Source organism: Lepidochelys kempii, chromosome 3 (assembly GCF_965140285.1).
Source record: "Lepidochelys kempii isolate rLepKem1 chromosome 3, rLepKem1.hap1, whole genome shotgun sequence".
Lineage (NCBI taxonomy): Eukaryota > Metazoa > Chordata > Testudines > Cheloniidae > Lepidochelys > Lepidochelys kempii.
Window position 1 is genome coordinate 10171310 of NC_136382.1, and position 144179 is coordinate 10315488.

Here is a 144179-nt window from a genome sequence, read left to right on the forward strand (position 1 = left end):
CGTATTTATAGCCCCTAAGTATTAGCTTAATGCTTTGTTGTCACTGAATAACAATAATACTTCCCCCTTTGACAGCACCTTTCATCCAAGAATCTCTAAGTGCTTTAAGAATATTACTTAAACGAATGAACGAATCAAACCTCCCAGGATCTCAGTGAGGCAGACATCATGCTACGCCGCATACGTGGGGTGAACCGAGGCATGGAGACACGCCCTTTGTCACCCAGGCAGTAAGTGGCGGAGCTGGGATTCCTGACTCTTGCTGTAAGCTGTAGGCCAAACGTCTTCCATTGTTCATTTGGATAAAATGTTCTACTGTCAATCAGTACCAGAAACAAATCTGAACTCCACACAGTGGAAGGGATTGGCCATTATCTTTGAAAACTCATGGTGATCAGGGGAAGTCCTGGACGACTGCAAAAAGGCTAACGTAGTGCCCATCTTTAAAAAAGGGAAGAAGGAGGATCCTGGGAACAACACGCCAGTCAGCCTCACCTCAGTCCCTGGAAAAATCATGGAGCAGTTTCCTCAAGGAATCAATTCTAAAGCACTTAGAGGAGAGGAAAGTGATCAGGAACAGTCAGCATGGATTCACCAAGGCCAAGTCATGCCTGACTAATCTAATTGCCTTCTATGACGAGATAACTGGTTCTGTGGATGAAGGGAAAGCAGTAGACGTGTTGTTCCTTGACTTTAGCAAAGCTTTTGACATGGTCTCCCACAGTATTCTTGCCAGCAAGTTAAAGAAGTATGGGCTGGATGAATGGAGGATAGAAAGTTGGCTAGATTGTCGGGCTCAACGGGTAGTGATCAATGGCTCCATGTCTAGTTGGCAGCCGGTATCAAGTGGAGTGCCCCAAGGGTCAGTCCTGGGGCCGGTTTTGTTCAATATCTTCATAAATGATCTGGAGGATGGGGTGGATTGCACCCTCAGCAAGTTTGCAGATGACACTAAACTGGGAGGAGAGGTAGATACGCTGGTGGGTAGGGATAGGATACAGAGGGACCTAGACAAATTGGAGGATTGGGCCAAAAGAAATCTGATGAGGTTCAACAAGGACAAGTGCACTTAGGACGGAAGAATCCAATGAACCGCTACAGACTAGGGACCGAATGGCTCGGCAGCAGTTCTGCAGAAAAGGACCTAGCGGTTACAGTGTATGAGAAGGTGGATATGAGTCAACAGTGTGCCCTTGTTGCCAAGAAGGCCAATGGCATTTTGGGATGTATAAGTAGGGGCATTGCCAGCAGATCGAGGGATGTGATCGTTCCCCTCTATTCAACACTGGAGAGGCCTCATCTGGAGTACTGTGTCCAGTTTTGGGCCCCACACTACAAGAAGGATGTGGAAAAATTGGAAAGAGTCCAGCGGAGGGCAACAAAAATGATTAGGGGACTGGAACACATGAGTTATGAGGAGAGGTTGAGGGAACTGGGGATGTTTAGTCTACGGAAGAGAAGAATGAGGGGGGATTTGATAGCTGCTTTCAACTACCTGAAAGGGGGTTCCAAAAAGGATGGCTCTAGACTGTTCTCAGTGGTAGCAGATGACGGAACGAGGAGTAATGGTCTCAAGTTGCAGTGGGGGAGGTTTAGGATGGATATTAGGAAAAACTTTTTCACTAGGAGGGTGGTGAAGCCCTGGAATGGGTTACCTAGGGAGGTGGTGGAATCTCCATCCTTGGAGGTTTTTAAGGTCAGGCTTGACAAAGCCCTGGCTGGGATGACTTAATTGGGGATCGGTCCTGCTTTGAGCAGGGGTTGGACTAGATGACCTCCTGAGGTCCCTTCCAACCCTGATATTCTATGATTTCTATGATTTCATGGCGCTTCTCGGCAGACAAGCCATCTGCATTGTAACAGCCACTGTTCAGCTGGCACTGTACGACAGCCAAGAAAAGAAGGATCTAGCAGGCTATGGAGATCAAATGTCTCTTCTTCCCAAGAGCTGGTCCCTCCAGATATGGGCTTCGGGACATTAGGGGCCCGATCCAAAGCCTGCTGCAGTCAGTGAGACTCTCTGCATTGGTCTCAATGGGTTTTGGATCAGGATGTAAGGGGAAGCTTGTCTTGCTACTGCCCAAATTGTACCTGAGCTGTGGCTAGCACGAGGACTTCCCTCCGCAGGACTGTAAATCTAGCGCTTTTCATTTGCAGGAAATTCACAGGAAAACAGTAACCACATTTTTTAAGATCTCAGAGCAGGAAGATGGGAGCGAAAAACAGATTTTAGGGCCAGGCCCGTTAAGAAGGGAGGCGTTGCCAAGCTGCTCTCCAGGGGGCCTTGCCAGCCCTGGATGGGTTCTCTCAACAGCCAGCTAGGCAGCCAGACAAGCCAGAATCTGCCATCCCCGTTGCTGTTTGGTCTCAGACACGTTTCTGGTCAGCAGCCTCCCCCGCTGCCTGGGATCCTAGGGAAGGAGCGGACAGAAATCTGACTAACCCTGTCACGTGAGCAGGTTTCCTTCCTGAGCGCACAGAATGCTTCTGATGTTTTGTTAGCTCTGAAGCTCTTGGGGCTGAGTGACATGGCAGGCGCACGGGCGCCTGCGAACGAGAGCAAACAACAACGGGTCAGGGCTGCGCTGGGCCCGGGAGCGTCTCTCCGAGGTGGCGGCTGGGCCGTGCTGGCGGAAGAGCGTGTGGCATGCGTGGGTGAATGGGCTGCAGGCAGTTCAAAGCTCCGTCCGGATGCTTTTAGAACCCCGATCCTTCACCGCAACACTGTGTCCAGCAGCTTGACTGTGGTTCGGCTGCATGTCGCCTGCCACACAGGCCTCCCAAATCCACAGAACTCCCCCACGCCCGGGATGGTGTCCATGGAGATCCCCCCAAGCTGTGAAGGAGGATGGAGAATGCTGTGGAGCTGCCCCTTTCCCTCTCCCTTATTTCAAGGCCATTTCATCTCCTTTCTTCCAGCTCCTCTCTGTGCCCCACAAGGGCGGGGGACCTCTGGCCCCCCAGGTAAGGATAAGAACATAAGAACGGCCATACTGGGTCAGACCAAAGGTCCATCTAGCCCAGTGTCCTGTCTTCCGACAGTGGCCAGCACCAGATACCCCAGAGGGAGTGAACAGAACAGGTTATCATCCAGTGATCCATCTTCTGTCACTCATTCCCAGCTTCTGGCAAACAGAGGCTAGGGACACCATCCCTGCCCATGCCATTGATGGACCCTATCCTCCATGAATTTATCTAGTTCTTTTTTGAACCTCGTTATGATCTTGGCCTTCACAACATCCTCTGGCAAGGAGTTCCACAGATTGACTGTGTGTTGTGTGAAGAAATACATCCTTTTATTTGTTTTAAACCTGCTGCCTATTAATTTCATTTGCTGACCCCTAGTTCTTGTGTTATGAGAAGTAGTAAACAACACTTCCTTATCTACTTTCTCTACACCAGTTATGATTTTATAGACCTCAATCATATCCCCCCTTAGCTGTTTCTTTTCCAAGCTGAAAAGTCCCAGGCTTATTAATCTCTCCTCATACGGAAGTCGTTCCATACCGCTAATCATTTTTGTTGCCCTTTTCTGAACCTTTTCCAATTCCAATATATCTTTTTTGAAATGAGGCGACCACATCTCTTCATACAGTATTCAAGATATGGGCCCACCATGGATTTATATAGAGGCAACATGATATTTTCTATCCTATTATCTATCTCTTTCTTAATTATTCCCGGCATTCTGTTGGCTTTTTTGACTGCCGCTGCACACTGAGTGGATGATTTCAGAGAACTCTCCACAATGACTCCAAGATCTCTTTCTTGAGTGGTCACAGCTAATTTAGACCCCATCATTTTATATGTAGAGTTGGGATTATTCTTTCCAATGTGCATTACTTTGCATTTATCAACATTAAATTTCATCGGCCATGTTGTTGCCCAGTCACCGAGTTTTGCGAGATCCTTTTGTAGCTCTTCGCAGTCTGTCCGGGTCTGAACTATCTTTAGGTGTGTTGAAATGTTCCACCTCTCCACCAAAGACAGGCTTCCCGGATCATTGTTCTGATCTTACAGCTTCCAGGTGCAGCGCTACGCAACTGAAAATGCTTAGGGTGAAATCCAGGCTCCGCTCAAGTCCACGGCAATGCTCCCACTGACTCCAGCGGGGCCCGGATTTCACCCTATCGGCGCTCGCGGCATGGGCCAACGCAGGAGCCTGGGTTCCACCCTCAGCTCTGCAATGACTTGGTTACGTGACCTTGGCTACGCCGCCTGTGAGGTAGGGTTAAGGAGACTGCTCGCCTCTGCCAAGCACGCCAAGATCCGGATTGGAAGCCTGAAGGACTGTCACCATAAAGGACTTTGCCACACGTGCTGCTTTATCGACGACACTGTGGCCCTTCACCGCGTATACGCTACCTACTGGGAAGAAAGTCATTTACCGTCCCTCTGGGAAGGGCGGAAGTGTCATTCTGCTTTTCACAGCACTGTCTTGTTCTGGAGCCCAGCCCTCAAGCGTCAAAGAGAGAGAGAGGCGGCACAAAAGGCTCAATTACAAATAAAAAAGAGGTCCCAGCGTGGGCTCGTGTTTACAGATTTCTAGAGAAATTGTGGCATTTGCCTACTGTGTTGGGTGCCATTCCTTTTCCACCCACCAGCTGGCTTCCCCTGCTTAATACCTCCCAGAAAGATGTTCCCCACTCACAATCCCTCCACAATGCTTCTGTCACTCACTCTCATCTCACTTATTAGTTAGGGAGATCCTTTATCTCAGAGATGGGCCTGAAGACAATTTCCAGCCCTGGATGTGGGTTGGGATCAGCGTTCGCAGCCTAAGCCTCTCTCTGCGACAGAATCTGAACTCCAAATGCAAACGCTGCAGTAGCTGGGAAAGTTCCCATTGGCATCTGGGTTTCACACCCGTGAGTTCAGGAGTGATCAGATTGGGGTGTTTGTTTCACACTCTCCGTTAACATGGGGTCAATCCAGAGTAACTCAACTGATTTCAGTGAAGTTACTCCAGTTTTATACCAGAGTAACTGAGTGCAGAGTCCAGCCCATTGCATTCAGATCCAGACTCCTGTTCTGCCCGACCTCTGCTTCATAACAGACATGAGGGAGGGGGCCCACCGTTTGCACGTTTCAAGGAGCGCCTCTGTCCTTTGCTCTAAGGCCTTTCCCCCATTGGCAGCCAGCTCCTGCTTTGTGTCTTTGGGCCTGTTTTCATTTTCCCAGCGTTTTGACCGGGGGAGGTGAAAGGGAGCTAGCGAGGGAAAACTTGGGAGCTGCAGAATTGTATGGAGGGAGAAGTTATTTTTTTCTTGACATAAACAGCCAGGCTTTCCCTCGGCCCTTTACTTGAATCGTGAAGTAGGACCCGGACTCATAACATCCGGCAGGAGGGGCCGGCGTTATCAGGCAGGAAACACTCAGCTCTGGACACATCCTCCCCGCACTCCCTGCAGCTCTCATTGGCAGCGCTTAGCAGGAAAAGACTCAGCAGCTTGTCTCATTCCCTCCTCTTAATCAAGGGAGGGCCTGAGCCTGCTGTCCTAACTCAGGGGGAAAACTCTTATTGACCAGAATGGGAGAGCTCCTGGAGCAAGGGCTTGCTGGGCTGGTATGGGACAGGGAGATGTGGCCCCACAAACAGGAGCAAGAGAAGATCTTCATGTTACACGCCTTATTCCCCCTACAAAATTCCGCTCTGAGTGAAAGGAGAAAACAATCCCACTTCATTGTATTCACAGCATTCACCCAGTCCAATAAAGCAGGGCCCTTGGCTGGGAATCAGAAGATCAGGGGTCTCCACCACTGACTCACGGTGCAGCCTTAGGCAAATCCCTTCATCTCTCTATGCCTCTGTTTCCACACCTGTAATATAGGGACAATGATATCCCCCACTCTCTTGCAAAGCACTCGGAGATCTAAGGACCCTGGGCGGGATTGTACGCGGGGCAGCTAACCCAGTCCGCCAACCATGCAGCTGCAGCTAAACTGCTATTTTTAGCACAGGTAAGTCTACTTCAGCTGGGAATTGCACCTCCAACTCCCGTGTAGACGTGCCCATAGTAAAAGACAATCCCTGACCCAAAGAGCTTAGTGTAAGGGTATGTCTACACTACGGAGATTGTACTGGAACAGCTATGTCGCTGCAGCCCCGCAGTGTAGACGCAGCCTGCACCAACAGACGGGGAGCACCGCTACCCCAAATGAAGTTAGCCCTGTTGACAGAAGCAGTCTCCTATCAACCTAGTTGCATCTACGTGGCGGGAGGGGGGTGTCAGCATAGCTGTGCCAGTCAGGGGGTTGGGTTTTTTTCGTACCCCTGACCAACAAACTTGTTCAGTGTAGACCAGGCTTCAATAGATAACACAGACAAAGGGATCATTCTTATCCCCATTTTATAGACGGGGGAAACTGAGGCACAGAGAGGTGAAGTAACTTGCCCGGGGTCACCCAGAGAGTCCGTGGCAGCACTGGGATATGTACCCAGGTCTCCTTGACCACGAGACCACCCTTCCTTTCCAAATCCTAGAACTGCTCCGATGAGAGCCTCTCCCACCCTTGGGGACATTGCCTAGGCTTGACTGATTTTGCTATCCACGCTGCTGTTGCCTCTTACAAATCCTTCTCCTCCTGTGACGAGCAACAGGCGAGCAACAGGCAACCCCACATATGGTGCTTCCGAACTGTGGGGCCCCCTTTAGGATCTCGTCTCCTTGGGGAGGGACTGTGCCATGTCCAGCAGTAAACACACAGGATGCAAGAGAGCGAGGTCATTCCATACCTGCTGGGCCCACTGGCAGCAGTCAATAAATGACAGTAACATAGCTAGGTTGACTCTCACTCAACCTTTTCTCCTCTGACATCTCGGGCAGAATGAGATCTGGACAGATGTCAATCAAAGAGGCACTGAAAAGGGTTGGCGGCCCCTCCTTGCCCATAGTAGCTGAGTTAGGACAGATTCAGCTTCAGCAATTCTGGCCTCAGTGACTGAGAAGAATCACCACCTGTTCTGTGGATTTAAAGGAAATCGGTTCTCCTGGGAGGCCAGGCACATGACACACGCTAACTCCCAGACGGACTGAATTCCAGGGCTATCCGGGAAGGGTGAGGTCATGATTGCTCACAATTACTCACATTGCAACTTGCACAACAAAAATATTGACTGCAGCTTGAATGTCATATGGAAAACTGCTGCCCTGCTGGTTCAAACTGTGCGTGGGCTTTGAGACCCGTGGATTCGGCCTAAGGCGATAGGTGACTTTTTCAATTCTCCGCCTCCGCCCTCCCATCCCTGCCTTGGATCTATGTCAAAAACACCAGTAGAGATTGGGTTTGAATTACCCCGGGCACATTTTCATTTTCACTCCCCGCCCTGTCTTACCTGGAGGAGACGACCGACGCATCTTAGGAGAAGGAGATGGAGAATCGTCGCCAGCCTGGTGCAAAGACGAGACCTCACTCTGGGTCGTTCTGGGGAGAGTGGCCAACTGCTGCAGGGGAAGGACAGACCTGCTTAGGGTATCGACGTGGAACAAGCTGCTTTCTGAGATGGCCATGTCACAAAAGCCACCACCACAATAGGCTCGTACTGGGGTCTTGTTGGTATTTGCAGCAGATAGGCCAATGACTGAGTGGACCTAGTGATGGCAGTATGTTCCTTACCACTTGCGATGGCTATTTATTTATTTTCCAGTCACCCCCATCTGAGATTGGAGCCCTACTCTGCCACGTGCTGAACGTACACATAGTGAGCGATCGAGAGTCCCTGCCCCAAAGAGGGGAAATGGTTCCTGCAGGTCTGATTTGAGAAACGTTGTTGGAGGACTGAATGGGAGGCTACCACTTGCTCATGCCCTGTTTGGCAAGTAAATAGGGGACTGTGCCCTCAGGGGTGCCATTCTGGCACCATGAAAGCCCTGGATCTAAAAATAAATTCCCAAGAGAGCTGATTTTGCAGAGTTAGCTACATAGGATGAAAACAGAGAACTCAGTTTTGCTGTGGCTATTAAGACGTTGTCAGGAGATAGGCTGATGGCACTGATCACGAATTTCTCCACTACTGAAACCACCCAAGTGACCAGGTTCTGATCCAGAAGCAGATTTTCCCAAAGTATGGGTGTGCCTAATGGGCTAGTTTTGTCTATTCTAGAGCCAGACCCATTGTTCGAATTCAGATCCAAGTTCCCCCAGCAGCAAGGTTTTTGATTCAGCCCAGCTCTGCTACAGGTAAGGTGTGTGGGTGACTCACGCTGCTTTTCCTCATGTGATTCTGCTTTAAACAAGTGGGGACAAAGTCATCCCTTCTATAACACCACGGAAGTCAGCCGAGTTAAATCAAGGATTAATTGAACTTCTGCCCTGCAAAATGGATTAGAGGGCTTAAAAAACACATTACATCTTCAGAACAATAGGTAATATGCACCGGACGTGATTTTTCTGAGATGCTGAGCACCCACTGCTCCAGGTGACGTCAATGGGAACCGGGTGGCCCAGAGAATTAGACCCAATATCTGCATTAAATACAAATAATGTAATAAATGGTTGTAACTTACCCAGAGACTTATGATTAGCCAGAATAATAGGAGCTTCGTTGGCTTGTTACAAGCCCCAAACTCTAATTTCCTTGCAAGGCTTTGGTACGTTTGTTGTTTGTACCGTCGCTGGGCTGTGAGACCGATTCGTTTTGATAAAAGAGCAGTTTGCATCCTTGCACCTACTAGGGATCCAGACTGCCTTTAGGGGGCGCTGCTAGCCTTACCTCCTTAGACAAGTCTACTCCTAACTAGGCCTATGGTGATGTGCTCCTCGGTGGTCATTACACAATCTCTGTTCAGGAAACAAGACTCTGTCTATGAGATGGGAGGAGAAAACAGGCTGCTTCTTTACTATCAAATCAGATTGCAAGGTGTTTGGGACAGAAACACGTCTGTCTCTGTGCTTTGTGTCTGTCCCTAGCTCAGTGAGGCCCAATACTGACTGGAGTATGGGTACTACTATAACCAACCCTGCTTGATCCGTTCGCAATGTTTAAACCTGCAATCTCCAGATCTAATTGCATGAGCCCTCACTACTTCAGCTGAAAGACTACATGGGGGAGTTTCAAAAGCATTTAGGTGACTTAGAAGTACAAACCCCACTGACTTTCAATGGGGCTAGTGGGGTGGGATTTGCAGAAGCACCAATCTGACCTAGGAATAGAAGCCACCTTGCAAGTCAATGGAACTTTTGTTTTTGAAAATCTCGCTCTACAGTTTGAATTTTGCATGCACCCCCTTCTCTTTCCCAGGAGCTGAATAGAACTCCTGAATCAAAGAAGCCCCAAATGTTGGGGTATTTGAAAACTAAATCCAAACGGGATTTTGCAGCTTGAGTTCACTTCCAAGCTACCCTATGAATTCGGAATCTATCCTACATTTGATAAATGGAGACTTCCTCTTATGGCTCTTCTGCTCTCGTGTGTTGAAGTCATCCCTGTCATCTGGGAGGCAGCCTGGTATTGTAGTTGGAGCGTGGAAATAGGAGTCTGGAGATGTAGGACCTAGTACTGACTCTGCTCCTGACCTTGGGCCAATTACTTAATTCCTCTATGCCTCAGTTTCCCAACTCGTAAAATGGGGTTAGGAATATCAGCTATGCTGGAGTGTTGTGAGGGTTAATTCACTCATGGTCGCAAAACATCTTGAATGTGCAAAGTGCTCCTTCTGGCATAGTTCCCTCTATACCATGTGCACAGAATTTGAGCGTAGTATATTGTGTCCCTAATACCCATCAAAACTCACTTGAACAATACAGATGCATCATGGCCACAGAAGTGTGTATGCTGAGGAGCAGAAACAAAAGAAAAGGCTGTGTCAGTGAGCGATGGCTTTCTATGTAGCTTTCCTTCGTGTCGGTCACCCTTCTGGCCTCGTTGTATAGATATTCGGGCTTGGTCGGGAGCATATAAAGCTGGTGAAATTGATTAGTTTGGACTCCCCTAAGACTCACTCCTCTCAGAATTCATAGTCACCCATTACAAGATGTCTCGGAAAACTGGCTCCTGCCCCATGGATCTGAGGGCAAGAAAGAGGCCTTACAGAGGTATATGAGTCCATGGACCCTATTTCAAAGTCCGTACAAAGCAAAGCTTCAAGTAAAGTTTTGCATGAATGGGCTATAGGTTTGGCCTGCAGGATCAGGTCCATGATAAGGGCTAAACTCTCATCAGTTACACCAGTTGAGTAGAGAGGAACCTGGCTTTGTCTGGAGAGCTCTTCACCCACTATGTTTCAGAGTTACAATTTAAAACCTATCTATCATACCCCACTGCGTTTCTTACCTTCCCTCTTCCACACTTGTTACATTTCACCCAGAACTTCACCTTTGGAGACTATTCATCCTGATTCTCAGTTACACCAAGGCCCCTTTACTTCACTCTGGCAATGTAAAGAAGGGCTCATAAGGGGTGTAAATGTTTAGTATCCTTAGTGCAAATAAGAACCATGCCCTACAGACTCATATTATACTCAGCAAAACAGTCCACATATTTTGAGGTCCACTCCTATGCCACGTCAATAGTAAACTCCCCATTAACTTCAGTGGGCCCCCCAAATTGTGCCTGACTTGGGTCCTGCAATCCTTGCCTACACAAAGGGGGGAGGGATAGCTCAGTGCTTTGAGTATTGGGCTGCTAAACCCAGGGTTGTGAGTTCAATCCTTGAGGGGGCCATTTAGGGATCTGGGGCAAAAACTGGGGATTGGTCCTGCTTTGAGCAGGGGGTTGGTCTAGATGACCTCGTGAGGTCCCTTCCAACTCTGAGATTCTATGATTCTATGAAAACTCTGATATCAAAGGGCGCTTTGGATAAGCGGGAATGCGCAATCAGGTCCCTTAAAGAGATTTCCACTGATACATTGGGACGGGAAAAAATACTTCAAATTGTGACATAAATTAGTCCCGGATAAAGTATTACACAATTTTTAAAGATAGCCACAGGCCTTTTTTATTTCAAAAAAGAAACTGATGTAGAAAAGTTTGGCTGAAAATTAAAAAAACCCCAATGCACCATCGAGCACAATAAATGCTTCCCCTTTGAACAGTTTTGTCCAGAATTACAGCAATCTAAATGATAAAATAGTCATTGTATAAAAACATATTTATTTAAATTAAATATTTTATGCGAACTCATATCTACACGCATTCAAAATGCATAAGAGTCACACACAAAAAGAGATGGGAAGTGTTAGCTTAAAAGTTGTGGTTTTTTTAAAGAATTATTTGCAATTATATTATCATTTGCAATTAATTACGCACTCAGGATTGAAACCAAAAAATCATAACCACGCTACTAACTAATCATAACCACATGTCATACTGTAATGCTAAGATTAATCATGATACATAACTGATTTAAAATAAAATGTCATCTTTATGAAAAAAGAGCAATACAAAATATGACGGGGAAATAATGGAACATACAAATCAATGTACAGCTTTATTACAAGCAATAATATACTGATGGAAAGAGGAACGGGCATTTCATTTCTAAACATTAAGTATTTGCCTTCAAATGATGCTTGATACAAATGTGTGTCTGCTATGTATCACCTCTTTTCCAAAGTGCTCATCACAATAAATTCTTTCCAGCTGTGGCTGCAGGTCGAGGGGACATGATGGGATATTACTCAGGTTCGTGGCCTTCAGAGTAGCTGTTACGAAGGCCACTAGCCTGGCTACGTACATGGGAAATTACTTGTAGTGACTCAGGCAGGGACCAATCTTGGTTCCATTTAACTCAGAGAAAGCAGGATCAGAGCCCAGTGAAACTCTGTTTAAAGAGAAGTCAAGCTGAATTTTATGGAGTGCGCAAATTTCAGCTTCAAACAGAAGCTCAGCCGCAACCTTCGCACTGGAGCAGCTAGCAGTCAGTCCATTATCACAAGACCACACTGTGTCACGGCACTGCAGTTCCAGTTATTGTGAACCTCCCACTCAAGTTGTTCAGGGTTGGGGCGGTGGGGCGCGGGTGTGTGTGTGTGTGGAAATGACATCAGGATTCCACCCTGGGCCAGATCTTTCCTTCCTTACACTCCCAGGGTTCCCACTGAAATCCACAAAACGTTCCAGGAGCCAAAGGGACACAGAGCGGGGTTATGTGGGTGCAACAGATTAGATGCCTTTGCAGACACAGGACCAAATACACAGCTGGCACTAGGGACTGCAAGTCCAGTGACTTCACTGGAGTTGCATTCCTTATGCTAGTGCACTCTCAAAAACTCCCAGCCACTTCCGTGAAACTGTTGAGTACACAGGGAATGCAAGACCAGGCCAACAGAAAACACACACAGCTATGCATGAAAGCCACAGAGCTCTCTCTGGTTAAAGCTCTTCACATAGCGTAATTACGGGAGAACAGGACATTTATGATCCCCTGATCATATTCTCTCTGTACAGCAACAGCTGGTTGTGACAGCCACCATCTTAGCCAATGCTGCGACTGGAATTGGAAACCTGCATTACCGAACACTGGAGTGACTACAGCTTGACAAGCCAGGTTCTGTAGGTAGGGGGCAGTCACAGAGTCACACCAGCAGGCCCAGAAGGCGGCACACGCTGACCAGAGGGTTACATTAACTCATTTGCCACATCTTTGCTTTTCCCCCCATCCCTACCACAACGGCAAAGAGCTACATAGAACAAGACACAGGGGTTGACTTTTCAGAGGAGCCGAGACTCTGCAGCCCCCAGGGGATCCAGCTGGCGTTGAGGGAGCTCTGGCCCAGATCCAGGAAGTTAGGAGTCTAAATACCTTTATGGAGCTGGGCCTCAGTGCCACTGAAAAATCAGACCCATCGTCCAAAGACTCGCCACGCTTATCAAATAAATCGGTAGGAGGACTGTAGCCAGTGACCAGCTGGCTTGGAAAAGGGACTTGACCACAGACCTTTTCTGAAGCAGGATATCAAATACCTTTTAAAGCAGGATACTTAATATTGATGCCAGTGGATGTCTGAGAAGCAAAATCCATTACCTAGGACAGAGAGGAGGCTCCAAAGCTGTTTCAGTTCTGACTTGGCAACCCTGAGGTGAGGAGCAAGGTGCCCACCAGCTGTTGCGGCCCTGGAGCCACGGCCAATAATACTGTAGGGTCTGTCCGTGGCCAGTCCTCAGGCCCTGCTCCTTCTGGCCTAGGAGACGCGGTAGTTGTTGTAGTAGGTAGCAGTGGCATCTGCTAGGACGGAGATGAGGCTAGTCTCTGTGGAGGGTGAGCCACCTGCAACCTGAGACACCTGGGCGTCTCCATTGGTTATCACCCCGCTGCGGTCTGAGTGGCCGGGAGCGCTGAGATACTGGTCAAACTCATTGCGGTCCATCTCCCCCAGAAGTTCTGCTTGGCTCAGCTGGTCCAGGCTGTCAAAGCCATGGTGTTCAGGGGGTGGGGAGAGCTGACCAAGATGGGCATGGAGGCTGTGGGGGTGGATGGGGTGGAAGGCTGGCGTGTAGTAGGTGGGAGGAGGAGGGGGGCAGCTGGGGATTGGGGGGATCATGGAGGTGCTGGGCTGAGGGATGGACATGGGGCCAAGAGGATGGTGGTTACACTGGAGAGGGCTGGTGGAGTACTCTGGAGAGTAAGGGGCCCCAGTCATATGGGGGTGGTGATGCTCCTCTGGGCAGGGGGAGGAGAAGAAGCTCTGCTCAGGGTCTATCACATCCAAAGGGGACATCTCAGGCGGGGTGGGCAACCCGTAGGGGTAGGTGTCCATGTTGGTGCTGCCGCCGCTGGCCTGGGCTTCCCTGTAGCCCCTGATGCTCTGCAATACTGGGCCAGGTGAGTACTCACCCTGCCCCTCCTTTTCCCCCATTGTCCTGCCGCAGGCCCGCTTCTCTGGCCCCGAGTTCTGATCCCTGGAGAGGTTCCCCAGCAGAAAGCCTGGATCCACCCGCTTGCAGATCCGCTTGACCTGTTTCTTCCTCCTGGGCCGGTATTTGTAGTTGGGGTAATCTTGCATGTGCTGAACCCTCAGTCTTTCCGCCTCCTCCACGTAAGGTCTCTTCTGGGAAGGGCTCAGAGATTTCCAGGACTTGCCTGCAACCAGGAAGGAACAAAAATCCCCTTAGAATCCACAGCTGAGGCATCTGTGCTGGGCAAGGAGGGGCTGTTCCCCTAAGCACCCAGAGAGCGCTGGCTGGGACCCAGGAACAGAGCCTCGTCCTGTAGAAACCAGTGGTCAGACACCCACTGAATCCTCAATACAGGGATACGACCCTACACAAAATACTGGGTCGAGGGGAGTGTATGAATCCTACAGATCTAGTGAGTGGGACCTCCCCAGGAGAGCAAAATATTAAGAGGTTGGAGTGGGAGGGATACCCCCACGTGTGGCTTGCATTCCCTTTCCTCTTTAATCAGATGCTCACTGACTCGCCTGCTTCAACTAAATTGCAGCCCTGCCCAAGCTGCGGAGAAAGCCCCTTGGTTTTGTAATTAGACCAAGCCAAGTTCCTGCACCTGGGGAGGGGGGGGGGGCAACTCATTTCGTGCCAGAGTCTGAACGGGAAATAAAAGGAAACAAGCCCAGGTGCCGGGTGGCAGTTTCCAAGGGGAAAGATGGAAATAATCGGCCCGTTCCCCACAGAGACGGGGGGGCTGGACACATGTAGAGATGCGACGTTTTTAAAACAAATTCACAAAAGTTCATTACACTTTTGGAAACAACCCGGGACGATAAATGGCTGTCGTCAGTTTGGCCAGATTTGGGCAGGGTAATCCCCCCCCACCCCCGCCTCCCCTCTAATCACAAAAGTGGAGAAAAGCAAAAGACCAAAGAAATCACTGGTTTTGTTTTGAGGAACAAACAATCATCGCCCTGAAGATCGGTTTCCCCGGGGTCTGACGAACGGGGCGGATTGACGAGCGAGCAAAACTAATGCAACGTGACAACTTCGACCCGGAAAATAACCCGGGTCAGGGACTTCTAACCCGCTTTGCTCCGGCCCCAGAGGCGGAGCGGAGTCCCCGCCGGGTTCCCCAACCCCAGCCAGGGACAGCGGAGAGACACAGCCCAGAAGCGGGGCAGCTCCGCCGCGCTGCCCGGGGTGTCGTGCCGGGCGAACACCTGCTTTTGTTTTGGATCCCCGAGTCCAGACCGGCAGGGGAGGTCACAGCGGCGGCTGGGGTTAGGGTCGAGCCCGGGGGCAGGAGCGGGAGGCTTTCCCCCCCCCACCACCCCGCAGCTCCGACCCCGGTCTCTCCGGGGGGCATCGGGGGACGGATCCCGGCCGCCAGCCCCGCGGGCAGCCTGGGGGCCCCGGCTCACCGAGCATCTTGCTGAGCTCCGCGTTGTGCAGGTCCGGGTTCTGCACCGCCAGCCGCTTCCTCTCGTCCTTCGCCCACACCATGAAGGCGTTCATGGGTCTCCTGATGCGGGTCTCCGAGCCCTTCTCCCCCGGGGAGCGGTGCGCGGCCGGCGGGGAGAGCCCCTCCGGGAGCTCCCCATCCAGGCTCTCGGACCACGGGTAGGAGCCCAGCAGGGAAGCCATGACCCCCCGCTTCGCCCCTGGCCCCCTAGCGCTCCCCGCCGCCCGGCTCCGAGTCCCCCTGCAGCGCCCGGGGCTCCCCGGCTGCCGCCCCCCTCCCCCTCTGGCACCGTAATCCAGGGGGCCCCCGGCCGAGCTGCACCCTGCAGCCCGGGCTCTGTATTTATGAGCTCCTCGCAGGAGCTTCCTCCAATGACACCGAAGGTGCCTGCGGCTCCTCCTCGTTTTCAAACTCCGGCGCCCCAGCCAGGAGGCCTGTGAGAAACTTCTCCCTGCAACCTGCCCCCCGCAGAGGGGCTGGCTCAGCCCCAAGGGGGAGCCCGCCCCCGGCCTTCCAGTTCTCCCCCATCCCTCCGCCAGGTTCTTCTTCTCCTCCCACCTCGGATTGCTGGGGCGCCCGCCCCGGGGCTCCCTTCTCCTGCCCCAAGGGGACAACGGCAACCAAGCGGGCAAGGATCCAGCTCCCCCGGGTCAGCCACAGGGCAAGTCTGGTGCTGGGGACGGGGGACAAGCGTCCAGGTTCAACAGCCAGCTGGCTGTTCCAGCCAGCAAGAAAGTAACGGAGGGGAGAGCAAGGGTATGAAAGCTGCGATTTGGGCCCCGCTGGCCAGCTTTGGTCGAAAGAGGGAAGACAAGAAGACTCTGAGCTTTCGAAAATTCTCCCGCCTTAGTCTGATTGCAAATTCAGAATAAAACGAAGAAGGCCTGGTTTTAACAAACACACACACACGTTCTGTCTGATTCCAGCATCTCAGGGCCCTCTGCAAAGCGGAGAAATCACATTACCCTTTACTGGCAATGTAGGGAAACTGAGGCGCAAATAAGCGACGTGACTTGACCAAGGTCCAGTTGCAAATCAGATGCAAAACCACTCACGCCCTAGCCCCCGCCACTAGACCGCGCGGGCGGTTTGTCTTACAGTGCTGATTTCTGACTGGTCAGGTGGGCCCCAGACCTGAGGAAATCTCCGCAGAGCTGCAGTGTGGACGCCTACGGGCCGCAGCCCAACAGAAACCAGCTGAAGGCACCTGACAGCCTTACAGGGACCTTTAACTAGACGGAGCCCAACAGCCCTTGCAAGCTGCTGGGCGACCTACCCCGAGATGTTTATGCACTTTGCATGAGCCTCAGATTCACCATGCAAACAATGAATGAGGGGCCAACGCCCCCCAAAGGGGCCCTGAAGGCGACCTGGGTTTTGTTGCTCACCAAGGCACACGATGGCCCAAGCAAAGCCCAGCCTCCTGCTTTCCCGAGACACTTGGAGCACGTCAAAAGAAGGGCCTCTGAGGGAGGCAGGAAAAGCCAACAAGCCTAAAAGAAACCAAGACACACCCTGGTCCCCCAACACCCCACTACAGATTCCCCCTTCTCTCTCCAGAAGCATGGATTTGCCCTCTACAATCCAGCCGCTGCCCCCCAAAGAGAAGCTAAAGGTGTAAGGTTTTGTCTCCTTGACAAACCCCCTGGTAATGTGCACCCTGGCACATCGCCTGCTTGGAAATCCAGGATGTGTCAAGTCAAAATAGCATCACTCCAAAGGTGTTGCTTAAAAAAATAAATAACCCAAGAGCCAACAGCAGGTGCTGCTTGTCCAGAAGAGAACTAGGGATGAGTTTTAAGAATTGTTCGGAAAGTTTCAGCCAGAAACGGTGGGGGTCTAAATATCCCCCCCACCCCCAAAGGCACTAGAGACCGAGGTGCAGCCAACCCCCGGCCCGCAAAGGAATCTGAAAGCCTCGCCTCCTCTCGGGCTAGCCAGGGTCAGAAGAAATAAAAGCCAGCACCTCTGGCCTCACTGAAACGGTTCTAGTTAGGCCCTGGGTTCCTTTATGATTCTGACCCCCTGACACGACTTACAGCACTTCAGCCGCTCCCGTTTGAATGATGGTGGATTTCCTATTTGTGCTGCCAGACAGCGAGCTGGACAGGACCCGAGCTGGGGAGGCATTTCCTTCAGCTGGGTGATAGAGGCGTGTAAAAGTATCAGGGAATCAGGCACTTGGAGCCTTTGGCTGCTCTGCGCGGAGAGTCCCAGCGAGACCCGGGTGTTTGGACAGGTGGGCCGCTGACAGCGACTTCCAACACGTGTCTCCGGTTCTGTTGACACGCGCCAGATTAACGGTGATCTAAAGCCTGGTATGTAAACGTGTTGTGCGGGACCAAGATCCGGCTCAGTTTCCTGATCCTTAGAACACTCCTCTGTACATAATCTGACATTATTTCGAGCTCTTAAAAGAAGAATTTATTAGGACGACTCTGGGGGCAGAGTTGCTAGAGAAACATTGCGGGAAGTTGCTCCAACACCCTACAAAAGCAACTGCCCTGATGAGGCTCTCTCGGTAACCAAAATACTTTTAAAACTGCGCAGAAACATCAACATTTTCCAAGGGAAACTGATTAAATCTAGTTATTTACAAGTGGGTTTGATCTCAGCCTCTGTTATCTGAGAACACAACAGGAAGGCAACTTCTCTCCAATCTAAAAGGCACAGGAGATTTCCTGGATGTCAAGACAGATTTTTAAATTCCTTTCAAAAATAATCAAGGAGGTAGTTATTCCCCTAAGCTGCGTGTTGGAGGCCTGGTCTAGAAAGACAGCAGCAGCAAACTTCAGTGGAGGAATCCTACATGTGCAGCCTGTAACTCCAGGTAGCCATTGCACTCTCAATTCAAATATGTCTTGGACTCATTTGCCCGACTGTCAGCCTACAACAGGGGTAGGCAACCTCTGGCACGTTTGAGCTGATTTTCAGTGGCACTCACAACTGCCCGGGTCCAGGCCACCAGTCCGGGGGCCTCTGCATTTTAATTTAATTTTAAAGGAAGCTTCTTAAACATTTAAAAAACCTTATTTACTTTGCATACAACAATAGTTTAGTTATATATTAAAGACTCATAGAAAGAGACCTTCTAAAAACGTTCAAATGTATGACATGGCACGCAAAACTTTCAATTAGAGTGAATAAATGAAGACTCTCGGCCCACCACTTCTGAAAGGTTGCCAACCCCTGGGCTACAGCATACATTGCGAGTGTGCAGTTAGTCCCTCAATAGTAATCTGACAGGGAACATGCACAGGTCTCACTGATGCAGTTTGCTCACTGCAGTTGCTCCAGCGGTCTTGATCTGAGATGCTTCAGTTTTGATATGTGGCCATCAGTAACCATTAGGAAAGAGATAATGAGACAAAAATATCGTAATGCTACTATATAAATCCACTGTACTCCCACACCTTGAATACATCATGCAGTTCTGGTCACTCCATCTTAAAAAAGAGATATTAGAATTAGAAAACGTACATGATAGGCAACAAAAATGATTAGGGGATAGAACGATTTCCATATGAGGGGAGATTAAAAAGACTAGGATGAATATTCAGTTTTAAAAAGTGATGACTGGGAGGGGTATGACAGAGATGTATAAATCAAAAATGGTATGGCGAAATTGTATTATTTGTCCCTTCACATAACACAAGAACCAGGGCTCACCCAGTGAAATTAATAGGTAGCAGGTTTAAAGCAAACATAAGGAAATCTTTCATCACACAATGCAGCCAACCTGTGGAACTTATTGCCAGGGGATGTTGTGAAGGCCAAAATTATAACTGGGTTCAAATCAGAACTAGAGAAGTTCCTGGAGGATAGGCCCATCAATGGCTATTAGCCAGGATGGGCAGGGATACAACCCATGCTCTGGTGTCCCTAAACTTCCAACTGCTAGAAGCTGGGACTCGATGACAGGCGATGGGCTCACTGGATAATTTCCCTGTACTGTTCATTCCCTCTATAACATCTTGCACTGGCCACTCCCAGAAGACAGGAGACTGGGCTAGATGGACTATTGATTTGAGACAGTATTCCATGCTTATGTTCTAACTTTAAGCCAGCAGTTTTGACACCCAGAAGAGGATAGTGAATTGTAGCCAAAAGGGTTCCAAGTCCATTTCAGAGACTGCCTGCCACTGGCCTGCCTTTCAAACAGATAAGCCTCAGAGCCTGCAACCTTGAACAGGGTGTTATAGATGTGGGGTGCAGTTGGGCACAGTTCATTTGAGATGCCCTCACACTTCTCCATGCACAGGGACCTAGAAGGGTGCACCCAAAATGCCTCTGCTCTTATCTGCAGGGACTCACCTCTTAGGAGTGGCATGATTGACGGATCCTTTTCTGGATGAAACCAAGTGCAGGACCTTGGACACCTGCCTGCCCTCTGCCCCAAACATTGTAAAAAAGGCAGGAGCATTTTCGCTAAGTCTAAAGACTTAAGCCAGAGAAACTACTGTAAACGTACTTTATTACCAAATTCACCGGCCATTCTGGTCAATTTCACATCCATGGGATTTGAAAATTGGTCAATTTCATACTTGCAGATGTTTACACCTGAAATTTCAGGGTGTTGTAACTATAGGGGTCCTGACCCAAAAAGGGTTGTGGGTGGTCCCAAAGCTGGTGTGTGTGTGTGGGGGGGGGGAGAGGGAGGGTTGCAGGATTGCCACCCTTATTTCTGTGCTGCCTTCAGAGCTGGGTTCAAAAGGCAGCAGCTGCGGAGGCAGCTCCAACAGGCAGTTTCAAGAGGCAGCTCCCAGAGGTGGATCCAATCTCCTCCTTGCTGCTAGGAACGCCCCACCCAGGGGCTCCTAGCCACTAGTCATGGCCAGTGGCAGATTAATTGTGCCCAGGAACCCCAGCCAATTTGGGGGCCCCCAGAAAAATGGACGCCCCAAGCCGAGGCAGGAACCACAGGGGGCAAAGCCCTGAGCCCAAGCACCCTGAGTTGAGCCACAGGGGGTGGAAGCCCCGAGCTAGGTTGCCCTGAGCCCTGGCAGGAGCTGCAAGGAGCAGGCACCCCGAGCCTGGGCGCCCTGAGCACCAGCTGTGGGGGGCTGAAGCCTCAAGCCCAGGTGGCCCGAGCCCTGGCAGAAAGCCATGGGGGGGGGGGGGGGGGAGGGAGGCTGAAGCCTTGAGCTCAGATCCTGACAGAAGCCATAGGGGTGGAAGCTCTAAGACCAGCTCCGGGGCTTCTGCAGCACAGAAGTGAGGGTGTACCACCCTCACTTCTGCACTACCTCTGGAGGTGGGTCCGATTTCCCCCTTGAGAGTGGCCGTACAAGGGAAGGACAAGTCCTGTCCCACCCCAGCCTGGCATGGACTAGCAGTTGGGAGCCCCAGCTGGAGCACTCACAGCAGCATTGGGAGATTGGATTTCATGGGCAAGGGCTTATTTCATGGTCCACGACATCTTTTACATGTCCATGAAATTGGTAGGGCCATAGTCATATAAGTACATAGATCTAGGTTTGTACAGTGCCTAGCACAATGGGGTCCTGGTCCATGACAGCAACTCCTAAGTGCTACGATAATGCAAAGGAATAAATATTACTAAGCTTTGGAATTACTTCCGCAATCTTCCTCTGTGTCTCTACCACATTTTAGGGGCTTCTCAAGCATACATAAGAAAGAAAACATTGCATCTGATTTGGTCTGTCATTTTGATTGCCTTTGTAAGATCAGTTCCATCCCGCATCCTGTTTAAACATTGGTTAAACCTGCCCCGTAGGAACATTTAACTTTCTGAGTTACATCAAGGCAACTATGGCCATGTGAAAATGGCACTTTTCATTGTGACCATGTCAGTTCAATCAGTAGCAGACTGGAAAGCCATCACCACATTTTAATACTTACCTCCTTGATTCTGGCATTGAGCTCTATGGGAGCAGAATCCTGCAGCCACATGGTGCCCCGCTGACTTCAACGGGACACTACACCGCATCTATGTTACTAGCTACCTAACTGCACCAGATGATCAGGTAGATTGGGGCGTAAGTGTGAGCATTTGCACCAGCAGTTAATTATAAAACAAACTGCAAAATACAAAACTACACTTGCAAAAATGGAGGCCATTGAGAGGAGGCCTTTTTCATAAGGCTTTCTTCACTTTTGGATCATTGTGAAAGAAATATTCCTCTTTGTGACAGCTCAGATTTACTTCAGCTATTGAAGGACTTTCTAGTATGTAAAATTGCACACTCATAGAATCATAGATCATGGAAGATCTGGGTTGGAAGAGACCTCAGGAGGTCATCTTGTCCAATCCCCTGCTCAAAGCACTCTTCCTGGGTTAGTGCGCAATTTAGTGTATAATTTACACTTCTTCCTGAACAAGTAGAAATTCTTTGGGCCAGATTTTAATCTCAGGTTTCAGAGTAACAGCCGTGTTAGTCTGTATTCGCAAAAAGAAAAGGAGTACTTGTGGCACCTTAGAGACTAACCAATTTATTTGAGCATAAGCTTTCGTGAGCTACAGCTCATTTCATCGGATGCATACTGTGGAAACTGCAGAAGACATTATATATCTCTGTGTATATAATGTCTTCTGCAGTTTCCACAGTATGCATCTGATGAAGTGAGCTGCAGTTTCCACAGTATGCATCCAATGAAGTGAGCTGTAGCTCACGAAAGCTTATGCTCAAATAAATTGGTTAGTCTTTAAGGTGTCACAAGTACTCCTTTTCATTTTAATCTCAGTTACATTATATTTAACTGCTGCAAATTCATTGCCTTAAAAAGAAGCTACTCCTGATTTTACACTTGTTTTGACTGAGACTGGAATCTGGCCTTTTGTGCCTCCAGAAAAGTTAGCATTTAGAAACTCAGTGAAGTCCAATAGAGAGAACAAACAAAAGATCAAAGTTAATTGGGGAAAAAAAATCTATTCATTTAATAGCATCTGAGTTTTAATTCATCCCCAATGAAGGCAACAACACTCAGCCAATGCAGGGTTAAAAATCAAGGTCAAAGGTCAGATTTTGGCCCTCAATAGGCAGCACTCCTAGTGGGAGCAATAAATTGCCTGTGCCACTCTGCTTTGCTGCTCAGAAGCAGACCCACACCACTTACAACATTCACACTGCAAACCACTGCGTGTTTAGCTGGCCCCTTTCACTGAAGAAAAACGACACTTTTCTGCCTCAGGTCTGCAGTTTATTTCGAGTTCTGTAGTAGACACACACACTGTAAGTGACATGTTGCTTAAAAAAAGCCATGTAGCAGCACCAGCCAAAGCAGCATCATGATGGCCATTATTTGCACTGCATTGAAAAGTAAATGTTACAGGGATTAAAAACCAAACAGTACACCGTTGAATGTAGATTAGTCCAAAATCTGCTGTTACACTGATGTAAATCTGGAGTAATCCCTCAGCAGGAAATGGCTGCATCCGGATGGGCAAAGAGGCTGCATTTTTCATTGGTGTTAACTTGATACAATTGCAAAGGCCCATTGAGATGAAGGTTAACAGGTCTGAAGCAATGTTAATGGGCCGTGTTGTAGCGTAGGCTTCTCTCAGGCTACAGCACGGCCAGCTAATGCAGGTTCATACTTGTTAGCCTGCATCTTAGTGGGGTTTTCAATCACATTACGCTAACACAATAAAAAAAACACAAACCCTCCCTTTTTATCTGTCAGGACAAGGCCAGTGGAGTTGCTACAAATTACAGTGGTGAAATAAAGAGACTCTGGCCCAGAGTCAAATGCACAGCTGTAATAAAACAATATTAAAAGCCAAGCTCTATATGGTTACACTGATTTAAATCCAGAGTAACTCTCCTGACTTCAATGGAGTTCCTCCCTGGTGTAAATGAAATCAGAATCAGGCTCAGGGTTTGTAAAAGGGTCCAAGGGCAAATGCTTCTTTAGGCCCTGATTCTGCCACACTTACTCCAGTATCTCGTGGTGATGCTACCACTGAGTAAGTGCGCCAGAATCTGGTCCTCCACATCTACGCTTGTATACAAAACTCCTCCGCGGGAGCCATGCGTCCCAGCACACGCGGTCCTCCATTTTAAAATGTACAGCCGATTTTTAAAAATACATTTAAATTGCTAAATTGTACTCCTCAATTAGGTTTTCCTTGTACAAATGGCAACTCCTTCCCTCAATGCACACGAACAGCTACATTTGTTTAAATTGTTTTGCTCACAGGTATGCCGCATGCAAAGCTCCTCAAGTGTGACATTCTGAACACCGAATGGGTCAACATAAAGACCAGAGTTCTGGCCTGAAAGTCAAAGTTAGGCTACACGGACGAGGCTACCAAAAAGAATTCCTGTGTAGCTCCGTAACAACAGAATACCTACCCCGCAATAGTTAACTACCGGCTAGGGAACAAAAGGAACTGTTTCGTTCCATTCTCCTGCACTGACACATGGGCATAATCCTTTAATTAGAGCAGGCATTTTAAGAGGAAGCAAAATTCATTTTAGCTACGAAAGGAAATCAATGAGAAGGTTTACACGGCTACGTGGTACTTGCTCAGACTCACAGAAGGCAACTGCACTGGCACAGAAGAAAACGGGGATGATAAAAAAATTGCAACAATTAAATTTTTGCAAGGCTGGGAAGAGGTCAGTGGACGGGGTAGTGGGCAGTGATCTGTCGGCATTTACTACTAGAACACAGTCCTGTTCTTTTCTCACGCTAGCAACTGTGTGAAATGATACCAGTGAAACGATACCAGTGTAAGTGAGAGTAGATTCAGGTCCATTGTGCTAAAGTATAGATCTTGCTGGCCGTGGGAGGGGTGCGGGAGGGCTAACTGATGATTATGTGAGCAGAGCCTAACTCCATTTATGCACTGTTGTCACAAAGCCATGCTGTGTAGACTTGGGGAAAGCCTAGCCCACAGCACTGTTATCTACAACAGTTAATAGCATGCTTCATCCCCCACCTATGATGGGGCAATGTATTCCCGCCCTGCTAACGAGAGCTGTGTTTAAAGAGTCTGAGGTTTCAGTACTGACAGAGACAGAGCGTACACATTGGATGAACTACATTTTGATGTCTGGCTAGCATTCACAGAAGGCTTCATATTCAACATGTCAACGTCTAACTCGTTCCGAAGTCCAAGACACTGCTAAGTTAACGCAAACGTTTCTTCTTTTTCCTCTGCATCCCGTCGACATACTCCGCTGCCTCTTTTTTCTGCTTTTTGTGTTTTTTCTTATATGGTTTCTTTTGCTTTGTCTCGGAGGCGTCTTCACCAAGATTTTCCCCATCAGCTGTTCCAGGGTAAATTTCTCCACTCCCTGGGAAAACATAAGAATTTCCATCACAACTGACATCTTCACCTTTGCGTTGATCTTTAGCTTTCTTTTTCTTTTTCCCTGGTTGGTATTCAGTGTTTGTGGTCTCCAGTTCTTCTTCCCACGCGCCAGCTGTTCTGGAGCGTTTCACCTTTGGTTCTTCGTAACTGTCCATGTTTGCTGCCTCAGCATTTTTCTGACTCTTTTTCTTTTTGGATTTGGTTTTCAGTCCTTGTGAAGATTCTAAGTCTTCAGCTGTGGTCGTGCCAGGATCCGCTAACTCACTCTCTGGTTCATTCTGGAATTTCTTCAGTTTTGCCATGCGCTTGGCAAAATACTCTTGCACCGTCATGGTGCTGGTCACTGTATTACTATGGTCCACTGGATTGGGCATCCCAAGGTCTTCTTTTCTATCCTCTTCTGGAGAATCCACACAGGTGTTGTCCTCCTGGGGGAAATAATTTAAAGGTGATCAGGGAAAAGATTTTCAGCATATGGATTTAAAGGTTTTTTGCATTTCAACATCTGAAGAGAGAAAACAAGAAAAAGTATCTAGGGTCAAACCCTAAACCCTACTCTGAAAGTCATGGCAGAAGTCTCATGGATTTCAGTGGGAATAGGATCTAGCAATTAGTGCAGTGTGAAGGGAAGAGGGAACCAACCAACCAACCCTCTTAAACTGGCAAGAGAAAGGAGAGAACATACTACAGTTTTTGTGAACATTGCCAATATTCTGGTATCACACAAGGGGGTATACTGAGGAATAAGAAGATAAAATTAAGGCAAGGAAAATTTAGACTTGGGGGGCCTTTATTGGTTATTCTTTATTGGTTTGCTCCATATGCCGTCATCTACACCTACTCAATGTAAATGCAAAGCATGTTTTAAATGCTCCCAAATCAGAGGAGTGTATGACACCCACTTTGCACAGGTACATATGTCTCCACAAGATGCAAAATGGTGAGGAAAAAAATATAGAGTGAGCTCTATTAATCTGTGGCATAGTCTCCCAAGGGAAAAGGTGGAAACCACATCCCCAGAAGATACTTAAAGCACTAGAACATATGTTGTAGGGAGCACTCCAGCACTGGCAGGAGGAGATTGAGGTAATAAATCTCATCTAACACCTGTGATCATTTGAAAAGTTCTTTCATAACTGTTTCATATCATTTCACTCTAGGTGTTCCCATTTGACCATAGTACCATACTAAAGATATTTCATTAAGGTTGCCTGACACTTCTCATTATAAGGACCATTTTCTGTTTTTTCTAACTTTGCCAGGCTAACATTTTCCATGCCATGTGCCCGCCTCAGGCTGAACATTCTGGGGAGATTTCAGCAAAAATGGCTCACTGTTTCTGAGAACGAGGCTGAAGGAAAATAATACATTTTTCAATAATGCTCAAGCAACCTTAATTCTGGCATTTCTTAACTTCTGAGTGCTTGACTTTGCAACCTTAAGGTTCCCTTAATAGAATATATATTATACACACAGAAAAACTATCAGAAAGAACAAACTCCATTATAGGCCAGATTTAGCAAGGCTTTCACACCAAGAACCACTGCTGAACTCAGAAGTTCTGCACGTGCATTGTTTGAGAAGCGATACTGTGTCTAGACTATATATATAAAATAAGAAGCAAATAATCGCTGAGTTGAGTAATGGACATACGGGATTAAGAAAAGGATTAACTTTTTCATAAAGCGATAGAAATAAACTAGGTTGAAAATAAAAAGTTTGTTAAGGTGTCCATTATTTACAAACAAACAAGAAAGAGATCTTGGAGTCATTGTTGATAATTCTCTGAAAACATCCACTCAATGTGCAGTGGCAGTCAAGAAAGCTAACCTAACGTTGGGAATTATTAGGAAAGAGAGAGATAATAAGACAGTAAATATCATAATGCCACTATATAAATCTACAGCATACCTACACATTGAATATTTCAGGCAGTTCTGGTCACCCCATCTCAAAAAAGATATATTATAATTGGAAAAGATACAGGGAAGGACAACAAATATGATTAAGGGTATGGAACAGCTTCCATCTGAGGAGAGATTAAAAAGACTGGGATTTTTCATCTTGGAAAGGATACAACTAAGGGGCGATATAATATAGATCTATAAAATGACAACTGGTGTGGACAAAGTAAATAAGGAAGTATTATTTACTTCTTCACATAACACGAGAACCAGGGGCCACCCAAAGAAATTAATAGGCAGCCATTTAAAACAAACTGAAGTATTTCTTCACACAACACACAGTCAACATGTGGAACTCATTGCCAGATGATGCTGTGAAGGCCAAAAGTATAACGGGGTTCAGAAAAAGAATTAAGTAAGTTCCTGGAGGAGAGGTCCATCAATGGCTATTAGCCAAAATGGTCATGGATGCAACCCCATGCTCTGGGTGTCCATAGCCTCTGACTGCCAGAAGTTGTGAGTGGACAGTAGGGGATAGATCACTGGATGACTGCCTGTTCTGTTCATTCCCTCTGAAGCACTTGGCATTGGTCATTGTCAGAAGAAGGGATACTAGGCTAGCTGGACCGTTGGTCTGACCCAGTATGGCTGTTCTTATCTTGTACCAGAGCAAAGTGGGTGTAAAATGCAATCAAATCAGAATGGTAGCTAGCATTTTATAGCCACATCGATTTAAACTGCTGCACAGGGTGTAGGGCAGCAGTGAATGGGGAGAATATAAAACCACTGATCTCAACTATTGTAGTTATTGTTTGGTGGCATACATGAGTGGTCTCAGTCCTCTTTAGGGTATGATATTTAACTGGCTAGCTGGAGTGGGGTTTTCTAAGTTTTTAAGTGAGGATTTCCAGGTACAGGTCTTTACTCATGTCCATAATCTTTACCCGTGTGAGCAAGAATTTGCAGGTTTGTGTCATTAGCGATGCACCAAGAGTGGCTACTTCCTCATATCTGCTTTCAAGAGAGTTATTCTAGTGGAACTAAAATAACGTTACACTTGAGATTCCAGTAATGTTTGTGTGGGCACTTAAAAAAATTAGGTACTTTTTCCTCTAGGAATACACCTTGTTTTAAAGGGGGAATTTGAGCACAGTTAATGCAACAGTAGGACTCTGTCATTAAGAAATGTTATTTAAAGCTCCTCCCCCCCCACCTCCTCACAATTTTTCTACATTTGATGGGGGAAGAGGCAGGAAAAGTTTGACAAGGCAGAATCCACAAAATAAATTGTTAGATTGTTAGCACAGCTCAGTCTTTTTAACAAGGTACCTTCCAATTTGAGTCCTACCAAGCAATACTGGTGCAGATCAAAAATAGCTGCCCTGGTAAGGCAAATTTAACCAGGTCACTTTCTTTTTCCATCTATCTGCAAGATGATTTTGACACCTTGCTCTACAAAATGACAAACGGTCTCCCAGTGTTCTCAGCAATGGACACTAGCCAAAACTGGCCCTCGCTGATATACAAAATGTCCTCAGGGACAGAGCGCCAATAACCCTGGGGCAAACCAGGAAAGGGTTTGTTAATTCCCTTGGCAAGTTCTGATTCTGACAATTTAATTACTGTAATTGAATGTGAATATTAATTGAACTGTATCCATTTATTTTTAAAAATATGGCACAAACTTGTTCTTTGGCTAAGCCGTTAACTTCAGAAGGTATTTGTGATCCCAGAAAACAAGCACACTCCACAGAAATTCCTGTATTGATAAGAATTTTAATAACCATGGGCCACTGAACACAAAACTAGCAGGGCATGGAGACAGGGAAGAAGGTGCCAACCCTAAAAAGCCCCCTTCAGTTTAGGGAAAGCTTATGTAAAATCGTAAATCATCTGGAAGGGCTGTTAAGTGCCAGAAATGTTCCTCCTCCCCTTCTATGTTTTACCTGATTAAGAAACCATGGAAACATCCTAGAACTATACACATGGCTTCTCTGCAACCTCTAGAAAGGTGAGATGCAGAATTACTTAATATTTTGCATCCTAAGAAACATACTTTGAAGCGCTAAGCATTTACTGATATTCAAATTTTTTACTTTTTTTAAAAAAAACCACAAAGCTGATTTCAGTAATAGGTTAGCAGAATAACAACCTTATAGTGTGAAATCCTGGATCCCCTGAAGTCAGTGGCAAAAGGTCAATTGACTTCAGTGGGGTCAGGATTTCCCATAGGTCACCTTATACTTACCTAGCACCTTTCAGCCCAAAGTGAGTTAACTATTTATAGGAAATATTTCACCCACCGCTGAAATGCAGCCACCTTTGGTAGGGAACGGGACAGTTGTTAAAAGAGACACAGAAACTTGACAACAGCAGAGGAGAGTAAGAGCTGAGTTAGTAGCACAGAAGTCCAGACAGAAAAACTGGGTCCCACATGTTTCTAGGAGGAAAAGTGAGGTAGTAACAAAATCAATCATCTACAAAATAACTAGTGGTTACTATGTAAGCAACAGTGGATCTTGTGAGAGTTCAAATAGATTCATGAACTCTGAACAGGAGAGACAGCTGTTCTTAATGCTTCAAAGACAAGATCGGGAGTCAGAAAAATCCGGATTCTAGTTCAGCCTCTGCCACTGACTCACTATGACACCTTGGTCGAGTCACTTTATCTCCCCACATCTCAGCTTCCCTGTTATGTGACTTAACAGGAGTTGTCACTTCCATGACTATCAGAATGGCATGGAATAAAAAGTATAGTGGCACTGAGGATGGCACAGTAGAATAAGGTTGAACATATTTTTATTTAGGGCTGTCGATTAATTGAAGTTAACATGCAATTAACAAAAAAATTAATCATGATTAATCTCAGTTTTAATCACACTGTTAAACAATAGAATACCAATTGGCATTTATTAAATATTTTTGGATGTTCTTCTACATCAAATATATTGATTTCAATTACAACACACAATACAAAGTGGACAATGCTCACTTTATATTTTTTTATTACAAATATTTGCACTGTAAAAATGATAAACAAAACAAACAGTATTTTTCAATTCACCTCATACAAGTACTAGACTGTGATCTCTATCATAAAAATGCAACTTACAAATGTAGATTTTTTTTTTGGTTACATAACTGCACTCAAACACAAAACAGCATAAAATTTTAGTGCCTACAAGTCCACTCAGTCCTACTTCTTGTTCAGCCAATCACTAGAAGAAACATGTTTGTTTACATTTACAGGAGAGAATTGTTGCCCGCTTCTTATTTACGTCACCTGAAAGTGAGAACAAGCGTTCGCATGGCACTTTCATAGCAGGCATTGGAAGGTATTTACATGCCAGATATGCTAAACATTCGTATTCCCCTTCATGCTTCGGCCACCATTGCAGAGGACATGCTTCCATGCTGATGACGCTCATTAAAAAAAATAATGTGTTAATTAAATGTGACTGAACTCCTTGGGGGAGAATTGTACGTCTCCTGCTCTGTTTTATCTGCATTCTGTAATACATTTCGTGTTAAAGTAATCTCAGATGATGACCCATCACATTGTTCTTTTAAAGAACATTTTCATTGCAGATTTGACAGAATGCAAAGAAGGTACCAATGTGAAATTTCAAAAGATACTTACAGCACCCAACCCAAGATTTAAGAATCTGAAGTACCGTTAAAAATCTGAGAGGGACGAGGTGTGGAGCATGCTTTCAGAAGTCTTAAAAGAGCAGCACTGATGGGGAAACTACAGAACCCAAACCACCAAAAAAGAAAATCAACCTTATGCTGGTGGCATCTGACTCAGATGATGAAAATGAACACGCATCAGTCCGCACTTGTTGGGATCCACAAATATTTAAATAAATGATATTCTATTATTGTTTAAGAGCATGGTTAATTTTTTAATCACGCAATTAATTGCAATTAATTTTTTTAATTGCTTGGCAGCCCTATTTTTAATAGATGATCTCCTAAATAACAGAAATTGGGATTGGTGCAGAAATTACTGAGTATATCTGTGGTCTGTGTTACAGGACGTCAGATTACATGATTCCTTCTGGCCTTAAAAACCTATGAATCCTACCTCCTGAATCTTTGCTCTGTCAGAGTGGAGAAGTGATTTCCTTCTTGAGGAACTGTACCAATCAGATTTATAGAATCTGGTTTCATGACTGCTACTTTAGGTCCTCATTGCAGAGATGAGTTTGTACCCCTCCCCTAGAGGGAGTAAAACTTGGCAGGCAAGAAAAAGCTCATGGCTGCCTAGTGTCTTTCGACCCCAGGTCCAACGCTGATGTAAAGAAGCACAGCAAATAAACAGATGTGCATGGCACTTTATAGACCTTAAAGATGACAAGGTCTCTGCTCTGAGCGGCTTGTAGGATCAGGGGTTTAGACTGCAGACACTTGAGCTAGGCATGTGCATAATTGTTTGCAGGATTGGGACCAATCAGACAACACAGCAAGTAATGCACAGTGGTGTTTTTAGTTTAAGCACAATATTTTTTAAAAACTGTTCCCATAGTTCTGTAGCCAGTTCTCCCATGTTTAACACTATTTACTGTTAGACAGTAACTGGGTTATGCTAACATCTTTGGTCCATATATTCCATCCACATGAATACCACAGACCCTATTATCCAGAAGAAAGAGATCTCAAACTTTCAGTGTTTTCTTTCCCTAATATTTTGTTCCTTTTCTGCTATTCATTGTTCTCCTTCACTTCCTCTTGGACCCTCATGTTACATTACAAGGATCATAGAATCATAGAATATCAGGGTTGGAAGGGACCTCAGAAGGTCATCTAGTCCAACCCCCTGCTCAAAGCAGGACCGAAGCAGGATGTAATGGCATATGTACATTAATCAAAGCAGGATGTAATGGCATATGTACATTAATCCTAAACTGTAGAACCCACTTACAAGTAAACTTCAAGCGTGAAAATTCCATTTATTGTGAAGCAGAATTAGAATCCTGAATGGTGGCAGCATGTCTGAAAAGGACGTTCATTCTGGTTACTGTAACCACTATAGCTTTACTATAAGCAGATTCTACTGTGCTAGACACCTTAGAAAATGTGTTATCCACCAGTTAGATGCTAAATGTTGTATTCCACAGGCATCATCTCCTTCTCCCACCCCTCTGTTCTGACTAAGCAGACAAGGACAGGGGTTCGGGAGTAACCTATAGAAGAAGGGGAAAGGAGGAATCTGAGACTTCCAGCCTTGATGCAGCTGTTTCCTGCCAGGAGTGAGAGGAACCAGTTTTGCTAGAATTGCTTCAGCTCTGCAAATGGAGAGGGTGACAAGAGGTGCTGCCACGACTGCTACGGTGTACAAGGCGAGGGATCTTTTCCAGAGAGGTCTTTGCCTATTATAGCGACTCCCTGCTTATACAGCAGTTTTTAGACAAGAAAACAAAAGAGCACTTCATTATAAAAAGTCTCACTGTATAAATCTAAAATTACTTTGTTTTTAAGTAACAGTCCAAAATGTGGATTCCAAGACATTAGACACTCTCCTGCACGTTTATCGTATATATGCTGTTGTATTTATTAAGTCTTTTTTCCTCCTGAATTCAGAAATGAGGCACTTCAGTTAAAAGGGTGTTAAACTTTCTGCCAAGAGCTTGTGCCAAAGATCTCAGAAAACAGACAATTTCAGCTTTTATTTCTCTTTAAATTCAAATGGGGTTTCAGTTAAAACCAGGAAGATGCCATCTTACTCAACAATGTGAATCCTATGTATCCAGAATTCTATTTTCTTATTTTAGAAATAATACATTTTTATTGATGATCACTCTTCTCAGTCCTAAAAAGCATACACAGCTCTCAGAGACTGAGCTGGATTCTAATCTGGCTCATGCTTCATAATAGAAATGTAAGTAAACTCCAAGTGCACAGCCAAATTTTGCCTTCAGTTACACCTGTTCAACACCACTGAACACAGACGTAACTCATGGGAGAATTTGAAGATTCCAGAGTTGCACAGGTGCACCAGATAAAAATTTGGCCAGAAAGATTTTAATTACTGGTGATATAAGAGCCACAAAGGACACGCTTTACTTTCAGGCTGGGCCAACAGCACTGGCAGTTAGGACAAACATTTTTTGAATATTTACTTAGCAAACGTGATATGGTGTCATAGAAAGTTCTTATGGAACCTCATAGTGCTGTTCTTATAGAACCACTTTTCAGAGTAGAACCGCACGTATTGCAGTGTAAACGAACACTGGTAGCAGGCAAATCGTGGCCTAGCAGGGCAGGATATGTAAACCCAAAGGTGAACACAGTGGGAGGAGATAACATGTAACATAACATGACGGGGAAAATGTTTGGGGTATAAGGAGAGAGAAAAAGAGGGTAAATTAATGCACTGCATACAGTAATAACCAAGCTATGAAAAGGAAAGCAAGACACCTACACATTCTGGTGACATCCCAATCCACTGTACCTTCACAGCTGAGGTCACAAAATTCCTCTTCCTATTCATTTCCTTGTAAATTACAGCTGTGTGTTAGATTTAATAAACAAGGCTAAGGAAGATATTTCCCTTTGGATTCCTCTACTCGTACAATACAGAGATCCAAACAGTGACCTCATCTTCCCTCTTCCAAGGGACTTATTTAGAAGTCCTAATCAGTGTGTTCTCGCCTTGCATAACAATAGAGGAAATATGGTCTGGTAATCAGAGCACAGGACAGGGAGGGCGAGGTCTCCCATGCGCCATTCCTAGCTCTGCTATCGACTCACAGTGCAGTCTTGAACAAGAAGTCACTTACTCAATCTGTGCTTCAGGCTATCCAGCTGTAAAACGGGTCTAAAAATCCTTAACTGACTCACAAGGGAGTTGTAAGTTTTTCATTAATTAAATGTTTGCAAAGTGCTTTGAGATCCTCCAAGGGAAGAAGTAGAAAGTATTATGTAAATACCAAGACCTTACATTTATGCAGCCTTAAGTTGGCAAGGTTGAGTGTTCCAAAGATATCCGGGTTAAGGATGAGCATGCAGCCTTAGCTCAGTAAGCTCAATTTTCAATGCTTCAATGCTACAATGCTAATTTTCAATGCTACAGTATAGCCTTCTAGTCAGGGCTAGACAGCCCTGAATTCTTTATTACTCGTATTGCAGTAGCATGCAGAGACTCCAATCAGAATGAAAGATCTCATTGTTACATGTGCTGTACAAAGGCATAGAAAGACATGGCCCCTGCCTTGAACAGCATACAATTATCTTATACAGTCCAAGCATACATTTTCACTATGCTGTAATATTTCACCTGTAGAGTTTTCTCCAAGTCTGTGTCCTTATCATATAAATGACTTACAGGAACTGTTTAACTGGCACACATAGTACTGCAGGTTCACACAAATTTGTGTTGCAGATAAACCAGAGGATATATTATTTAGGAAATATGTGACTATACAATTAAAGATGACCATACCACAGTGGCAGAATTATAAGGCAGCCTCAGCTTTTTCATTTCCTGATGTTTAAGTTTGCAATAATGTCGCTTTATCCCCCCATGGAATTAAAGATGCACTGAGAACAGACCCTGCTTCTAGGGGCAATTGTGTTACCTGCATGTGATTCTGCAGATACTGTTCAGCTGCACCTGGAATGTGTCTGTTTTCAACATAACTGTTAATCCTTTTAGTCAGACTCTAGAACACCAAACCCTCTTCAACTGTTGGTTGAAGAGAAGGATTTCTGTCTGCTCCCTACGGTCAGATACGGCACCAGTTACATGGACTGGATGGGACACACGGCAGTGCACTCGGGTAGCCAAATCACAAGCAAGGATATCAGAGGATGGGGGCATGGGGAGATTCTGTTGAGATAAGCAGTTGGGAGGAATGATGCCGTAATGCACTTGAAAATACCCAAAAGACGGAAAAGATTTCTGGCCAAGATTAGCAGAGGAAGCCGTGTCAGCAGCAGGGCTTGGTTTCTAAAGGATGAGGAAAACACATGTATTTTGAAATCTGAAAATAATATGGACCTATGGGAACCTTTACTTGTACCTCTTTGGTCACGTAAAATCAGGAATTAAAGTTCCTTGGAGGATTATAAAAACAGTATTGCCTGATTCTCTAGTGGTTTTTCCTTAAAATGTCTTTCTATGAAGGAAAATACACAGTTGAAATTACTCCGTAAGGGGGTAATTAGCTTCAGAGCTGATCCATATAACTAGAATCAAGTCAGAGCCCTTGCACTGGGGATACAGACATTTCCTGTTTTTCAGTGAGTGGTAGCAGAGGAGCTGTTAAGAAAGTCTGTGTCACCTTTTAGTCACATATCTGCTTAACAAGCCATCATCGCTAACTAGTTCCTCTCCTTTGCACGGTGCCAAGAAGGCTATCCTTGTGGTTACAGCACAGGACTGCCAATCAGGAGAGCAGCAAGGTGCTCAGACAGGGCAAGCAACAGAAACACAAAGTACTCCCCACCCAGGAGAGTTTGTAGTCTAGGAGGTACAGAAAGACAAGATGTGCTGGGAGTGCAGAGAACTGAGTGTATATACCAAACAATCATACGCATTCTTACTTTTTTTTTTTTTTTTGGCGCAGTTGGGGGCCTCCTGGATGAAGTGAGTCTTCAGAAAGGGTTCGAGTGCAGAAAGGGTTCCAGGCCCAGCTCTGACAAAGACATGCTGTGTGGCCTGGGAAATTCACTTGTGAGCTGGAATTCATTTTGTACGTGATCTTCTTGTTCTTGCTTTCAAGGACTTAGATCACACATCCTCTGTCTACATTTCTGACCCGGTCTCCTGGTGACCATCCCAAGCACTCTGCCAGAGAGATCAGCTGGGACACCTCTTGCCTTCTTTCATAAATGTTTCCACGCCTTCTGCAAGCTTCCCCTTATACCTGGGGCACCCTTCCAAAATGACAACCAAATCACGGGCCTCACAGGATTCTGATCCCTCCAAAAGACACGTTTCCACACCAGCACCTACAAAACGTGACCACTTTAAACTTTAAAAAAACAAAACAAAACAAGACTTATGTATGCACAGCTGAACCACCACTTAACCAGTGTCCTACCTTACTCCGTCCCTTGTGTACGTTATACCCTCACATGTCATGACAATCCCTTGGATTGTAAGCTCTCTGAGGGACGGATCTGTTTTCTCTGAAGCAATCAGCACACGTATGGGCACTATAAATTATCAATCAACAAACAACAACAGATGTGGGGCAGAAATGCACAGTATTGTCACACCTTTTCTGCAGAGACCACATACTTCGTAGTGTGGAATAACTCTACCTGGCCAGTACCTCTGTGCACAAGGGTCTAGGTCCTGCCCATGCTGAACACTTGGCATTAGTGAATGGCTGCCAAACTAACTGCTGTTGGACCTGAAAGAAAGGACTCCAAACCTCCCGCTCTGGGAGGAGGGAAAAAACCCTTCCCAGCCCTCTTACCATAGAATATCTCCTCCCAGTTCTTCAGCCTTTTAGGGATAAAGTGAAGCCGCCTCACTGGTTCCTTGGTTGCTCCCGAGCATGGCTCCCACTCCCTCTAGTGCTGCCTCTCTCCATGGTATTGAAAGGAGAGAGATTGGGAGTCATGACCCAAAGCAGCCGTGCGGTGTTTCCACTTAATCCCAGTCAGGCTGAGAAAGAGGAGTTTAGACCCTGCCAGGGGGGAGAGGAAGGGGAAGTAAGGCATGAAACTGGGAATTGAGGAGGTAGAGAGAAGGGTGCAGAGAGCGGAGTAAGGGAGAAAAAGTGTGTGCCCAGGGTGAGCGTGCCTAGGGCGAGCAGTGGAAGAAAGAGGCAGTCTGTTCAGGGATTACACTAGGAGGAAGATTATTTCAGGGGCTGGGTGTTTCAGAGAAAGTGGGACAGTGGGGGGATGGAATGGAATGCAAACTGCAGTACTGATTACAGATCTGGTGACAGTAGTTCTTGCCTCGAAATAACAGCTTCTAGTGCTCTCTAGTGACAGCCTGAACCAGGGTCAATGTCAGACTTTTCCCAGCCGTCAACTGCATGGCCAACTTGCCAAGAGGAGGTTACAGCTATGGACATTAGCAAGGAGGGAGGTGGGATGGTCTTTAGAGATCACAGCTCTTAATGAACCATGCTCCAGTTTGATCTGAGCAGCCTTCCCACTCTGAGCAAGATGGAGCTTGGCACGCTGAGACCTATAGTTTCCATGGGTCATTCCCCGATAGGAAAGATGATGGGATTCATGGATAAGGGTTGACATCTGTCCCACAGGCAGAACGCTGGCCTTCAGGTAGTTGAAGGCTGCTATCAAGTGCCCCCTCACTTTCCTCTTCTGCAGACTAAATAACCCCAGTTCCCTCAGCCTCTCCTCGTAAGTCATGTGCCCCAGCCCCCTAAGCATTTTTGTTGCCTTCCACTGTCCTTCATTAGAGCATAAAGTCTCCTTTTCCCTCACCATTGCTGAAAACCTGGCTCTCTCCTTGCTTCTCTCTCACCTAGATTATTGTACCCTTCTCCTTTCTAGCCTCCTCAGCTCTTACTTCCTTCTACTTCAATCTGTGCAACAGCCTCACCCACCATTTGGCAAATCACACCTTCAGTCCCTTCACCAGCTCGCTATTTCAGCATCAAATACCTGTACTCTTCCCCTACCTGTTTTTCTACCTCTGTCTCTACCAACCTCCACCCTTGTGTCCAATCCTCATAGATTTTAAAGACAGAAGAGACAATTACAGTCATTTAAATCTGATCTCCCACATAGCACAGACCACAGAATTTCATCCATTTGGTCTCTCCTATTTGCAGTCCTCAAAATTTTTTTCAGGCTGCCCTTAGGCCAAGGGTAGCCTTCTTCTTCCAGAAGGCGAAGCGTCCTCACTTTCTGCCTTCAATACCCACTTCAAAATTCATTTCTAGGGGCTCACTTTTGACAGCTGACAACTGCTCCACTTCCTCATGCCTTATTCTCAAAACTGCAACACTTCACACAAGTTTTGGTTAGTACCTTCTTCGCAGTTACCCCAGTCCTCACTTCCCTTTGGTACTGTCATTCCCAGAGTTCACCTAATTCAAAATGATAAACTCTACATTTTTTTTAAAGTCTGCAAAGGCATATGGCAATGCAGATATATTTAGTAACAGTGATCAGAAGAGGATGAGGAAATGCCAATGCCTATAAATCCAAATAGATTTATTGATCTACTGGGATTTTATTACTATAATTTATATAGTGCACTAAGATGCACATGAGCACAGCTAGCCAATGTGCCTCACAAAGAGTGTAATCCCTGCCGCACAGAGCTCACAAGCTAAAGCCACGAGTGGGTACAGAACAATACAAGTTACAACACGCAGAAGTGCCATGTAAGCACACCAGTATGGATGATCCAATGTCTCTTGGTAAGGTCCTTAAACGGTTTCAGGAATAAGCAGCAGCACGAGGGAAGATGTGAAGATTTGAAGGGAGACGTCAGGAGTGATTTAGTTGGGGATTGGTCCTGCTTTGAGCAGGGGGGTTGGACTAGATGACCTCCTGAGGTCCCTTCCAACCCTGATATTCTATGATTCTATGAGTGAGGACATGATGAAACAGGAGGAAAAACCAATATCTCATCTGTCACAAGTGCTTTATCGTCTGTGGTTAAGAAACAATGTAACTGTAGAAGCTGTCAAGAATCGGTGAAGCTTTGTTCTCAAGTTAGAGCAAAAACACGGGAGCCAGGATATGTCAAGGTGCTAACTCTCCAATAAGAGACTGAGTAATTTACTTGACTCCCTGTAATTCGGCCTAGCCAGCTAGTTCACAGAGAAGCAGGATCTGACCGAAGAGCAGATGCTAGTGAGAAACAGCTACCATTTTTTATTGTATGTTGAGCACTAGCAGGGTGGCTAGCATTGTGGAGAACTCACAGAAGCAGTGTTGCCAACTCTCATGATTTTATCATGAGTCTCATAATTGTGGTTTTTCTTAAAGTCCCAGCTCCTAGAGTCGAGTGGATATGTGATTTCAGCCTTCATTCTTAAAGAAAAAGTAAGTTTCTAGCCCTTGTGACTGTGGAGAAAGCTTCAAAATGTGGCCCCATGTGCGCTAAAGGCTCAAAAGGCAGAAGACAGATACAAATCTATTATTTTTACATAATCTCATTCTTTTAAAGCCAATCTCATGATTTTTGAACAGTTGGGGTTGGCAACACTGCAAAAGGAAACTGACCCTGCCCTGAGGAGCTTACCAGTCTCAACATTAAGGGCTTTTATTAGGGCTGTTGATTAATCACAGTTAACTCACACGATTAACTCAAAAAAAATCAATTGTGATTTAAAAAATTAATCGTGATTAATCGCAGTTTTAATCACAATGTTAAACAGAATACCAAATGAAATTAAATATTTTTGGATGTTTTCTACATTTGCAAATATATAGATTTCAATTACAACACAGAATAGAAAGTGCACACTGCTCACTTTATATTATTTTTTATTACAAATACTTGCACTGTAAAAATGATAAACAAAAGAAACAGTATTTTTCAATTCACCTCATACAAGTACTGTAGTGCAATCTCTATCGTGACAGTGCAACTTACAAATGTATAGATTTTTTGTTACATAACTGCACTCAAAAACAATGCAAAACTTTAGAGCCTACAAGTCCACTCAGTCCTACTCCTTGTTCAGCCAATCGCTCAGACAAACAAGTTTGTTTACATTTACAGGAGATAATGCTGCCCACTTCTTGTTTACAAAGTGAGAACCGGTGTTCTCATGACATTGTTGTAGCCGGCGGCGCAAGGTATTTATATGCCAGATATGCTAAAGATTCATATGTCCCTTCATGCTTCAACCACCATTCCAGAGGACACGCGTCCATGCTGATGAGTTCTGCTCGATAACAATCCAAAGCAGTGCGGACTGATGAATGTTCATTTTCATCATCTGACTCAGATGCCACTAGCAGAAGGCTGATTTTCTTTTTTGGTGGTTTGGTACTGTAGTTTCTACTTCGGAGTGTTGCTCTTTTAAGACTTCTGTAAGACACCTCATCCCTCTCAGATTTTGGAAGGCAATTCAGATTCTTAAACCTTGGGTCGAGTGCTTTAGAAATCTCACATTGGTACCTTCTTTGCATATCACAGAATCATAGAATATCAGGGTTGGAAGGGACCCCTGAAGGTCATCTAGTCCAACCCCCTGCTCGAAGCAGGACCAATTCCCAGTTAAATCATCCCAGCCAGGGCTTTGTCAAGCCTGACCTTAAAAACCTCTAAGGAAGGAGATTCTACCACCTCCCTAGGTAACGCATTCCAGTGTTTCACCACCCTTTTAGTGAAAAAGTTTTTCCTAATATCCAATCTAAACCTCCCCCACTGCAACTTGAGACCATTACTCCTCGTTCTGTCATCTGCTACCATTGAGAACAGTCTAGAGCCATCCTCTTTGGAACCCCCTTTCAGGTAGTTGAAAGCAGCTATCAAATCCCCCCTCATTCTTCTCTTCTGTAGGCTAAACAATCCCAGCTCCCTCAGCCTCTCCTCATAACTCATGTGTTCTAGACCCCTAATCATTTTTGTTGCCCTTCGCTGGACTCTCTCCAATTTATCCACATCCTTCTTGTAGTGTGGGGCCCAAAACTGGACACAGTACTCCAGATGAGGCCTCACCAATGTTGAATAGAGGGGAACGATCACGTCCCTCGATCTGCTCGCTATGCCCCTACTTATACATCCCAAAATGCCATTGGCCTTCTTGGCAACAAGGGCACACTGCTGACTCATATCCAGCTTCTCGTCCGCTGTCACCCCTAGGTCCTTTTCCGCAGAACTGCTGCCTAGCCATTCGGTCCCTAGTCTGTAGCGGTGCATTGGATTCTTCCATCCTAAGTGCAGGACCCTGCACTTATCCTTATTGAACCTCATCAGATTTCTTTTGGCCCAATCCTCCAATTTGTCTAGGTCCTTCTGTATCCTATCCCTCCCCTCCAGCGTATCTACCACTCCTCCCAGTTTAGTATCATCCGCAAATTTGCTGAGAGTGCAATCCACACCATCCTCCAGATCATTTATGAAGATATTGAACAAAACCGGCCCCAGGACCGACCCTTGGGGCACTCCACTTGATACCGGCTGCCAACTAGACATGGAGCCGTTGATCACTACCCATTGAGCCCGACAATCTAGCCAGCTTTCTACCCACCTTATAGTGCATTCATCCAGCCCATACCTCCTTAACTTGCTGACAAGAATACTGTGGGAGACCGTGTCAAAAGCTTTGCTAAAGTCAAGAAACAATACATCCACTGCTTTCCCTTCATCCACAGAACCAGTAATCTCATCATAAAAGGCGATTAGATTAGTCAGGCATGACCTTCCCTTGGTGAATCCATGCTGGCTGTTCCTGATCACTTTCCTCTCATGCAAGTGCTTCAGGATTGATTCTTTGAGGACCTGCTCCATGATTTTTCCAGGGACTGAGGTGAGTCTGACTGGCCTGTAGTTCCCTGGATCCTCCTTCTTCCCTTTTTTAAAGATTGGCACTACATTAGCCTTTTTCCAGTCATCCGGGACTTCCCCGGTTCGCCACGAGTTTTCAAAGATAATGGCCAATGGCTCTGCAATCACATATTGTCAAATCTGCAGCGAAAGTGTTCTTAAAACGAACAAGATGTGCTCAGTCATCATCTGAGACTACTATAACATGAAATATATGGCAGAATGCGGGTAAAACAGAGCCAGAGACATATAATTCTTCCCCAAGAAGTTCAGTCACAAATTTAATTCATGCATTTTTTTTAAAATGAATGTCATCAGCATGGAAACATGTCCCCTGGAATGGTGGCCGAAGCATGAAGGGGCATATGAATGTTTAGCATATCTGGCATGTAAATACCTTGCGACGCCGGCTACAACAGTGCCATGAGAACACCGGTTCTCGCTTTCAGGTGACACTGTGAACAAGAAGTGGGCAGCATTATCTCCTGCAAATTTAAACAAACTTGTTTGTCTGAGCGATTGGCTGAACAAGAAATGGGACTGTGTGGGCCTGTAGGCTCTAAAATTTTAGATTGTTTTATTTTTGAATGCAGGGTTTTTTTGGACATAATTCTAAATTTGTAAATTCAGCTTTCATGATAAAGAAATTGCACTACAGTACCTGTATGAGGTGAATTGAAAATACTATTTATTTTGTTTTTTACAGTATAAATAATGATAATCCAAAATAAATATAAAGTGATCACTGGACACTTTGTATTCTGTATTATAATTGAAATCGATATATTTGAAAACGTAGAAAACATCTACAAATATTTAAATAAATAGTATTCTATTATTAACAGTGCAATTAACCACGCAATTAATTTTTTTAATCACTTGACTACTCTAGTTTTTACCATAGATTTGTAGATTCCAGGGCCAGAATGGAACACTGTAATCATCTAGTTTGACCCTCCTGTCTAACACCAGGCCATAGAACTTCCCCCAAAATAATTCCTAGAGCAGGTCTTTCAGAAAGACATCCAATCTTGATTTTAAAATTATCAGGGATAGAGAATCCACCACAACCCTTGGTAAATTGTTCTAATGGTTACTCTCACCACGAAAGATTTACACCTTCTTTCCAGTCTGAATGTGTCTAGATTCAGCTTCCAGTCATTGGATCCTCTTATACCTTTCTCTGCTACGCTGAAGAGCTCATTATCAAATACCTGTTCCCCACATAGACACTTACAGCCTGTAATCAAGTCACCCCTTAACTTTTTCTTTGTTAAGCTAAATAGACTAAGTTCTTTCACTCTAAGACATATTTTCAAATTCTTTAATCATTCTTGAGGCTCTTCCCTGAACCTTCTCCAATTTATCAATATCCTTCCAGGTCTAGATTCATTAGCCAGACCACCACTAAAAGCTATTTTTACTTTCATTTTACCATCCTTTCAGTCAACTTTCCTACTCTCCCTCCTCCTTTATAGTAGAAGCTCTCTCATGCCATCCTTGCCCCACCCTGTCAGCTACGACAGTGTAAATCTCCTGAGTTGTGCTTTGCCCACACACCTGACAATTCATTTAGATTTAGATCTCTGCAGTGATTCAGCAGTGCCAGCTCATTTTTATTTCCTCCTTCAATTACCCCATACTTAATGCCACAAGAAAAGCTGCAGGGTGGGGCTCCTGACCTTTCAAAGAAATCATTTTGCATGGAATTTAAGGTCCTGGATACTTTGAAAGCCAAACGGCACCTCTGACTTAAAAAAGAAGAAAAAAGAAACCAGATACATTGCTCTATGCAATATAAGTGCTCACACCAAGAAACATAAGCTTCTTCAAGCTGTGTGACCTTGGCCAAGTCATATCTTCTCTCTGCATCTCAGAATTTCTTATCTGAAAAATGATAATGTGGATGGTAACCCATTTTTTTAAAAGCCCTTTTGGAAATGTACAGAAAAAATAATTTTAGAATTAGAATTGTAAGATTTCAGAACATAATCAGGCACTGTATGGACTGGGGCAAGGGAGGTCAAGCCTAATGGTTAGAGTCTGGAGCCAGGGGTCAGAGTCCGGTGCCAAGCCAAAGGTCAGAGCTGGAGACAGTCAGGAGTCGAAGCCGGAGTCAGTTCTGGGGTAGGGCATAGGAGCAGGGAGATGAAGTGAGGCAGGAAAGCAAGAACCAGGAACAAATGGGGGCCTGGGATTAGGAAGAACAGGCAGGAAGGCAGGGTTCAGGAGTCAGTCAAGTAGGCAGGATCTGTAGCAGCTGCCAGCCAGGGATTTACCTAGTTGCTTGGACAACTTCCTGGGTTTCTTTCTGGCTTAAGTAGTGTGTCCCAGCCAATCAGAGAAGCTGAACTCCTCCCTCCAGTCAGGAGTTTTGTGGGCGGGGCCCTTTGTGAGCTAGAGCTTTGCTAGCCCCCTTCTCCAGTGGTTCGGGTGAGCTGCCTGGTGGCAGCCACGGTCTGAGAACTGCCTGGTGACCTGAGGACCTGGGTTTAAGGCCCGTCATCCCTCACAGGTAGCTCACCTGGCCCTGAAATAACAGAGATGTCTTTGCAATCTAAAATGGGATACACAGTATTAACAGGACTCCTATTAGGGCCCTTAATCCACATGGACACAGGTACAAAACAAACTTATTTCTGTAGTGTAGATAAAAGGAGTCCAAATTTATCAGCTGGCAAAATTAGTCACACTGTCCCTGCTTACTAGTAATGTAGATTTGTATCACCATTGTACTGGCTTCCCAGGGATATTCCATCTCTTCCCTGTGAAGAAGGTCTTTGCTAAAAGGCAGGTATTTGCTTGGTGTTCAAGTGAAGTTTATAGTACTGAACCTTAAGCAGTACTAACTACTACAAGGTCAATGTCTCACTGTAAATCGGGGCAATTGTTAGGTTTTATTCCGAATAAAAATGCTGTACCTACAGATGCTTCCATCCATGTTACAAATGCAGCAAATGGGTCACATTAAAACTGACATTACACCACCTAAAATCCATTCTCAAAATTTCCTTCCAGACCAGGGTCTTCCCATGTCACAGCTTTAGTCATACAACAATGCTGCTACTGCAACACCAAGGCAACCTGAATTACTTCCAGTGCGAGAAGGGATTCGCTCCCTTTCAAGAGGTTACACTGTAACACGTTCCGAGCAGAATGAAAACTCACCCTGGAATTTAACGCTGAAGGATAAGGGGGAAAAAAGTGAGTCCTAGAAAGATGGGAGTGACTAGATTGCAGAGATTTTATTGAAGAAACTGATTCAACAGGAAGAAAATTTGACTGCGCATCTTCCAAGAGCTACACTGTAGCGTTTTTAGATTATGAGCTCTTCATGGTAGACACCTTTAACTTCAGACCTAGTAGTAGCTTTGGTACACTACAAATAAATCAACAACAAAGATGGCAAAACCAAACAATTTCTATGGCTTGCTGTGTCTGGTCTCTCTAGAACAGACTGTAAATTATACAGATTCAAACCTTGTTCTGTCTAACTGGCTGTATCCGCTGTGCACATCTGCAGCATTTAATTGTTTTAACTGTTCAAAACACTTTTATCATTTAAATTTCAGTTAGAATGAACTCTGCACCGTGATGCCCACCCACAGCTCTGGGAGTCCCTGATGCACATTTAGAACGATAATAATGTCGAAGGAGGAGTAAGTACCCAAAGCAGCAGGGCTATTCTTCCCACCCTACCACTCATTTAATCACCAATCATGAGATCAATACAACTGAAACCTCCCACCACATTCCCCCAACAAACAGAAATCCTGCTCTCAATTGCCTGAGTCCTCCATTAATGACCACAAAATTTGCTGCATGCCCAGTTCTTAAAACACGGTTTTAGGTCTTTTTGGAGCTACCAAGTGTTAAAAGCTACTTACTAATTGATTAAAGAAACCAACATAATGGTGCTTTTAAATAATTGTTCTATGCCACCTTACATCCTGGTACCCAGATGCCAGGGTGAGTGGCATCTTGGAAATGGAGAGGGAGGGATTTTGAAATCTAATTAAAGAGTTTAAAAAAAATATTCAGATTTGGTACATCTGCACCTTTGAAAAACTCCTCCACCAGAGTTAATTTTACTGCAATAGTTACAAGCTGCCAATGTTAACATCAGATGGCAGATACTGTTTTTATGCCTAGTCAGATGCTTGTATTGCCAGCCAGTTAGAAAAGCCAATACAAACACGTTTAAAAGGCCATTTTCTATAGCAATGACTCCTGAACTAACCAAGGAATTTCCCAACAACACTCAGTCTCTAAGAGGGGGTGGGAGACAGAGGAGTTGACTTCCCGCTTTTCTAAAATGTCCAGAGGCACGGAAAAGCTGCCGTGACTCATGTAACAATGGTTCATAACATACTGCTGGTGCCCAAGTTGTTTGAAAGATAAATGACAATCTCCCCAAGCTGAGGAACATACTTCAGAAATTATCGAAACTAAGGCACTATGTCCTTTGGGATGGAAGCCAAATCAAATCAAACTGTCTATAAATTATAATTCTGGGTCAAGCTGTCTCCCCGTGAGAGGACATATGTACTTTCAACTGCTGAATAATGGCCACGGGATTCTTAGCTAAGACTAGAAAGAGAATGCCAAGTTTTCTTTAACATCTTGCACACAAAAATTATGAACATCTAAATAAAATTAACAAACAAGTAACTAATTTGCCTCTTATGTATCACCTTTTATCAGAGGACCGCAAGGCACTTTACAAGCATTAATAAGTCTCACAACATTGTTGTGCAGTAGGAAAATGTGATCGCATTTTACAGATGAAGAAACTGATGAACATGCCCAAGGTCAGCCACACTGGGTATGTCTAAACTGCAATTAAAAACCCACAGCTGGCCCATGCTAGCTGACATGGACTCATGGGGCTCGGATTAAGGGGCTGTTTAATTGCAATGTAGACATTTGGGCTCAGGAGGAAGCCTGGGCTCTAGGACCCCGTGAGATGGTAGCATCCCAGAGCTCAGGTTGTAGCTGGAGCCTGAATGTTTAGACAGCAATTAAACAGCCCCTCAGCCCAAGTCAGTTCAAGTCAGCTGGCATGGGCCAGGTACAGGTGTTTAACTGCAGTGTAGACATACCCTCAGTGGCAGGAATGGAGACTAGCCCCCAGAGTTTCTGGTTCCCAGTCTTGTGCTCTAATTACTAGTCCATGCTTTGTACATTATGGTTGCCTCTGTATCTACATCAAATTGAGTGATGTTAAAACTCTCCTCCCTTAAATAACCCATTTTGGCCGTAACCCAATCTCCAACTCCCCCACCCAACACTGAGTCAGGATCTGAATTCACAACTCAAAGCTCTCGAAGGGGATGAACGTGAACATTGCTATATTTGTGTACGTTGATACTTGGAGCTCAATTATGAAGCCTTGCCTTCAGGAATTTTCAGATGCTGGGTTTTGGTTTGGGCCCATCCCTAAATTAAACAGAAAAGAGAGGAGGTGGGGAAAGATAGAAGGAACGTGGTCATCACAGCAAGTTTAGTCTACTCTAGTCTCAAGTCTACAACATCTTTGGAAGCAGACTGTTATTTCTGGCATCTACTAGTCCTGCATCTTAAATCAGAGCTAAAACTAATTCAGTAATATTCTGCATCCCTGAGATTCAATATAAAAGTGGGAAAGGAAAGCGTTCCATAAACAAATCTCCAAGATGATCATTAAATACTAAAACGAAAGGTTTTGCATTGTTAATGAAGCTGGATGAGCAGATGACACAATCTGCTATTCACCAGAGACAGGAGGAGACAGATGAGCCAGCCCTGCAGAGTGCAGTTCGTGTCTGGTTCATGGGGATTGGAAATGAACCAGAAGATTCAAACTACAATTTGATCAACTCAGAATTCAAAGGGGAGCCCATCTCCACTCCTCATTATTTAAAGGCCTTGGGAACACTCCTGAACTTAGATACACTCAGGAGAGCATCTCGGGGTTTCCTAGAAGTGAGGGGGTAGCTGATGAAGTGGGGAATAAAGTTTGCTGGCTTTTCAGTCAAAGTCAGTCTCTGACAAATTTTTTGAGCATAGGTCGAGATTCAGGAATGCAGCAAACCTCAAACTCCAGGCTGAGTCTGAGTGGCTTGGAGACTCTGCTAATAATTCATACTGCTCACACACATTATTAGGAGTCATGGTAAAAAAAAAAAGAACGAACGAAAGAAAGATGCGGAAGAGATGGCCAGCCCTCTGTGGAGATAGAGGCGGTTAGGGACTATTTAGAAAAGCTGGACGTGCACAAGTCCATGGGGCCGGACGAGTTGCATCCGAGAGTGCTGAAGGAATTGGCGGCTGTGATTGCAGAGCCACTGGCCATTATCTTTGAAAACTCGTGGCGAACCGGGGAAGTCCCGGATGACTGGAAAAAGGCTAATGTAGTGCCAATCTTTAAAAAAGGGAAGAAGGAAGATCCTGGGAACTACAGGCCAGTCAGCCTCACCTCAGTCCCTGGAAAAATCATGGAGCAGGTCCTCAAAGAATCAATCCTGAAGCACTTGCATGAGAGGAAAGTGATCAGGAACAGCCAGCATGGATTCACCAAGGGAAGGTCATGCCTGACTAATCTAATCGCCTTTTATGATGAGATTACTGGTTCTGTGGATGAAGGGAAAGCAGTGGATGTATTGTTTCTTGACTTTAGCAAAGCTTTTGACACGGTCTCCCATAGTATTCTTGTCAGCAAGTTAAGGAAGTATGGGCTGGATGAATGCACTATAAGGTAGGTAGAAAGCTGGCTAAATTGTCGGGCTCAACGGGTAGTGATCAATGGCTCCATGTCTAGTTGGCAGCCGGTATCAAGTGGAGTGCCCCAAGGGTCGGTCCTGGGGCCGGTTTTATTCAATATCTTCATAAATGATCTGGAGGATGGTGTGGATTGCACTCTCAGCAAATTTGCGGATGATACTAAACTGGGAGGAGTGGTAGATACGCTGGAGGGGAGGGATAGGATACAGAAGGACCTAGACCAATTGGAAGATTGGGCCAAAAGGAATCTGATGAGGTTCAATAAGGATAAGTGCAGGGTCCTGCACTTAGGACGGAAGAACCCAATGCACAGCTACAGACTAGGGACCGAATGGCTAGGCAGCAGTTCTGCAGAAAAGGACCTAGGGGTGACAGTGGACGAGAAGCTGGATATGAGTCAGCAGTGTGCCCTTGTTGCCAAGAAGGCCAATGGCATTTTGGGATGTATAAGTAGGGGCATAGCGAGCAGATCAAGGGACGTGATCGTTCCCCTCTATTCGACATTGGTGAGGCCTCATCTGGAGTACTGTGTCCAGTTTTGGGCCCCACACTTCAAGAAGGATGTGGATAAATTGGAGAGAGTCCAGCGAAGGGCAACAAAAATGATTAGGGGACTGGAACACATGAGTTATGAGGAGAGGCTGAGGGAGCTGGGATTGTTTAGCCTGCAGAAGAGAAGAATGAGGGGGGATTTGATAGCTGCTTTCAACTACCTGAAAGGGGGTTCCAAAGAGGATGGCTCTAGACTGTTCTCAATGGTAGCAGATGACAGAACGAGGAGTAATGGTCTCAAGTTGCAGTGGGGGAGGTTTAGATTGGATATTAGAAAAAACTTTTTCACTAAGAGGGTGGTGAAACACTGGAATGCGTTACCTAGGGAGGTGGTAGAATCTCCTTCCTTAGAGGTTTTTAAGGTCAGGCTTGACAAAGCCCTGGCTGGGATGATTTAACTGGGAATTGGTCCTGCTTTGAGCAGGGGGTTGGACTAGATGACCTTCTGGGGTCCCTTCCAACCCTGATATTCTATGATTCTATGATTCTATAAAGAAAAATTAGAGGGCACCGTTCTGCATCGGGTACTGAAACAAAGGGGAATGATGAGATCATATGCTACTGCTTCGGCATTGGTGAGATCTCACTGCCAGTGTGTGAAACGTATTATGAGACTCACTTTTCTGCAAGGTATGCCAGCCAATAACATAGCAATAAATTAAAGTTCAAATAATACTATAAATAAGGCTGCACCCATGGTTGAGGTGGCAACACACTACACAGCTGTCAAACATAGGTAGCCTGCATAGCAACCATTAGAATTGAGATCTTTGCGTAATTGGAAAACAGGCGCCATGCTCACCTGACATGCTTGATCTACATGGTAGACTTCAGACTGCAGCCACTGTATGGGTGCCCACCTGCCAGCCAGTTAATTAGAACAGAAATACTTTGATCTCATGCAGTAAGCTCCACACCACTATGGAGAAATAGATATTAAGGCTATTTTACAGATGAGAAAATTGAGGCACAGGAAGTGATAAAAGGATTTGCCCAAAATCAGTGGTAGAGTTGGGAGCAGAACCCAGAAGTTCTGATTCCCAGTTCAGTGCTTCAAGCATTGGCCTGCACCCTCTCTTTCAAGTTGGTCTTAAGGAAAGCTGCATGTTCAGCCCTTGTGCCCAGTATGTATGTGTTGCAGTGTTGGTGATGGTTTGTGGGGTGGGGAGGATGAGAAGGGGAAAAGAAGTGTAACCAAAATGTACAGGGAATAACCAGGGTGAGCTCTGCTCATATACTTATAGGTTCTCTACCATTCATAACTGTACACACATCATTCCCGAGTCAATTAGTATACTACAACCATAAGAGATCCTGGTTACAGCCTGGCTAATAGTTAAGTACCATGGGCTCTGTATCTAAGTCCCTGTAACCAAGTTAAAACCCTGGACAGTCCTGATTTCAGGGACACAGTCCCATTTACATTACAACTTTTAACTGGATCCATCAATTCATTTATATTTCTATTATATTTATATAATATATATTCTATTATATTTATATTTCTAGTAAAGACAGTGGTTAAATCAGCCACATGTCCTTTTATTCAGAGATGGGGACAAAAACTCCCTGTCCAAATATTCCCCATAACTTGGGGAAAGTTCTGATCTGAACTTGGATCCAAACTTTGTAGTTCAATTGTTATTTTAGCAGAATTGCCTGGCTGAAAAAAAAAAGTCAACTCCTTTCTGCTTAATTCATCTCCTGGTAAAAGTCTAAACAAACAATCAAGAGTTGTGCTGAATTTATACTTTTCAAATAATATATACAAAGTTGTCTACTGACCCAGCAGTTATCAGAACTTTTCGCTGGCACAAAAACCGCTTTCTAAACAAGCGGTGACCCACTTTCACCTAGCTGGCCTCTGAAGTCGAGAGAAGATTCATACCCTGTAGATGTTACAGCTCCGTTTGAAGTCACTGCTGTCAGGAGATGGTCAGTTTATGTCTCCTGTCCTAGGACAGGAAAAGGATGCACTCTCAACTCCATGTGCTGCAGTGAGATAAGCACAAAGATTTCTGTCCTATGGCCTTATCAGCTTTTCCTGCTACTCTCCAGCACAGACACCACCAAGACTGGCAGTAAAACGCAACTAGCTCAAGTAAGACAAGAAAAGAAAAATAAAGAGACTAACATTTCTCATAACAGTTTGTACAAAGCCTGGCTGAACCTATTGCAGGTGGAAGTTTCATGAATCTCTCAAAATATGTTTTGAGGTTGGCAAAAATTAGTTGGAGTTTGAACCTCCCCTTCCCCCAATTTAAGCCCATCTCAACCCCTCCCACTCCAAGGATGAGTCAGCATTAAAAAAAATTCTTAGTAGCTAAATGGCAGTCTGTATTATATTAAAGAAAGAAGTGCCCCCTCCCACCTCCAGTGCACACTCGAATGCCCTATATATGGTATTGATATTTTTTAATTAGAACTTCTCTCTCACACACACCTCTCTGCTTCCTTTTTATTCTCTTCTTTTGCTGCTGCCTTTCTCACATTATATTACAGCTGTCCCTTTCTTCTCTGTGTCTCCTAAGTGTTTCACAATGGTCCAGTGGGCAGGGCATCGGGCTGCGAATCAGGAGACTTGGGTTCTACTCCAGAAGTACCACTGATATGCTGGGTGAGTGGGGGCAAGTCATTTAATCTCTGTGTGCCTAAATTTCCCCACCTGTAAAACTGAGCTAGCATTATTCCTTGTCAAGCATTCTGAGATCTACAGATGAAATGTAAACAATAAATAAATTAATAATAATAATGATACCTGGCTCTTATAAAGTGGAATGCAATCTCAATAATATCGGAGTTTTGAACCACAGTTAGAATAGGTTCAAACTCTGGGAAAATAAATTCACCCCCATACCTAATTTGTACAAAATAAACTGAATGGTTCTAAATCTTCAAAAAAAGTTTATATTAAAATTACAGCAGGATTTTACAATATTACGGTCATATTTTTGGAGGGTGACATGCCCCATGTGGCAGGACATTGCACTGATTCTTAGCACAAGGCTGACCTGATGTGTCATTTTTAACTAGAGTACCAACTCCATAGGATGGACTACGGCTCATCATCCTTCGGAAGTGGCTTGTCTATGATAAGATTTAGATTCTAAATGCCTCAAGAAAGGGACCACATCTTCAATGTCTCTGGGAAGTGCCACACACACTATTATACAATGTATACAAAAAAAACATTCCTACTAATAATTAACACTATCATGGCTCCACTCCCTATGTAGTATCCACGCAGGTACTCACGCATTGCCACAAAACATATTTTAGAAAGCCAGCCACTGCTCCTACATCACATCCCTGCCCCTTGGATACATCACTGTGATAGCTGCCAACTGTCTAACAAGTCCCTTTGGCAGACACCCAAGTCCAGCCCTATTTAGTCAAAAGGGAGCATTACAACTTCATAACAATTTAGTGGCTATATAGTGCTTTACGTGTTTAAAGTGTTGTACAAACATTAGGTAGTTCATCATAAAAGCTGTCAAATGGAAACAATACAACCCACGGAATATCACTAGACACTGTGGATGATCTCAGTATTGTAAGGGTTGCCAAATCATGCAAGTGACCACAACAGCAAAGGAAGTTTGAACCTAAGGAGATGGATGGATGGCTTTATGATTCAGGATACTTGGATTCTAGTCCCAGTTCTGCCACAGACTTCCTGTGTGACCACTGACAAGTCACTTTGGTGCTTTTGAAAATTTTATCCGAAGGGCCTGAGAGTTTGTCTACATGGGGACGCTCAGGAAAATTAATTCAAAGTAACTAAAGTTGTAAAATGAAAGTGGATTAGTTAAACTGCATTAAAGCACTGTGTGGTCACTCTCATTCAGTAGCCTTAATTCAACTTAGTTTTTACAACAAACAAAATTGAGGCCACACAAGAATTTAAATGAGGTTTAACTAACCCATTTTCAAGTCACACGTTTGGTTAATTTGGATTAATTTTTCTGAGCATCTCCATGTAGACAAACCCTTAGTTACTTTTGAAAATGGGATTTGGGAGACTAAGGGCTTGTCTACATGGGGACAGCCAGCATGGTTAACTTGGATTAATTTAAGGGGTGAATATGAAGTGTATTAATTAAACCTCATTAAATCCCTGTATGGACACTGTTAATGAGAATTAAAGGGCTTTAATTCAGTTTAGTTTAATTCACTTTGGAACTTAATTGAGCTAAATCAAATTAAGGCCACTTTAACTCTGAAAAAGGTGTTCACAAAGGGGTTTAATGCAGTTTAACTAATCCACTTTCATTTCACACCTTTAGTTAATTCAGATTAATTTTCCCGGATGTCTCCATGTAGACAAGCCCTATATATCTCACTGAAAGGCAACCAGACTAAGGGCTTGTCTACATGGGAAAGTTAAACCAGTGTAAAATAATAATTTTAGGTCAAGTCTCCAATCAAAAAAAGTCAGTCCAGCTACATCACTCAGGGGTGTGAAAAATCCACACCCCAGAGTGACATAGCTAAAATGACCTAATCCCCAGTGTATACAGAATTCTTTTGTCAACCTAGATACTGCCTCTCGGGCAGGTGGATTAACTATGGCAACAGGAAAACCCCTCCTATCACTGTAGTGAGTGTCTACACTGAAATGTGATAGCAGTACAGCTGCAGGTGTGTCACAGTAGCCTTTCAAGTGTAGACAAGCCCATACGGATATAACTCCCTATGTGGACACACACATTTCAGCACGAGTATCTTTTCTGGCTTAGAAGTAATCCCCTTCCAAAACCACAAACTGTAATTATAACTGGTAAAACTCTCTCATGTAAACAAGCCCGTAAAGCTCCTAAGTCATTTTAGAAAAGTGCATTTAGGCACTTTTGAGAATTTTACCCTTAATCTCGGTTTCCTCATCTAAAAAACGGGGATAAAACTTCCCTATCTCTGTGATATGTGCAGGCTTAATTCATTGATATTCGTAAAGCATGTTAAGATTTTAGAAAAAGGCTAAATTACTATTACTATTAAATCACTTTGCCATATCCGACAGGTAAATTTTCAGTGTTGCCAAATTTTAAAACAACAAATCCAACCCCTTACAAGAGTTTGAAAATTTAAAAGTCCTGTTTAGAGAATAGGTAGATTTTCACCAATGTTCCATAGAATTTTTTTTTTGTATTTTAAATTCACTTCAGGAAGAGTGCACACAGACTCTTTAGAGGCAGAAATACATGTCTCAGATACCAGACTTGCAAAGCAGCACAGGTCTAAAGATAAGCTTCTTGTGGCGAGATAAACATCCATCACCATCTCACAATCTTGTCAATTACTAAAATATAAGCCCTCTTTCTGCATGATACACAGATACTATGGAGAAGGGCACCAATATAAACACACAGATGATGAAGTCTCCACTGTTCCTCCAGAACAAAATCTCAATTAATTGAAATTAGATTTTTTTTTTTTACAAAAGTTACTGATTTTATAGAACAGACAATGTGTCTGTATGTGTGTGTGTATCCCTAGATATCAGAGAGAACAGGAAAGAAAGGAAGATTTGACTAGCTCAGGAAGTCCTCAAAAAATAAAGCAAGGCCAAATTTAGTACCTCCACATAGCTGCAATAATCAAAGGCAGGATTGGTTGTAAAAGCATTTGCCTCTCAAGAGCGGCAAAATAAACTCATGAAAATCTCAGGAGGCAAAAACTGATCCGAGACTGGATATTGTTACTGCTGCTGTTTTGGTTAAGTGAGCTCTCGTTTGATAACAGCGAGATAGTCTTGACAAAGAACAACAACAATGAAAAATGAAAGAACTACCATTTCAGTGGGGTTCTGTTTGGCAAAGCCCCATTTTCTGTGGTGGTGTCTGAAGAAACAAAACTCTGAATCAACTTCCTACAAGGTTTTGTCTACTTCAGATAAGGACTACAGGACCTCTGGAAAATTAACTTGTCTGAGCGGCACTTTGGTTTCTTAACTATGGAGAAAGCCAAAAATCAGCGGGAGAAGGATTCTACAATGAGTACAGAGCAATGCTCAGTGCTAGAATCTCATTGGTTCTATTACCAGAAAAATGTCCATATAAGGAGATATGCAAAAATGAAAATGGTCTAAATAACTAAAAAAATTTTAACTAGGATCATCATGGCCAGGATAAATCTCTCAGAAAACTGTACTGTACTCTCTCCTACATAGGGGAGGTAAAATATACTGCCCACCAAAATAAAACCATCAGAGATTGTATAAAGTGTGCCTGATACAGATAAAGGATGTGGATTTATCTAGACACCAGTGTGCAAAAGCCTCCATTTAAAACGGTATGACCTTCTGTAATCCTCTTCTATGAGAAGGACTGAAGATATTCTTACTTTATTGCTTATGATTCACAGAACATACAGTGAATAACTTGGACTCTAAAACACCAAGATCTCTTCTCTTACAGAAGCCATGTCATAAGAGACTCTTCTTTTTGCTCTGCCTTCAGATACGACTGGCAATTGCAAACTTACATCAGAAAAAGAAACAGATGTTTAACTTGGTCAGTAGCACTTGGAATTGTCTCTGCTTCATCTGTAGAAGTGCATTTCAAGGATTTACTAAATCACATTAGTATTCATCATGTTTATTATGGTAGTGCCTAGAACCAACCAAGAACGAGGCTCCATTGTGTCAGATGCTGTACAAACACGGAAGCAGACATTCCTTGTTCCAAGAGCTCATTAGACAAGACAAGACAGACACAGGGTGGGGAAAGGGAGAGAACACCCGAGCAGAGCAAACAGTGTGATGGTGGCAAACACTGTGTTAGTGCCAGGATTTATTTAAGGTATTTACTTTTGGTGGGTTTAGTCCAGAGGCAATAAGTTCAACGGAAAGAAGAGTGAAGGGAAGGAGAGGGGGACAGGCATGGGAGAAGAAAGTAAGTGGTGCAGGTGTGAAGCTGAGGTAAACAGACTGAGGGAGGGTGAGTGGGAGGGTGAGTGGCACAAACAGTCAATCTGCACAGGGCGGAGAAAGTCCAGTTAAAACTGTAGAAAGCGCTTTAAAATGTCCAAAGATCCCCACTTTGGCTGCTTCTACCACTTGGCTCCTTTCTGCCCCCAACACCGGGGGAGGGGGGACAGAGGAGAGAGACAGACACCAAACCATGTAGGTCCTGGTGCCTGTGTGTGCACGTTGGGAGGGGTGTCTCCCCTGCACAGGTCTGAGGGAAAGGGTTGTTCTATCTGGGCCCCATCCACATTACTTCCTCCCTCCCTCCAGTGCAGCAGTCCCTGCTTTGGCTGTTGCTGCAGCTGCTCCTATCAGCTGGAGCCTCTGGCTGGTTTCTTTCTGCTGCTCCCCCCTCAGACCACAGCACTAAAACTAAAAATCAAGTCATTTTTGTCTATCTGGACGATGCTGCCAATGGGCAAAACCTCACATCTGGCAAATTCACCCACCGAGTGCCCAACTCAAGCAGTCCAGATTTTCAGACATTTCCAAGTGATATCAGGTGATTTCCCTTGGCTACAAATAACAATGCCAACAGGCAGACGTTCTGACACCAAAACAGGGTGATGGCAAGCTAACATGTGCCTCTCATTCTCTCAAGAACTGGATGGAACAGCTTGCATATCTTTTGTGGAATTAATCAAGATATGTCAATGCATGCCAACATGCAACTCTGCACCTTCCTAAAGGCAGTCTCATGGGAAGACTGCCTAATCAGATGTAGGCTCATCAGGTCCACCTTAAACAGCTCTCCAAGACACAAATCCTTCTCTTTCCGTGTTAACTCTTCATGAAAATACTTATCTACTGTGAAATCTTCAAGCAAGGATGGGAGAAACAGTCAAATGAAAGAGACCCATTCAATTACATCATGTAATGGCAGACAGCTAAAAAGTGTTTATACACAAACGCTAGAAGTCTAAATAATAAGATGGATGAACTAGAGTGCCTCGTATTAAATGAGGATATTGATATAATAGACACCACAGAAACTTGGTGCAATGAGGATAATCAATGGGACACAGTAATACCAGGGTACAAAATATATCGGAAGGACAGACCAAGTCGTTCTGGTTGGGGACGGGCACTATATGTGAAAGAAAGCGTAGTATCAAATCAAGTAAAAATCTTAAATGAACCAAACTGTACCACAGAATCTCTATGGATAGCAATTCCATGCTCGGATAATAAGAATACAGCAGTAGGGATATTACCGACTGCCTGACCAGGATGGTGATAGTGAGTGCAAAATGCTCAGCGGGATTACAGAGGCCACAAAAATAAAAAACTTAATTATAATGAGGGATTTCAATTATCCCCATATTGACTGGGTACATGTCACTTCAGTACGGGATGCAGAGATAAAGTTTCTTGACATTTTAAATGACTGCTTCTTGGAGCAGCTAGTCCTGGAACCCACAAGAGGAGAGGCAATTCTTGATTTAGTCTTAAGTGGAACACAGGATTTGGTCCAAGGGGTGAATATAGCTGGACCGCTTGGTAACAGTGACCATAATATAATTAAATTTAACATCCCTATGGTGGGGAAAACAACACAGCAGCCCAACACTGTAGCATTTAGTTTCAGAAAGGGGGACTACACAAAAATGAGGAAGTTAGTTAAACAGAAATTAAAAGGTACAGTGCCAAAAGTGAAATCCCTGCAAGCTGCATGGAAACTTTTTAAAGACTCCATAATAGAGGCTCAACTTAAATATATACCCCAAATTGAAAAACGTAGTAAGAGAACCAAAAAAGTGCTGCAAAAGTAAAAAGTAAAAGAAGCAGTGAGAGACAAAAAGGCATCCTTTCAAAAGTGGAAGTTAAATCCTAGTGAGGAAAACAGAAAGGAGCATAAACTCTGGCACGTGAAGGTAAATATATAATTAGGAAGGCCAAAAAAGAATCTGAAGAGCAGCTAGCCAAAGACTCAAAAAGTAATAGCGACATTTTTTTTTTTTAAAGTACATCCAAAGCAGGAAGCTGCTAAACAACCAGTGGGACCACTAGATGATTGATGTCCTAAAGGAGCACTCAAGGACGATAAGGCCATTACGGAGAAACTAAATGAATTCTTTGCTTTGGTCTTCACGGCTGAGGATATGAGAGAGATTCCTAAACCTGAGCCATTCTTTTTAGGTGACAGATCTCAGGAACTGTCCCAGTTTGAGGTGTCATTAGAGGAGGTTTCGGAACAAATTGATAAACTAAACAGTAATAAGTCACCAGGACCAGATGGTATCCACCCAAGAGTTCTGAAGGAACTCTAATTTGAAATTACAGAACTGCTAACTGTAGTTTGCAACCTATCATTTAAATCAACTTCTGTATTAGATGACTGGATGATAGCTAATGTGATATTAATTTTTAAAAAAGGCTCCAGAGGTGATCCTGATAATTATAGGCCAGTAAGCCCGACTTCAGTACCAGGCAAACTGGTTGAAACTATAGTAAAGAACAGAATAGTCAGACACAGATTAACATAATTTGTTGGAGGAGAGTCAACATAGTGTTTGTAAAGGGAAATCATGCCTCATCAAAGAATTCTAGTAGTTTGAAGGGGGTCAACACGCATGTGGACAAGGGGGATCCAGTAGATATAGTGTACTTAGATTTTCAGAAAGCCTTTGACAAGGTCCCTCAACCAAAGACTCTTAAGCAAAGTAAGCTGACATGAGGTAAGAGGAAAGGCCCTCTCATGGATCGGTAACTCAAATGATAGGAAACAAAGGGTAGGCAAAAATGGTCAGTTTTCAGAATGGAGAGAGGTAAATAGTGGTGTCCCAACCAGTCCTATTCAACATAGTCATAAATGATCTGGAAAAAGGGGTAAACAGTGAGGTGGCAAAATTTGCAGACGATAAAAAACTACTCAAAATAGTGAAGTCCAAAGCAGACTGCAAAGCGTTAAAATTGGATCTCACAAAACTGAGACTGGGCAACAAAATGGCAGATGAAATTCATTGTGGATAAATGCAAAGTAATGCACATTGGAAAACATAATCCCAACTATACGTATCAAATGATGGGTTCTAAATTAGCTGTTACCACTCAAGAGAGATCTTGGAGTCATTGTGGATAGTTCTCTGAAAACGTCCACTCCATGTGCAGTGGCAGTTAAAAAAGCAACCTTTGGAAAGTGAAGACTGACTCAGATGATAAGATAGACTTCTGAATCCACTATGCCAGCGTTTCATGCTGCGACCCCCTCTGCACTCACATGCGTTAACAAAACCCTCTGGGGGCAGCGGTGGAAATTCATATATGTCGGGGGGGGGGATTTTTTGGCCTTGCTGACCCCCCCACACACACACTTCCCCCAAGTCCCACATCCAGCCCTTCTCCTCACACCCCCAGGTTCCTAGGAGAGAACTGCCATCTCTAACCAAAGTGGGCAGGAGCGCCCGGATGGGGCATTTCTGCCCCAGCTGTGGTGGCAGCAGCTCACCTTTCCCCATCCCTCCCCCAGGCACCACAGCTCCCTGCCAGGATTGGGGGGTCATTTCAGCACTGCCAGCCCTTAGACTCTGCTGCCAGGGGCAGGAACTAGCCTCTCCGTAGCCAGCTCTGTGCACTTCTGCTCCCTGCCCTGGGATGGGATCATGAACAGCCTCCCTGCCTTCCTCTACCCTTCTAAATGGCACCTGTCAAGGTTCCTTCTCCACTCTGAACTCTAGGGTACAGATGTGGGGACCTGCATGAAAAATGCCCTAAGCTTATTTTTACCAGTTTAAGTTAAAACTTCCCCAAGGTACAGACTATTTTACCTTTTGTCCCTGGACTTTATTGCTGCCACCACCAAGCGTCTAACAAATATAACAGGGAAAGAGCCCACTTGGAAACGTCTTTCCCCCCAAAATCCCTCCAAGCCCTACACCCCCTTTCCTGGGGAAGGCTTGATAAAAATCCTCGCCAAATTGCATAGGTGAACACAGACCCAGACCTTTGGATCTTAAGAACAAGGAAAATGCAATCAGGTTCTTAAAAGAAGAATTTTAATTGAAGAAAAAATAAAAGAATCACCTCTGTAAAATCAGGATGATAAATACCTTAAAGGGTAATCAGATTAAAAACAGAGAATCCCTCTAGGCTAAACCTTAAGTTACAAAAAGACACAAAAACAGGAATATCCATTCCATTCAGCACAACTTATTTTATCAGCCATTTAAACAAAACAGAATCTAACGCATATCTAACTAGATTACTTACTGACTTTTTACATGAGTTCTGACCTGCATTCCTGCTCTGGTCCTGGCAAAAGACAAACACAGACAGAGAGAACCCTTTGTTTCCCCCCACTCCAGCTTTGAAAGTATCTTGTCTCCTCATTGGTCATTTTGGTCAGGTGCCAGCGAGGTTATCTTAGCTTCTTAACCCTTTACAGGTGAAAGGGTTTTTCCTTTAAAAGGTGTTTACCCTTCCCTTTATAGTTATGACAGTACCCCTGGCCCCTTATCCCTCCCTGCTGGCTCGAGGTTCCCAGAGACGCAGAGAGGAGCCATCACAAGCTCTGATAGGAGGGCCCAGTAGGCAGAGTGGGACCCAGGTGCCAGCTGCGCTCCTTCCAGAGCCCCTGCCTCCCTCCCCTCAATGTTCTCATCCTGCTCCTTACTTCTCCCCTCCCTGCTGGCTCAACATCTCATAACCACCCTCCCCCACCTGGTACCCACAGTTTGGGAAATGCTATTCTATGCCTTACCCAATACACTACAGCAATTAGTGCAGTTGGCAGCCAAGTACCAAGGTCTAAGATCTCTTTTGTGCCTTTAGTTTTATCCTCCATTGAAAATGAAGTATCGTTGCAGTTTCAAGATGACGTCTAACCACACAAAGATACTTAACTCATAGAAGTCATATAGCAATAGAGAAACCTCTCCATGAAATGCTTTGAGAGGCTCAGAGGGAAGGCACTGCACATGCAAAGTATTAGATTATTGCTGCCTTAATTAAGAAGCCAGACTTGCAAGAGATGGGCTCTTATTTGTATGTGTGACTTGTGCTCAGTCATTTCCATGCGTAATTGTCCTTGCAGTACTACTGCACCAGCCCACAAATAATGGTTGGTGTGTGAATAATTTATATGCATTTGCTAATGAGAGTGGACAAAAAATGGCACATGGCAGTAGTTACGTGGGTAAAGTAGTGCACGTATAAATGGAGGCCAGACTGAGGCCTTGCTGAAAATTTAGCCCCAAGGTCTGTAATTTTACAGAAAACAAAGTCTTTGTTGAAAAGCTTTTATTCTCAACTTTCTCACCTGTATCATTCATGAGGTGACACATACAAGAAGCTTCCCTGATGGCAGGGATTAATAGAGTAGTTTCAGAGGATGAAATTCTGCCTAGGTATTTATATCATCTCTCACTGTGATTGAGTCTCCCAGTGAGCTGACCGTACTTGTATAGGAAACTAACCCAAAAAAGGCAAAAATGTAAGTGCATCATAAAGTGAGTCAAACAGGAATAGAAAAATTCCTGTGATGGTGCACTTCCTTTGCAAGGCTACATGCTGAGCACTAATTACCCTTGTAAATGTTAGATGAAATGACTCAAATATTTCCCTGCAAGAGTCACAATTCCCCTCTCTGATAGGGCAAGAACTGTACACACACGACCAACCAGGAACAATACGCATAATTGCAACGGACATTTCTTTAACCTAATAGTTAAGGCCAACACTGTCAAACCTAAGGGCCTAAATCCAGATTTAGGCACCTAAATAGAAGTGTTCTGATTTTCAGAAGAGCTGAGCAACCAGAGCTCCCATTAAAGTCAGGGGGAGCTGTAGGGGCTCAGAGCATTTGAAATTGGCTTTAATGCTCTACAGTTATAATACTGTTCTATAGCAAAAGACATATGTTACAACACAGATATTGGGTACTAATTTAACACTTAGCCCACGTGCTTTGCATCTGTATAATTATTTATATGATTCCAAAACCGTGGAGAGCCCTAGCCATGGAGCTGGATGCCACTGTGCTAAGTGCAGTGCAAACAGAACAAAGATGTACTTTACATATAATTTAATGTTTGTATAATGCTTAGAATATCAGTCTGGCAATGCCCCTGTGAAACAGGTACTTAAGTGCTGTTATTCCTGCGCTGAGAAAGTGAGACAAGCAGTCAAAGCATCTTGGTTACAATCACATTGAGTCAGGGCAGAGCTGGAAATAGGGGACCTGGGTTCTGATTCCCAGTCCTCTGTCCTATGCACTGGACTAAATAAGAATTCAGGAATTTCTGACTCCTAGCCCATAGCTCACTCCTCTGGATAAAGCTGCCTCTCAGATAATAGGCAGGGCTGGTAGCACTGCCCATTATTAAATTTGCCTGACATTTCCCATTATAAGACCCTGACTTCAGTTGCTTATAACTTTGCCAAGCTTTAACCATTTGGGCTGAAGTTTCCTTGCTTGGTACACACCTTAGGCTGAATATTTTTAGAAAATTTCAGCCATTTACAAGGAGCAGGCTAGGAAAAAATACATTATTTTGCTCAAGTCAACAAATACTGGTGACGTTTTCTTTAAGCAGCTCTAGTGCCCGCAAGCTTTGGAGCAAGAACTTGAAATTTGGCAAGGGGTAGCCTTTGTGTCAGTACGTGACTTCTGTCATCCCTGTGAAAGTCCAGCTGAATTTGGTCAAGTCATATGCCTCTGAAAAAAATCATTGTCTGCACATGCTCAGTAGAGACTTGCTGGAGCCTCCCAACTAAATTCCCTGAAGATTCCATCTGCACGGCTCATGCTCCATTCCAGGCCAGAGCAGAACTTTCTGTGCAATTGTAGCACTGGGTGCTGCAGGCTGTGCTGGGAAAAGGCAGTGGAATTGAGAGCCAGGTAAACCACCTCTCCTGTCTCCTCAGTACCCCTCCGGAGGAGGCAGCTGCCTGATTCAGATGCAGAGGGGACCAGAGCTGGACTGGCGGGGGGGGGGGGGGGGGAAAGGGAGACTTAGATGGAAGACTAGTGGGTTATGTGAGGGGGGTGGTAGAAGGAAATTGGGATTACAAATTTGGGAGGACAGGGGAACTGGGATAAAGGATACTTTGCAATATAGAAACAGCACCAAATTAACTAAAAGGGTAAACCAGAACTGTTTTATATAAAGGCATCTAACTCTCCATCAGATCACAACAGCCTCAGAAAGAAAAAATGGATAAGAGTCTGTCTGGACAAAAATCACATTGGGAAAGAAAGCTACTAGAGCCTCCCCTGGGATAGTGCTTGGGGTGTGCTATAGACCGCCGGGATCCGATTTGGATATGGATAGAGACCTCTTTAATGTTTTTAATGAAGTAAATTCCCATTAGTATTGTGTGATCATGGGAGACTAACTTCCCAGATATAGATTGGAGGACAAGTGCTAGTAATAATAATAGGGCTCAGATTTTCCTGGATGCGATAGCTGATGGATTCCTTCACCAAGTAGTTGCTGAACCAACAGGAGGGGATGCCATTTTAGATTTGGTTTTGGTGAATAGTGAGGACCTCTTAGAAGAAATGGTGTAGGGGACAACCTTGGTTTGAGTGATCATGAGCTAATTCAGTTCAAACTAAACGGAAGGGTAAACAAAAATATATCTGTGACTAGGGTTTTTTATTTCAAAAAGGCTAACTTTCAAAAATTAAGGAAATTAGTTAGGGAAGTGGATTGGACTGAAGGACTTGTGGATCTAAAGGCGGAGGAGGTCTGGAATTACTTCAAGTCAAAGTTGCAGAAACTACCAGAAGCCTGCATCCCAAGGAAGGGGAAAAAATTCATAGGCAGGCGCTGTAGACCAAGCTGGATGAGCAAGCATCTCAGAGAGGTGATTAAGAAAAAGGAGAAAGCCTACAAGGGGTGGAAGATGGGAGGGATTAGCAAGGAAAGCTACCTTATTGAGGTTAGAACATGTAGGGATAAAGTGAGAAAGGCCAAAAGCCATGTAGAGTTGGACTTGCAAAGGGAATTAAAACCAATAGTAAAAGGTTCTAGAGCCATATAAATCAGAAGAAAACAAAGAAAGAAGTGGGTGCACTAAACACTGAGGATGGAGTGGAGGTTAAGGATAATCTAGGCATGGCCCAATATCTAAACAAATACTGTGCCTCAGTCTTTAATGAGGCTAATAAGGAGCTAAGGGATAATGGTAGGATGAGAAATGGGAATGAGGATAAGGAGGTAGATATTACCACATCCGAGACAGAAACCAAACTGGAACAGTTTAATGGGACTAAATCTGGGGGCCCAGATAATCTTCATCCGAGAATATTAAAGGAACTGGCACATGAAATTGTAAACCCATTAACAAAAATTTTTAATGAATCTGTAATCTCAGGGGTTGTACCGTATGACTGGAAAATTGCTAACAGTTCCTATTTTTAAGAAAGGGAAAAAAAAGTGATCCAGGTAACTACAGGCCTGTTAGTTTGTCATCTGTAATATGCAAAGTCTTGGAAAAAATCTGAAGGAGAAAGTAGTTAAGGACATTGAGGTCAATGGTAATTGGGACAAAATACAACATGGTTTTACAAAAGGTAGATTGTGCCAAACCAACCTGATCTCCTTCTTTGAGAAGGTAACAGATTTTCTAGACAAAGGAAATGCAGTCGATCTAAATTACCTTGGATTTCAGTAAGGCGTTTGATATGGTTCCACATGGAGAATTATTAGCTAAATTGGAAAAGATGGGGATCAATATGAAAACTGAAAGGTGGATAAGGAACTGGTTAAAGGGGAGACTACAACAGGTCACACTGAAAGGTGAACTGTCAGGCTGGAGGGAGGTTACTAGTGGAGTTCCTCAGGGATCGGTTTTGTGGCCAATCTTTTTATTACTGACCTTGGCACAAGAAGCGGGAATGTGCTAATAAAGTTTGCGGATGACACAAAGCTGGGAGGTATTGCCAATTCAGAGAAGGACTGGGATATCATACAGGAAGATCTGGATGACCTTGTAAACTGGAGTAATAGTACTAAAATGAAATTTAATAGTGAAAAGTGCAAAGGTCATACATTTAGGGATTAACAACAAGAATTTTTGTTATCAACTGGGGACTAATTACTCGGAAGTAACAGAGGAGAAGGACCTCAGAGCATTGGTTGATCACAGGATGACTATGAGCCGCCAATGTGATATGGCCGTGAAAAAAGCTAATGCAGTCTTGGGATACATCAGGTGAGGTATTTCCAGCAGAGATAAGGAGGTGTTAGTCCTGTTATATAAGGCACTGGTGAGACCTCATCTGCAATATTGTGTGCAGTTCTGGTCTTCCATGTTTAAGAAGGATGAATTCAAACTGGAACAGGTACAGAGAAGGGCTACTAGGATGATCCAAGGAATGGAAAACCTCCTTATGAAAGGAGACTCAAAGAGCTTGGCTTGTTTAGTCTAACCAAAAAAAGGCTGAAAGGAGATAGGATTGCTCTATAGAAATATATCAGAGGGATAAATACTACGGAGGGAGAGGAATTATTTAAGCTCAGTACCAATGTGAACACAAGAACAAATGGATATAAACTGGCCATCAGGAAGTTTAGACGTGAAATTAGATGAAGGTTTCTAACCATCAGAGGAGTGAAGTTCAAGAACAGCCTTCCAAGGGCAGCAGTGGGGGCAGAAGACATATCTGGCTTCAAGACTAAGCTTGATAAATTTATGGAGGGGAAGATATGATGGGATAGCCTAATTTTGGCAATTAATTGATCTTCGACTATTAGCGGTAGATGCCCAGTGGCCTGTGATGGGATGGGATCCGAGTTACGACAGAATTCTTTCCTGGGTGTCTGGCTGGTGAGTCTTGCCCACATGCTCAAGGTTTAACTGATCGCCATATTTGGGGTCGAGAAGGAATTTTCTTTCAGGGCTGATTGGCAGAGGCCCTGGTGGTTTTTCGCATTTCTCTACAGCGTGGGGCACGGGTCACTTGCTGGAGGATTCTCTGAACCTTCAAGTCTTTAAACCACAATTTGAGGATGTCAAGGTTCCTCCCCCCACTCTGAACTCTAGGGTACAGATGTGGGGACCTGCATGAAAAACCTCCTAAGCTTATCTTTACCAGCTTAGGTCAAAACTTCCCCAAGGTACAAAATATTCCACCCGTTGTCCTTGGATTGGCCGCTACCACCACCAAACTAATACTGGTTACTGGGGAAGAGCTGTTTGGATGCGTCTTTCCCCCCCAAATACTTCCCAAAACCTTGCACCCCACTTCCTGGACAAGGTTTGGTAAAAAGCCTCACCAATTTGCCTGGGTGACTACAGACCCAGACCCTTGGATCTTAAGAACAATGAACAATCCTCCCAACACTTGCACCCCCCCTTTCCTGGGAAATGTTGGATAAAAAGCCTCACCAATTTGCATAGGTGACCACAGACCCAAACCCTTGGATCCGAGAACAATGAAAAAGCATTCAGTTTCTTACAAGAAGACTTTTAATAAAAATAGAAGTAAATAGAAATAAAGAAATCCCCCCTGTAAAATCAGGATGGTAGATATCTTACAGGGTAATTAGATTAAAAAAACATAGAGAACCCCTCTAGGCAAAACCTTAAGTTACAAAAAAGATACACAGACAGAAATAGTTATTCTATTCAGCACAATTCTTTCTCAGCCATTTAAAGAAATCATAATCTAACACATACCTAGCTAGATTACTTACTAAAAGTTCTAAGACTCCATTCCTGGTCTATGCCCGGCAGAAACCAGCATATAGACAGACACACAGACCCTTTGTTTCTCTCCCTCCTCCCAGCTTTTGAAAGTATCTTGTCTCCTCATTGGTCATTTTGGTCAGGTGCCAGCGAGGTTACCTTTAGCTTCTTAACCCTTTACAGGTGAGAGGAGCTTTCCCCTGGCCAGGAGGGATTTCAAAGGGGTTTACCCTTCCCTTTATTTATGACAGAGGACTTCAGTAGCTCAGACATAGGTTAGGGTTTGTTACAGGAGTGGGTGTGAGAGATTCTGTGGCCTGCGTTGTGCAGGAGGTCAGACTAGACGATCATAATGGTCCCTTCTGCCCTTAAAGTCTATGATTCTAAGACTGCTTTCTATGTGTTACATGCACTTTGACATTGTCTGGAAGAGTGGATGTTCTCTAGCAATACAGGCTGCTCCACTTAAGCCCATAGTGTTTTAGTGTATAGTCTACTTACACATCAATCATTTGATCCCAATCTTTACTTACTGGGGTATGTGATCCCGAACTTATGCAAGTGTAAATGTGTAACTCAATTAAGAGCATATCTAAATGTCACTTGCAGGATACCCTCCCCAGTAATAATGTCTCTGGATAAGTGTCTACAAATATTGAGAATGTCAGCAGAACAAAGTGGGCCTAAGGAAAGTCTTATGTGGCTGAAGTGCTACTGTACATAATATACTCGTGCAAAACACCACAAATGTTTAATTCACAATCTTTCCATCACTTCTGCTTAAAAAAAATTTAAATGCCGTTCTTGTGAGGCAGGACTTATGAAATACACTTTAGAACCCTGCACACTCTTGAGGGTCATGTATACTTTAATAAACATAACATGAAAAATGTATACCAGCCTGTGACTTCTTTTCAACTGCAAATTTTGAATTAGTGTTATGCTGCCAGAATAACAGAGCTATGAAGACAGCATGCACAGTATTCAAATATCAAAACACATAAATGCCGATTGTGTTGAAATTTTGGGCATCTTCCTATATACGTTCTTCCAATTAGAGCAGAAATGATTCTTACAGGTAGACACTGCATCTCTTTTGGAGTAAGTGATCCTTTCTTGTTAGGAGACTCAATGTGAAAACAAACTCTTCTACTGAAAAGGACAACCACCTTTTAAATCCTCCAGCATCAGGCTTAGAATGGATAAAACCCAAAACATTTTAAAACAAAACCAATTACTTTTCTAAGGAGAGCAGTTATTACCCAGGACATATCACATGGGCTAGCTGCTGAAATCTACATCAGTAGCGATTGCAAAAAAGAAAGTCACTCCCCACTCAAATGTTAAAATCAGCCTGTAGCCTCATTCCTTTCAGACTCTTCAAAGCTACTGGATGCTCAAATAGCTACAGCAATAAGAAGTGCCTATTTGCACTGCAATTGGCCAACACAAACTTTCCTGTTGGATACAGATATGGCCATGGCAATTCACGTTTGTGACCACCAGGCTCGATTATTTACAACTCATATTTAGATATACAGCCACATAATCCGTGAAGAACTCCTAGAATTAATGCATGGCAAGACAGGCCATGATGAAAACATCAGCCCAGTGAATTGCTCTTTACGCACTGGCTCCCCACTGAATACACAATCCAGTTCCAGGTCTCTGTCTTGATTTTCAACAGCTGCCATGGGATTAGCCCTGGCTTCTTTAGAGACCCCCTTCCTCCACAATAGAGGAGCCCTATGGAACTGACTGCTGCAGGATGGAAGAACAAGCACGGAACTAATCGGTTCAGAACTACACACAACACTTATTCCTTTGACTTCCCCCCAGTAATTTATTCACACACCCCAGATAACTATGCAAACAAAATAATCAAGCTATTTCTCCTACAAAAGAAGGAATCAAAGCTATTACTTCTAGGAAGGAAGGGTTACAGTTATTTCTATTTAAAAGTTTCCATTTACAACGAGATTACAACCTATCTCACAGGAGAGTTGTGAGGCTTAGTTAGGTGTTGTCTACACACAAACGTTGTACCATTTAACTATGCTGGTATACTTATGTAGTACAACTGCCTACTGTGGATGCAGCTGAACCAGTATAAAGGTGTTTATACCACAGAGCTTCTTATTATACGGGAAGGGAATAAACTGTATTGGTATAAGGCACTTTTATGTCAGTATAACTCTCTCCACATAAGGGTGGAAGTGGGGTGGGTGGATTAGGGGGTTATACCAGTATAATTATTTTGGTTTAAAAAATATCAGCCCCCTAACTGAAATAGTTACAGCAGTACAAAAACTGTAGCTACACCAGGCCTTAGGGTCTGAATATATCTGAAACATTGATTGAAAGTACCAATTATGTGCCAAGTATTACTATATAATCAGATATTTTAAGTAAGACTAAAAATCTCATTTTCATTAGCAGTTACTAATTATCTAACTACTGTATAATTACTTTACAGTCCTATTTTCAGAACGCTACATACTTTTGATATTGCACATGTCTGCAAGTGTTTGTGTAGAAAGGTGTGCATGCGCACACTCTATTGCCCTCTGCTGGATGGAATCAGAACCGCTCCGTTGTCTATCAGAGGCACTACACTTAAGAGGCTCCTTTAATTTACGTGGCAGGGCTTTGAGCTCGAGGAGCATGAGGATCAATATTCTCTCTCTGCTGTCTTGTGACATTCGGAGTGGCCATGGCGTGCAGCACAGGGCCTACTGTGAAGCCCTAGGTAACCACGGATTGTTTAAACACCACAAACAAGTACACCACGCACTTTTGGCCAGTGAGTTTTAAAAGTCTTTTTTTTTTTTTTAAATGCTTCAAACATTCTTTAAAAAGAAAGGGAGTACTTGTGGCACCTTAGAGACTAACAACTAATCTTTGGAGCTTAAGGCACAAAGCAAACAGCAGCAAACTACATCAAAGCCTCCCTATTATCACTCCCTACTGAACTGTGAAAATATAAATTCAAAACTGACAAGCCAGTTACACTTTTAACTAAAAAGTTGGTGCAATTAACTTTAAGCATGCCGCTCTGCTACCATATTTCTGGCACCAGCTTTGAGAAGTGGCCCAATTCTTCTGAGGAACAGAAAGACCATTTATCTACTGTATTTATTCAGGGCAAGCCCCCTCCTTCATGTCAAACCAAGGAATGTAGCGCTGCTGAAGATGACTGGCAGTGATAAAGGAGCTGGTACGATTTTCAAATGAATATGTCATGCTTTTCCAAGGCTTTAGACAAAAGTGAATAATATGCCCTCCTAAACAACCACCGGGCACCAATTCTGAGAAAACACACTAGGCTACAATACTCATAAATTACTGGACATTATAAAACCACAGTCTTAAGCAAGGCTACTACCTGGATCTCCTACACACAGGCAATTTTATTAGATACAATTGTGGAAATAGTCAGCATTACAATTGGATGGGAAAGGATCATCTTTCACCAGATAAAGTCAGAAAGTGAAGCTACTTTACAGAACAATTTGTTTCCAGATGGACCTTTTCAAAGAGTCATGTTGGTCTATGTCCATTCTCAACACCTGTCCATTTTAAGTAGAGTGATCATTTGTGTATTAGCAATTGTGTAATAAACCTATCACCACCATACAGCACATCTAAGCACCAGTATAGAATGGAAGAAAAATATCACAAGATAAAACCAGACCACTCCCACTGATAATACTCATCCAATTAACAGAGCAACCATCTTTATTCAACCATCAGCAACACAACAAGAAATTCTCCCAGAAGGATAAAATGGAAAGTTGAATGGATGGATCTGGCACAACATCCGTCCTAAAGGTGCTCTGGCATTAGGGAATTTAACAGGGATCAAATTCCAAAGGGAAAGGTTCCCCTAAAAGAATACCTCAGTGCCCATCCTCAGTGAGTTCAATGTTGGGGACAGACAGAAGCAGCATTCTTTTGCTCTTCTGGCTACTAGCAAATTTCCACCGGACTGTATATTAATTGGCAAAAAGTGTTTTTCCAGTTCACAAGTTCAAACTCCATATCACAAGTTCATAACTCCATATCCAGAGGAGGTACGCTCAGTTTAAAAGATGATTTTTCCTAGCTGCCAGCCCTGCAAACTCACCCTGGGATCTGACAGTCAAGCTGGATGCTTTCCCCTCTCAAGGCTCACCTAGATTACACTGACACACCTATATCTCCTAGGGGTATGAAAAAACCACATCCCTCATATGTAGTTAAGCCAACCTACTTCCTGGTGCAGACAGCGCTAGGTCAACAGAAGAATTCTCTAGGGGAGGTGGAATACCTAGAGCGATGGGAGAACCCTTCCCGTTGCTGCAGCAAGTGGCTACACAGAAGTGCTCCTGCTGGGCTGCTGTAGCATTTTAAATGTAGACATAGCCTCAGCCACCAGCACCAGTAATAAGGGTTCCACAGGCCAAGATATAACCTTAGTGACACTCCCCTGTTCACTCTCTTTGCCTAGCACACCTATGCTGGGCCATACTCTCCAGTGCAGCAGTTTGGCTCAAACCAACAGACAAGAAAACTCCTAAGATACAAATGAAGAACAGTTTATGCCATTGTATTACTAATGGCTGCTAACTCTCATTGAAGAATGGGTTGATGAAGATCCAAGAGAACATAAGAACAGCCATAGTGGGTCAGATCAGAGGCCCATCTAGCCCAGTATCCTGTCTTCCAACAGTGGCCAGTGCCAGGTGCCCCAGTAGCACATATTTTAGATAGAGGTGAGAGACAGATAAATTGGAGAGAGTCCAGCGAAGGGCAATAAAAATGATTAGGGGACTGGAACACATGAGTTATGAGGAGAGGCTGAGGGAGCTGGGATTGTTTAGTCTACGGAAGAGAAGAATGAGGGGGGATTTGATAGCTGCTTTCAACTACCTGAAAGGGGGTTCCAAAGAGGATGGCTCTAGACTGTTCTCAACGGTAGTAGATGACAGAACGAGGAGTAATGGTCTCAAGTTGCAGTGGGGGAGGTTTAGATTGGATATTAGGAAAAACTTTTTCACTAAGAGGGTGGTGAAATACTGGAATGCGTTACCTAGGGAGGTGGTAGAATCTCCTTCCTTAGAGGTTTTTAAGGTCAGGCTTGACAAAGCCCTGGCTGGGATGATTTAACTGGGAATTGGTCCTGCTTTGAGCAGGGGGTTGGACTAGATGACCTTCTGGGGTCCCTTCCAACCCTGATATTCTATGACAGAGACAGATGACAGATAAAGACTTTAGTTCTATTCAGTGGCTTGAGCAATGTCTGCAAAAGCTCATGGTGCGTCTACAGTATGTTTTAGGCTTGATGGCCTATTAAAAACCAGACCCTAGATGAGGGGATGGCACACTGTTTGAGATGGAGCTCTGGGAAGCAATGTACTTGACACAGGCACATTGCATCTGGGAGCAGAGGGGGAACATGGCCGCTGGGTCACCTTTTCACAGAGCATATCATGAGCTCCCCACATCCAGAGCCAGATCCGTTAAGTTAATAAAGAAGGGGAGCAGGGTCATTCATGGAAGGTGACGGTCACCACTATCCTGGAGCATCCCCAGAAAGCAAGCACAGGCTAGGGCTCGGCATAAAGCCCTTTATTGTATGAGTGTTTTTGCAAGGCTAGTTGCCAAGTGTGACAAACTGTGTTTTTCCTAGTGGCAAATGTTAAAGTCAGAAGCCTCAGGGTTGGTTTGTGGGGTGTGTTTTTTTTGGAGGGGAGACGCTGGCCAACAAATGATGGCTATTGATGGACATCCTAAAACAAGGGAGAAAAATATAAACCAACCCCTTCAAAAAACCCATGGAGTATATTCTGAGCCTTTGGATAAGATCCACTACAATTACTACATGCAACATTCTTTCGCCATTTGGTAACTTAGAAACACGAGGCTTATTAAAGGGGGGAGCGGGAAAAAAAGAGGTATTTCGGTCTGCAAGACCTGCTTGGAGGAGGTCTGCTGTAATGAACAGATGTCAGGGAATCAGCAGCCCAAATGATGCATTAAGTACTAACTGTCAAAACAAGGGCTGCTACTTCACTTAACCAGAAGCAACCGATTATACAAACACTCCAGCAGGTAGATACCTCTTCACTTGTTATTTGACCTCAGCTTTCTGAGGCTCAAAGATCTAATTAGAGTAACACCCCATTCCTCGCCCCAATCCTCTCCCCGCCTCCCCTTCCCCTCCCCACCCCATATGTGCAATTTAATGCTCTGGAGCACATTCCCTCCTCTTGTCCCTCCCCATCCTAATAATATGTAAACAGCTTTGCTTCGGCAAGTATTTCAGGCAAGTTGGAGACAGTCATGCTTCAGGAATTTCAGAAAGTCTAATTAAGTCAGGATATCCTAAACCCACTGCATTGAGTTTACAGGCACTATGGCTATAAAATTCAGAAGATAAATATGCACATACATAAAGCATACTTCAGACAGCTTTTTAGTTCTCCAGCACCAGCCGCTGTTAGTAAATAAACATGCACATTATATTATTGTAGCGCCTTGGAGACATAATCTTGCCCCACAACCCCACGGTGCTAGGTGCTGTACAAACACGGAACAAGAAGAGAGTCCCTGGCCCAAGGAGCTTTCAATCTAAGCCTAAGACTTGAGGCAACAGATGGATGCAGACAGGATAGGACAAGAAGACAGGCATAGAAAGAGCAGCAACTAACAGAAGGTGTAAGAAGGAGTAAGTTAAAGTAGGGGCATCTTGGCTTTTTCTCGCTTCTTGGCATACATAAGAACATAAGAATGGCCATACTGGATCAGACCAAAGGTCCATCCAGCCCAGTATCCTGTCTACTGACAGTGGCCAATGCTAGGTACCCCAGAGGGAGTGAACTTAACAGGTAATGATCAGTGATCTCTCTCCTGCCATCCATCTCCACCCTCTGACAAACAGAGGCTAGGGACACCATTCCTTACCCATCCTGGCTAATAGCCATTAATGGACTTAACCTCCATGAATTTATCCAGTTTATCCATTTATCCTTTTAAACCCTGTTATAGTCCTAGCCTTCGCAACCTCCTCAGGCAAGGAGTTCCACAGGTTGACTGTGCGCTGTGTGAAGAAGAACTTCCTTTTATTTGTTTTAAACCTGCTGCCCATTAATTTCATTTGGTGGCCCGTAGTTCTTATATTATGGGAACAAGTAAATAACTTTTCCTTATTCACTTTCTCTACACCACTCATGATTTTATAGACCTCTATCATATCCCCCCTTAATCCCCTCTTTTCCAAGCTGAAAAATCCTAGCCTCTTTAATCTCTCCTCATATGGGACCCGTTCCAAACCCCTAATCATTTTAGTTGCCCTTCTCTGAACCTTTTCTAATGCCAGTATATCTTTTTTGAGACCACATCTGTACACAGTGTTCAAGATGTGGGCATACCATGGATTTATATAAGGGCAATACGATATTCTCCATCTTATTCTCTATCCCTTTTTTTAAATGATTCCTAACATCCCATTTGCTTTTTTGACTGCCGCTGCGCACTGCGTGGACATCTTCAGAGAACTATCCACTTCCTTATGGTCACTTGTTGACATGTGAGCTTACACCACTGTATGTCACCACCTCTACAATTGGCTCTACACTTATGATCCTACAGCTTTAAGTATCCAATGTAAATCAATAACTAACCTACAATTTTAATCATTAGTACAATCACAAATATTACAGATGGAAATTTTGTCACCTAGTCCTTTCCTGTGCAAGCGTAGGATTGCTCCCTACAGAACGTTCAGAAAGCAGTACAACAGAAAAGGCATTTTTAGATACAAGCAAATGTCAGAGCTCCACAACCCAACAGCCGAGTATTTTATTTTATTGGTGCCCCAGATTTCAATCATGTAGCAACAAAAGCAGGATTTATACAAAAATGCTATGATGTGATGGTCTTCTAAGAACAGCATTTGGTTTGTACTACTACAGTAATAGGACAGAATGAGATTCGTGATAGGGAACAGCTAATTTTTTTTCTTTTTTTTTTTAAATTAAGGACTTGATCCTGAGAAGTGCCGAGACTGTAAAGGGCGATGGAACAGCTTCCATATGAGGAGAGATTAATAAGACTGGGACTTTTCATCTTAGAAGGAAAAAAAAACGACTAAGGGGGAATATGATAAGAGGTCTACAAAATCATGACTGGTGTGGAGAAAGTAAATAAGGAAGTATTATTTACGCCTTCTCATAAACACAAGAATTAGGGGTCACCAAACAACATTAACAGGCAGCAGGTTTAAAAACAAACAAAAGGCCGTATTTCTTCACACAACACAGTCAACCTGTGGAACTCTTTGCACCAGATGATGTTGTGAAGGCCATGACTATAACAGGGTTCAAAAAAAGAACTAGATCAATTCATGCAGGATAGGTCCCTCAATGGCTATTAGCCAAGCCAAGGTGCCCCAGCTTCTGTTTTCCAGGAGCTGAGCGACAAAGGATGGATCACTTGATGATTACCTGTTCTGTTCATTCCCTCCGAAGCACCTGGCATTGGCCACTGTCAGAAGACAGGATACTGGGCTAGATGGACCTTTGGTCTGATCCAGTATGGCTGTTCTTATGTTCAAGCATCGCAGGATCTTAGCTTGAGAATTATTTCATTACAGTAGAACCTCAGAGTTATGAACTGACCAGTCAATCACATACCTCATTTGGAAATGGAAATATGCAATCAGACAGCTCACACACACACACCACAAATACAGTAAAGTGTTAAATGTAAACTACTAAAAATATAAAGGGAAAGTTTAAAAAAGGATTTGACAAGGTAAAGAAACTGTTTCTGTGCTTGTTTCATTTAAATTAAGATAGTTAAAAGCAGCATTTTCCTTCTGCGTAGTAAAGTTGGAAAGCTGTATTAAAGTCAATGTTCAGCTGTAAACTTTTGAAAGAACAATCATAATGAATATTTCATTATGGTTGTTCTTTCAAAAGTTTACAACGGAACATGAACATTTTAGAGTTACAAACATTCTCCATTCCCAAGGTGTTCATAACTCTGAGGTTCTACTGTAGTTGAATGAAATAGCTTCCACTTTAACGCTATAATAATAGAATAAAAACTAACCTGCGCTTATTCTGGCCTGTGTGTCAATGTGGAATTCACCCTTTGCTGTTTTCTCCTGCACTTCCTACTTCCCTCTTCACTGAGTGTTTAATTACATTGGCATAACTTTTGGGAGAATTTTTGCATCCATTGCTGTTCAGCAAAATATCTAGCACACTGGGTAACATGGGTAAGGTGCAACGAATGTTCCAGTTGCTTTTGTGCAGTGGTATGCAGTGTAAGACAGCCTTGTAAAGCCAATTAGTACTTAAAAATAACAGGCTGCTGCACAAATGTGGAAGTGGGGGAATTCAAAGCCAAGGAAACGCTTCTTCCACTTATTACTTATCCTGTGCCCGTTTCCCTGGCATCTGTGCATCAGGTTTAAAATAAACGAATTCAAACAAATATATGAGTCATGCCAATGGGTGCTTCAAATTACAAGCCAGAGCTAATCAAAAAGATTTGTTCCAACTTTTCTCTCCAAAGAAAAGCTGACTCATCAAAATGGAAACTTCTGTTTTCAACAAAAAATGGGTGTTTTCATCAGAAAACTGAAATAGCTTCAAGTTTTGGGTGACAAACTTGTACTGAACAGTAACAAATTTTCAGCTTTCAGAAAAATTTCAAATGAAAACTCAGTTTGGTAATTTTTTTTCCTGGGAACAAAAAGCATTTTCTGACCAGGTCTCCGTACAATCCCCTTCAGTATAAGCTGGTTACAGCACACAACTGGGAGTCAGGAAATATGGGTTTTGTTCTTGGGTCTACTACATATTGAGTCAGAGCTCAGGTGAGGTACCTAACCATTTGTCCACTGATTTTGGCTGTGCAACCTGAAACACTTAGGGTTGGTTTTCAGGGTGCTGGACACCCATAACTCAGATAAGTCAATGGAAGCTGCAGGGACCAAACACCACTGAAAATTCAGGCCCTAAATATCTCAAGTTGGGCACCCAAAATTAGTATAGGGGGTCCCCGGTATAGGTCTCCCCCTTATCTGTCATTTAATGTAGTCAGCGCTCATCAATAGGGGAATGTGTTCCGATTCATGCGGATCGGGACCGACATATCTGTTGCTTCACCTTGTGCATGGCTTTTCTGTGAGTGCTTACTTCTGTGTGTGCTTTCTGTGGGGAGGCGCTGGGATGGGGTGCAATCATGTCTGGGGCTGCCGACCCCACTAATCAACTCCGCCCCCTTCCCTCCCAGTGCCTCCTGCACGTCGCGAAACAGCTGTTCCCTGGTGTGCAGGAGGCCCTGAGGGTGGGGTGGAGGGAGGAGCAGGGATGGGGTGCGCGCAAAGATGGGGGCAGAACTGGGTGGGAAGGGAGTGGGGGGGCAGGAAGAGGCGGGGTGGGCTATTATTTCTTATGGGGAAAAATTCCCCAGTATCCATCTCCCTTCTCACGGATGCAACCCCGACACATACCAGGGATTCCCTGTACATACTTTTCAAAGTGTTGGTCTTAACAGCTCTCTGCCTCAGTTTCCACACCTTCAGAATGGGTATAATATATGGCTGTTGGGATGAATAATTTATTAACGTGCTGGAGGCAGATACTATGAATGTTGTTAGAAATGCCTAACAGAAAATAAAGAGCATGGACTGGTTGCTGAGCAAGTGAGCCTTGTACCATAATCTGCAACTTGCCACCTCTGGCAGACTACCAAAGTGCCCAGGTTCCACAATTCAAGGACCTGAACTGAGACTTGCCCTGTTGTTGGTCCTGGGCATTTCAGTTCCAGGAACCATTTTAAGCATGCCCCATCATTACAGTTCATGTAGCTGTCCCCATGTTTTGCTCTCTCTCTTTTATAGGTGTAAATCACGGTAACTCCACTGAAGCGTAAAATAGCTGAAAGGGAGGAAATTCAAGCCCAGAGAACAAAAGGGTTGTGCACACCCAACATGGGTCATTTCAACACGTAGGTTATGAGTGTTCACTGACACTAAGTTCTAACACTCCAGAATGCTGGTATAACACTTTCTATCATCACCAGATGGCTAGGAGATTCCATCCCACACCGGTGGACTATGACCCAGCCTCTGTTATACAGGTCTCTGTCATCTCCTGGCTGGCCCACACCAATGTGATATACCTAGACATTTAACCGTCAGCTGTTTGGAAACTCCAACTAGTCTAGGACACTGCAGAATATCTCCACAGCAAGATGGGCTACCATGAGCATATCACACCTGTGCTCTGCTCTCTACAGTGGCTATCCAACGAATATATTGAGTCAAGTTCAAGGCTTCTGTCATTTTCCTATTATGGGTATGTCTAAACAGCAACTAGACACCCGCGGCTGGCCCGGGCCAGCCGACTTTGTCTTGCAGGCTCGGACTGCGGGGTTGTTTGATTGCTGTGTAGACTTCCAGGCTTGGGCTGGAGCCTGAGCTCTGGGACCTTCCCACCTGGTTGGGTCCGAGAGCCTGGGCAAGTGTCTACACTACAATTAAACAGCCCCACAGCCCGAGTCCCATGAACCCGAGACAGATGACACAGGCCAGCCATGGGTTTTTAATTGCAGTGTAGACGTAAGTCCAGGCCTCTGAGGGTATCTAAAAGAGCCAAAAACTCCAGAAGAAGACTGTGACTAACACCTCTGCTCCTCAGGCACCACAGAACTTTCTACCATAACAGTAAAGCTCCCCTGTGCAGGAGAGAGTGCTTTCTTCGGGGCCTGTCTGAGAGTGTGGAATGAACTCCTGCAGGAACTAGCTACCACAAATCTCAGCACCTTCTGCTCCAAGGACAAAGCACACTGCAACCAGCCTTCTCTAACACAAATACACTATGCGCACATATTAAAAAAACCTGCCAAACCAAAACACTCCACCATCCACATAATTTCTCTCCCTGCTGCCCTGCCCCAGCCAGCTGCAGCCCTACTTGTGCCTCCCTGATAACCTCCTCATCTCCCCACACGTGGGTGCACCCCAGTTTGAAAACCAATGCTCTGTACTATGTCACGTGCGGATAGCAGAGTGCAGTGTACTCTATCAATCCAGGGGCAGTCAGCAGGTGGGGGAATGAAGGAGCCTGCTATTCTGGCTGTACATCAAAAGGGACCTAGGACTCTATACTTATAGCAAAAGGTGTAATTATATCCTAGTATGATATCCAAATTCTGTGAGGAGTAGATTAAAATTTCAACGAACTTTTCTCATCACTTTACTTCCCGTCCAGCAGACCAATTTTCTAAAAAGAATGTCTGAAATCGGCCAAATGTTTTTTAAAAGACTAGTTAGAAAAACACAATTTTGTGACAAAATTGTAATGGCCGTAATAAGGGCTGTGTCAGAAATGGGTTTCACAAGACAAAGTCAAGGCTAATTAAGTTCTCCATGCTCCAATCCAAAATTCCTATATGAAGGCTACAGCTCTCTCATAGTTTAAAAACTCTACAACTGCCAACTAGGAATTGACATCTCTTGGTTTATGTGACAAATTCAACAATTAAATCTTTTCTAATGTGCTTGTTTTTATGGCTCTTTACATGGCTGCACTGCTCCAACCTGGATTTACCCTTTCCTCCTGTGTGGAGTGATCTGAATCACATTATTTTTACACCATATCGCATCAACTTGCAAATGCTAAGGGTCCAGTTCTGTCACCTTTTCGCACAGCGGGTAGTACCTCACTCTGGAAACAGTCCCGCTGGGAAATCAATGAGACTATTTGCGTAGGAAGAGCCTATGTAGTGTATGGGTGGCAGAGTCAAGCCTTAATTATTTTGGGCACTTTACCCCATGGGTTCTTCCACTGATGCCACTGGGCCTGATCATGGAGTAAAGTATTGTTCATTCAGTGATGATATCGCCTGTTAAACTCTTGAAATGTACATAAACGTGAAAGCCACAAACCTTTCCAACCTGATATACTACCTAGCTTCACTACCAATCCATGGCAAGGATTTATGTTCTTGAGATTGCTTAACGGGCGGGAGGCTTTTGCACTTTAGAAAGCAGATATGAGTGATAAGTGCAGCAGATGGTTACATCTGGGACTCTCCCTTTAAAATGTTTCACCACCCAAACCTAAAAAGCACTCTTCAAAAAGCAGCACCAGCAAAAAACTTACCTCCCAAAAAAATGCAGTGTAGTTTTCACAGAGTATAGTTAAAAAATGACTAAGTTTTCTTGATATATGAATTTGTGGGCAAACCATTTATCAACAGGCCTGTTTACTTCTGCAGCAGAGTCCCTCAAGCCAAGAGCCATGTCATTCCCCTTTGACTGATTAATTAGCCAATCAGAGGACATTTTTCACTGTGAGGCATGATGGTTTATTCCTGCTAATGCTTGGTCTCTAACAGCGACACATTAAAGCCAACTCGGCTCTTTTAGCCTATCGAAGTGACCAAAAGGGAAGGAGAGAAGATAAATCAAAAGAGCTCCCCCCAGTTTCACTCCAGTCCCTAACTAAACCCCCAAGGAATGAACAGATAGAGGCAAGACTCTTCACCAATGAAGAGAAAAGAAAAAGCACTGGTTCCTTGAGACTGGGAGATGTCTTTATCTGCTGATTTCCGAACAGCAATAATTTATCCTCAGTTGATTAACAGGGTGCTTACAGAATAGGCAACGGAACATCAATACATAGCAGTTCTCTTGATAAAAGGAAAGAGGAGCTAAGATACCATTCCAGATAAAGGAATGTTTACCATTGCTGCAGAAATAACGTGCCCGGTACTGAGAAGCACCAAACAGAACCCCGATTAACATCACGGGGCCTGATGGTGTAATGAGCTCTGCAGCTGGCCATCAGATACGCCAGCACAAAATGGGTGCAAAATGCTACCAGTAGTGCTTTGTACTGGTGTAATGAGTACACAAGGTGCAAGGCTGTGATGAACTGGGCGCTTTATTTATATTTTAATGAGTTAGCTAGTAGTTGTATGTACCACTTGCCCTCTACTGGGTGGAAGCAGAATTGCTCAAGTGGCAAAGTGCTCAAGTGTGGGTCAAAGCCCTACACGAACAGCTGATGAAGGGGCTTTTGTCTCTGAAGTTTCACAGGCCATAGTTTGCAGTGTAGCCTGAGTCCACAGATTTAATACAATACATTCACAAAAACTCTTCTCTTTCAGAAGAAACATTAAGGTAATTCATTCAAATGGTCAAAAGGCAGGAAATGCAGAACTTAAGACTGATTGTACAATATTCACTCTTTCCCTTTATGCCTATGCCTCTGGAAACATGGCCCGCTCCCACTGAAGTCAATGAGAGTTACATTGCCTTTTAATGGGAGTTAGAGCTGCCCCTTAGCCCAATTACACAACATTCAATTTCTCAAATTATACAGATAGGCACACACACCAATCATCTGTACTGAGTAAACCATGATGGTCAAGGCAGACAAAAATTAACAGCTCCCAGGAAGGGGTTCCTACAAATCACCATCTTCAAAGTTTGGATCTCTTATATAACAGCACAATGCAATTTCCCACGGCTACTGATAGAGTGAATTTCAATCACTTACCAGAGTTTACCATAAGTGATCAAGCATTTTCTTTCCCCCCACCTACAAAACTATTGATTTTTGAAGATACGGTACAAATGAATAACCATCACTGATGTACAAATTGCAAGGAGCAGCCATCACAAAAAACAGAAGCTGTGAGCGGAGGCTGAACGGTGACTATGTTGTTACTGGAGTGTTTGGTCAGGGTTTACAATAGAAATAGTTCAGTATTTAACCATCCATTCCAATATCTAACTCTTCATTACAGGACTATTTATTCTCATTTACTTCCCTTACTGAGAGATTCATTGCTTTTAATGCAATGTTTAATAATATTTACCCGTCAACAATGTAGAATGCATTAAACGTTCTTTAACTGTAAACATGAAGGGCTGACGTGTATATGAGACAAACAGACTCTGAGCATAGGTCCGAGAGCCATGAAGTCCTAAATTTTAATCCCACTTCTGATCAATTCCCTCTGTGGGCCAAGTCACAACCTCTGGGTCACAGCTCCTCACCCTCGAAAATGGGGATATTATACATCTAATATCAAATAAATACAGCAGGAGAGAATAAATGCAATACATATTAGAGACCACCAGAGAGTTAAGGAGGAAGACAATGCTGTAGAAGCCATCACATTTTTGTGAGGTATTTCAAATAAACCAATTTATAATTCCCCACCCCTGACATGTTAAATCCAGTTTTTCTTGACTATATTTACTATAGGGGCTTGGATTTCCCTTAGAAGATTATTCCACTGACATTGCCATTAGGAAGCTTGCAGAAGATCTGGCATGTGTCTTCCTTTTCCTAACTGTAAGCGCCTGCTCCCTGTTCTATTCCCAGATTTTGACCACCCTGAATAGAAGAAGCCTTTCCTTTTCCTTTATTACTCCCCCACACCCAGATATTTATAGACATTGTGGCAGTCTCCTTCTACCTCTTTTCTAAGATGAGCATATCCAATTCCTCCACTCCCTCCTTCTAGGACATGCCTTCTAACCCTTTAGCCATTTTACTAAGCTCATTTTGGACTCTCTCCAGTTTTTCAATGTCCTTTTTGTATTGCGCATTCCCATTCTGAACACCCTGTGCCAGCTGTGATCTTGCCAAGCTCAAATAAACTATCAGTAATTCTTATCTCATAACCAACTTCTGTCTTATGCAACACTTAATGTCCACAGACAAAGCTTTGAAAAACATAGCTAATGAATCCTGATACCACCCCGTGACATACATATTAGCTCCATTTTACAGATGGAAAAACAGATGCAGAGAGAAGTTGTGACTAGTCTAAGAACACATTAGTTAAGCCTCACATACCCTATGTCAGGTAAGTATCAGCATTCACATTTCACAAAGGGGAAAACCAGGGCACAGAGGGAGGAAGTGGTTTGCCTACAGCCTCACAGTGCGACAATGGCAGAGCCAGCATTAGGCAAATTTTCAAGTTCTGGATTCTAACCACTAGGCAATGAGATCTTTGATAACTGCTGGGAAATGCAAATCAATTGAGGAAACTCTGGAGAATGTGTCAGAACCCTATTTCCTGATAAAAAGTGAGACAGCAATGGGGAGGAAGACTGAAATTCCGGATGATGAACCGGAAAGTGATCACACCAAACCTGGAGGTAAATGGGCAACTAGTCTTTGGCCATTTAGGGGAACTCATGCATGACAACATCCATGTTACTATAAATTTAAGGAAGCTGTTTACTGATCAGATGGCCTCAGAGGAGATAGGCTTAAAACACTCAAGTTTTCTGTGCAGGAATCTGACTTCTTAGAAGCATCCCAGCAAATCAGGGCTTCTCCCGCAAACCCCAAAATTAGTCAGTGCCAGAATCATGTTGTTCAGCTAATGAGCTGGGACCGTCTAACTCATTCCCAAATCCTCAGTCTCACTCAGGAGTATTTTCTCCTGTGATAAGGCTCCATCAGGAAACACAGCTGGATGGAGGAAGGAAATTCTGAGAAGAAAAAAAAAAAAAACAGTGGGGGTTCCAGGAAGTTCAACCAGATAGGAACTAATGGAATTTGTTTTTCTGTCTCCCCAGCTCCTAAGCGAGTGAGAAAATTAAAGGGGGTTGGGGGTGAAGCCTGGCAGGCACTGCCCTGCAAGCAGGTCCCCACCGTGGGTCTCGGGAGAGCGCCATAATTACAATTCAATATTTTCGATCACTCATTGTCTCCCTGAGAAAACTGCAGACGTTTCCAATTTAGGTGAGCTCCAAAGCTCAGCCATTGTTTTCACTTTAAGGGAGACGGTTCCAGAGGTCCCTCTGTAGTTTATTAAAAAGGCTTTGTTTGGCCACACGATCTATCATGAAGGAAACATTTATTTTAGATTTAAAATTATTTTAAAAAGACGCCTATCAAAGACTTTGGGTACCCTTGCATCATCAATACATACAATGAAATCTCAGCAGCATTGACGTAATCACTTTAACAAGATCTCAGCTGGCCAGACACCTACCAAAACTCCTTTCCACCCCTTCATGGGTATGGGGAACAAACCCATAGCCCTCTCTAAAAACCCTATCCAACCTGATGTGGTCTTTTTCAGCTTGCCTGAAAAGTGGCTAGGTTCAGGCTACTTGGGACTGGGGAGCAAGAGCCTTCACAGAGAACGCACTACCAGCCACCCATCTCTTTCATGAAGAGGGGAATCCAGCTTGTGCATCTCTGCTGACTGCAGATGAGGCAGAATGAGGTAGGGAGAGAGGTGGTCCCTCAGGCAGGTAGCCTCAGACCATTCAGGGCTTTATAGGGTATAACCAACATCCTAAACTGCACGCGCAGCCTAATTGGCAGCCAATACAAATCCCAGAGCTCAGTGGTCACACGCTTCCAGTGATATGTCCTGCTCAGTAAGTGAGCCACGTCATTGTGGGTCAGCTTCAGTCTCTGAATGGTTTTAAGGTGCAGTTCCAAGCAGAATGTGCTACAATAGTCTAATCTTCAGGTGACAAAAGCTCTGATAACAGTGTCACAGACGGACGACATTTGAAAGGAAAGGTCACAGCCTCCTAGCCAGTTGCAGGTGGTAAAAAGCTGACTGCCTTAGTGCTGTAATGTGATCATCAAGCAGCAGCTGGGAGCTGAAACCACCCCTAAACTGCAAACACTAGTGACTAATGGTGGATGTACTTCCTCAGTGGGACGAATATTATCTCCACCATCTCCTCTAGCTGCTTCCCACCGCCCACCATATCTCAGTCTTGGCTACGCTGAGCTTCAGCCAGGTCGCTCTGACCCATAACTCAATCTTACTGGCTGAGGTGCTGAACTGCATCAGGAGAGCAGGACAAGAGATACACAGCTGGTATGTATCAACATACTGATGACACCCCCCACACCTCCTTAATAACCTAATCCTCCTAATGGCCCAGACTCAGGTACAGTGGGAAAGGTTACAGACTAGCACCCCATGGCACCCATACCTGAGAACTTTTCAGGAAAAAGCAATTTGCCCACAACTACTCGTTGCGATCTCCGAGAGAGAAAAAGACTGAAGATTTATCCAAGGACAGGTACATAACAGGCAGCTGCAACGTAAGCGCCTCTGCGTCTCTTGACTCTGGGCTGGTGGGACCATCTCTCGGAATAAGAAGGGAATTTAGTGTCCTGGTTAACACAGTCCCTGCTTTCTTTCGAGGTTGTGTGATATGGACAATTGTCCAGCAGGAAATGGACTGAAACCACCTCACACAGACCACCAAACAGCTATTACACGTAGAGAAGGAGTTTTGGTGACTCAGTGACCTGAGTTGGATTCTATGAACTAGAGGCAAAATATTAGACATTCTATTACCAGATCCTTGAAAGGGATCTCTCTCAAGTACACGTGGTTTGAGAATGCAGGAACAATACAAGGCGCATTACCACTATACAAAAAGTGTGGTTACAATAAGACTTTAGAAGCCAATACGACTCCTTGGTAGCAATAGTTCTAGCACCTAAATCCACCTGTCCTGACTTGTCCCGAGCAGGGATGACAGCATGTAACTGCTGAAGGTTGAAACTGTAATGAAAAGGCAAGGGACCACAGACTACCACTGTCTGAAAGCGCATCCCAGGGTTCTGATGGACACCAGGACTCTTCCTACACTCTCTCTGAACAGGAAGTGATATAAACTACTGTCCAAGAGAATTACAGCATATGCAGTGCTCTCTCTTTGCCACGTCAGGGAAAAGCCCAGTGTCCAGGAATTGCAGCACAGACCACAAATAAACGTAACAAATACCATTTAAAAGGGTCAACTGATCAATTAATTTAATATCAAGCCAGATTCCCCCCTTCTATGGAAAATCCAATGTAGGAGACAAAAGAGGAGTAGGAAAAGTCTGTGAAGTTCCATGCTACAAGTCCCCCTTTACTTGAGGGGCTGAGCAGGGCAGTTTTTATACTGTTCGCCCTCTAAACAACACAGATGTCTGGGATCCAGAGAGAAGGGAGGGCTTTTGCACTGTGGCTAGAATGGCTTAAGAAGCAGCTGCGCTACTATTGGCTGGGTCTACCTGTGGCGGACCAGCAGCTTCAGAGGGGATACAGGGGGCGATACCACCATGCCAAGTTGCCCTACCTCTGCCACTATTTCAGCATAGAAATCTAGCCAGGAATACCTGCACCCCACAGTTCAGTGCCACATCAAAGCCATTAGCCATCACGTTTTTATAAGAATAAAAACATGCCTATGTCTGAATGCATTTCTATAGTGCTTCCACTCCTAGGGTTGCTACCTTTCTAATTGCTGGTAGATTTCTGAGACCCTGCACGTGCTCCACCTCTTCCCCGCAAGGCCTCGCTCCCGTCGGTCGCTCATCTCCCCCCATGCTCCCGTCACTTGCTGGCTCATCTCAAGGAGGCTGCCTGCAGGTAGCAGGCGGCCCCAGCTGAGCAGGTGCTGGTGCGGGTTAATGACCCAGTGTCTCCCCCTGCCCTGCGGTAACTGGGCTTTTGGTTCGGGTGCCATTTAGTGTCACCAGGTAATTAATATTGTCTCCTTGAGAAACTGCCAAAGACTTCACTGCAAACTATTGCGATGTGAAGGAAAGATAGAAATATAGTAAAAGGCCAATGTGACTCCACCAGGAGCTCTTTAATGACCTGAGAAATCAAAAAGGAAGCCTACAAAAAGTGGAAACATGGACAAATTGCTAAGGAGAAGTACAAAAGAATTGCATAGGCATGTAGGGACAAAATCAGAAAGGTTAAGGCACAAAATAAATGGCAATAAGAATTTTTTTAAATACATTAGGAGCAAGAGAAAGACGAAGGAAAGCATAGTCTTCTACTTAGTGGGGAAGCATATCCAATAAATGAGGACATCAAGAAAGCTGAGGTATTTAATAATGCCCGTTTTGCCTCAGTTTTCACTGAAAAAGTTAATGGTGACCAGATACAAAATATTAACAACAAGGTGAAAGGAATGCAAGTTAAAATAGGAAAAGTATATTTAGGTAAGCTAGATGTATCTAAGTTGACAGGGCCTGATGAAATTCATCCTAGGATACTTAACGAACTCGCTGAAGGAGTCTTGGAACCATTAGCAATTATCTTTGAGAACTCCTGGAGCACAGGTGAGGTCCCAGAAGACCGGAAACAGGCAAACATAGTACCTACTCTTTAAAAAGGAGAACAAAGAGGACCTGGGGAATTATAGACTTGCCAGCCTAACTTCAATACTTGGAAAGACACTAACAAATTATTAAATCAGTTTGTAGGCACTTAGAGGATAATAGGGTTATAAGGTATAGCCAGCATGGTATTTGTCAAGAACATATAATGCCAAAGCAACCTAATTTCCTTCTCTGACAGGGTTACTCACCTAATGGATAGGGGGGAAGCAACAGATGTGATATATCTTGATTTTAGTAAGGCTTTTGACACAGTCCCACATGACATTCTCATAACCAAACTAGGGAAATGTGGTTTAGATGAAATTACTATAAGGTGGGTGGCACAATTGGTTGAAAGACTGTACTCAAAGAATAGTTATCAATGGTTCACTGTCAAATTGGGAGGACATATCTAGTGGGTCCTGCAGGGATCAGTCTTAGGTTTGGTACTACTCAATATTTTCATTAATGACTTGGATAATGAAGTGGAGAATATGTTATAAAATCTTCAGATAATACAAAACTGGAAGTGGCTGCAAACATTTTGGAGGACAAGATTAGAATTCAAAACAACCTTGACAAATTGGAGAAGTAGTCTGGATTCAACAAGATGAAATTCAATAAAGACTAGTGCAAAGTACTTCATTTAGGCAGGAAAAATCAAATGCACAACTACAAAATGGGGGATAACTGGCTAGATGGCAGAACTGACTAAAAGGATCTGGGGCTTGTAGTGGATCAGACATTGAATATGAGTCAATCGGATGCAGCTGTGAAAAAGGCTAATATCATTGTGGGGTGTATTAACAGCAGTGTTGTGAATAAGACATGGGAGGTCCCACTTGACTCAGCACTGGTGAGGCCTCAGCTACACTACTGTGTCTCATTCTGGGTGTCGCACTTTAGGACAAATTGGAGAGAGTCCAGAGGAGAGCAACAAAAATAAAAGGTTTAGAAAACCTGACCTATGAGGAATGGCTTAAAAAACAAAAAAAAACAAAAAACTAAGCACATGAAGTCTTGAAAAAAGACGACTGAGGGGGAACGTGATTATCTTCAAATAGGTTACAAAAAGGACTGTGATCAATTGCTTTCCATGTCTACTGAAGGTAGAACAAGAAGTAATGGGCTTATTCTGCAGTAAGGGAGATTTAGGTTATTAGGAAAAACTTTCTAACGATGAGGGTAGTTAAACTCTGGAATACACTTCCAAAGGAGGTTGTGGCATTCCCATCACTGGAGGTTCTAAGAACAGGTTGGACAAACACCTGTCAGGGATGGTCTAGGCTTACTTGGTCCCACCACAGCACAAGGGGCTGGACTTGATGACTTCCCAGCGTCCCTTCCAGCTCTACGATTCTACAGTGAGATCACTGTTTGGATAACTCTGTTTGGGCAAAATGTGATCCCTGAGTTCCTTACATTTAATGATGAGATGAAGACTATAAAAACTATGATGCGTCCGATGAAGTGAGCTGTAGCTCACGAAAGCTCATGTCAAATAAATTGGTTAGTCTCTAAGGTGCCACAAGTACTCCTTTTCTTTTTTCTGAAACCTATAAAAAGACTATAAGTCCCCACAAGTTGTGCTACACCTTGAGCTATCAGGAGGCACCACCTCAGCAACAGGGCCCATGACCATACAGCTAATAGGAGAAGTTAATCAAGGGGGCTCAGCTACTGAAAGCATATGATATCGTAGGCTGCTGGTGGCTGCTATGGACTTGAAGTCCAAAAGCTAATTTCAAAACTGCTGTAAATTAAGACCAGCTGTATTGTGGCTGATGGAGTCTCCCCAAACTGTTGTCCGTCAAGTGAAAATGATGTGGCTTGTAAAATGAAGGTCTGGATTATGACTCATAGTTGCAGACAAGACAAGGTTCTTGGTTTTAAGTCTCTTCTAGCCTCAGTTATTCCAGTTAATGGTAGCTCTATTCTTGCAGTTTGGGGAATTCTTATCATAAGAAGCAGAGCGGATACCCATTTTCTCTCCCTGCCAAAGTTTCATTTATTTAAAAACAAAAAAAATTGTAAAGCTACCTAGGAGAACAGCAAGGCAGTGTATCGTAGCTTGGGTTACACCCTGCAATCTCATGGAGGTGCTGTAGTTTTGACAGCCTACAGATCTTTACTGTTACAACACTCACCCGAGACAGGATCTCCTGGCACACTATTGCCAAGCCCCCTGTCACTGGCTTCTCATGAAGCTGTAAAACAGCTTTAAAATATTTTTGATTGGAGCTGGCACAAGGCTCTGCATATTCTAGCTCCATCACATATGATATTCAAGAAATCCTCTCAGTTCAAACACAGGCTCCAGCCTTCCCTCTAACCACAACCGACTTCAGAGTGCCCACAGGGTTAGCACTATAATTCCTGTGGCATGTTCTTTTGTCCCTTCTCTGTGTGCACACTAGTGATCACCAGTATTGCCAAAACACTTGCCTGGTTGCACTAGTCACGTTCCTGCACAAGGGAATCACTCTGCATATTCATAAGACAGACACCCTCCTCCTAACAGCAAAACGCTACTGAAGTGTTAAGTGCAAACCTAGCTGTGACCTACAGAACTCACATCGGTGAGTCTATAAGTGTCAATTTGGACATCATATTTTACCTTCCTGAAGGAACGAAGAGTCCCTGGGAGATACGCAATAGCAGATTTGTGCCTGTGCATACTGAACAACAAAAGTGGAAAACAAGTCACCATATTTCAGGTGACATTAAAACAGCTCCTTGGGTTTAGGATTTGTAAATATTCAGCTCTCTTGTGGAAACATAGGAACAATTTACTGTTTTGCTGAGTTTGGTCAGTTTTTGCTAAATATTGTACTTTATATTTACAATATGTATGTAATCTGCAACTCAAACAACAAAAGATAGCTACTATGCATTCTACACTGCAAATAAGAGTGTAAAAGGAAAAACAAAATTCTTAATACTGACTGATTTTTAGAGAAGTTACGCCATGTCCGCAGTAAATCATTAAAACATCGACTAAACTCATTCTTTTCACCAACAGTTAAAAGCTTGCCCTTCCATTCAGAGCTTTATTGGGGACAGAATGGGGGCTTTAAGGACCGGAAAGGCCATTGCTCTCGAAGAGTACGTAATAATCTCACTTGCATCAAGGCATTTGGATATGTGCATAGGTTTCTTTAAAGGGAAAAATGTTAAAAGAAGAGGAATAGTTTACACTATTGAACCCAGAATCAAGAAAGACGCTCCGGACGGCACTTCCTGCAGCTCCCATTGGCCGGGAACAGCGAACCGCAGCCACTGGGAGCTGGGAGCGGCCATGCAAATGTAAACAAACTGTCTGGCGGCCCGCCAATGGACTACCCTGATGGTCCGCAGGTTGCTCACTACTGCCCTAACTAGTTTTGAGATGGAACTTGGTAAGTTTATGAACAAGACTGTATGACAGGTTTGTCTGTGATAGCAGGGGATTGGACTTGATGACCCAGGAGATCCCTTCCCGTCCTACATTCATATGACTTACCTCAGTTTTTGTACTCTGTCGTTTCCCAAAAATGCAGGACAGGTCATCTTCGCTGCGGGAAGAGAGATCCTTTCCTGGAGGGTGGGGGAGAAGCAAAGAAATGCAGCCATTATTCATTTGGACAGTATCAAAAGTGAACAGTGGGATTCCAGAAGCCTTAGGGGGTGGGGAGACAGGGACAACATGTTAAGCTGGCCCTAAACGTTGATTGTCCTTGGCCCTTTTGCAGGGGGAGGAATGGGTAGGGATGAGGCAGCAAGTGGGCACAAGAAGCCCGCTGTAGTGCCTGTCCTCAGACAAACATAAAAAAGGTCTCTCTGCACTCCTTCACGCCATCGCAAAGGGGCCAGGGAAGGGGTAGGGTCATGGCCCCGCCCCCCTCCCTCTGTCTCGATTGTCATGCTGCTGACAGAATGCAGCAGGGTGGAGAAGGCTGCACCATGCTAGAGGGAGACCTGGTCTGTGTCCCCTTACACACAGAGCGAGTTCAGTGAACAAGCATGTCTCCTCGAACTCTGGGTGGATATCCTTGCCTCTAACAGCATTAAGTCGTCTTCTCTGGATACAGTGTAGCCCACTCTGCCGGGGAGGGTTTAACCCTGGCTTATGAAGAGCTAAACTTCTACCTCTGGAAAGTACCAGATTGCCCCAGCCCGCGGGTCTCTAAAATGTTTTCAAGGGCAGGGGAGTGATGCTTCAGACCCTGCAATAAGCTTTATCCCTATCTGAATACTACGCTGTCTGAATACAGGAGTGGTAGACAAAGCAGAGGAAGGGAAAGAAAGGAGGAGTGATGTGACATCTTGAGATGCCACCAAAAGTTAGCTGCAGCCTTTGGTGGAGCCCTAGTACTACAATTTGGCCCCCATTAAGAAGTCAACTGCCGCTATTTTATGTGATGCATTCACTAGCGTAACACAACATTGTATTGGGGATTATATTTTAACAAAGTACCCATTAGTGGAAAATAGTATGTATGGGTAGAATCCATTCCAATGACATTTTTATTTACTTACATACACATAGAGAACTGAGAGGCAAATAGGATTAAAGAAAAGCCAGAAGCAGAGGATGGCTGACGCATTCAGTTATTAAGAAGAAAAAAAAAAAATCAAAACTTCAGGAGTTAAATTTAATTATTTGGGTGACCTAGGCCAATGATCAATGATAGAGAGAAGACCTGGTAACAGGGCTTTCCTCTTATTGCAATCAAGTTTAAGCTTATCACTGATCTTATCCACATGACCACTAAGAGGGGCTATCAAGATTGCACAGGATATAGCTGTGCAGATGTCCATGCAACAACTTCTTGTGAGTTCTTTCAACACATGGACCATTGTGTTTTTAATTTTATACCATTCAAAATAGTCACCCTTCCTTATTAATAGCAGCTTCCTATAGACAATGATTGAATTATTCAAGAATACTAGCCTAAAGCCAACAAAACCTGCCAAATAAAGCAGGAAGGCTGTATTATAATTGAAAGCTGGTTGCCACATGGATGTTTCTAATGACAAATGTAAGTCAGAGGGCATGTGTCATCCTGGTACATAGATATTTATAACCCTGAAGTTCAAGAAAGAACAACGAAGTGCCCCTTACCTTTTGCAAACTTCATATAATGAACACGTTTCCTGGAGGATCTGGATTTCTCTTCAAGACTGAATGTCTTCTTCTGTTCGCTAGAGGGCTCTAAAACACAAAGGTTACATTTCCATTAAACAAATGTTAACCACTAAACTCAAATGTCAGTACATTTAACGCCTCAATTTAGGACCGTGTCCCAACAACCAGTCACACCACAACATCGAAGGAGCATGGTAAGTGTTGTTCAAGATACGTTACCATACGATCTTATTACCCCACTTCCCAGCTATTATTTTACCCCTACTCGTTATAAATGTAATTTGTAAAAAGATGCAAGTTCTTCAGAGCAGGGACAGTGTCTTGTTACTAAACATTTATATTGCAACAGTGCCTACAAACAATCAGGTTGGCGGGCCATTGTTCTAAGTCCTCTACACTGTCCGTATGTACAACCCTTAGATAGAGTCTATTATCATCATTTGTTGCCCACCATACCAATTAACCTAAAAGGAATTCTTGATGACAAACACACTGATATACAGGAGTGACTAAGTTAGGGTACAACCATGAAAAGTGGCTGGAAACAGCATTGTGAGGTTCTGTGATCATCTCTCAGCGACTCTCACTTTTCTAACGCAATCACTCATAGGCTGCTTCTCTTCCCTTACAAGGCTCTTCATGGTCAATCCCCATGCTACCCACCATCTCTCATTCAGCATCAAGATGCTGATGCTCACCTCCGATCGGCCCATCGTGCCAGCCTTCATCGTCCACTTATTCAATTTTCAAACAAGCAGCGTCATGCCTTCTCCCATGCTGCCCCACAGGCTTCAGAGGAATTCCCCATAAACATCCACAAGCTACCTCGTTGTCCACCCCCAACTCCTATGCTGGGATTCTTAAAAAAAAAAGCCCTGATAACAGTTAGGCTGCAGATGTGCAGAGACCACTGCCTATCATGCTGATCAATATCATCTCATTGCTTCCTGGTGCTCCCCCATCTGTCTGTACCCATCTGTTATCTCATCTTACGCTTAGATTGTAAGCTCTTCACAGCTTTGTGTCCTGTGTTCGCACAGCACCTAATAGTGTGGTCCTGGTCCTCGACTAGGGCTCCTATGTGCTACCACAATACAAATAATCATCATCAGTTTCCAAGTTAAGATGTATTTTCTAACTGCTAGGCCTGCAGACTCAACCTGGGTACCAATAGCCAAGCTGGGCTCCTTCATTCTCATGCACCCTCACCTGTAATCAAGGATCTGCAGACAAAATTAGATCCTCAGTGAACCTGTGCAAACCCATTACCCTCCATGGACTAGTACAGTGGAACTGTCTGGAACTCAGAATGACTAAGCTGGAGTTAAACCATCAACCTAGGGGGGAAAAGCTAATAGCCCATGATCACTCCGATCCATCCGGTCCCTACTGCATTTAAACTGAAAATCTGTAACGAGGGGAACTGGTTACTCCTACATCTAGCAAATCTGAGGTTAGAAAGAATTTGCTGCAAACAGAGTTGAAAGCCCTTAAAGACACATTTTGTGTGGAAACTGAGCATCACAATAGTAGCATCCCAACCAAGGATCAGGCACTTGTGATTCCACTGCTGTCTAATCCAGAGGGAACATAAAACAGTACAAATTCTCAGTGGAGCGTCAATCGCAATCTCACACTTCCAGCAAGAGTGACACCAGCACCCTCTTGTGGCTGTAAGGTGGAACTTCAGTATCCAACATCAGAAATTTTATCTATGGAGCTTTCACTGGAAAGATGCATCATCATCTCCTCTGCTGACTACTGAGACTTAGTATTTGGGCTGGGCAGATGCTGCAGAAATATTCACCCCAATTTTAAAAACAATTTGCTTTGGCTGTATTTATGTCCATATCCTATTCACTTTTTGTGACTACTGAGCAATGAAATGGGTGCTCAGATACCATGGGGGTGAGCCAAGTATAAATATCTTTCAAGATCAAGGGTCTTCAAACTTAATACAGCATAGGACTTTGGAGAGGTCACAATGGTCTACCTAGGGGATACAGCACAGGACCGGGAACCAGGACAGCTTCCTTCAATGAATCTGGCTCTGCCACTGACTCACTGTGTGTCCTTGGACAAGTCATTTAAGCCTCTCTGATCCTCAGTTTTCATATGTGTAAAAATGGGGTTAGTGACATTTGCCCACCTTTGAAAGCACGTAATGGATGGAATCAACTTACAAAGACCATCAGGGTCTTCCCACGAGTTACAGCTAACTGATCTTCCTTTAGCTCAGCAGGATTTTAGGATCAGATTTTTAATTGTATTTAGATTCCTGAAAATGCAGATAGGTGCCCAGTGGGATCTTCAAAGGCACCAAAATCCAATGGGAGTTAGGAACTAGGCACTTTGAAAATGACCAGGGCACCTCTCTAGATCTTTAGACACCTACATACACCTCTATGCCGATATAACCCAGGGTTGTGAGTTCAATCCTTAAGGGGGCCATTTAGGGACCTGGGGCAAAAATTGGGGATTGGTCCTGCTTTGAGCAGGGGGTTGGACTAGATGATCTCCTGAGGTCCCTTCCAACCCTGATATTCTAGGATTCTATAACGCTGTCCTCGGGAGCCAAAAAATCTTACTGTGTTATAGGTGAAACCGTGTTATATCGAACTTGCTTTGATCCACTGAAGCGTGCAGCCCCGCCCACCCCGGAGCGCTGCTTTACCGTGTTATATCTGAATTTGTGTTATATCGGCTCGCGTTACATCGGGGTAGAGGTGTACCTTTAAAAATCTGTCCCTTAGAGCTTAAGGACCAGGATTTCAGTTGCAGCCCTGTAGGTGTGCGGCTTATTAAGGGGAGGTTGTAGTTTCTCCACTGTAAAAACTGATTTTAATCTTCCTCGTAACTCCAAAAATAACTCCACACTCTTGCTGTCATTTTTAGGATTAACTCATTAGCAACTACAGTTTGCTCTGAATATTCTGAATAAACTCACTAAGGCCAACATACTGCCACTGATAATTTGTGGCCAGATGTTGCACCCAGGCAGAACCCCGCTGACTCTAATGGGGCTCCACCAGGGAGCTAACGGTTGCAGACCTGCAGCCCAAGGGCCTGTCGGCACATAAAAATTGACCCAGTTTAAGTAAAGGCATGATGTTAGATGGAGTTAGTTAAACTTATGCAGCACTATGTGGATGCTTGCACGGTTTTACACCTCACTTATATCAGTTTAGTTTGTTCCTATTATTTAAACCAGCATGTGCATAGACCAGGCCCAAGTACTTTCTGAGACTGAGAGATTTAGCTCTTTTGGAAATTTTTGACAAGTTTCCTGCTTCTGCATGTCCTGCCCTTTTGCCCAACTAAATCACAGTATTTAAAGAGGAGGTAGGTTTTGACCCCAGCTCATGCAAACAGTAGTTTCTCAAGGGCAGGAAAAGTGAAGCGCTGAAGAAACTGCCACTAGGTAAAAACCCAGACACAATTCTTCATCAATGAGGCTGAGGAGGTAAAATGTGGCAATGGAGAATATTTCAGAGTAGCAGCCGTGTTAGTCCGTATCCGCAAAAAGAACAGGAGGACTTGTGGCACCTTAGAGACTAACAAATCTATTTGAGCATAAGCTTTCATGAGCTACAGTTCACTTCATCAATGAAGTGAGCTGTAGCTCATGAAAGCTTATGCTCAAATAAATTTCTTAGTCTCTAAGGTGCCACAAGTCCTCCTTTTCTTTTTTTGGAGGATGTTTGTGTCACACGCCTTTGAACTGCCTCAGGCTGTTTTTCAGTGGACAGCTGCTGCTTCTGCATATCTCACTGGATAAAGGGAACACAGCCGTCTGCCTTTTCTTTTGAAGAGCCCTAACAAGGGCCTGATTCAAAGCCCATTACCATCTATGGAATTTAAATGTAATTCATACACATCCTCATCAAACTTAACATCTTGGTTCTGCGTGGCAGTGAGCCCTCTGTTCCCATTCATTTTAATGAGAGTTGAAGGGGGATGAGCATCATGCAAGAAGTATTACCAGCCCACAGGACCGGGCCTTAATTTGCCTTTTAAGAAATGAAAAATAAAGGAAATTCTCAGTGAAACTTCCAATATAGCAAAGTATTAACATACCTGACTCACCTTGCCCATGGCAATTATTCAGTTCAGCCAGAAGTTGGTTGAAGTCATCTTGATGAGCAATCCAGTTGTCCTGTAAATAGCACCCAAGCAAATAAGAGGCAAAAGATCCCATCAAAAGGTCTATCAGAGTCCCACTGTACATCCTCTGGTTCTACACACCAAAGAGTAACTAGCAATCCCTAAAGTTTCATGGGTAGAAACACTAACTACAGCTTGTTAAGTTCGCTCCAAGTGCCTACGAGTTGCGTTTGAAAAAGTCTTCAAACAATACTGAGTTGTTGTTGGCTCTGTCATGCCCCAGTCTGGGCAAGTTGTTTTCAGCTACAGGCAGGAAATGCTAACATAATTTTCCTGCAGCACAAAAGATGAGAACACACAAAGTCAGTTCAGATGTTGACTCAGACAGCGCCTTTAGGGCTCGATCCCACATTCTGTGCAAACCCATGACTGCCAACGGGAAATAGGGACTGTTCCAGGAATAGGGAGCAGAATGACAGGAAGGCATGAAACCAGGTCTAGTAAATGGAGACAAAGGGATATCTACCAGTAAACAAACATTTCAGTTGTCTGTGGGAAGTGGCATCTCTGAGCCGCCTACTCCCCATTATTCACCACAGCCTCCCCACTCCAACATCCTCCCAAAAAACCCCAACAGGACATAACTGTACCAATGCTGCATTTAAGCTGGTTTCTCTCTTCTGTGAGATGTTCATCATTATCCTGACACCATACAAACTTGATGATAGATTTCACTCACTTCCCATTACATAAAGGGGCTGTCAACAATCAACACATTCTTACCTGTGTTGGCAGTAACGCTAACTAGTACTCACCTCATAGTTTATGGCTGCTCCTAAACCAAGTGTGTTGTTTTTCACTTGAACCTTGATGTGCTCTGTGCTCCCTTGTTCCTGAACCCCAAGACCCTAATGAGAACATAAGGCAAATTGTAAGCGTTTTTCAGGAGTGACATTAAAGATAAATATAGGTATCATATAGAAAGTCCATTTGTTTTTGAAATACAAACAAGACAACTTATATTATTATTTATTTTCTTGTCTACAATTTAATTCAGTCAAATGCTATAAGCAACACAGAGAATTTGTGTATTTTTAACTTACTGTTTATGTGCCCCTCAAAACACCAAAGCAGTAATATCACTGAAAAGGAGTACTTATGGCACCTTAGACACTAACCAATTTACCTGAGCATAAGCTTTTGTGAGCTACAGCTCACTTCATCGAAAGCTTATGCTCAAATAAATTGGTTAGTCTTTAAGGTGCCACAAGTACTCCTTTTCTTTTTGCGAATACAGACTAACACAGCTGCTACTCTGAAACAAATAATATCACTGAGTTGTTCATGATTAATCCGGACAGCACCTTACATTTCCAGGTGATCCTGCAGTGCTTTAAAACTTTGCACATAGAAAGAGAGAGCACACATTGGGAATGCTTCTCTCACCACGGAAATACATCCACCTCAGGGGTGGAAGATGTAATTGTTGTACTTAAAAAACTGCCAGCAGGAAACAAAGAATAACACACCCAACTGAACTTGCAGAGAGAGGTTAGATTGAGGCAAATAAAAATGTAATTGACCCAAACTGGAACTCAGCAGGACCCATTTTCTTTGCTTGTTCATGAAGAGTGTTGGGGCAAGTTTGGACTTCAGATCTTGGCTTTGTCCCTACTACAAACTAACAGTATTTAAATTCAGTAAGAAAATATGTTTGGGGCCCAATATGTATTTTTCTTGCCCAAGTGGCAGGAAAACCAAACATGCTAAGCCCATACTAGGTTACCATGTTTTAGCCAAGGTACCTATCAAAGACAAGACCTCATTCTCTACCCTATTTATTTTTTCCTAGCCACACAAATAAGGAGAAGTCACATAAGAACACTGGTGGGCCACATCACAGTATTTGGGAATAGTGTAGATGAGGCCTATGGTTGAAAACCTGTTTTATGCAGCAATAACCCATATTTAAACATGACTGTTGCTAGCATGGGCCCAGCAGACAGTGAATTTTGTTTTAAAAATGATGCTAGCCAGATTCCTCTCACTATCACATACCAGGTCTATTGCCCCATCTATTGGGACTGTGTTGTAACAGATCCTCCTGACTTCAGCTGTAATTCCAGTGTAGGCAGGGCCTATAGCATGGTTTTAGGACACTTAGGAAAAAATCTCTGTCCACTTTAGTTAAGGCAACAGTTGTGTTTGGTTGTTGCCAGCATGATTTTATCCAGTGTGAGCAGAATGTTTGACAGCATCCTTTCAATCTCAGTTTTAAAATCCCATGGCTTTCATACTTATTTTCACAGTACATTAAAAGCACTAATAAATACGTATTTGTGCTTACAAATCAAGAAGTTAATCAATCACAGTTAGAAAACCTATCGAAGCCAATGGACTCATTGATGTCCATGGGTTTGGGATCAGGCCCTACCTTTCACTGTTTGTATATGAAATTCTGCTCCAGCAACTAAATGCAAAATTAGAGCCAGTTAAAAACCTATTTAGGCTACCTTTTCTTTAAGCAACTTTCCCAAGTCAACACAGTTATTGTGAGACACTCAGGAGTACCTCTTCTCTTTCACCATAAGTTCTGGGAGTCTCCTAAACTCAAGAAAGCCACAACTATTATTCTTTATTAAATGGTTGAAGAGAAATACCAGAGATGAAAGATGCCTTTAAAAAACAATGAAGACCATTCTCTTTTGCGTTTAGTCAGGTAACTATCACCTGGAAATGCTGAAGAGACACAGGCCTCAATTCTGGGCTCTGTGGAGTTTCTATAGAAGCTGAGCCACTCTAAAGAGGCAGCAGAGATGTCTTTATTGGCCAACAGGGAATATATCTGTCATCCTAAGATCACAGGCCTCCATCCACAGCTCTCCACCATAGGAGCATGCTGGGGTGGGAAGAGATGTGGCTTGATGCTACACTCTGGCTATTCTGGGTGGAAGAGCAGATCATAAGGGGCCATTAAAAGTTGCCAAAAGTTAAAGCAGCTCCTGAAGCTGCTCTATCTTACACCCCAGGCAGCTGTCAGAATTTGGGAGGCACATCTGTAGCTCCTGCAGTTCTGAATTGGGGTCACCCATCTCCTTATCAAAGAGAGCAGAAAAGGAAAAAAGGAAACAGGACAGCAGGAGAGATCCAGAAGTCAGCAAGAAGGGGAGTAACAGTAAAGTACCTACTAAAAAGGATATAGCCCTATAAACTCTAGACCAGGGGGTCGGCAACCTTTGAGAAGTACTGTGCCAAGTCTTCATTAATTTAAGGTTTCGCGTGCCAGTAATAAATTTTACATTTACAGAGCCCCCCGATGGAACCTCAGACTGGCAGCGGGCTGAGTGGTGCCGGCAGCCAGGACCCCAGCTGTCAGGGGCTGACGGACGAAACCCCAGACTGGCAGTGGGCTGAGCGGCTCATCGCGCTGCCAGTCTGGGGTTCTGTCTGCTGCACGCACTGCCGGTCTGGGGTCCTGGCCGCCGGCCTCGCTCATTCTGCTGCCGGCCTGGGGTCCCCGTCGCCGGCCCCGCTCAGCCCGCTGCCGGCCCAGGGTTCCATCCATCCAGGCCGGCAGCGGGCTGAGCGGGGCCAGCTGCCGGGACCCTGGCTGGCAGGAGAGTGCCACTAAAAATCAGCTTGCGTGCCGCCTTTGGCATGTGTGCCGCAGGTTGCCGACCCCTGCTCTAGGCCTAAGAGCTGCCTGTAATTCCTGTATCCAGATCTCTCTCAGTATTTCAAATTCTGGAATAGCTGAGAGTTTGCTTTTCTGCAAGACCACTTACTTCCCTTCAGACCATACCTTTCCTTTGGACCATCCCATTTTTTCCAACATCTTCTGGCCAAATTTGGATTCATCTTTACTCCAGGCGCTGTTTCTAGGATCCACAGACCACTTCTGCTTTTTACGGGCTACAGTGGGGGGGGAGGGGAATAAATTATGCTCTATTTAATATTACAGAAGCTGATAATGCAATTAAAAAAAAGTCAAGACATTATTTTCCCTCCAAACAGAATCTATAACAGACTATTATGGTATTTATACAGTCCTAATACCACAGTATCTCAGCATCTCAATCTTCACAGAAGTGTTATGAAGAGAAATACATTGAAGTAGGGAAGTGCTATTAGCCCCATTGTAACAGGGAATTGAAGCACATAGAGACTAAGAGACTTGCCCAAGGTCACACAGGAAGTCTATGGCAGAGCAGGGACTCGAATGCAGGTCTCCCAAGTTCTAGGGTGGTGCCCTAACCACTGGACCATCTTTCCTCCCTGAATGTCAGGTTATAGTGGATCTAACCACTGCTTTAATTAAAAAAAATTAAATATAACCAGTCACAGATGTCTACTTATTCAAACGAGTACAGAACAAGCACCAATGTGATGAAAGCTTTCAAGGTCTACACAGAGAATGGCTAATTTATCTGAGACCTCAGATGACATTATTATTTGTATTACAGTTACACCATCTAGAGTCTCAAAATGAGGATCAAGGCCACTTTGTGATCAGACACAGTAAGAAAGATCCTCTGCTTTGAAGAGCTTACAATCCTACAAACAATTATGCATATCCTTAACTTTACTACTGTTAGTAGTTCCATTGAAATCAACGAAGTAAAGTAAAGTTAGCATAACAAAGTTAAACATGTGCATAACTGTTTGCAGGATCAGGGCCTAAACCAGGGGTGGGCAAACTACGGCTTGGGGGCTGCATCCGGCCTGTCAGACATTTTAATCCAGTCCTCGAGCTCCCGCCGGGGACCAGGGTCCAGGGCTTGCCTCACTCTGGCGCTCCAGCCGGGGAGTGGGGTCGGGGGCTTGCCCCGCTCCGTGTGGCTCCTGGAAGCAGCGGCATGTCCTCCCACCTCTGGCTCCTACACATAGGGGCAGCCAAGGGGCTCTGCACACTGCCTCCACAGCCCCCACTGGCAGGAATGGCGCCTGAAGGCGGGGCAGCGCGCAGAGCTGCCTGGCTGCGCCTCCGCGTAGGAGCCAGAGGCAGGACATGCTGCTGCTGCTTCTGGGAGGTGCTTGAGGTAAGCGCCACCCAGAGCCTGCACCTCTGACCCCCTCCCACATGCCAACCCCCTGCCCCAGCCCTGATCCCGCTCCTGCCCTCCAAACCCCTTGGTCCCAGTCCGGAGCTCCCTGCTGCACCCTCATCCCCAGCCCCACCCCAGAGCTCTCACCCCCTCCCATACCCCAACCCCCAATTTTGTGAGCATTCATGGCCCACCATACAATTGCCATACCCAGATGTGGCCCTTGGGCCAAAAAGTGTGCCCACCCCTGGCCTAAACAGAAAAAGGAAGTATTACTACCCTCATTTTACATATGGAGGCATAGAGAGATAAATGGCTTGCTCAAGATCATAAAAATTCTATGGCTGAGCCAGGAATTGAACCCAATTCCCCTGAGTCACAATTCCATGCTTTAACTACAAGACCATCAGTCCTCTAAATGCACCTTTGGAAAATTGGAACAAGATTACAGGAACACAATTTGGTTTCAGCCCCTGTTCTGTTTCTTTTAATAAAAACCCACTCTGACTTCAAAAAAAAAAAAATCACAAAACACAGTGATGAAAAAAGTTACAAAATTGTGTTTAACATTAGCTTTAACGTTCCCCAGCAGCATTAGAAGCACTAGTAACTGCGCTGTACAGAAAAACCACCCTCAAGAAAAGTCCTATTGGATTTAAGAGGAAATTATACCCTGCTGATGGAATACCCCCAAATTCCATCAGATGGTTAAATACCAGTAGAAAGGATCTCATTCTCTGGAAAACTGTACAGTTTCCAGAGAGATCTCTATATGACTTTCGGTATGCTTTTTCATAAGTGAAACTGACCAGCCTGTTTTCATTATCCAAGCTGAGTAAAAATTCAAGAAGTGAATAGAGCATACAGGGAGAAAAGTCTAGAGCTCTGTTAGTGCTGATAATCTATAGTCATACCAATAACATAGGGATTGTTTGTGTTTATATATAAACACAAAGTGGTCGCGATGATCAAAAGGGCCTAAAATATGCCAAGTGCCCAACACTCCCACAAATCTTCAACGGGAACTGGGCACTTAACCTCCTTAGGCTAATTTGAAAATCTCAGCCAAAAGGAGTTATGTGGATGTTGGCCAAGATTTACAAAGCTGACTAGTGATTTTGGGCAACCAACTCAACACACCTCAAAGAAAACTGATTTCAAAAAATAATGATCACCAGTCCACTGAAAATCAAACTGAGCAACCAAACACTGAATCTCACAACATTTGAAAATCTTGGCCACTGTCCCTTTAAGCCACAGAAGGTTGTTCATTTCAGAGTCAACCAGTGCAGCACACGAGGATCAATTCAAGAGGACACAGTCACACACATACGGAAGGTTTCAAGTACACTAATGTCTCCTTTCCAATTCCATGCCTTACACGGTGCCTTTTCCTCTACCCCTTTAGCCTGAAGTCTCTTCTTCATTGCTCTCCTTTCACCTTCCTTAAATCACTATAATCCCACTTGTTCAGCACTTCCTACCAGCTATAACATCTGAAGAACCCTCATTTTCTGTCTATTGTAACTATTACTCAGGATAGTGGCTTAACAAAACCAGGAGAATTAAATTTGATACATCTCACCCAGCTGTAAAGCTGCCACATATATCTAAGATGCTTTTCAGTTCATCCTCCCCAGAGACCCCTGGTTACAAGACTTAGTAGAGTAATTTCTCAAAGTTGAAATTGGTAATACTTTTTCCTTTCCTAGCACCTTCAATTGCAGGATCTCAAATCACTTTCCAGACAGGGTATTAATCTTCACATTTCCCTAAGACAGACAGATGTGTTAGTCCTATTTTGCAGATCAGGAAACTCAAGAACAGAGAAGTGAAGTGACTTAGTTAAAATCAACAAGAAACGTGTGGCAAAGCCAGAACTCCAACCTCTGTGCTGCAGCCATCCCTTCTCCTCCAAATGAGATTTGGAAAGAACAATTCTCTTTGTTAGAGATGTCTGTTCACTGTAATCTTTCCAAAATGAAGAAGTAAACTACCTATCATCCTGCAAGCTAAAAGTGATTCAGTTCCAACACTAGTCCGCTGTACCAAACTGCCCCTGGAGAATTACATTATAGAGGTACTACTGATATCCTGGGTAAGCAGCACCATCCAGTGGAGAAAAACTTCATTCACTCAGACACCTTTTGCTATTCCACTAACTCCCGCTCCATGCAGTTTGCAATGGATCAGTTCCTGCACACTTTTTGCCCAACTGCAGCCCTGGACGTGAAGCTGAACTAGAAGTTCTGAAACTGTGGTCCATGGAGCACTCAATAATTATGGGCAGAGAGCTGGTTGGTGATGTGCTACTGGCTCTTTTCCTTGTCTCCAGCTGCTAAACTGCACTAGGAGATGGCTAAAAACCATCTACAGATGTTCTAGGCATCCTTTCCTTGCCCTCCCATCTATAGTCTCTTGTTTTAGATTATTCTTTTTGAATTACCGTAATAGCTAGGAGCTCCAATCATGGACCAGACCTTGTTGTGTTAGGTGCTGTACAAGCCAAAACAGTCCCTGCCACAAAGAGCTTACAATCTAAGTAGACAGGAGACAACAGATGGCTACAGACTGACAGGGCAGTACAAGGAAACAACAAGACAATATTGTACCGTATGATAGGTGGTATACTCTGCACATCAGCACCCTGACCATTGTCAATTTTTTTTTTTTACGCATCATGGTACAGGAGAGTTTTGAGGAGGGTTTTGCAAAAGGAGAACGAGATGGCTTTTCAATTGTTATGGGAAGCACCTGCCGAGCGTGAGGGGCATCCTGTGAGAAAGCAAACGATCTTAGTTTGAAAATGTAATAAGTGGGTGAGGGAGGAGAGCATCATGAGCTGACAGGATGCAAGAGCTGACATCTTGATATGAGAGATGACAGGTAGGAGGAGGGGGAGCCAGTGGAGGGATGCAAAGAGAGGTGTGCCATGCTTAAAACAACAGGCTAGGAAAATGATCTTTACAGCAGCATTTTGAATAGATAAAAGCATGGCAAGATTGCTTTTGTCAAGTCCAGAGAGAAGGACGTTGCAGTAATTGAGAACCAAGAGAATGAGAGCTTGGACAAGAGTTTTAGCTATGTGCATGGATAAGAAATAGTTCTCCTCCTCTCTTTTGGACTAAATATTGATAATACAGTGATTGAAGTTGTCCAGAACTGCACACACAAAAATGCATGTGCATAATCTGCCTTCACAATTACCACAAGCTAGTCACACATACAGAGTTCTGGCAAACCCTACGTAATTAGATTTATCCTTTAAAGAAGTATTTCAGTGCTTCCCTGCACATGCAAGGATAAACGTTAACACAGCACTAAATTTTTAATTATTGTACATTGGATACTGCACAATTCTGAATAACCATGCTGATGGGGACTTACATGTAATTGTGCTCTCTGTGTACAGCTTTCTTCAAATCAACTCAGAGGTATGTCTCTCAAATTAAAAAAAAAAAAATCTTAAGTTTCATTACATATTCTGGCCCCAGTCCTGCAGAAACATATTATTTATATTTGACATTAAAAGAAAAAAAGAATTCAAAAGCTTTGAGTGTCCCAATAAATAATTAAACTTTCAATAACCATCTAACGGCATTAAAAACTATTTTATATATTCTGTTAACCAATACATGCTGGCTAGTCTCTTGAATATACTTCATAACCAACTGAAGCGTGGTCAAGCAAATGGCTATACAATTTATCAACAGTTTCTTACAGTATCCTCATCAACTTAGTATCTAAGCACTTCTGAATGGCACATTATGCAATGTGACTAACATCTGTCATGTGTTTGTTCTTTCATCCTCTCCCCAGGGGATGAGAGTATACAATGAAATGTTTAGTTTTAGGTGTTATATATTTCTGATACACACACTGCTATATATGTTAGAGAAGGGAGATTCAGAGAAATACATTTTGCACTTGGAATCATAGAAGATCAGGGTTGGAAGAGACATTAGGAGGTCATCTAGTCCAATCCCCTGCTCAAAGCAGGGCCAACCCCAACTAAATCATCCCAGACAGGCTTTGTCAAGCTGGGCCTTAAAAACCTCGAAGATGGAGATTCCACCACCTCCCTAGGTAACCCATTCCAGTGCTTCACCATCCTCCTAGTGAAATGATTTTTCCTAATATCCAACCTAGACCTCCCCCACTGCAGCTTTAGACCATCGCTCCTTGGAAGAGGAAGGTAGAAAGGACTGTGATGATCCTTTGTTCCTGGGGGAGTTCATTCCTGTCTTGGACCAGCCCTCAAGAAAGTTCTGTCTCCTGCAGAGATGAGCCTCTCTCTTAGGCGATGTCTACACTACACAGCTTTTAGTGACATGTCTGTATCGCCACACCCATGCTGCTAAAAGTTATGCAGTATAGACGCTGTTTGTCGGCTCTCCTGCCAACAAAATACTTCTACCTCCAATGACTGGCGTTCGTATCGTCAGCAGGACTGGCACTTGTTGCGGCAAAACTTTTGTTTTTTTCTTGGGGGGGGGGGAGGGTAGAGGGGAATACCTCTGAAAGACACATATAGACATAGCCTTTGAGATTTCCATTGCAGCAGAAGACCAAAGTTGCTGATCACAGTCTTCATCTTGGAACTTTAGTTGATCTTCTCCGTATCCTGGGCCCATGCCCTTGAGTGCTTTGAAGATAAGTACTGAGACCTTGAACTTGATTCCATCACCCAGCGGCATTAAATAATCAATTTGTGGTAACAGTTTACCTCACACTCAATTAAAAAAAGCCTCTCACACAAGAACGAATGCCCTCCTTATGCAAAAGTGCTATAATACTAATGTTTAACATTAAGCACAAATCTCGTTGAGTTCAGCAGGGTTATTTCAAGTATGTTCTTGTCTTTATACATATGTATAAATCTTCATACAGTCAGGGTACTCTCTCACTTAGATACTATGAAGTTTTGTTCCAACTACAGAAAATCCCTCTCGCCATCACTGGGTATAAGGCAGCATTCATTTCCTGTCCTAAATTGCTGTGAACCGTTACACAGTTGCCACCCTTCCTCGCCAGAGACGGCTGTGTTTCACCACTGCGTCCATGTGCGTGCTCACACCATAGAGCAGTGTCGGAGCACGCACCACAGGCCATGATGAGAAGCGTTTTCCCCTCTGACAGGTGGCTCTTTTAGTGAGGGCAGTAGAGGGGGAGAGAAGGGACGCTGGTGTGGGAATCAACCTCATGGGGGCCCAACAACACAGCTTGGGGCCCCGCCCAGCGCCCCTGCCCACAGAGGGGCTGGGGCCCAGTGCTCACCCTGCCCAAAGGCCCACAGAGGGGCCCAGCAGGCAGGACCCCCATAGGGGCCCCACGAGGTCCAGGCACCTCCCCACTCGCTCCCCCAATGCCTGGAACTAGGCAGGTTCGTTCCTCCCCCCCCCCGACCCACCGCTTTGGTAGCACCCAGGGGCCCCTCCCAGCCTCCCCACCGCTGTGCCAGGGCCCCCAGGCGCCCTGGGCGGGGCAAGGAGCCAGGGTTCCAGAGGAGACATAACGCAGCCTGGCGGGGCGCCCCCACCCCCCGAACAGTGGTATCTCCCTACCCCTCAGAATAGCTCCTTCCATCGAGTCCACCCTTTCATCAGGGACACGCTCCCCTTCCCCCCCCCCCAACATCCCTGGTGGTGTCTTCCACCGCCTCATCGCTTTTGGTGTCCCCCCGCACCCCTCCTGCGTAGACCGTGGTAGCTCCCCCTTCCCAGACACATAATGGTTTCTCCCTTCACCCGACTTGCCGGCTCTAACCCCCTCCACAGCCCCGCTACTCACGCTCCGCCAGCATCGCCATCTTTGGGGCCTTCTAAGCTACCGGCGCGCAGAGCCCTACGTTCCCCGGCCGGCGCCGCCATCTGGGGAGAATGGGGCCCTCTTTCTCTTGGGCGCAGAATAGGGCGCCCGAAGATGTGCCTGACTTAAAAGGGAAGGCGAGTCAAAACAAGGCGCTTTTCCAAGGGGGAAGCGGGGCGTGTTAGGGACGTAGGAGAAACCCAATGCGATTAAAACGCTCACCCACCCCCGGTTCTGCGTGGAAGCTACACGGGCAACTGCCGGGCAGCCCTGGCGCTGTGAATGGGGCTGCCCGGGTGGGGCTCTCAAATGGATCCTGCCTGGATCTAGGGGGCTTCTGAGGGGGGCTACCCCGCCCTCACACCCACAGCGCCTCGCGCGGACGAGGGAGGAGCCCACTGGGCCCAGTGCCGTGTGGGGCGCGTGGCGGGCCGCCGTGATGCGCGCTCGCCCGGCCCCGTGACTCGCTGTCCTCAGGCCACCTCCGCTGGTTGCTAGGTCAAGGTTCCTTCCCCACTCCGAACTCTAGGGTACAGATGTGGGGACCTGCATGAAAAAAAAACCCCTAAGTTTATTTTTACCAGCTTAGGTTAAAACTTCCCCAAGGTACAAACTAGTTTCCTTTTTCCCCTTGGACTTTATTGCTGCCAACACCAAGCGTCTAACAGATATATAACCAGGAAAGAGCCCACTTGGAAACATCTTTCCCCCCAGAATCCTCCCCAAACCTACACCCCCTTTCCTGGGGAAGGCTTGATAAAAATCCTCACCAATTTGCATAGGTGAACACAGACCGAAACCCTTCGATCTTAAGAATAATGAAAAGTTTCAGAGTAACAGTAGCTACAGCTCACTTCATCGGATGCATACTGTGGAAAGTGTAGAAGATCTTTTTATACACACAAAGCATGAAAAAATACCTCCCCCCACCCCACTCTCCTGCTGGTAATAGCTTATCTAAAGTGATCACTCTCCTTACAATGTGTATGATAATCAAGTTGGGCCATTTCCAGCACAAATCCAGGTTTTCTCTCTGCTCCAACCCCTCAGACAGAGACAAACACCTACAAGATCTCTATCAAGCATTCTTACAACTACAATACCCACCTGCGGAAGTGAAGAAACAGATTGATAGAGCCAGAAAAGTTCCCAGAAGTCACCTACTACAGGACAGGCCTAACAAAGAAAATAACAGAACGCCACTAGCTGTCACCTTCAGCCCCCAACTAAAACCCCTCCAACGCATCATCAAGGATCTACAACCTATCCTGAAGGATGACCCAACACTCTCACAAATCTTGGGAGACAGGCCAGTCCTTGCCTACAGACAGCCCCCCAACCTGAAGCAAATACTCACCAGCAACCACATACCACACAACAGAACCACTAACCCAGGAACCTATCCTTGCAACAAAGCCCGTTGCCAACTGTGCCCACATATCTATTCAGGGGACACCATCACAGGGCCTAATAACATCAGCCACACTATCAGAGGCTCGTTCACCTGCACATCCACCAATGTGATATATGTCATCATGTGCCAGCAATGCCCCCTGCCATGTACATTGGTCAAGCTGGACAGTCTCTACATAAAAGAATAAATGGACACAAATCAGATGTCAAGAATTATAACATTCATAAACCAGTTGGAGAACACTTCAATCTCTCTGGTCACGCGATTACAGACATGAAAGTTGCTATATTACAACAAAAAAGCTTCAAATCCAGACTCCAGCGAGAGACTGCTGAATTGGAATTCATTTGGAAATTGGATACAATTAACTTAGGCTTGAATAGAGACTGGGAGTGGCTAAGTCATTATGCAAGGTAACCTATTTCCCCTTGTTTTTTCCTACCCCCCCCCCCCAGATGTTCTTGTTAAACCCTGGATTTGTGCTGGAAATGGCCCACCTTGATTATCATACACATTGTAAGGAGAGTGGTCACTTTAGATAAGCTATTACCAAAGGGGCGGGGGGGGACCTGGATTTGTGCTGGAAATGGCCCAACTTAAGGAGAGTGATCACTTTAGATAAGCTATTACCAGCAGGAGAGTGGGGTGGGGGGAGGTATTTTTTCATGCTTTGTGTGTATAAAAAGATCTTCTACACTTTCCACAGTATGCATCTGATGAAGTGAGCTGTAGCTCACGAAAGCTTATGCTCAAATAAATTGGTTAGTCTCTAATGTGCCACAAGTACTCCTTTACTTTTTTTAAGAATAATGAAAAAGCAATCAGGTGCTTATAAGAAGAATTTTAATTGAAGAAAAAGTAAAAGAATCACCTCTGTAAAATCAGGATGGTAAATACCTTACAGGGTAATCAGATTTAAAACAGAGAATCCCTCTAGGCAAAACCTTAAGTTACAAAAAGACATAAAAACAGGAATCTACATTCCATTTAGCACACCTTATTTTATCAGCCATTTAAACAAAACAGACTCTAACGCATCTCTAGCTAGATTACTTACTAAGGTCTAAGACTCCATTCCTTTTCTGTTCCCGGCAAAAACATCACACAGACAGAGAGAACCTTTGTTTCTCCCTCCCACAGCTCCAGCTTTGAAAGTATCTTGTCTCCTCATTGGTCATTTTGGTCAGGTGCCAGCGAGGTTATCCTAGCTTCTTGACCCTTTACAGGTGAAAGGGTTTTTCCTCCGGCCAGGAGGGATTTAAAGATGTTTACCTTTCCCTTTATATTTATGACACGCCACCCAAATTACAGATAGGGTGAAACGCTGGCTGTGATTTCTTCCTGGAGCTCTAGGGGAAAACAGAGTTAATAAGACACATGTACCTCTAAATATACTACCAACAATATTTTCCACATCTCAAGGACGATTTTAACCAGTTGATTCCGGGAAACTTTCACGGGAGAGTGCATCAGCCACTTTGTTAGAAGATCCTGAGATGTGTTGGATGTCGAAATCAAAATCTTGGAGAGCTAAACTCCACCAAATAAATTTTTTGTTATTTCCGTGGCAGTATGAAGCCTCTCTAGTGCAGCATGGTCTGTTTGCAGGTGGAAACGCCGTCCCCAGACATATGGGCATAGCTTTTCCAGAGCGTAGACAATGGCGTAACATTCTTTTCCACTGACTGACCAGTTGCTTTCCCTCTCAGACAGCTTCTTGCTGAGAAACACTACAGGGTGGAATTCTTGATCCGATCCTTCCTGCATTAAAACTGCTCCCACACCACGCTCAGAAGCATCTGTGATTACTAGGAATGGTTTGTCAAAGTCTGGGGCCCTTAGTACAGGATCAGACATGAGTGTCGCTTTAAACTGGTTAAAGGCCTTCGGACACTCTTCGGTCCACTGAATGGCATTTGGCTGTTTCTTTTTGGTTAGGTCTGTCAGTGGGGCGGCGATTTGGCTGTATTGTGGTACAAATCGCCTGCAATATCCGGCCAAGCCTAAGAAGGATTGGACCTGTTTCTTTGACTTTGGGACAGGCCACTTTTGTATAGCATCCACTTTGGCCTGTAGGGGGTTGATAGCTCCTTGACCCGCTTGGTGTCCAAGGTAAGTCACTCTGTTTAGGCCTATTTGACACTTCTTAGCCTTAATAGTTAGTCCTGCCTCCCTTATGCGCTCAAAGACTTTTTGTAGATGTTCCAGGTGTTCTGCCCAGGAATCTGAAAATATGGCCACATCGTCAAGGTAGGCGACTGCATATTCTCCTAATCCCGCTAGGAGACCATCTACAGGTCTTTGGAAGGTGGCGGGTGCATTCCGAGGCCGAAAGGGAGTACATTAAATTCATACAGCCCGACATGGGTGGTGAAGGCTGACCTTTCCTTGGCGGATTCATCTAGCAGTACCTGCCAGTACCCCTTGGTTAAGTCCAAGATAGAGATGAACTGGGCCCATCCCAGTTTCTCTAATAGTTCATCTGTGCGTGGCATTGGATAGTTCTCTAGGCGAGTTACAGCATTTAGCTTACAGTAGTCCACGCAAAATCGTATCTCCCCATCTGGTTTGGGAACTAGAACCACTGGAGATGCCCATGCACTTCCAGAGGGGCGGATTACACCCATCTGTAACATATCCTGGATCTCCCGTTCTATAGCAGTATTAGCTTGAGGAGACACCCGGTAAGGTTGGACTTTAATTGGGTGAGCATTACCTGTGTCAATGGAGTGGTATGCCCGTTCAGTTAGTCCTGGAGTGGCTGAGAACATCGGTGAGTAGCTAGTACACAGCCCCTTGATCTGCTGTCGCTGCATACTCCCAAGGGTCATGGAGAGGTTCACCTCTTCCACGCCACCAGCACTTTTCCCTTCATAGTGGACACCTTCAGGCCACTCAGCGTCCTCTCCTCCCTGGGCTGTAAACTGACAAACCTTTAATTCTCTGGAATAAAAGGGCTTTAGAGAATTAATATGGTACACCTTAGGCTTTCGGTTTGAGGTGGGGAATGCTATGAGATAATTAACAGCTCCCAGATGCTCCTGACCATGAATGGCCCTTCCCACGATGCTTCTATTTTATGGGCCTGGAGCGCCTTTAAGACCATGACTTGGTCCCCTACTTTGAAGGAACGCTCTCTGGCATGTTTATCATACCAGGCTTTTTGCTCTTTTTGAGCATCCTGTAGGTTTTTTTTAGCAAGGGCTAAAGAGGTTCAGAGGGTGTTTTGTAGGTTGGTTACAAAGTCCAGAATGTTAGTTCCTGGAGAAGGTGTAAACCCCTCCCATTGCTGCTTCACCAACTGTAATGGCCCCTTAACCTTGTGGCCATATACAAGTTCAAATGGTGAAAACCCTAAACTGGGATATGGTACAGCTCTGTAGGCAAAGAGCAACTGCTGCAACGCTAGGTCCCAATCATTGGAGTGCTCATTTACGAATTTACGTATCATGGCCCCCAAAGTTCCATTAAACTTCTCCACGATGCCATTTGTTTGATGGTGGTAAGGAGTGGCAACCAAGTGATTTACCCCATGAGCTTCCCAAAGGCTTTCCATAGTTCCTGCCAGGAAATTAGTTCCTGCATCTGTGAGGATGTCGGAGCGCCAACCTACCCTGGCCAAAATGTCTGCTAGTGCCTGGCACACCCTTTTAGCCCTAGAGTTGCTTAGAGCTACTGCTTCTGGCCATCGGGTGGCAAAATCCATGAAAGTCAGTATGCACTGCTTTCCTCTGGGTGTCTTTTTCGGAAAAGGACCCAGAATATCCATAGCTACTCACTGAAATGGAACTTCAATGATGGGGAGTGGCTGGAGAGGGGCTTTGACCTGGTCTTGGGGTTTTCCCACTTTTTGGCATACCTAACAAGACCGGACATAGGTAGAAACATCCTTGCCCATTCCCTCCCAGTGGAATGACCCCCCCAAACGGTCTTTGGTCCTGTTCACCCCAGCAGGGCCACTAAGATGATCGTGGGCTAAGCTCAAGAGCTTGACCTGGTACTTAGTTGGAACTACCAACTGTCTCTGAGGATGCCAGTCTTCCTGGTGTCCACCAGAAAGAGTTTCCTTGTATAAAAGTCCTGTTTCTACAACAAACCTGGATCGATTAGAAGAGCTGAGAGGTGGTGGGTTGCTCCGTGCCGCCGTCCAAGCTCTCTGGAGGCTTTCATCTGCTTCCTGTTTGGTCTCAAATTGTTCCCTTGATGCTGGAGACATCAGTTCCTCATTGGATTGTGGACCTTGGGTTGGTCCCTCTGGAAGTGATGTAGGGGATGGGGCTGTTTCCGTTGACTGTGCACCACTCTCCGATGGTGCACTATGTTGGGGTTCAGGCTCCGGCTAAGCCTCTGGGGTAGGGTTATCGGCTGCTGCCAGTTCAGGTTTGGTGGGACACTCTGGTGTTGGGGTTGCAAGTACTGGATTCAGTGTCGGCAATGGGTCTGGTGCTGGTTGTTCCGCTGGTTCCTGTTCTGGGACTGGCTCTGTCTGGGTCTCTGGGACCGGATCCACTACTGCTGTTGCAGACATTGGCCTGGGGTCAAGGTCCATCACCTCTGACCGGGTCCTGGTAGAAGTTTCCGGAACAGAGGTAGGCATGACGGCTTGCTTAGCCCGGCTGCGGGTGACCATTCCCACCCTCTTGGCTAGCTTCACATGATTGGCCAAGTCTTCCCCCAACAGCATGGGGATGGGATAATCATCATAGACTGCAAAAGTCCACGTTCCTGACCAGCCCTTGTACTGGACAGGCAACTTGGCTGTAGGCAAATTGAAAGTGTTGGACTTGAAGGATTGAATCGTCACTTGGATGTCTGGGTCGATTAAATTGGGGTCCACTAAGGAAGCATGGATAGCCGACACTTGTGCTCCGGTGTCCCTCCACACGGTGACCTTCTTCCCGCCCACACTCACAGTTTCCCTCCGCTCCGAGGGTATCTGGGAGGTATCTGGGCCTGAGGACCTCTGGTGTGATTCCACTGTAATGAACTGTAATCTGTTGGGGTTCTTGGGGCAGTTGGCCTTTACATGCCCCAGCTCGTTACATTTAAAACATCGTCCAGCTGACAGGTCACTGGGGTGAGGTGGGTTGCTGGAGAACAGTGTGGCGGGACGGTAAGGTTTCTGGAGGGTTCCTTGGGGGGTAGTTGGGGTTTTGGGCTGCCCCTGGTAGTAGGGTGTGGTCTGAGGTTGTCCCTTCTGGTATCCGCTCCAACCGCGACCAGTTTTTTTCTTCTCTGCCACCTCCTACCATTTTGCTCCAATCTCCCCCGCCTCGTTTACAGTTTTGGGCTTCCCATCTAGGATGTATCTTTCTATTTCCTCAGGAACACCCTCTAAGAACTGCTCCATTTGCATTAGGAAGGGCAACTCTTCTGGAGATTTAACACTTGCTCCTGATATCCAGGCATCCCAATGTTTCACAATGTGGTAGGCATGTCGGGTAAATGACACTGGTTTCCACCTTAGGGCTCTGAACTGCCGATGGGAATGCTCAGGTGTTAGCCCCATTGTGACTCTCGCCTTGGTTTTAAACAGTTCATACTGGTTCATGTGTTCCTTAGGCATTTCAGCCCCCACCTCAGCTAAGGGTCCACTGAGCTGCGGCCTCAGCTCTACCATGTATTGGTCTGTAGAGATGCTGCACTCAAGGCAGGCCCTTTCGAAGTTTTCTAAGAAGGCCTCGGTATCATCGCCTGCCTTGTAGGTGGGGAACTTTCTGGGATGGTAAGTGGTACCTGGAGAAGGATTGCTAGGGTTTGTTGGTATATTCTACTGAGCCTTTGCCTTCTCCATCTCCAGTGCATGCTTCCTCTCTTTTTCCTTCTCCTCCAGTTCTTTGTCCCTTGCCTCCATAGCTCTCATGTGGGCAGCCTCTTGGGCTTTTTCCTGTTCCTCCATTTCTTTTTCCTTTGCCTCCATAGCTCACCCGTGGGCAGCCTCTTTGGCTGTTTCTGTTTTGGGCTCTGTCATGTTTGCCTCTCTGTTTTTAACTAACTTTACACCTGAGAGTTAGAAATAAAACAAACAAAAAAACTTGGCTTGTAAAATTTTGCTGTGCTGTCCGGATACCTATGTTCTCTGATAGTGATGGTCAGCCTACAGAAAAATCCTTAAAAAAAAAAACCTAACACCTTTGTCTCCAGGCAAATAGACAGAAAACCCCTCTAGTTGCTCTTAGGTAAAAAAAACTTCTTCAGGTCTGTGAAGACTTGTGAATTTCCCTGCAGGTTAACTACACTGCCTTTAGGTAGAGAAAACTCCAGCTCACAAAAGACAATTCCCTTTTGTCTCTGCTCTGGCCCCCAAGCAGAGACAAAGAAAAAAAAAACTCTAATTGCTTTCAGCTTAAAACCTACTTTCCAGCAGCCCAAAGGAAAAAAAATATTTCCTTTTAAAATCTGTGCTTATGGTTAAAAAAATCTCAAATTGATCTCAAAATGATTTCAAGTTAATCCCACCGTTCTGCCACCATGTCAAGGTTCCTTTCCCACTCTGAACTCTAGCGTACAGATGTGGGGACCTGCATGAAAACCCCCTAAGCTTATTTTTACCAGCTTAGGTTAAAACTTCCCCAAGATACAAACTATTTTCCTTTTTCCCTTGGACTTTATTGCTGCCACCACCAAGTGTCTAACAGATATATAACCAGGAAAGAGCCTGCTTGGAAACGTCTTTCCCCCCCAAAATCCTCCCCAAACCCTACACCCCCTTTCCTGGGGAAGGCTTGATAGAAATCCTCAGCAATTTGCAGAGGTGAACACAGACCCAAACCCTTGGATCTTAAGAACAATGAAAAAGCAATCAGGTTCTTAAAAGAAGAATTTTAATTGAAGAAAAAGTAAAAGAATCACCTCTGTAAAATCAGGATGGTAAATACCTTGCAGGGTAATCAGATTCAAAACATAGAGAATCCCTCTAGGCAAAACGTTAAGTTACAAAAAGACACAAAAACAGGAATATACGTTCCATTCAGCACAGCTATTTTATCAGCCATTTAAACAAAACAGACTCTAACGCATCTCTAGCTAGATTACTTACTAAGATCTAAGACTCCATTCCTGCTCTGTTTCCAGCAAAAGCATCACCCAGACAGAGAGAACCTTTGTTTCTCCCCCAGCTCCAGCTTTGAAAGTATCTTGTCTCCCCATTGGTCATTTTGGTCAGGGGCCAGCGAGGTTACCTTTAGCTTCTTAGCCCTTTACAGGTGAAAGGGTTTTTCCTCTGGCCAGGAGGGATTTAAAGGTGTTTACCTTCCCTTTATATTTATGACACTAGGTGACGCTGGAGCCAGAGCCGCTGGCGGAGAATCCGCGCCGCGTGATGTCCGGCGCCATCTTCTGTATCCAAGTGCGCTCGCGTGGGGGTGCCCCACAGGGACCTTGCCCCACGCGTGAATGTCCGCCTGCATCAGTGTCCCAGGGTGGCCTGGCAGCACTATATTAGCACGTTGCACCCCGGTGGGGCTTGACCGCCCTGCGGGGTGGGGCTGGGATCTTCCCACAACGTGGGGCACATCTTAGAGGAGAGATTTTCTCCCGGACCCATCTCTCATCCCCGCCCGTTTGCAATCACAGAGCAGCCTTGGGGCAGGGCACAACATAGTCTGGGCTATAAGGGATCATGGGGGAGACTAGTGAGTGATGATGTACAAGGTTAAGAAGACTTAGGCTCTGTCTACACTGCACAGTTTACAGCAGGTCTTGCAGCTATAAGGCAGGGAGTGTCACCACTCTTGGCGGGCAGGAGAGCTGCTGCCAACAAAATAAAACCACCCCAGTAAGGGGCGGTGGCTTTGTTGGCGGGAGAGCATCTTCTCCGACAAAGCGCTGTCCACACCGGCGCTATTCATCAGTAAAACTTTTGTTGGTCAGGGCCGTGTTTTTTCACACCCCGAGCGACAAAAGTTTTACTGACGAAAATGCAGTGTAGACAGTCCATCTTCTAGGAGCCAATACAGGCTTGTTTTTTTTAATAAATAGGCCCACATCCTCACAGATGTTTAGATGTCTAACTCTCACTGATTTCAGTGGGAGTTAGATGCCTGAAAACCTCTGAGGATCTGCTTCCTAGTACTTTGTCCAATCTCATTTTAAAAGTCTTAAGCAATACAGCTTCTATCCCTTTCCCTGTGAGACTGTTCAACAGCCTAGTAGGTAGCACTGCTGGGAAGTCTTCTCTTTCTAAATTTCATCCAATTCATCCTAGCTATTGTCCCCATTACACTCCCTAAATAATTCCTCTGCATTCATGGCACTTAAACCCCTTGTTTCTTTAGAGGATGCCAGAACACGAGTTCTGTTAATGTGCTAAGAATATGCTCCTAAATCTTTATGTGTTTAACCAAAGTCGTCTTTTTAATACAGAACAGTTTTCTTTATGTTTTTAACCAAAGTGTCTTTTTAATACAGACAGTTTTTTCACCCTCCTATTCTAATTGTTCATTTCTTACGTGAGCCATTTAACTCCAGTCAAATTTAGTTTTCATTTCTGTATTGGGAGAGGCCTGACATTAATGTCTCTTCTCTTTAGAGGGTCAATGTAATATCAGATAAAATCTGTAGGTGGTGGTATTACACAACCCTAAGAAAGGTTTCAGAGTAACAGCCGTGTTAGTCTATCTTCGCAAAAAGAAAAGGAGTACTTGTGGTACCTTAGAGACTAACCAATTTATTTGAGCATGAGCTTTCGTGAGCTACAGCTCACTTCATCGGATGCGTTCAGTGGAAAATACAGTGGGGAGATTTATATACATAGAGAACATGAAACAATGGGTGTTACCGTACACACTGTAAGAAGGGTGATCACTAAAGGTGAGCTATTACCAGCAGGAGAGTCGGGAAGGCGGGGACGTCTGAGGAACGGGGGGGGAATAAATGTGGGGAAATAGTTTTACTTTGTGTAGTGACCCATTCACTCCCAGTCTCTATTCAAGCCTAAGTTAATTGTATCCAGTTTCCAAATTAATTCCAATTCAGCAGTCTCTCGTTGGAGTCTGTTTTTGAAGTTTTTTTGTTGAAGAGTTGCAACTTTTAGGTCTGTAATCAAGTGACCAAAGAGATTGAAGTGTTCTCCAACTTGTTTTTGAATGTTACAATTCTTGACGTCTGATTTGTGTAACTTCCTTGCGGCCGGACTTTACAAAAACTAGACAAGCCATTTACAACACACACTTTGCTTCTCTACAAAAGAAAAAGGACACTAAACTATCTAAACTACTACATGCCACAAGGGGCCACAACAGTAGTTCCCTTAACCCACCCAGCAATATTATTAATCTAGCCAACTATACTCTTAGCCCAGCAGAAGAATCTGTCCTATCTCAGGGCCTCTCCTTCTGCCCCTCCACCCCCACAAACATGATACAGTTCTGTGGTGACCTAGAATCCTATTTTTGACGTCTCCGATGCAAGGAATATTTCCAACACACCTCTGAACAACATACTAACCCACAGAGACCTTCCTACCAAGACTACAAAAAGAAGGATTCTGGGTGGACTCCTCCTGAAGGTCGAAACAACAGACTGGACTTCTACATAGAGTGCTTCCGCTGACGTGCACGGGCTGAAATTGTGGAAAAGCAGCATCACTTGCCCCATAACCTCAGCTGTGCAGAACACAATGCCATCCACAGCCTCAGAAACAACTCTGACATCATAATCAAAAAGGCTGACAAAGGAGGTGCTGTCATCATCATGAATAGGTCGGAATATGAACAAGAGGCTGCTAGGCAGCTCTCCAACACCACTTTCTACAAGCCATTACCCTGTGATCCCACTGAGGGTTACCAAAAGAAACTACACCATTTGCTCAAGAAACTCCCTGAAAAAGCACAAGAACAAATCTGCACAGACACACCCCTGGAACCCCGACCTGGGATATTCTATCTGCTACCCAAGACCCAGAAACCTGGAAATCCTGGGCACCCCATCATCTCAGGCATTGGCACCCTGACAGCAGGATTGTCTGGCTATGTAGACTCCCTCCTCAGGCCCTATGTTACCAGCACTCCCACCTATCTTCGAGACACCACTGACTTCCTGAGGAAACTACAATCCATCAGTGATCTTCCTGAAAACACCATCCTGGCCACTATGGATGTAGAAGCCCTCTACACCAACATTCCACACAAAGATGAGCTACAAGCTGTCAGGAACAGTATCCCTGATAATGTCACGGCAAACCTGGTGGCTGAACTTTGTGACTTTGTCCTTACCCATAACTATTTCACATTTGGGGACAATGTATAACTTCAAATCAGCGGCACTGCTATGGGTACCCGCATGGCCCCACAGTATGCCAACATTTTTATGGCTGACTTAGAACAATGCTTCCTCAGCTCTCGTCCCCTAATGCCCCTACTTTACTTGCGCTACACTGATGACATCTTCATCATCTGGACCCATGGCAAAGAAGCCCTTGAGGAATTCCACCATGATTTCAACAATTTCCATCCCACCGTCAATCTCAGCCTGGACCAGTCCACACAAGAGATCCACTTCCTGGACACTATGGTGCTAATAAGCGATGGTCACATAAACACCACCCTATACTGGAAACCTACTGACCACTATTCCTACCTACATGCCTCCTGCTTTCATCCAGACCACACCACACGATCCATTGTCGACAGCCAAGCTCTACGATACAACCGCATTTTCTTCAACCCCTCAGACAGAGACAAACACCTACAAGATCTCTATCAAGCATTCTTACAACTACAATACCCACCTGCTGAAGTGAAGAAACAGACTGACAGAACCAGAAGAGTACCCAGAAGTCACCTACTACAGGACAGGCCCAACAAAGAAAATAACAGAATGCCACTAGCCATCACCTTCAGCCCCCAACTAAAACCCCTCCAACGCATCATCAAGGATCTACAACCTATCCTGAAGGACGACCCATCACTCTCACAGATCTTGGGAGACAGGCCAGTCCTTGCTTACAGACAGCCCCCCAACCTGAAGCAAATACTCACCAGCAACCACACACCACACAACAGAACCACTAATCCAGGAACCTATCCTTGCAACAAAGCCCGTTGCCAACTGTGTCCACATATCTATTCAGGGGACACCAACATAGGACCTAATCACATCAGCCACACTATCAGAGGCTCGTTCACCTGCACATCCACCAATGTGATATATGCCATCATGTGCCAGCAATGCCCCTCTGCCATGTACATTGGTCAAACTGGACAGTCTCTACGTAAAAGAATAAATGGACACAAATCAGACGTCAAGAAGACCGGGAAGAATTAGTAGGGGAAGCAAAAGTGGATGGGAACCTGGGAGGCAGTGACCATGAGTTGGTCGAGTTCAGGATCCTGACACAGGGAAGAAAGGTAAGCAGCAGAATACGGACCCTGGACTTCAGGAAAGCAGACTTCGACTCCCTCGGGGAACTGATGGGTAGGATCCCCTGGGAGAATAACATGAGGGGGAAAGGAGTCCAGGAGAGCTGGCTGTATTTCAAAGAATCCCTATTGAGGTTACAGGGACAAACCATCCCGATGTGTAGAAAGAATAGTAAATATGGCAGGCGACCAGCTTGGCTTAACAGTGAAATCCTTGCGGATCTTAAACATAAAAAAGAAGCTTACAAGAAGTGGAAGATTGGACAGATAACGAGGGCAGAGTATAAAAATGTTGCTCGGGCATGTAGGAATGAAATCAGGAGGGCCAAATCGCACCTGGAGCTGCAGCTAGCAAGAGATGTCAAGAGTAACAAGAAGGTATGTTGGCAACAAGAAGAAAGCCAAGGAAATTGTGGGCCCCTTACTGAATGAGGGAGGCAACCTAATGACAGAGGATGTGAAAAAAGCTAATGTACTCAATGCTTTTTTTGCCTCTGGTCAGCTCCCAGACTGCTGCGCTGGACAACACAGCATGGGGAGTAAGTGGCCAGCCCTCTGTGGAGAAAGAAGTGGTTCGGACTATTTAGAAAAGTTGGACGTGCACAAGTCTATGGGGCCGGATGCGTTGCATCCGAGAGTGCTAAAGGAGTTGGCGGCTGTGATTGCACAGCCATTGGCCATTATCTTTGAAAACTCATGGCAATCGGGGGAAGTCCTGGACAACTGGAAAAAGGCTAATGTAGTGCCCATCTTTAAAAAAGGGAAGAAGGAGGATCCTGGGAACTACAGGCCAGTCAGCCTCACCTCAGTCCCCGGAAAAATCATGGAGCAGGTCCTCAAGGAATCAATCCTGAAGCACTTACACGAGAGGAAAGTGATCAGGAACAGTCAGCATGGATTCACCAAGGGAAGGTCATGCCTGACTAATCTAATCGTCTTCTATGATGAGATTACTGGTTCTGTGGATGAAGGGAAAGCAGTGGATGTATTGTTTCTTGACTTTAGCAAAGCTTTTGACACGGTCTCCCACAGTATTCTTGTCAGCAAGTTAAAAAAGTATGGGCTGGATGAATGGACTATAAGGTGGGTAGAAAGTTGGCTAGATTGTCGGGCTCAACGGGTAGTGATCAATGGCTCCATGTCTAGATGGCAGCCAGCATCAAGTGTAGCGCCCCAAGGGTCGGTCCTGGGGCCAGTTTTGTTCAATATCTTCATAAATGATCTGGAGGATGGTGTGGATTGCACTCTCAGCAAATTTGCAGATGATACTAAACTAGGAGGAGTGGTAGATTAGGTGGCAGGTAGGGATAGGATACAGAGGGACCTAGACAAATTGGAGGATTGGGCCAAAAGAAATCTGATGAGGTTGAACAAGGACAAGTGCAGAGTCCTGCACTTAGGACGGAAGAACCTCATGCACCGCTACAGACTAGGGACTGAATGGCTCGGCAGCAGTTCTGCGGAAAAGGACCTAGGGGTGACAGTGGACGAGAAGCTGGATATGAGTCAACAGTGTGCCCTTGTTGCCAAGAAGGCCAATGACATTTTGGGATGTATAAGTAGGGGCATAGCCAGCAGATCGAGGGACGTGATCGTTCCCCTCTATTCAACATTGGTGAGACCTCATCTGGAGTACTGTGTCCAGTTTTGGGCCCCACACTACCAGAAGGATGTGGAAAAACTGGAGAGAGTCCAGCGAAGGGCAACAAAAATGATTAGGGGGCTGGAACACATGACTTATGAGGAGAGGCTGAGGGAACTGGGATTGTTTAGTCTGCAGAAGAGAAGAATGAGGGGGGATTTGATAGCTGCTTTCAACTACCTGAGAGGTGGTTCCAAAGAGGATGGTTCTAGACTATTCTCAGTGGTAGAAGATGACAGGACAAGGAGTAATTGTCTCAAGTTGCAGTGAGGGAGGTTTAGGTTGGATATAAGGAAAAACTTTTTCACTAGGAGGGTGGTGAAACACTGGAATGCGTTACCTAGGGAGGTGGTAGAATCTCCTTCCTTAGAGGTTTTTAAGGTCAGGCTTGACAAAGCCCTGGCTGGGATGATTTAATTGGGGATTGGTCCTGCTTTGAGCAGGGGGTTGGACTAGATGACCTCCTGAGGTCCCTTCCAACCCTGATATTCTATGATTCTAAGAATTATAACATTCAAAAACTAGTTGGAGAACACTTCAATCTCTTTGGTCACTTGATTACAGACCTAAAAGTTGCAATTCTTCAACAAAAAAACTTCAAAAACAGACTCCAACAAGAGACTGCTGATTGGAATTAATTTGCAAACTGTATACAATTAACTTAGGCTTGAATAGAGACTGGGAGTGGATGGGTCATTACACAAAGTAAAACTATTTCCCCATGTTTATTTCCCGCCCCACCCCCCCACTGTTCTTCAGACGTTCTTGTCAACTGCTGGAAATGGCCCACCTTGATTATCACTACAAAATGCCCCCCCCCCCACTCTCCTGCTGGTAATAGCTCACCTTAAGTGATCACTCTCCTTACAGTGTGTATGGTAACACCCATCGTTTCACGTTCTCTATGAATATAAATCTCCCCACTGTATTTTCCACTGCATGCATCCGATGAAGTGAGCTGTAGCTCACGAAAGCTTATGCTCAAATAAATTCGTTAGTCTCTAAGGTGCCACAAGTCCTCCTTTTCTTTTTGCGAATACAGACTAATACGGCTGCTACTCTGAAACCTGTAAAAAGTTTATAATTTTATAAACATTAATTATAGGCTCAGTTGATATTAGGTTACTGTGGAGCAAAATAATTTTTTTTTTTAAAAAATGCTGGAAAATTACATCTCCTCCTCTCAACACATACAGACACACACACATACGCAAATGGTTGAGGCATTTTCCTCAAACTTTCAAACAACAAAAATCACCACTGAGCTGAGAACTCTGGAGAGTTTCCAGTCTGGAGAAGAGTTCTTCAAAAAGTTGATGACTCACTCAAATAAGGCAGTATAATGAAAGCCCACTTTAACCTCACGCTTGTACCAGGTGACTGATATACTGTATAGCACTTTTCATTCTCAAAGCTCCCTACAATATCCCTGCAAATAAGTTTTATCATCTGCCTTTTACAGGTGAGAAAAATAGGGCAAAGATGCTAAAGAATCACCACAGTAATACAATTAGGACCTCAAGTTCCTGGCTCCCTGGCCTATGCTCAGACCTCTAGCCCATGCCGCTCTCTCTCTCTCTCTCTCTCTCTCTCTCTCTGCAGACTACAATGTGTGACTACACCTCCTGGGATTCCTGTGATCCCCCTCAAACACAGGAGGTAAACTCTTACGGGGATTTAGTTCTGGAAGTTCAAAAATGAAAAGGCCATAGGCTTAGCCAAATTGGAGAGAACCAGAGAGGAAATAGGATCTGAATCCTGGCTAAGTAACAGGGCGTTCATGAGCCAATTCAGTTTCTGTGCGGAGTGATCGCCTGAGGCCAGTCAGAAAGTGCTTATCAAGTGAAACCCGGGAGAGGTGTGACGGAAGCACTGAGGACACAAGTTGCCTCCAGACTTTAAAATGAAAAGACAGGTTTGATTTAGAACAATGATTAGACAGAACAAGAAGATTAAAGGTGAGCTCTGGTATAAAGGAGAGTTAGTACAGCAGCTATGGAAGAGGCATAGAATCAACCACTAGGCATGGAGCAAGATTAACAATATCTGATCTGTGGAGCAAAAATGTCAAACTGAGCTACCCACAGTGAGGAGACAAAAGGCTCCAAAGAACAGCTACGGGGGGCAGATGAGGCAAAGTGACACATTCAAAGCAATGAGAATTTGGTGCATTTGCTGCCAACTAACGACTGAGTAAATGCAATAGGTTACTGAGGACACTAGAGGGAACTTGGGCAAAAAAGACAGCAGAGAAGGCAGGACTAAAACAAGGTAGTATTTGTATTACCTGATTTACCCTTTTGTTTATTTACTCTTTCTCACAATAGAAAAACCAGGGCTCACCCAATGAAATTAAAAGGCAGCAGGTATAATACAAACATGACAAAATACTTTTTCATACGACATACAATTAACCTATGGAACTCACTGCCATCGGATGCTGTGAAGGCCAAAAGTGTAACCGGATTCAAAAAAGAATCAGATAAGTTAATGGAGGATAGGTCCATCAATGGCTATTAGCCAAGATGGTCAGGATGTAACCCCATGCTCAGGGTGACCTTAAATCTCTAACTGCTGGAAGCTGGGAGAGGAAGAGGGATGGATCTCTTCAAAATTGCCTTTTTCTGTACCCTCCCCCTGCAGCTCTGGTACTGGCCACGCCCAGAGACAGGATACTGAGATAGATGGACCATTGGTCTGACCTAGTATGGCAGCTCTTATGTTCTTATTAGCACAACAGGCGCTGTACATTGTAAGAACAGTCCCTGCTCTGAAGGGTTTATAATCTAAATAGATAAAGCAGATGAAGGATGTAGAAGAAGTGAGTATCATTATTTTACAGATGGGGAAACCAAGACATGCAGATGTAGTGATTTACCCAAAGCCAGGCAGGAAGCTTCGAGCAGAGCTGGAGCTGAACCCAGATCTCTTAGGTCCAGTCCAGTGTCTTATCCACAGAGCACCTTTGTGCTATTTTCTGTTTTATGAATCCTATTTAACTCTCTTAAACACTCACTCACTTCAGTCAAATTAGAAGTGAGAGAATAGTGTTCAATCCAAAGTCACGTACGCAAGCATTTAACAAAACCAAATGTTGCATTTGCACATGCCAGAGTTTTCACAAGTGCTGGCCTGCTTATCCAATCAGGGAACAGAGACAATACCAGATGACCAATACCTCATCAAGCACAACTACTCAACACAAAAAGAATATCACATGCTTGCAAAGAATCGTTCATGATCCATCCTCAGAGACAAACGAGAGTTCATCCCAAAAAAATCAAATCATTTTGAATCCCAAAGGTGTCTGTGCAAATCATGCTCTGTTCCCATATATTCTATGAGGAGGAAAAGGTTTGAAATATGTTGGATAAATTATTCATTACAAATTACTTGCACAGCACTAGTCAAAACCCAACAGCAATAAACGAGAGATTGTTTATCAAAAAGCAAATGGGTCTGCACATTTGAATGTGCTCAATTACGGTCTGTTTTATTCCCCCTCCCCCACCTCCATGAAAGTCTGCTAAGTTCCCTTTGCAGAATCTGTGTTACTTGTGAGGCTGATAGAGGAAGAGCTGGAATTTCACATCCTACGCAGAGCTTGACTTCGGCTTTGTAAGCAAAGCAAATTAGATTCAGAGGCCTTTGAAAGGGCAGAAATAGGGGAACCCACTTTTCAGAGTATAGCTGCCCTTTAAGCTGTAAAAATGACTGACCCAATACTGTCATCTTGGGAATGTTTGAGCTAATAAAAGAGCGCTAAAAATAATCAGCACAGACTCATTAGCTCTTTAATTGCTAACTGCTCTTTCTTTCTCTCATAACCAAATGTCACTTTGTCCCATGTATCTCGCTAGTTACATTGGTTAGTGAGTGCCAGGGGCTGGCTGAGCCCAGTGCACGTCAATACAACTTACCAACACTGCTGTGTAGGTGCTAATCCATCTTCAGCTCCTCCACTCCACAGCAGATCTGAGTAACAACCTGACATTTTTGCACCCTCCAAAGCACACTCCAAGCTAGGCAGCGGGGAAAAGAGCAGTGCAGAGAGAGCAGGGAGGGAAGTGACATTAACAGACTCTGAAGTGCTCAATGCCTGGCTGTCCTGATATATGGAATCCTAGTCCTTTAAACAGGAGACATTTATTAAAGAAACAGCCATTACTACAGTGTTGCTGGCACCCAGTGCCCAGAGGCAAAACAACAGCAGGGGTTTGTTGCCAGGTATGCGTTACCCAATAAACACAATGGGGTGGAGAAGCAGAAAAGTTTATTTGGAATTTTAAAGAAAGGTGCAGGGAGAGACATTTTAAATTTTGCACACCAGAGCAGGTTATTACACACACTTTTATATTTTTTAATGTTATTGCACTATATATTAGCTAATTAAAGCTTTGTACAAATATTTTGCTTTTTTTATATGGGTTATAACAATGTTTATTTTTTGCAACTTTTAATAAGCATTTTTAGCAACTTAAATAACTAGCACATTTTTGTTTGGCCTTGTAGCTGTATTTTTTTTTTGTTATTTTTAACTTGGCGTCAGCAAACCTTATACTATGAGGCATTATCTACAACTGCAACATTGTTTTAAGAGCAAAAGAGCTTACTCAAACCAGCCAGGCCTGAGTTCTATTAAGGGGGGTTGATAAGAAGCCCTTAGGCCTTCAGCAGGGAGACTTCCTCGACCCTTATGGCCTTCCATCCCCTTGACTTAACTAGTGGCCATGCCCTGGGGTCTCCAACAATTCTTTTTTTCTGAGAATATTTATTTTTGTTGCTTGCGTTTTTTTATTTTTATTTATTTATTAGCGGGCTATGCATAAAATTAAAATTTTTAAAGCTATGCAAAATAAGCATTTTTATACAGGACTACATATAACACAGTAAATATAACATGATTAATACAGGGAAAAAAACTTAAATAATAGGCTAAACAACCCACTTAGCCACGGGGAAAGGCCCCAACCAGAAAATAAAGAGCCTAGCCAATTTTTTTTAGATTGCTGATGAATGCTTTTTGCCAGCTGCTGTAGGCGTTGTAAATTAGTTTTTACGAATGGCCCTGCATTTGTTATATTAAAGCAACACATGCCTGCGAACTTTTGGCATAGGTGACCATGGCGTAGAAGCAAATAATTTACAGCCAGCTTGTTTTGTAGCATACTTTGACATACTTTTTTTAACTTATGTGAGAGTTGGGCCAGGACGGTTGAGGTTAAATTAATGGCTTTTGCTACTGTGCAGGCAAGGTGCTTTATTGCGTGATAATTATGCGCCACAAGCCCAGGAATACTAACTAAGGAAAAGGCCAGAGCTGCTGCCTCAGCCTCTGAGAATAAGGTTTTTTGAGAACGACATTGCGTTTACTGCACTTTGGGCCAGTGCCAGCCAGGTATTCATGAGTACAGTGCCTGAAACAGCAGTACCGGTTAGGCACAGGGCCAAGAGGGGGAATAAAATATACTTTTTTATTTATTTTTTTGCCTTCCCGGTGGGCTGCCGTTTGAATAATAATTTTAGTTTAAGATTTTTAGTGGAGGGGGCTGAATGCACGGTCCACCTTTCAGCCGCGGGGGTTGACACTACAGGCTTCCCTATAACTCAGGTTCCAGCTTTGTCTGTGTTGTTTACCAGGGACCACACCCTGTTTTAAACTCTGTACAGCACACACAAACATCTTGTAGCTGTATAATGTACTGCAAGTCAGCAGACCATTGCAGTGGCCTTGTCTACTCTGGTGTAACACCAGTGGGAGCTCTTGTGTAGATGAGGTGCTCGGGACTGCTGGTGTATTTTCTGCCATGTCATTTAGTCTTTCTCTGAGCAGGGCACGATTACCCAGTGGTAAAAATGCTGGCACCTGTCTGCACTAGAGCTGCTACTGTTGCTGTCAACACTGGAGCTGCAAAAGTCGGTAGTGTTAAGAAACAGCCATGGAGCTTGTTAATTGGACTTTGCTGCTGTTCTCTAAGCAGCTGGGAGAAAGATGGAACCTAGTAGCCAAAGTGCAAGTCAGGATTCAAGAACATCTGCTAAAGATCTCCAGCATGAATAGGGATGATGCTCTCTGGGGGTCCCAGGGTTATGCTACGTGAGGGTATCCACCTGCCCTTAGCATGAGGAAGCCTGGTTAGTGCCTGCCATGGGTCAGGGTCCCCAACTCCACCAGCCATGGGCAACATAAGCACTGCCCTTTAGGGCTCGCAGGCTCTGCTGTTACTCTACAGGTTAGCGATTGGCACACCACAACCCTCGAGCCTCCCGAGTGTATTCGTGGAGCGTCCAGCCCCATGTCCTCTGGACACTCAGAGCATTTACAGTTTGCTGCTTCCAAAGAAACAGTGCACTCCAGTTACCAGTTCCACCTCAGATCACCACTCTGCTTAACACACAGCACCGAGACAGGCTTATAGTTAAATCAAGTATAAGGTTATTTAACAAAGTGTAGAGATCCTTCAGGTAATACCAGGTAGAAGTACTGGAAACAAAAGATTACATGTAAAACAAAATAATAACATGTATTGTAGAGCCTTGACTTAATTAACCAGGTACTCTCATGTCTTGTAGAGCATTGCACACCGAAAATTGTTGTGGAGCTTTTCAGCCTTGCTGGCTGCGACCCTCTTTTCATGACACAAACACAGCATTCGTTTATCTCCTTGGTGAAGGATCACTTTGTGTCACTTTGCACTCCAACATATACCAGAACAATTCTCTGTCTTTATTCATAAACAGCATCCCCCTTCCACTGCTATTTATTTAATCCTGCAGATTTTCTTTCGTGTAGATTTCACAATCTCTTCTTTTGCTTGTGGTTCAGCATGCAAATAGGCATACAGTGTTAGGCATGCTGTACAAAAATGACCATACAGAGATAGGCGTCTGTTACCTCAGAGATGTTCCTTCCAGGCAGGAGCTGTGTCACCTCCTGGTGACCTGTCTTAACTCCAAGACCTTAAGAACATAATTTTTAGTACAGATACATAACTTCTTAAATGTTATTGGTACATCCATTTTGCATGATGACCTGTGGGCTACTGGCTTTCAGTAAAGACCTCACATGCAACCCTTCAGTGAACTATTATGCAGTTTTCCAACCCAGGGGTCCCTGTACAGCCCTATACACCTCCTGTGCTGTCAAGGGTCCTTGGTTCACAATAGGTCAGCTGCTGTGTGGCATGGAGTCTGGAGAGGAGAATTCTATGGTCTGGCTTACGCAGGAAGTCACACTCTATGATCACAGTGGTCCCTTACAGTCTTCGACTCTATGAATTTTGTGATTTGCATTTCAGCAGAATCAAAATGTTATCCCCTTCTGCCAGGTGAGGTCTTCTCTTCAAAGTGACTCTGTGCAAAAATGCTTCTTACTACACAGATCTTCTCCATGGCCCTCCTCCTCTGCCAGACCAATAGGAGTTTTGCCAATGAATTCCGTGGGAGTGGGGGCAGGCCACATGTGCTTATCCAGACCCAGATTTGCTGACTGCTGTAATGAGAAGGGAAGTTTTTACTGCCTTTTACTCCTGTTAGCCCAGATGAGCCACCCAAGCTACTGGAGAGCAAACTGGTTTCTGTTCCTCTTTATATGTCACCCAAGGAATTATTTACCAAAGGCCAGATCACAAATCCCTTCTTCACATTGATGTCAATGGGAAAACATGTGTGAGTAACTGCTCATGAGGGGACTCCAAGTACCAGCCATTTGCACCTGTGCAACTGTATTGATGGCAATGGGGTAGTGCAGATATCCCTGAAGGGAGCCTCTGGCTATGTCTACACTTCAAGCTGGGGGTGTGATTCCCAGTTTGAGGAGACATACTTGCGCTGGAGTGTAGCCATGGTAGCACGAGTGGTGGGAGGGGCTACCCACCCCGAGTCCAAGACCATAGGCACATATTCAGACAGTTAGCCCTTCCCACACTCACACTGCCATGGCTACTATACTCTATTTTTAGCGCACGAGCTTGATGAAAAGCTCACACGAGCATGTCTCCTCGAGCTGGGAATCACCTCCCCAGTTCAAAGCATAGACATACCCTCTGATGCCCATGGGAGAACTCTGGTGGAACAGAGCGCATACTGTGGCCGCCCCAACCTTTTTTTACAGACGATGATGTGCAAGAAGGAGAATAACCAGCTTGACTCTCAGAGCCCAGAGCGAGTTCACACGGGTGGCAGTGAGGGAAAGCATTGTGTGTCTTGCATATTGAGCCGCTTTGATGTGGCAGTCATTGGGAGACAATGATCATGGAACTCCACAAAGCGTTTTGTACAGAGCAGAGTTGTACTTTATTCATTTTAATTACTTGCTGTCACGACCCCACGGGTTTGCCTCATAAGGCCAAGGGTGAAGTCCTGACCCCAATTAAGTCTACAGGAGTCTTGCCATTGACTTCAGAGGGACCAGGATTTCACCCCAGATTTTCTAGTGTTCCGCACCCACAATTGGCCTCTCACCCAGCTGCTCTCATGGTGACACTTAAGGCCAGATATGCAAAGAGCTCAGTCATAGAATATCAGGGTTGGAAGGGACCTGAGGAGGTCATCTAGTCCAACCCCCTGCTCAAAGCAGGACCAATCCCCAACTAAATCATCCCAGCCACGAGGGACAACCGGTTCTAAAAAGGCTTCTAAATTTAACAACTGGCCAAAAGTGGCGCCTTAGGCGCCGACTCTGTGGGTGCTCCGGGGCTGGAGCACCCACAGGGAAAATTTGGTGGGTGCAGACTACCCACCTGCAGGTCCCCACCCTGCACCCAGTCCCAGCTCACCTCCGTTCCGCCTCCTCCTCCGTCTCCTACCCTGAACGTGCCGCCCCGCTCTGCTTCTCTGCACCCCTCCCTCCCCCGGTTTCCTGCGAATCAACTATTGGCGCGGGAAGTCTGGGAGGGCTGAGAAGCAGGCGGTGGTTTCACTCTCAGGCCCAAGGAGGCAGAGCGGAGGCGAGCTGGGGCGGGGAAGGGGTGTGAGGAGGGCTGTCTGCGCTGCAGCAGGTAACCCGGGGGGCGCGCGGGGGAACCGCTCCCCACCCCAGCTCGCCTCCGCCTCCCTGGGCCTGAGCGCAAAGCTGCCACTTGCTTCTCAGCCCTCCCAGACTTCCCGTGCAAACAGCTGATTCGTGGGAAGCTGGGGTGGGGGCGGGGGGTGAAGAAGTAGAGCGGGGTGGCGCGTTCGGGGGGAAGGTGGAGGAGGAGCAGAGGTGAGCTGGGGCTGGGTGCGGGAGCTGCTGGTGGGTGCTCTGCACCCACCAAATTCTCCCCTTGGGTGCTCCAGCCGTGGCCGCTCCCCCTGCTCCCTCCCAGCTACGCTACCCCGCCCCTAGGAGCCAGAGGGACCTGCCGGATGCTTCCTGGGAGCTGCCGCAGGTAAGCACCGCTGGGACTCCCCACCTCACCCCCCGAGGTCCCTCTGGTTCTTAGGGGCACCAACTACAGTGGCCCACAAGACCCTCCTGCCCAGTTCAGTGCAGTCAGGAGACAGGGGATGGGGGTGGATGGAGCAGGGGTCCCGGGAGGGGGGTTGTCAAGGAATGCGGGGGGTTGGATGGGGCAGGAGTCCTGGGGGGCGGGGGTGGGCCACGACCCCCTCATGGGGTGAGGAGGGAACCGGTTGTTAAGATTTTGGCAGCTCATCACTGATTGTAACCCATAGGTCCATTCGGTCCCTAGTCTGTAGCAGTGCATGGGATTCTTCCATCCTGAGTGCAGGACTCTGCACTTGTCCTTGTTGAACCTCATCAGATTTCTTTTGGCCCAATCCTCTAATTTGTCTAGGTCCCTCTGTATCCTATCCCTACCATCCAGCGTATTTACCACTCCTCCCAGTTTAGTGTCATCTGCAAACTTGCTGAAGGTGCAATCCACTCCATCCTCCAGATCATTAATGAAGATATTGAACAAAACTTGCCCCAGGACCGACCCTTGGGGCACTCTGCTTGATACTGGCTGCCAACTAGTCATGGAGCCATTGATCACTACCCATTGAGCCCGATGATCTAACCAGCTTTCTATCCACCCCCAAGCAGGTCTGATTTTGCCAAGGTCTTGGGAAAATCTGGCCTTCAGCTGCTTTTCAAAAGAGAGCTAAAGAGCAAAAACTTGGCTCTACTAAGTTTAATAGCAAAACTCCTACTGGCTTCAGTGGGGCCAGGATTTCACCCCACGTTAGTGGTGCCCTTTTGGCCTATGTGGTTAGCCAATACTGGGGGGCCTTGCAGGGATGAGAAATCGAAGATACAAGCCAGGTACACTCTTGGTGTAATTTTGTTTATTTACAAAACAACATACACAAAGTCCTATGGCACTGATCACAGTAAAAATAAACAGCCAGCTGTTTCCTTGTTCAGAAATCCCCAAATCTGCTGCCCCAGCAAGTTCTGTGCCCAAGAAGGTGTCCTTGCTTCCTCTCAGGGCATCACAATTCCTTCTCCAATGTTTCTTGGCCTCTAACTCACACAGGCTGGAAATCAACATTGGAAACCCCTCAGCCTGGCACACAGCTAGTCCATGGATGGTAGCCTCCTGTTTGCAACTATCTTAACTACATCAAGGGGCTTGATTGGTCCTTCTGTTGAGCCTTAAGGAAGGTGTTGGGCACATCCATAGGATTTAACAAGGTCCTTTACTGGATCCAAGACTCAGCTGAGGGCAGCCATTTCAGCATAACATTACTAAAATAGGGCAACAGGCTGTAATATATTAGCCACCCCAAGCAGAAGAAGAAGCAACAAAACAATAACTTCACAAACTAACAGAGCATCTTGCACTTTCCCTTCTTCCTGGGTAACCTTCAAGCAATTGCTACGCCACATTTCAATTTATAACACCGCTAACTTTTTAATTTAACATGCTTCTTGTAAAACAGGAGCTGGGGCATAGCTTTCATTTGTTGGCTCGTTGTAGAGTTAACGAACCAGGGAAAGTACCCGTTCACATTTATCCCACAGACGCATTCAAATCCACATCTAATGCAAATGGCACTACTAACAGTGCTTGTAAATACCATTGTTTACTTAGTATCACTTGAAGCATTTAGAAAAGCATTCTGCTTGGAAATAAGATCTTTAGTTTGCCTCATAACTCCCATCCTTTCTTGGTGTTTATATTTATAGCAAGTATTTTATCAAGTTTCAGGCATGGAGCAGAAAAAGATACATGCAAAGCCTGTAAATAAACACAGGATTAGCGTGCGCCTTCTCAAATGCAGTTAGAAGGTATAATGGTATTATACCATTACTTAATACATTATACTATTACTTAATATTAATAATAATATTATTAGTTGTATGGTTGTTGTACCTAGAAGCCCTGGTCACGGCCCAGGATTTCATTATGTTAGACACTGTACAAACACTGTGGTTTTCAATTAAAAAAAATACTTATAAGATCTAACTATCTTTTATCTGATTACAGAGCCTCTAGGTTAGTGGTTCTCAACCCATGGCTGCTTGCGGCCCAATCGGCACATAGCTGCGGCCCATGTGAAATCCTCAGGGCCATACAGATAGTATATATATTGTGTGGATGTGGCCCACATAACATATAGAGAGCTGCATATGCGGCCCACAGTGGTAAATAGGTTGAGAACCACTGCTCTAGGTGGAGGATTATTTATTATTTGTATTACAGCAGCCCTTAGAGCCCCCAATCAAGATCAGGACCCCACTGTGCCAGGCACTGTACAAACACCTAGTAAGAAACAGCCTCTGCAATCTAAACAGATAAGGCAAACATAGGGTGGGAAAAAGGAAGTGTTGTTATCTCCACTTTATAGATGGTGAACTGAGGCCCAATGGCCTAGATCCTCAAACTTGTTTAGGCCCCTAACTTCCATCATTTTCAATGGGAGTCAGGCACATAAATATCTTTGAGAACATAAGAACGGCCATATTGGGTCAGACCAAAGGTCCATCAAGCCCAGTATCCTGTCCTCTGACAGTGGTCAATGGCAGGTGCCCCAAGGGGGATGAACAGACAGGTTATCATCAAGTGATCCATGCCCTGTCACCCAATCCAAGCGTCTGGCAAACAAAGGCTAGGGACATCATTCCTGCCCATCCTGGCTAATAGCCATTGATGGACCTATCTACCATGAATCTTTCTAGCTCCCTTTTCAACCCCGTTATAGTATTGGCCTTCACAACACAAGGAGTTCCAGAGGTTGACAGTATGTTACATGAAAAAATACTTTCTTGTGTTTGTTTTAAACCTGCTACCTATTAATTTCATTTGGTAGCCCCTTGTTCTTGTATTATGAGAAAGAGTAAATAACACTTCCTTATTTACTTTCTCTATATCACTCATGATTCTCTCGACCTCTATCATATCCCCCCTTAGTCACCTCTTTTCCAAGCTGAAAAGTCCCAGTCTTATTCATCTCTCCTTATATGGAAGTCGTTCTATACCCCTAATAATTTTTGTTGCCCTTTTCTGAACCTTTTCCAATTCCAATATATCTTTTTTTGAGATGGGGCGACTACATCTGCATGCAGTATTCAAGGTCTGGGCGTACCATGGATTTATATAGAGGCAATATGATATTTTCTGTCTTATTATCTATCCCTTTCTTGATGATTCCCAACATTGTTTGCTTTTTTGACTGCTGCTGCACATTGAGTGGATGATTTCAGAGAACTATTCACAGTGACTCCATGATCTCTTTCTTGAGCGGTAACAGCTAATTTAGACCCCATTATTGTATATGTATAGTTAGGATTATTTTTTCCAATGTGCATTACTTTGCATTTATCAACATTAAATTTCATCTGCCATTTTGTTGCCGAGTCACCCAATTTTGTGAGATCCTTTTGTAGCTCTTCGCAGTCTGCCTGGGACTTAACTATCTTGAGTAGTTTTGTATCATCTGCAAATTTTGCCGCCTCACTGTTTACCCCTTTTTCCAGATCGTTTATGAATATGTTAAATAGGACTGGGCCCAGTACAGATCCCTGGGGGACACCACTATTTACCTCTCTCCATTCTGAAAACTGACCATTTTTTCCTACTCTTTGCTTCCTATCTTTTAACCAGTTACTAATCCAGGAGAGAACCTTCCCTCTTATCCCATGACTGATTTATTTTTCTTAAGAGCCTTTGGTGAGGGACCTTGTCAAAGGTTTTCTGAAAATCTAAATACACTAACTATATCCACTGGATCTCCTTTGTCCGCATGCTTGTTGACCCCCTCAAAGAATTCTAGTAGATTGGTGAGGCATGATTTCCCTTTACAAAAATCATGTTGACTATTTCCCAAAAAATTATGTTCATCTATGTGTCTGACAATTTTGTTCTTTACGATATTTTCAATCAATTTGCCCCGTACTGAAGTGAGACTTACTGGCCTGTAGTTGCCAGGGTCACCTCTTGAGCCCTTTTTAAAAATTGGCATCACATTAGCTCTCCTCCAGTCATTTGGTACAGAAGCTGATTTAAATGATAGGTTACAGATGACAGTTAGTAGTCCTGCAATTTCACATTTGAGTGAAATTGCAGAACTCTTGGATGAATACCATCAGGTCCTGGAGACTTATTACTGTTTAGTTTATCAATTTGTTCCCTATTGAGAGTCTGGGCCAGAGAGATTAAGGGCCTGGGAATTTTACCATTGATTTGGGGACAGCACATGGAGCTTCCCTGATCACCCCTCCACCTAGGGGGCTGCAGGGACGTGCTGGCCGCTTCCGGGAGCTGCGTGGAGCCAGGGCAGGGAGGAAGCCTGCCTTAGCCCTGCTGCACTGCCGACTGGACTTTTAACGGCCTGGTCAGAGGTGCTGACCTGACTCACCAGGTCCCTTTATCAACCAGGTGTTTCTGTTGAAAACCGGACGCCTAGCAACCCTAAGATCAAGATCTTGCCCAAGATCAAGAGGGAAGTCTGTGGAAGAGGAAAGTATGTCCCAGTCCAGAGCCCTAACGACAGGATAATCTTTCCTCACACTCAGAATATTGGGCTTTCCTGATTTCACAGCTCCTAGCATTTTCCCTCTTGAAGCGTGACAAGCAATAGAGATTTTCATCAACTGCGGAGGAGAAGGGAGTATCAGCCATGTTACCTGTGGCTCTTACACAACTCCACTCATCTGGGTTACCGCTGACAAGCAGCACACTGATGTTTGACATCAATAGCACAAATGTCTGACAGAGAAGATTCCTGAATGGGCCAAATGGGGAACAGCCAGAAACAACGATTGTACTGAATAACCTGACCCAGATACATGCAGCTGAGCCAGTGAGCAGAGGACTCAGTGGAAGCCGGTTCATATAAAAGTGTCTAGTGGAGGAGTGCTCAGCTTGTGCTCTTTGCCTAGCAAGAAAGTTTCCCGCTGGGGCTTTGGAGAAGTAATTGTGAGACCTGGGAGTTGGCTGTTGGGTGGCGGTGGAGGGTTTTCCTAAGTGCTTAATTTGGAATGAAAGAGGTGCCGGGGCTCGAGCAATATTTTAGTTTCATAACTGTAACAGCAAGCCCAGATGTGCTGTGGCTAGGAACTGCCAAGCCTAGAGATGCTGGGGCTCAGCCCTGGCACAAATTAAGCACTGGTTTTCCTGTAATCCCTATGCCAGAAACAGATCGGCAGCTGATACAGCTTTTGCTGCAATGGTTGTGTGCCTCTTCACCAAAAGTAGCTGAATCCTGCCTCAGTTGGATGCGCAGTTTCCCTCAAGATGCTCAGTTCCCACAGAGGCCCTAGTACAAGAATCCAAATGCACAGGACTCAGTAGCTCCCTCACAGTTCAGACAGCCCAGTTGTTTAACTCTCACAGTGATCTCTGGCACATTGGCCAGGGTGATCACATACCCCTGCAGCACTCCATGTATTGCCATGTCCATCTCTAACAACAACACTGCTCACCAGGGACTTCACAGCCCCATACTGGTGCCCAGCTGATAGATAGCCATCTTCCCCCAGGCAATCGCCGCTCTCTTTTCAACAATAGACAGAGCTCTCTTTCTCATGGCATGGTACCGCAATTCAGGGGCCAGCACAACACAGATAAGTCTCTTTCCTCATTCTACAGTTCTGCAGCTCATCTCAGGTCTTGAAAACAACTTGTTTATACCCCAGTTTGTGGCTGAGGACTGGTCCCAAAAGCAGATTTCCGACCTGGTGAAAATCATCCCAAAGTAATGGCTGGATCCAGGGACTCCGGAGGGAAACTTGCCTATGTACTTTACAAATTCCCGATGCATCTGTGGTTGCCAAAGCTGTGCCATTTGCATTCCATTAGGTTAACTAATTTATAAAGTTGTACAGCTTCACTGCAATCCACACTTTTCAGAATCATAATTCCATCTTTGTGAAATACGTATCAGTTATTATTTCTTTATTATTAGGAGTGCTTGTAGCATGCCAAGCACCTTCCAGGCACTCAGGAAGGGATGGTCCCTAAGTCATGGATTTTAAGGCCAGAAGTCACTATTAAATTATCTAGCCTGACCTCCTCTATGTCATAGGCCATGAAATTTCACCGAGTTATTGCTCCAAAAAGCTCATAGTCTAAGTACAAGACAGACAAGTAGACAGAGGATAGGGGAAGGGAAACAACAAAAAGAAATGTATTACACCGAAGTCAACTTAGTTCTCTGTTGGCAGCAAGGCAGAAGTGGGTCTTTCAGAGGGACTGAAGTGTGGACAGGGTGGGGACCTGTGGATGGATAAACAGGAGGATGAGATTGGAAATGCTGCTGGAGCGGGGAGAATGGGGGCGATATGAAGTTTGACAAGGGATTTTATCTCGCACTCTTGTGCTTTTCAAAGTGAAACCCTCTTCCCTTTGTGGTACCTTTCATTAGATCATCTCAGTCCATGTTCCTGACAAGTCAGTATATTCTGTGAGCCTGGAATTAGACGAAAATAAATTACCGTGACCATGACCCAGAAAATAGCCTCTGTGACCCTTTTTGCACTTAGGATGCCAAGCTTAGCTTCCATATATAGCACAGTGGGGAGTGAAACCCTCCAAAGAGCAGCACTCTTTCAGGGCATGGATTATGATTTCTGCCCGGGATGCTCTCCGCTCCCATGGCAGGCGAGCAGTTAGTTTGGTGCCTGCTTTCGTCCAGAGTGTTTTAGGACGTGTGTGATCAGGCTCTGATTGTTCTGACATTCACAAGGCAGAGGTCTCAGGGGGAGCCTGTGCAGCCTAATTTGTCTTCTGGTGCATTTACTGTTTTTCACAGAGGGTGTTTCTCACTAAAAGGACCAAAACAAGCTGGCATGGAGCAGGGCAGCGTGAGCGGCTGGCAACCAGCAAAGGGAGCACAGTAGAAGGAGCTTGATTCAGGGTCCCTTGAAATATTGCATTTCAAGTCCAGAGGGGCAAAATAGGGCCCAGGCCAGATACCTGGGGATATGGTTTGCATATACGTGTGGGCATGTACCCTAGCCGGGGAATGGCCTCTGACTATGCACATTATTTTAATTCTTAGGAGGAATAAATTGCAAGAGAGGGACAGGGGCTGTGTCTGGGGCTGGTCCTGGTCAGAAAACAGGTGCATAGGGTTACAAATGTTCTATATAAAGATACACATATAGGTAGAGAGTAAATATAAAGAGCGCCATCTACTGGCACATGAGGATACATCAGACTGGTCATCTGTTGACTGGATAAAGTTGTTTCTGTGTCCTGCACATGTGAAGTTCAGTTCTTTACACACATTAATGTTGCTCTTGCAGAATCCACATGAGCCCATTTTGGGGTGTTTGTGCCATCTCCCTGCACTCACCAGCATTTGCCACAGGGCTTTAGAGTCTTCAATATTGCAGAGAAACTAGGATCTCAGTGAGATTTTGCCATTCTTGCCAACCTCAAGAAATCAAATATCATGTGTCAGATCCCCCCCAAAATCATGAAATCAGCCCCACAAATCATGAAATTTTAAAATAATCAAACCATATTTTTTAGTCTGTCTTCTGATTATTTAACTTGCCTCTGTTCCTCTGCCAAGGTGTGTGAGAGACATTCAGGTTGGAAAGTCAGACTTTAATGCACACAAGAACCTCTTCCTGGCTGCTCAGATGGAGACTCCACTTACCCTCGCCTCACCCCTGAGAGTGGGAACAGCCATGTGTTTCTTATTCCTGTCTTGAGCCTGCAACAACACATCTCTCCCTCCTGCTGCCCCAGGACGTCTCTGCTTGGGACCCAGTAGCCCCAATTCCCCAACTTCCCTCTCATCCCCTGCCTCCCGCTGCCCCAGGACTCTCCCTCTGCTCTAGAGACATACATGAAGGCAGGGCTCAGCGGCAGGGCAGGTCTGTGTCCTCAGCCCTGAGGCTGTCGCAGTCGCACAGAGCTCTGGCCACGTGCCCAGCCCCTCTGGTGTCATCACGACAGCTCCTCCTCTAGGCGCCAAAATCCTGTGACTGGCAGTCAGTTCAGGAGAGTTGTCAATACTGCCTTCCCCTGGCTGCTTGGAAGGGGACTCTCCTTCCCCACCACAATCCCCAGGCTGGGGGAGCGGCCATTCCATCCCCTCTTCTCCCACCTCTGTCCCCTGCACCCCCTCAGCCTCCCTCCTGCCCCCCTCATTCCCCTGAACCCCCCAGACTCCCTCCTTCCCCCCATCCCCCTGTAGGTGCCTCCACCTCCCTCCTTCCCTCCCACATCCTCCTGCCCCCCCAGCCTCCTCCTGCCCCCACATCTCCCTGCACCCCATTCCCCTACAGGCCCTAAATCTGACTCCTGATCCCCCTCACTCTCCTATCTCCCTTTCACAATGTCTCTGCTAGTCAGTCCCTGTATCCTGTCCAGCCCCCTGAACCACACAGTGGCAGCCATTTTCTCTATGGTCCTGGCTTCAATCTCACTGAAAACAGTGGGAGCCTGTTGTTAATTTAGATGGAATAAATGGACCAAAGGTGTTAATCTAATCCAGTCTGCCCAACTTTAAACAGTTTTAAACCTGGCCCATCCACTTTTCACCACGGGCCCCCCAGCTACAGCCAGGTCGGGGTAAGAGATGCATGGGTGCAGTGTCTTCAAATCACCAGGGCCTGATGAAATGCATCCTAGAATACTCAAGGAACTGATAGAGGAGATATCTGAGCCATGAGCGATTATCTTTGAAAAACCATGAAAGATGGGAGAAATTCCAGAGGATTGGAAGAGTGCAAATATAATGCCAATCTATAACAGGGGGAATAAGGACAACCTGGGGAATTACAGATCAGACAGCTTAACTACAGTACCCAGAAAGATAATGGAGCAAATAATTAAGAAATCCATTTGCAAACACCTAAAAGATAATAAGATAAGTAACAGTCAGCATGGATTTCTTAAATACGAATTGTGTCAAAACAACCTGATAGGGAGCGGTAGATGTGGTATATCTTGACTGTAGTAAAGCTTTTGATACTGTCTCAAATGAGTCTCATAAACAAACTAGGGAAATACAGCCTAGATGGAGCTACTATAAGGTGGGTGCAAAACTGGTTGGAAAATCGTTATCAGTGGTTCACAGTCAAACTGGAAGGCCATATTGAGTAAGGTCCACGGGGATCAGTCCTGGGTCCGGTTCTCTTCAATATCTTCATCAATGATTTAGATAATGGCATAGAGAGTACACTTATAAAGTTTGTGGATGATACCAAACTGGGATGGGTTGCAAGTGCTTTGGAGGATAGGATTAAAATTCAAAATGATCTGGACAAACTGGAGAAATGGTCTGAAGTAAATAGGATGAAATTCAATAAGGACAAACACAAAGTACTCCACTTAGGAAGGAACAATTAGTTGCACACGTACAAAAAGGGAAATGACTGCCTAGGAAGGAGTACTGCAGAAAGGGATCATTAAGTCATCTTATGTTCTTATGAGATTTTTAAGAGGTTAGACAAACACCTGTCAGGGATGGTCTAGATGATACTTAGTCCTGCCTTGAGAGTGCAGGGGACTGGACTAGATGACCTCTTGCGGTCCCTTCCAGTCCTATTATATGATCATGCATAGAAATGCATCTAAAATGCACTGCAAGTGTTCAAGGCCCTACCCCAGACCCTTTGTCTGTGTTCAGCTTTGCACCTTTGGCACTTGCCGCTGCTCCAAGCAACTCCCTAATTCCTTCCTACTTTTTATTTTTTGTAAACATGCTAAAAGTCTCAGAGGTTGGCATCTCTGCTATGAGGTAGTTCAGTATTGCTGTCCTCATTTTGTGGCTAAGGAAGCTGAGGAACAGAGCTGAGATGAATTGCAAAAGACCTTATTGGGAATAGCCAAGATCAGAAATTGGGAGTTCTGGACTCTAGTCCTGGGTTGATTCCTTTCGACCACATGGCTCTGTTTTTCCACACTCATTACATAGGCTGTGGATCTAGTTTAGGGGCTTAGACCCTTCAAATCTCATATGTTTCTTATACAGCTATGGCCTCCTAATTAAATAGTGTCCACCTATGCCACAGGGCCCTACCAAGCCCTGCCATTGGCTTGCCTTCTGCTGGGTTTTCCTTCTTTCAGGTAGTCAGAAGTGGAAAATTCTGTGCCTGGATCAAAGGGTAGAATTTTCTCTGTATTATTGCGTCCATTATAAAGACTGGAGAAGATAGACAAACAGAGACAGACACGCAGACAGAGTCTGAATGACCTCTTTTGAAAGGGGTACTGACAACCCCTTACTGTAATCTGACACTTTAACTGTGAGGAGTTGATTTGTGTGCAAAAGTTATTTCTCGGAAGGGAGACTACAGAGGTAATCAGTTACTGGCGAAAATATCATAATGCCACTTTATAAATCCATGGTATGTCCACGCCTTGAATACTGCACACAGTTCTGGTCGCCCCATCTGAGAAAAGATGTACTAGAATTGGGAAAAGGTCCAGAGGGGGCAACAAAAATAATTAGCTTCCATGTGAGGAGAGTTTAAAAAGACTGGGACTGTTGAGTTTAGAAAAGAGACAACTAAGTATGTGTGTGGGGAGAAATACGAGAGAGATCTATAAAATCATGAATGGTACGGAGAAAGTGAATAAGGAAGTGTTATTTACCACTCCCCATAATTCAAGAGCCAGGGGTCACCCAATGAAACAAACGAGCAACGGGTTACAACCAACAAAAGGAAGTACTTCACACAACACACAATCAACCTGTGGAAGTTGTTGCCAGAAATGTTGTGAAGGCCAAAAGTATGTCTGGGTTCAAAAAAGAACTAGATTAGTTCATGGAGGAGAGGTCCATCAATGGCTATTAGCCATGATGGTCAGGGATGCAACCCCATGCTCTCGGTGTCCCTAAATCTCCAACTGCCAGAAGCTGTGAGTGGATGACAGAGGATGGATCACTTGATCATTGCCCTGTTCTGTTTGTTCCGTCTGAAGCTTCGGGCACTGGCCACTGTCAGAAGACAGGATACTGGACTAGATGGGCCATTGATCTGAATGGCCGTTCTTATGGAAAAGATCAATCTTTTTATAAAATACCAATAACTCTGCTCTTAGAAAGTCCTACTGCCATCCAGTCTCTCTGGCCATATGAGGGTACCCAGCACAGTGCCAGTTGGTCTGTGTAAAGAAAGGGGAAATACTGGCTTTGGAACCTTCTCCAGACTCTTGGGTAGTTTAATTGGTATTAGCTTAGCTGGAAACATCCCAGCAGAAGTGAGGATTCCTTAACCTTGCTCAAAAGTGTGTACTTGTAGAGTGTCCTAATGCAACCAGCCCAGCAACATAACATTACACTATTTCCTTCTAAGACCCACCTATCCCTGGAACAGATCATAGTGTGGCTGGATGGCTTGGACAATGGATTTTTCAAAGAGAACCAGGTTCCAGTCCTTGGCAATGGGTCTAAGGTCTGCCTAAGCTGTGCTTGGCCCAAGACCTGGGAGGTGGGGGAGTATGGTGAAAGTACTACCAGCCAGCTCCTTGTGTATGTGGGAGAGGCCTCGGCATCAGCCAATGCACCACCTGGAGATGACTGGAGAGCAAGGTGCTCTTAGTCTTGCCCTCCCTGCCCTGACACATGTAAGGGAAACCCTCACCTCTCTGTTTAGGGCTGCTTATCAGCCTGACAGTGGCCACACTGGGGACAGAATCATAGAATCATAGAATCATAGAATATCAGGGTTGGAAGGGACCCCAGAAGGTCATCTAGTCCAACCCCCTGCTCGAAGCAGGACCAATTCCCAGTTAAATCATCCCAGCCAGGGCTTTGTCAAGCCTGACCTTAAAAACCTCTAAGGAAGGAGATTCTACCACCTCCCTAGGTAACGCATTCCAGTGTTTCACCACCCTCTTAGTGAAAAAGTTTTTCCTAATATCCAATCTAAACCTCCCCCACTGCAACTTGAGACCATTACTCCTCGTTCTGTCATCTGCTACCATTGAGAACAGTCTAGAGCCATCCTCTTTGGAACCCCCTTTCAGGTAGTTGAAAGCAGCTATCAAATCCCCCCTCATTCTTCTCTTCTGCAGGCTAAACAATCCCAGCTCCCTCAGCCTCTCCTCATAACTCATGTGTTCCAGACCCCTAATCATTTTTGTTGCCCTTCGCTGGACTCTCTCCAATTTATCCACATCCTTCTTGAAGTGTGGGGCCCAAAACTGCACACAGTACTCCAGATGAGGCCTCACCAATGTCGAATAGAGGGGAACGATCACGTCCCTCGATCTGCTCGCTATGCCCCTACTTATACATCCCAAAATGCCATTGGCCTTCTTGGCAACAAGGGCACACTGCTGTCTCATATCCAGCTTCTCGTCCACTGTCACCCCTAGGTCCTTTTCTGCAGAACTGCTGCCTAGCCATTCGGTCCCTAGTCTGTAGCTGTGCATTGGGTTCTTCCGTCCTAAGTGCAGGACCCTGCACTTATCCTTATTGAACCTCATCAGATTCCTTTTGGCCCAATCTTCCAATTGGTCTAGGTCCTTCTGTATCCTATCCCTCCCCTCCAGCGTATCTACCACTCCTCCCAGTTTAGTATCATCCGCAAATTTGCTGAGAGTGCAATCCACACCATCCTCCAGATCATTTATGAAGATATTGAATAAAACCGGCCCCAAGACCGACCCTTGGGGCACTCCACTTGATACCGGCTGCCAACTAGACATGGAGCCATTGATCACTACCCGTTGAGCCCGACAATTTAGCCAGCTTTCTACCCACCTTATAGTGCATTCATCCAGCCCATACTTCCTTAACTTGCTGACAAGAATACTATGGGAGACCGTGTCAAAAGCTTTGCTAAAGTCAAGAAACAATACATCCACTGCTTTCCCTTCATCCACAGAACCAGTAATCTCATCATAAAAGGCGATTAGATTAGTCAGGCATGACCTTCCCTTGGTGAATCCATGCTGGCTGTTCCTGACCACTTTCCTCTCATGCAAGTGCTTCAGGATTGATTCTTTGAGGACCTGCTCCATGATTTTTCCAGGGACTGAGGTGAGGCTGACTGGCCTGTAGTTCCCAGGATCTTCCTTCTTCCCTTTTTTAAAGATTGGCACTACATTAGCCTTTTTCCAGTCATCCGGGACTTCCCCGGTTCGCCACGAGTTTTCAAAGATAATGGCCAGTGGCTCTGCAATCACAGCCGCCAATTCCTTCAGCACTCTCGGATGCAACTCGTCCGGCCCCATGGACTTGTGCACGTCCAGCTTTTCTAAATAGTCCCTAACCGCCTCTATCTCCACAGAGGGCTGGCCATCTCTTCCGCATTTTGTGATGCCCAGCGCAGCAGTCTGGGAGCTGACCTTGTTAGTGAAAACAGAGGCAAAAAAAGCATTGAGTACATTAGCTTTTTCCACATCCTCTGTCACTAGGTTGCCTCCCTCATTCAGTAAGGGGCCCACACATTCCTTGGCTTTCTTCTTGTTGCCAACATACCTGAAGAAACCCTTCTTGTTACTCTTGACATCTCTGGCTAGCTGCAGCTCCAGGTGCGATTTGGCCCTCCTGATAACATTCCTACATGCCCGAGCAATATTTTTATACTCTTCCCTGGTCATATGTCCAACCTTCCACTTCTTGTAAGCTTCTTTTTTATGTTTAAGATCCGCTAGGATTTCACCATTAAGCCAAGTTGGTCGCCTGCCATATTTACTATTCTTTCGACTCATCGGGATGGTTTGTCCCTGTAACCTCAACAGGGATTCCTTGAAATACAGCCAGCTCTCCTGGACTCCTTTCCCCTTCAAGTTAGTCCCCCAGGGGATCCTGGCCATCCGTTCCCTGAGGGAGTCGAAGTCTGCTTTCCTGAAGTCCAGGGTCCGTATCCTGCTGCTTACCTTTGTTCCCTGCGTCAGGATCCTGAACTCAACCAACTCATGGTCACTGCCTCCCAGATTCCCATCCACTTTTGCTTCCCCCACTAATTCTACCCGGTTTGTGAGCAGCAGGTCAAGAAAAGCACCCCCCCTAGTTGGCTCCTCTAGCACTTGCGCCAGGAAATTGTCCCCTACGCTTTCCAAAAACTTCCTGGATTGTCTATGCACCGCTGTATTGCTCTCCCAGCAGATATCAGGAAAATTAAAGTCACCCATGAGAATCAGGGCATGCGATCTAGTAGCTTCCGTGAGCTGCCGGAAGAAAGCCTCATCCACCTCATCCCCCTGGTCCGGTGGTCGATAGCAGACTCCCACCACTACATCACTCTTGTTGCACACACTTCTAAACTTAATCCAGAGACACTCAGGTTTTTCTGCAGTTTCGTACCGGAGCTCTGAGCAGTCAT

At 44.8% G+C, this 144179-nt stretch overlaps 2 protein-coding genes across 5 annotated transcripts; both read right to left on the reverse strand.

Moving 5' to 3' along the window:
- Positions 1-11416: 11416 nt before the first annotated feature.
- SOX7 (SRY-box transcription factor 7) lies at positions 11417-15516 on the reverse strand. The gene is made up of 2 exons (XM_073335665.2): positions 15253-15516; positions 11417-14021 (listed from the first exon to the last, which is right to left on the reverse strand). The coding sequence occupies exons 1-2, from the start codon at positions 15473-15475 to the stop codon at positions 13123-13125; spliced, it is 1122 nt and encodes a 373-aa protein (XP_073191766.1). The 5' UTR covers positions 15476-15516; the 3' UTR covers positions 11417-13122.
- Positions 15517-22432: 6916 nt separating this feature from the next.
- Positions 22433-106155, reverse strand: PINX1 (PIN2 (TERF1) interacting telomerase inhibitor 1). Of its 4 annotated transcripts, XM_073335670.2 has the most exons (8): positions 106078-106096; positions 103675-103727; positions 99045-99154; positions 96058-96150; positions 95216-95294; positions 91115-91204; positions 89513-89586; positions 22433-25001 (listed from the first exon to the last, which is right to left on the reverse strand). In XM_073335670.2, the coding sequence occupies exons 3-8, from the start codon at positions 99075-99077 to the stop codon at positions 24390-24392; spliced, it is 981 nt and encodes a 326-aa protein (XP_073191771.1). In that variant the 5' UTR covers positions 99078-99154; positions 103675-103727; positions 106078-106096; the 3' UTR covers positions 22433-24389. The 4 variants fall into 4 exon arrangements, with proteins under 4 accessions (XP_073191771.1, XP_073191768.1, XP_073191767.1 ...); XM_073335667.2 differs by lacking the exon at positions 103675-103727 and having other exon boundaries at positions 95225-95294; positions 106078-106155; XM_073335666.2 differs by lacking the exon at positions 103675-103727 and having other exon boundaries at positions 106078-106155.
- Between the last annotated feature and the right edge of the window lie 38024 nt (positions 106156-144179).

Coding starts and splice junctions, on each gene's coding strand:
- SOX7 (XM_073335665.2), bottom strand. CDS start 15,475: ATGGCTTCCCTGCTGGGCTCCTACCCGTGGTCCGAGAGCCTGGATGGG. Junction 14,022..15,252: donor GGAGCTCAGCAAGATGCTCG/GTGAGCCGGGGC, acceptor TCCTGGTTGCAG/GCAAGTCCTGGAAATCTCTG.
- PINX1 (XM_073335666.2), bottom strand. Junction 96,151..99,044: donor TGGGATGGTCCAAAGGAAAG/GTATGGTCTGAA, acceptor TGTTCTCATTAG/GGTCTTGGGGTTCAGGAACA. Junction 95,295..96,057: donor GAGCAGCCATAAACTATGAG/GTGAGTACTAGT, acceptor TGCTATTTACAG/GACAACTGGATTGCTCATCA.